General features: G+C 41.0%; 5 protein-coding genes and 1 pseudogene across 16 annotated transcripts; 3 read left to right on the top strand and 3 right to left on the bottom strand.

Annotated features, from left to right (window-relative positions):
• Window positions 1-1,306: 1,306 nt before the first annotated feature.
• On the bottom strand, window positions 1,307-2,317 carry LOC125639219 (serum amyloid A protein). Its single transcript, XM_048855916.2, has 2 exons — window positions 2,174-2,317; window positions 1,307-1,448 (listed from the first exon to the last, which is right to left on the bottom strand). The coding sequence occupies exons 1-2, from the start codon at window positions 2,299-2,301 to the stop codon at window positions 1,307-1,309; spliced, it is 270 nt and encodes an 89-aa protein (XP_048711873.1). The 5' UTR covers window positions 2,302-2,317.
• Window positions 2,318-11,500: 9,183 nt separating this feature from the next.
• LOC125638035 (interferon beta-like) lies at window positions 11,501-12,007 on the top strand (annotated as a pseudogene).
• Window positions 12,008-13,964: 1,957 nt separating this feature from the next.
• On the top strand, window positions 13,965-17,762 carry LOC125639220 (serum amyloid A-5 protein-like). The gene is made up of 3 exons (XM_048855917.2): window positions 13,965-14,630; window positions 16,645-16,783; window positions 17,543-17,762. The coding sequence occupies exons 1-3, from the start codon at window positions 14,528-14,530 to the stop codon at window positions 17,682-17,684; spliced, it is 384 nt and encodes a 127-aa protein (XP_048711874.2). The 5' UTR covers window positions 13,965-14,527; the 3' UTR covers window positions 17,685-17,762.
• Window positions 17,763-30,328: 12,566 nt separating this feature from the next.
• On the bottom strand, window positions 30,329-35,131 carry LOC125639218 (serum amyloid A-5 protein). Its single transcript, XM_075129346.1, has 4 exons — window positions 34,468-35,131; window positions 34,012-34,130; window positions 31,307-31,445; window positions 30,329-30,548 (listed from the first exon to the last, which is right to left on the bottom strand). The coding sequence occupies exons 2-4, from the start codon at window positions 34,112-34,114 to the stop codon at window positions 30,407-30,409; spliced, it is 384 nt and encodes a 127-aa protein (XP_074985447.1). The 5' UTR covers window positions 34,115-34,130; window positions 34,468-35,131; the 3' UTR covers window positions 30,329-30,406.
• Window positions 35,132-38,057: 2,926 nt separating this feature from the next.
• Window positions 38,058-81,268, bottom strand: HPS5 (HPS5 biogenesis of lysosomal organelles complex 2 subunit 2). Of its 12 annotated transcripts, none has more exons than XM_048855897.2 (23): window positions 81,189-81,268; window positions 77,703-77,875; window positions 76,559-76,669; window positions 73,909-73,973; window positions 73,173-73,365; window positions 68,660-68,793; window positions 67,038-67,253; window positions 65,411-65,482; window positions 64,729-64,817; window positions 63,308-63,486; window positions 62,882-63,040; window positions 58,909-59,068; window positions 55,911-56,034; window positions 49,875-50,027; window positions 49,016-49,087; window positions 47,416-48,035; window positions 45,859-45,979; window positions 45,419-45,574; window positions 44,787-44,906; window positions 43,907-44,020; window positions 42,933-43,039; window positions 41,881-42,166; window positions 38,058-40,966 (listed from the first exon to the last, which is right to left on the bottom strand). In XM_048855897.2, the coding sequence occupies exons 2-23, from the start codon at window positions 77,808-77,810 to the stop codon at window positions 40,906-40,908; spliced, it is 3,420 nt and encodes a 1,139-aa protein (XP_048711854.2). In that variant the 5' UTR covers window positions 77,811-77,875; window positions 81,189-81,268; the 3' UTR covers window positions 38,058-40,905. The 12 variants fall into 12 exon arrangements, with proteins under 12 accessions (XP_048711854.2, XP_048711853.2, XP_074985446.1 ...); XM_048855896.2 differs by having other exon boundaries at window positions 81,088-81,217; XM_075129345.1 differs by having other exon boundaries at window positions 81,093-81,217.
• Window positions 81,269-81,296: 28 nt separating this feature from the next.
• On the top strand, window positions 81,297-117,562 carry GTF2H1 (general transcription factor IIH subunit 1). The gene is made up of 15 exons (XM_048855907.2): window positions 81,297-81,568; window positions 87,129-87,297; window positions 88,450-88,642; window positions 94,251-94,413; window positions 95,243-95,336; window positions 97,724-97,873; window positions 99,672-99,751; window positions 101,370-101,500; window positions 104,069-104,156; window positions 106,653-106,741; window positions 107,959-108,076; window positions 109,238-109,328; window positions 112,673-112,788; window positions 113,836-113,928; window positions 114,605-117,562. The coding sequence occupies exons 2-15, from the start codon at window positions 87,144-87,146 to the stop codon at window positions 114,689-114,691; spliced, it is 1,647 nt and encodes a 548-aa protein (XP_048711864.1). The 5' UTR covers window positions 81,297-81,568; window positions 87,129-87,143; the 3' UTR covers window positions 114,692-117,562.
• The last annotated feature ends 766 nt before the right edge of the window (window positions 117,563-118,328 follow it).

Genomic DNA, 118,328 nt, shown 5'->3' with positions numbered 1-118,328 from the left:
TGAATATTTGAGAATCAAGTTGTACACACAAGCAATGGAATGCAGAAAAACACTAAGGGCTGGACTGAGAGGCAAAATAACAGTTGCAAAAATGCAATCCCCATTGGTGGATTGAATCAAAACAAAGTTTTGACACTAGGCCAGAAATTCAGTCAGAGTGGACGTCAGATAATCAAACAGAATAAACATCTGCTTTAAAAATAAGATGAAAAAATTAGAATAAAAAATTCAGGGAATCCCAGCAGCAGATAAGACAACTTGGGAAATGACGATGAGACTCTATGCAATCAGATACAGTGATAAGGAATTCTTTGTTTCTGAGGGGATATATGTAAAATGTTTCACTGAATTAAATCTCAGGGATGATCTACACTAGCAAGTTAAAGAGCTCTAACTTGCTGGCCCAGGGGTGTGAAAACACACGCATACACACACACCCCCGAGCGCAACAAGTTTGAGCACTTTAAAGCGCTACTGTGAACAGGCTCGGCTCCCAGTGCTCAGAGCTAATCCAGACATTGGCACCTGCGGCAGCGCTTTGAACTTGTAGTGCGGACATAGCCTCAATTGGTTAGATCAGTGGTTCTCAAAGCCGGTCCGCCACTTGTTCAGGGAAAGCCCCTGGCAGGCCGGACTGGTTTGTTTACCTGCCGCGTCCGCAGGTTCAGCTGATCGCGGCTCCCACTGGCCGCGGTTCACCACTCCCACTGGCCACGGTTCGCCACTCCAGGCCAATGGGGTCTGCGGGAAGGGTGGCCAGCAAGTCCCTTGGCCCGCGCTGCTTCCCGCAGCCCCCATTGGCCATGTTTTTGCCATGATACCTAAAACTTTGTACATCCCGAACTAATTAGCCAGGTAGGATGCTTTTATGGTTAGAGGACTGGACTCCATTCCTAGCTCTGCTATAGACGCCCCTGTGACATTAGGCAAGTCAATTAACATCTCTCAGATCCCTGTCTGTAAATGGGGACAACAATAAAAAGGAGAATTATCATAATGTATCACAATAGCCCAGGAGCCTGTCTCTGACAGTGGCCAGTGCCCGCTGCTTCACAGGAATACGCAACAAATCAAGTAAAGGGCAATCATTAAATAATCTGGAAGATTCTTCAAAATCCCGGGCAGTTAAGGGATACCTTTGGCCCCAAATCATGAAGATTTGTATGTATATTGCTTTTTATCCTTTCTAATGTAGCCGAGGGTGTTTGTTCATTCACTGACAGCTTCAGAAATTTAAGATTTTATTTATTGTGGTTTTGCACAGCTGGTAGAAAAATAGAACCATTGTAAAGTATTACAGGCCGTATTAGTATTTCGAGGGAAGGCCCTCTGGTCTGTAGCGGTTTGGGTCTCCTCCACTTCTGCCCCATGCATTTGCCTCCTGGTCTTGACGTGTGACTTCAGCTCCTCTGCCGCTAATGTCACCCTGCCAACCTTCCCTGGCATCACTGGAAAGAGGAAACAAAGGTTATCCTAGACGGTTTATAGTTAAATATCATTAACTAAATTATTTACTTTACACTTATCCCCCATAGTTTAATCCCTACTTTTCCATAAAATTGAGGACATGCACAAACACCTCACCAACAGAAGTTATTCCAATAAAAGATATTAGCTCACTTACCTTGTCACAGACACAAATCTTAGCCTGTCTCTAAATAGCAGGAGTCATCCCAGAAGTGCATCACTGCAGTAGTTGTGAATTGAAAAGCTTTCCCATTATTTGCCTCCACTAAGATATAAGCTCCTTTGTATCATAGTCATCATGTTCAAAGTCAACATTTGAAAACAATCCTCATTAGAGGACTGCAAGTGAACCTATGATCATAGTTTCTTTGGATGAAATACCAAGGACAATATGTACCAATTCTAGATTAAAGTGAGGTCCTGCGATTATTTAAATTTTAAAAGCCCTGTGGTGAAAACATTGGCCTCCCTGCACATAGTACTGAGATCTGATATCAGAATATTTCTAAATAGGTCAGCTCAGAAACCTCCTTTACAACTCAAGAATGGGCACAGTCTTCACACTTAGCCAGTTCAGAGGTTAAATAAAAATGTCCTCGCTTCAAACAGGACAATAACTAGTTATGAAGTACAATGTACTTCACAGTAATTTGATTGCATAGCTCTCTGCCGACTTTTAACTCACAATCCAAGTGGAATCCATTACCTAATAACTTCTGCTGCCCATTTACCGCCAGGCCCTCTTTGACCAGCATCATAATTCCCACGAGCATGGAAATATTTATCTGAATTTTTATAATTCGCCTCCCGCATGTCGCTGTATGCACCCCACATATCCTCAGCGCCTGGAGAAGAGAGAAAGGATTATAGAGACACTGAAAATTTAAAACAAAACTTTGAGGTTATTCCACCCACATTCCTCTGAAGTAGTGAAGCACCATTCTTCTCACTTCCCCACTGTGGCTTCCAAGTATAGTGCTTCTATCGAAGGCAGTGAGGCTCTTATATACCATTGAGCAAATACTTGATTTTTTTGGTTCAGTGGAAGATCTGAGAAATCCAAAAAAGACTGTTTAGTTTCAAACCAAAACTGATTTGTTAGGGTTTTTCTCATCAAAACTGAAATCAGAAAAAAATTGTTCAGGTTGATTTGAATAGACATTTCTACAGCAAAATGTCAGAATAGTTCACTGTGAAAATTATCAGTTTTGAAGTTTTTTTTTTCCAACCTAAACTATTTGCCAAATTTGAACAAAATTTGCAAAAAGTTGCAGTGTCCCCCTGAAATGCATTTTTTGGTGAATTTAGTATTTGCCCCTCCAAAAAATTGCCCAACTTTCTTTGGTACCCAGGACTCCCTTTAGAGATACAGGGATTTGCAGCTATTTATGCTATTTTATTAACTGTCGCTTCCACCAGGTGACATCCTTGGAGGAGGAGATGAAAGGGAGTTCCTTGAGAAGGATCTCATAAAAACATGGAATCTCCGCAATACACTGTTGCAATATCTTTGGGGAATTCTTTAGGGGCAAAGAAACCCTCAAATTTCTGTCATTGGTTTTCTAAGGGTCACCAGGACAATGGAGTAGAGGTGTGATTCCAACTTAAAAACATCAGTCTCCTTTAGGGCTTTGTTTACATACAGTTTGTGCATCAATGTAACTAAATCTGTTTAGAAACCAATTTAGTTAAATCACTGCCACATAAATCCATTTAATCTAAATCAATTTAAGGCATTCTTAGGAGAGTCTATTCCAGGGGTTTGCAGCAATGTAACTAACTATTTCTAACCTGATTTAGACTAGAGACAATTGGGGACAAACTGATGAGGATCTTTAGGCTATGAGTGTACAATGTGAGAACAAGAAACCTGATTTCATAGACATGAACCTCTATCCACCACTATAGTTTAAAAAAAAACAAAACACTTCTTTACAGCAAAAGGGAGACATCATGGAGTATCAACCTAAATGTAGAAATATGAGGATATTTGGCTCTAAAAAGTACAATGGCAAATAGGAGACAATAACTAGAATCAAAGACTATTCTGAGTTGTTTCTTGAGACTAAATAAATCATAACACTAGAAGACCTGGTGGTCCACTATAATTTGATCCACATCTCCATCCAGACAAAGCCTATTATATCTCACATACCTTCCCGATTGAGTAAAGCATCTCTATTCAGGAAGGGTACTTAAGCACATGCTTAAGCTTTCTTAAACAAGGATGAATTTAAGCATGTGCTTAAGTGTTTTTCCTCAGTCAGGACATAAGAATGCAGTTCTGCAAGGTGTTAAATGGCCACAACTCACCAGCATGGGAATTATGGAAGTTTAGCACCTTGCAGAAGATGCTCATACCTGCAGTGCTGAATCAGGACCCAAGTTATCTGACCCCAGAAACACTTCTGGGAGGGTGAAGGAAAGCGTCTGAAAATATTCAACAAACATTTACAGTATTGTTAGGATATAGATATTCAGGCCTGTCTGCAAAGGCCTGTACTTTAAGAATTTAGGTGTATTCTTATCACTTGACTAGTTAGAGGTATAAAAGAAAGAATCAAAATCACTGTCTGCCAGTGTAAGGGCCTTCTCTTACTGTGACAGTCTGAGGCCCTGTTCTTAGGCTAAGGCCTTTGGCTAAGCAGCAGAGGCAGCCATAAGCTGGGAAGTGAATGGTCACATCCTCACATTCCAAACTAGTCACATTGAAAGAAGGTGCTATTGGGCTGTTAGGAATACAATCCTGTCCTGATAATGCTGATCGCCTCCAAAGAACGGGAAGTGCCTAGAAGATGTAAAAGGAAACTTAGTTTGATAGCATCCTGTCTGGCAAGAACTCACATATCCATAGCTGGGATGTGAAATCCTCACTTCTGTATTGTTTTGTCATCATAGTTCCCACTTTGCTATTGTTTGTCTGTATAATCTCTGTCTGGTTCTGTGATTGTTTCTGACTGATGTATAATTAATTTTGCTGGGTGTAAACTAATTAAGGTGGTGGGATATAATTGGTTACATAATCATGTTACAATATGTTAGGATTCGTTAGTTAAATTTCAGGAAAATGATTGGTTTAGGTATAGCTAAGCTGAACTCAAGTTTTACTATATAGTCAGCAGTCAATCAGGAAGTGAGTGTGTGGGTGTGTGGGTGAGGGAGACAGGAACAGGGAATGGGAGTGGGGAAATTGGAATCATGTTTTGCTAAAGGGGGAAATGGGAACAGGGAATGGGAGTGGGGAAATTGGAATCATGTTTGGCTAAGGGCAGGAATGGGAACACGGACACAGGTGTAAGGCTCTGTGGTGTCAGAGCTGGGAAGGAGGACACTAAGGAAGGAAACTGGAATCATGCTTGCTGGAAGTTCACCCCAATAAACATCGAATTGTTTGCACTTTTGGACTTCGGGTATTGTTGCTCTCTGTTCATGCGAGAAGGACCAGGGAAGTAAGTGGGTGAAGGAATAAGCCCCCTAACAAGTATGTTATATTTTCTTTACTGGGAATTGGCATACACATCTCACAAAAACCAAGAACTAATAAATAAAAGGTACCCATCTTTTAATTCAAAATATTACCAGTGGATTGGAATAATCAGCTGTATCAGGAATTCAGGTTACTTTGTAAAGTGTTTTCATCTGTGATAAACAACAATCTTAACGATCAACCTTTTATTTAAATGAAGTAAATACGGTTTACATTCTCAGATCAGTGCATGGACGATAATATGTAAAACCCCTATTGATTCTAGCTGGAAAGATGCAGGTAAATAACTGCTAGTTCAGGTCAGACTTTGCCCTCTAAAGTTTGTAAACTAAACAGCAGATCTTGTAAATGGTCAGTAAAAAGAAAAGGAGTACTTGTGGCACCTTAGAGACTAACCAATTTATTTGAGCATAAGCTTTCGTGAGCTACAGCTCACTTCATCAGATGCATACTGTGGAAAGTGTAGAAGATCTTTTTATACACACAAAGCATGAAAAAATACCTCCCCCCACCCCACTCTCCTGCTGGTAATAGCTTATCTAAAGTGATCACTCTCCTTACAATGTGTATGATAATCAAGTTGGGCCATTTCCAGCACAAATCCAGGTTTTCTCACCCCGCCCCCTCCACACACAAACCCACTCTCCTGTTGGTAATAGCTTGTCTAAAGTGACCACTCTCCTTACAATGTGTATGATAATCAAGGTGGGCCATTTCCAGCACAAATCCAGGGTTTAACAAGAACGTCGGGAGGGGGGAGGTAGGAAAAAACAAGGGGAAATAGGTTACCTTGCATAATGACTTAGCCATTCCCAGTCTCTATTCAAGCCTAAGTTAATTATATCCAATTTGCAAATGAATTCCAATTCAGCAGTCTCTCGCTGGAGTCTGGATTTGAAGTTTTTTTGTTGTAATATAGCAACTTTCATGTCTGTAATCGCGTGACCAGAGAGATTGAAGTGTTCTCCGACTGGTTCATGAATGTTATAATTCTTGACATCTGATTTGTGTCCATTTATTCTTTTATGTAGAGACTGTCCAGTTTGACCAATGTACATGGCAGAGGGGCATTGCTGGCACATGATGGCATATATCACATTGGTGGATGTGCAGGTGAACGAGCCTCTGATAGTGTGGCTGATGTTATTAGGCCCTGTGATGGTGTCCCCTGAATAGATATGTGGACACAGTTGGCAACGGGCTTTGTTGCAAGGATAGGTTCCTGGGTTAGTGGTTCTGTTGTGTGGTATGTGGTTGCTGGTGAGTATTTGCTTCAGGTTGGGGGGCTGTCTATAAGCAAGGACTGGCCTGTCTCCCAAGATCTGTGACAGTGATGGGTTGTCCTTCAGGATAGGTTGTAGATCCTTGATGATGCGTTGGAGAGGTTTTAGTTGGGAGCTGAAGGTGATGGCTTGTGACGTTCTGTTATTTTCTTTGTTGGGCCTGTCCTGTAGTAGGTGACTTCTGGGTACTTTTCTGGCTCTGTCAATCTGTTTCTTCACTTCAGCAGGGGGTATTGTAGTTGTAAGAATGCTTGATAGAGATCCTGTAGGTGTTTGTCTCTGTCTGAGGGATTGGAGCAAATGCGGTTGTATCGCAGAGCTTGGCTGTAGACGATGGATCGTGTGGTGTGGTCAGGGTGAAAGCTGGAGGCATGTAGATAGGAATAGCGGTCAGTAGGTTTCTGGTATAGGGTGGTGTTTATGTGACCATCGTTTATTAGCACTGCAGTGTCCAGGAAGTGGATCTCTTGTGTGGACTGGACCAGGCTGAGGTTGATGGTGGGATGGAAATTGTTGAAATTATGGTGGAATTCCTCAAGGGCTTCTTTTCCATGGGTCCAGATGATGAAGATATCATCAATATAACGCAAGTAGAGTAGGGGCGTTAGGGGACGAGAGCTGAGGAAGCATTGTTCTAAGTCAACCATAAAAATGTTGGCATACTGTGGGGCCATGCGGGTACCCATAGCAGTGCCGCTGATTTGAAGGTATACATTGTCCCCAAATTAAAATAGTTATGGGTAAGGACAAAGTCACAAAGTTCGGCCACCAGGTTAGCCGTGACATTATCGGGGATAGTGTTATTGACGGCTTGTACTCCATCTTTGTGTGGAATGTTGGTGTAGAGGGCTTCTACATCCATAGTGGCCAGGATGGTGTTATCAGGAAGATCACCGATGGATTGTAGTTTCCTCAGGAAGTCAGTGGTGTCTCGAAGGTAGCTGGGAGTGCTGGTAGCGTAGGGCCTGAGGAGGGAGTCTACATAGCCAGACAATACTGCTGTCAGGGTGCCAATGCCTGAAATGATAGGGCGCCCAGGATTTCCAGGTTTATGGATCTTGGGTAGTAGATAGAATATCCCAGGTCGGGGTTCCAGGGGTGTGTCTGTGCGGATTTGATCTTGTGCTTTTTCAGGGAGTTTCTTGAGCAAATGCTGTAGTTTCTTTTAGTAACTCTCAGTGGGATCAGAGGGTAATGGCTTGTAGAAAGTGGTGTTGGAGAGCTGCCGAGCAGCCTCTTGTTCATATTCTGACCTATTCATGATGACAACAGCACCTCCTTTCTCAGCCTTTTTGACTATGATGTCAGAGTTGTTTCTGAGGCTGTGGATGGCATTGTGTTCCGCACGGCTAAGGTTATGGGGCAAGTGATGCTGCTTTTCCACAATTTCAGCCCGTGCACGTCAGTGGAAGCACTCTATGTAGAAGTCCAGTCTGCTGTCTCGACCTTCAGGAGGAGTCCACCTAGAATCCTTCTTTTTGTAGTGTTGGTAGGGAGGTCTCTGTGGATTAGTATGTTGTTCAGAGGTATGTTGGAAATATTACTAACAGGAGAGTGGGTTTGTGGGGGCGGGGGGGGAGAGAAAACCTGGATTTGTGCTGGAAATGGCCCAACTTGATTATCATACACATTGTAAGGAGAGTGATCACTTTAGATAAGCTATTACCAGCAGGAGAGTGGGGTGAGGGGAGGTATTTTTTCATGCTTTGTGTGTATAAAAAGATCTTCTACGCTTTCCACAGTATGCATCTGATGAAGTGAGCTGTAGCTCACGAAAGCTTATGCTCAAATAAATTGGTTAGTCTCTAAGGTGCCACAAGTACTCCTTTTCTTTTTGCGAATACAGACTAACACGGCTGTTACTCTGAAACCTGTCATTATAAATGGTCAGTGTGGTTCTTATGGGAATGTAATCTGTATAAAGTCATCATGATTGGGAAGGTGTTGTGAAACAGTGCTAAATCAGTCCCGCTCACTAGCCCAACAGAATGCTGACTTGTAAACACAACAGACCGTAGCTGTATTGTCCATGCTCAATGCCCTGTTGACCAGTCTGGCTTTGAGCTTCCTGGAAGCTTTTGGAAGTGTCTACATTCAACAGTAACAGCCTTGACAGCAATGACATGTTAGGCTGAATCGTGTAATTTTATTTTAATCTTATTCATTTTATTCCCATGAGCATCTACACTTTTCTAGACAAACTCCAACTAGTTCTTTAAAAAAGGGAAAGATAACTCCTAGGTCGTGTTATCCTGGAGAGCATTTACTACTTGAAGTAACAAAGCTGTAGAGATTGAGAAGCTCAGTAGTCCCTGAACTACAACTGCATTTTCCCCTAGATGAACTGAACTATGGTAAATCTCCACCTTTGATACCTGGAATTGGAAACAATTCTGGTTTCAAGGGGCAGGAGAGAGTCATTTTGTTTCCTAAATTATGTGACTCCATCTTTTTGAAAACCTTGCTGTAATGCATTAGTTTTTCAGACCCTCTATGATCTGCCTACCAGAGACACTGCACATCATCATTTAAAGTAGCGGTGGGTTGTATAACTGGAGCTCTCCTAACAGCGGTATTTAAGGTTATCAAAATGTTTTCTTTAGCCCTCTTTTCATTCACTCAACATTCGGAAAACATTCAAGCTTCTGGACTGAAATTTTACAGGCCTGGTCTACATCCAAAAAGAAACATTTTTTAAAAAATTTGAAATGAAAATCGATTCTGTACATTTTGTCCTTTTGTAACAAAAAAGCTTGAAGAGCAAAATGACTGGAGTGAACATTTGATAAGAAAAAAGGAAGTTCCTTGTAACAATACTTTGGATTTGGCAGGCATGAGGGTTTAAGAATCATAGAATATCAGGGTTGGAAGGGACCTCAGGAGGTCATCTAGTCCAACCCCCTGCTCAAAGCAGGACCAATTCCCAATTTTTGCCCCAAATCCCTAAATGGCCCCCTCAAGGATTGAACTCACAACCCTGGGTTTAGCAGGCCAGTGCTCAAACCACTGAGCTATCCCTCCCCCCCAAAGTCAAGAATCTCACCTTATCTTTAAACACTGATTGGTCTGATGTTTTGTCCCTTTTAACAGATTTCTTAAGGAAGAGTATGCTGCTGTGGCTAACTTTGCCATGCAGTATGCCAGGCAACTGCCTTAGGACCTGCACAGTTAGAAGTGCAAGCAGTATGAAGCTGAGTGCTGGGAATTTACAATATCATGCAGACAGCCCTTTAACATGCCTCAATCTTAAAAGCTTCATCTATTCCGAGTATAAAGTTGTCCATTCAGTAATGTGCATAATTCAGTGAAATTCAGGGCTGTTCTTACAGAATATGATTTTTTTTCTTTTAAAAGCTTAAATTCCATAACTCTCTAAAGTTCTTAAATCTACACAGGCAAAAATAAGATTCCACAGCTGTTTGCATTACAGTGTATATAATCACGATGAAGTGAGCTGTAGCTCACGAAAGCTTATGCTCAAATAAATTGGTTAGTCTCTAAGGTGCCACAAGTACTCCTTTTCTTTTCACACAGTTAAAAACACTCTCAAAGAACGCAATTATTACTACAATCACATAAGAGGAACGGAGAGTGATGTAGGGCCCTGGCCTTATTAACTGTACATCTTGTGTATAAACTATTTTCACAAACTGCATATGTGACTTTCCGATTGTACACAGTGATATAAGTGTCACACAGGTGTCTAAGGCCATCAGAAAAAGTGGCATAATATATAGTGTTATCTAATTGTAAATATATAGTGTTATCTAAATTGTAAACCCTATTCACAATTCCTGGCCTCAGTTTCCTCAAAACACCAGGCCATTCTATGGGCCTGGATCAGGGTCACTTGGGGTCATCCAACATCCTTCTGTTGCAATGCATCACTTTTATGCACAAAAGCAGAGCCTTCTCCCCCAAGCTCAGCTAACCTGACCTTGGCCAGTTCATCCCTTTCCTTCCTCTTGCCCAAATGTCCTGTGCGTCTTCCCCTAGTGATTTCTTTTAGAACCTTTTGTTTTTGTCATCTGTCTCTGTCAACCTTCAGTAACTTTCCACTCCTAACCCCCATTCTCCTTAACACCAACTTGGCCAAACTGGGTTCCCAACTCAGGCACCGTACTTAGCATAAAGATGCTATCATCAGAACATAGTTTTAAAGTTAAGTGTCCCCCATTGTCCTCAGCCTAGTGAGAACCTGCTGTAGGTCCTGTCCAACAGGATGGATACACGTAGAAAGAGGTTTCCTATTATTAGGAAATTTCATGACAACAACTAGAATTCACAAGTCTTACAGACAGACCCACCCCACCCCCGCCCGACATACACACAAACAAATCAAGCCATATGAATCAGGCTCGTGTACACTCAAGTCAGCAATTCTGGTATCGGGTTCTTAAGTAAACCTCCCAGTTTCTCAGTGCCCTCTGTCCATCCTCTGGTATTCCCTCCACACATGGTTTTTCCTCTCTCCTATCTCAGATGGCCAGGAAATTGCGTGAGATTAATAGAGACTTGTCTGGCCCCAATCTCTCATAGGAATTTTTTCCATGCTTATCAAATATTAAGGTCCCTATAACATTAGGTTGGAAGGACAGAATGAGGCAGCCAGAGCATAGTAGAGTTTTCTGATTTTGAGTGCGACACCAGAGAGGGAAAGTTTTCCAGCTGCTGGCAAGGTGAAGGAACAGCAGCTTTACACATCACGTCACTGCGGTTATCTGCAGAGTCAAGCAAAAAGAAGCTCTGCAGTAGTTCCCCCCCACCCCTGCCCATCGGCCAAAATTCACTGTTATTACTTAAAAGCATGGATAGTCTTACTGATGTAACAGACATTCAGACCTGCCTAGCAGTGCTAACTACAGGAACTTGGGAGTAGACAGACAGGTCCCTACTCTAACCTGTAACTGGATGACTGTTAATCATCATACTTATCTTACCCTTTCAATTTTCTTTCTCTAAGAGGGCAGGGGGGACCTAAGAAAAGGAATGTAGGGATTCTTCAATATTAAACAAGGTAATGACTGTGGTTTTGTTCTTCTAAGTACTTGTTCGCTTCCACTAAATAAAAAGAAGGAAACTGAAAGTGAAAACCTCAAGCAGGAAAAGCCTTGAAAAGTAGAAAGTGATGCAAGAAAAATCTTTTCCTACGGAATACTTCCATTCAGAGACAGGGGTCAAAACCACAAAAATCTACGGAAGACCTTGAACAGGCACCAGTTGCTCAAGTTCTACACAAACACAGGGAATCTAAGACATCATCATGATCAGCAGGTGGCTGCTGCAATGTTGCCTCATGCTGCTCTTCTCCAGTGAAATCTCATGTCTGGGCTGTAACGGGATTTATGTTCTACAAGCCAGAATGACCAGCAAGAGTCTAGAGCGTCTGGAAAAAATGGGTGGAAACTTTCCTTTCCAATGTCTAAAGGAAAGGACAGCTTTCAAGCCCAGAGCTATCCTCAAGATCCGACTGTCCCAACAAGAGAATGCTAAGGGAGCCATCCAACAGATCCTCCAAGAGCTCTTCCAGATCTTTAACAACAATCTCATCCAAGCTGTCTGGAATGGGACTTCCATATAGGAATTCCAAAATGGTCTTCTCCAGCAGATTGAGAAGCTGGGGACGTGTTTGAGTGCTGAGAAGGGAAAGGAGATAACCTACCCAGGATATGAGAACCTCCTGCTCACTAGCCTGAAACTGAAGAGATACTTCCAGACAATAGACGATTTCCTGAAAGAAAAGCAATACAGCCCATGCAAAAGCATCTGACTCCATGGCACCTCATCTCATCTGACACACACACTTCCACATGGCATAGGTAACAGCCACATGCAGAGGGCTGTATTCCAACTTCATGCAGCCTGCAGCTGGTGCATGTGATGTTAGTGTCAAGTGTGTTCCCTGCACAAACACCATTTTAAAAACTCCAGTAAGAGCAATAAAGACTCTACATTGAAACATGCTGAAGTCAGGAAATGCTAACGTTAAAATTGAATGTGCAGCCTTAACACTGCTTATGTGCATGTACACATCACTATACCACCCTCAAATACTTGGTCAAACTTTTGATAACGCTATATATTATGTCATTTTTTCTGATGGCCTTAGACACCTGTATGACACTTATATCACTGTGTACAATCCATAAGTCACACATGCAGTTTGTGAAAATAGTTTATACACAAGATGTACAGTTAATAAGGCCAGGGCCCTACATCACTCTCCGTTCCTCTTACGAGACTGTAGAAATAATTGCATTCTTTGAGAGTGTTTTTAACTATGTGATTATATACACTGTAATGCAAACAGCTGTGGAATCTTATTTTTGCCTGTGTAGATTTAAGAACTTGAGAGAATTATAGCATTTAAGCTTTTAAAAGAAAAAAAATCATATTCTGTAAGAACAGCCCTGAATTATGCACATTACTGAATGGACAACTTTATACCTGGAACAGATGAAGCTTTTAACACTGAGGAATGTAAAAGGGCTGTCTGCATGATATTGTAAATTCCCAGCACTCTGCTTTATACTGCTTGCACTTTTAACTGTGCAGCTCCCAAGGCATTGCCTGGCATACTGCATGGCAAAGTAGCCACAGCAGCATATTCTTCCTTAGGAAATCTGTTAAAAAGGGCCAAAAAATCAGACCAATCAGTGTTTAAAGATAAGGTGAGATTCTTAAACCCTCAAGAAACCTTAAACCCTCAGCTGTCAAGGCTGTTACTGTTGAACATAGACACTTCCAAAAGCTTCCAGAAAGCTCAAAGCCAGATTGGTCAACAGGGCATTGAGCACGGACAATACAGCTACAGTCTGTTGTGTTTACAAGTCATAGCATTCTGTTGGGCTAGTGAGTGGGACTGATTTAGCATTGTTTCACAACACCTTCCCAATCATGACGACTTTATTCAGATTACATTCCCATAAGAACAGCTGCACTGACCATTTACAAGATCTGCTGTTGAGTTTACAAACTTTAGAGGACAAAGTCTGACCTGAACTAGCAGATATTTACCTGCATTTTTCCAGCTAGAATCAATAGGAGTTTTACATATTATCGCTCATGCACTCATCTGAGAATGTAAACCGTATTTACATCATTTAAGTAAAATTTTGATAGTTAAAATTGTTATTTAATCACAAATGAAAACACTTTACAAAGTAACCTGAATTCCTGATAGAGCTGATGATTCCAATCCACTGGTAATATTTTGAATTAAAAGATATTTTTATAACTCTTCATATAACTGCATCTAGTTTACGGCTTAGATCTTGCCAAGAAAGTTACACAATAAGTTAACCACTATTCAGACAAATTAACCTCTCCCTTTTGAGGTCATAATGGTGGTAATAAAAGCTCGTTGAAGTTATTCAAAGTTCAATATTTTGACAAGTTTCCATCTAAATTTAAAAGGGAAAAAATGAAAATATCTACAAAGATGACATCCCATTTCTGACCAGCTCTGGTAATTTAAGTTTTATTATTTATTTCTATTACCATAGCCTCTTGGAGCCAAAGTCATGGACCAGGACCCATTGGCTAGGCACTCATTTCAGTCATTAAAAAAAATAAAAGCAAGTCAGAAAAAGTGGCTGCCTGCAACTTCCAGTAAATGATGGACATTTCATCATATTAGGCACTGGTTAAGTAATTGATCATTGGATAAATAGAGAGACAATACAGACTGTGACCAATTGAAATCGGGAAGGCTCAAGAAGAAATAAGGGAATTTACTGCAGTAAATTCCCAACAGAAGCAATGTTTGTTTGCATTCAACAAGCAAAGAATTGCCCAATTTGAATTTAGTCAGGTTTCTGTTAACTATTTCCAATTTGCTCTTTGAGATAAGGCTTCCTATAAATATAGTACCATTTTTCTTGTGAGAATCCATCAGAAAGGACTCCATTTTTCCGGGGCTTTGCAATACAGCAGTGGTAAGTTTCATTCCATATGGAAACTTCATATTTGTACCACTTTACCTTGTTGTGTATTCAATTTTTGTCTTAGAACTGGTGATTTTTATGATGTAAAAACTTAAGCGGAAACAAAAACTTCTATATTTACAACTTATGTCCCAGCCTGGTGCTGTGATGGCAGAGGGCATTTCATTTTTCTGAGTTGAAATCATCACTTTTGGAACTCTTCTGAATTGTGTGTGACCCTGAAGATCCATGTACCTGTTCCAAAGCCGATATAAGAGGAATTTACATTACGTCTGGAGTCTTTAAAAGATTGACCAGTTTTCTGACATATATTCTCCTTCTATTACAGCCTAAAGACGTGAACTATGAAGTTCTACAACTGCATGTTGTTGTTGTCCCTGGTACTATGTGTCAGTGCCCAGAACTGGTTCACTGATGCTGGATCATTCATAAGGGATGCTTATCTAGGTATGCTTTTTACTAACTGTTTGTTCTTCATCAAAACTGTCCTCAGCACGGTGTACATATTAAAAAAAATAATAAATGAATAAAAACCCCACAAAGCCAAGCTGAAGACAGGAGTTCTAGACCAATTTTTGATAAATAAGAAATTTACTCAGTTCTTCACAAAAAGATACATTAGAATTTTTTCATGATCCCTTAAAGTGATGCAGTTTTAGGTCCCTCATTGGGAGTCCAAGCACAAGGCTGCTGAACCAGAGCAAATCAGATGGCAGGTATGGGCCATAGATAGTACAAATTATGGGTCATAACTAAACAGATATTTTCACCAGACAAGATTCACTTAACATTTAGCAAGATGTTTAACTGCAACCTGTGCACCCAGCTGACCATGTTGTGACTTTAACTTTTGCACTTTCCTGATGTGGATCTCAGTGGGTCTAGTAAAATCTGGAGGCATATTAATACATTGAGAACTAATGGGTACCTTTTATTTTTTTGTTCTTGGTTTTGTGAGAGGTGTATGCCAATTCTCAGTAAAGGAAATCTAATATACTGTAAATGTTGGTTGAATATTTTCAGAAGCTTTCCTTCCCCTTCCCGGAAACGTTTCTGGGGTCAGATAACTTGGGTCCTGATTCAGCACTACAGGAATGAGCATCTTCTGCAAGGTGCTGAACTTCCCTTATTCCCAGGCTGGCTAACTCAGGGCATGCAACACCTTGCAGTACTGCATTCTTAAGCACAAGCTTAAATTCATCCTTGTTTAAGAAAGCTTAAGCATGTGCTTAAGTACCCTTCCTGAATAGAGATGCTTTACTCAATGAGGGAGGTATGTGAGATATAATAGGTTTTGTCTGGATGGAGATGTGATCAAATTAAAGTGGACCACCAGGTCTTCTACTGTTATGAATTATTTAGTCTCAAGAAACAACTCAGCATAGTCTTTGATTCTAGTTATTGTCTCCTATTTGCCCAAATATCCTCATGCTTCTATTTTACGTTGATACTCCGTGATCTCGCCTTTTTGCTGAAAGAAGTGTTGGGGTTTTTTTAAAACTATAGTGGTAGATAGAGGTTCACATCTATGAAATCAGATTTTTTGTTCTCACGTTTTACACTCACAGCTTAAATATTCTCACCAATTTGTCCCCAACTGTCTCTAGTTTAAATCGTTTGAGAAATTGTTAGTTAAATTGCTGATAAATGCTGGAATAGACACTCCTAAGAATGCCTTAGATGGATTTAGATTAAATGGACTTGTGTGGCAGTGATTCAACTGAACTGGCTTCTAAACAGATTTAGTTACATCGATGCACAAACCATATGTAGACAAAGCGCTAAAGGAGATTTGGGGACTGATGTTTCTAAATCATAGCTCTACTCCATTGTCCTGGTGAGCACTGAGAGAAATTTGAGGGTTTCTTTGTCCCTAAAGAATTCCCCAAAGATATTACAACAGAGTTTTGTGGAGATTCCATGTTTTTATGAGATCCTTCTCAAGGGAACTCCCTTTCATTTCCTCTTCCAAAGATGTCACCTGGTGGAAGCTTCAGTTAATAAAAAAGCATAAAAAGCTGCAAATCCATGTATCTCTAATGGGAGTCCTGGGTACCAAAGAAAGTTGGGCAGGTTTTTTTTTGGCAAATATTAAATTCACCAAAAAATGCATTTCAGCGGGATACTGCAACTTTTGGCAAATTTTGGAGAAAAATAATTTCAAAACTGATAATTTTCACAGTGAGCTGTTCTGACATTTTGCTGCAGAAATGTCTATTCAAATCAACCTGAACAATTTTTTTTTCATTCTGATGAGAAAAACCCTAACAAATCAGTTTTGGTTTGTAACTCAACAGTCTTTCTTTTTTGGATTTCTCAGATCTTCCACCGAACCAAAAAAATCAGAATTTACTCAGCGATATATAGGAGCCTTTCTGCCTTCTCAGAGGAATGTGGGTGGAATAACCTCAAAGTGTTTTTAAATTTGCAGAGTCTCTATAATCCTCTCTCTCTTCTCCAGGCGCTGAGGATATGTGGCGTGCATACCGCGACATGAGGGAGGCGAATTATAAAAATTCAGATAAATATTTCCATGCTCGTGGGAATTATGATGCTGCCCAAAGAGGGCCTGGCGGTAAATGGGCAGCAGAAGTTATTAGGTAATGTATTCCACTTGGATTACGAGTTAAATGTCAGTAAAGAGCTATGCAATCAAATAACTATGAAGTACATTGTAATTCATAACTCCTTATTGTCCTGTTCGAAGCAAGAACATTTTTATTTAACCTCTGAACTGGCTAAGTGTGAAGACCGTGCCCATTCTTGAGTTGTAAAGGTGATTTCTGAGCTGACCTATTTAGATATATTCTGATATCAGATATCATTACTATGTGCCAGGAGGCTGATGTGTTCACCACAGGGCTTTTAAAAATTAAATAATTGCAGGACCTCACTTTAATCTAGAACTGGAACATATTGCCCTTGGTATTTCATCCAAGAAAACTATGGTCAATGGTTCACTTGCGGACGTCGAACGACGATTGTTTTAAAATATTGCTGTCCAATGTGATGACTATGATACAAAGGAGGCTTATGAGGAGTGGGCAGAACTTAGTGGAGGCAAGTAATGGGAAAGCTTTTTAATTCACAACTGCTGGACTGATGCACTTCTGGGATGACCGATGCTATTCACAGACAGGCTAGGATTTTTGTGTCTGTGTCTGTGTGTGTGTGTGAGAGACAAGATAGGTGAGCTAATGTATTTTATTAGAATAACTTCTGTTGGTGAGGTATTTGTGCATGACCTCAGTTTTATGGAAAAGTAGGGATTAAACTGGGGAAAAACTGAAAAGTAAATAATTTAGTTATTGAGATTTAATAATAAACTGTCTAAAATAATCTTTGTTTCCTCTTTCCAGTGATGCTAGGGAAGGTTGGCAGAGTGACGTTAGCGACAGAGGAGCCGAAGACACACGTCAAGACCAGGAGGCAAATGCATGGGGCAGAAGTGGAGGAGACCCAAACCACTACAGACCAGAGGGCCTTCCCTCGAAATACTAATGCAGCCTGTAATACTTTACAATGGTTCCATTTTTCTACCAGCTGTGCAAAACCACAATAAATAAAACCTTAAATTTCTGAAGCTCTCAGTGAATGAACAAACATCCTCAGCTACATTAGAAAGGATAAAAAGCAATATACATACAAATCTTCATGATTTGGGGCCAAAGGTAACCCTTAACTGCCCGGGATTTGGAAGATTCTTCCAGATTATTTAACGATTGTTCTTTACTTGATTTGTTGCGTATTCCTGTGAAGCAGCGGGCACTGGCCACTGTCACAGACAGGCTACTGGACTATTGTGATCCATTATGAAAATTCTCCTTTTTAGTGTTGTCCCCATTTTACAGACAGGGATCTGAGAGATGTTAATTGACTTGCCTAACATCACAGGGGAGTCTATAGCAGAGCTAGGAATGGAGTCCAGTTCTCTAACCATAAGACTATCCTACCTGGCTAATTAGTTGGGGGCATAAAAACCACCCTGCAAAGGTTTAGGTATCATGGCAAAAACAGAAATTTGTGGGGCAGGTCAGGAGGAAAGTTAACATTTTAAATGAAAAGATGAAAACACATTTTCTATGGGGCTGGGAGTCTGGGTCCACTTTAATAAGCAGTGATGGTGTTTAAGTTTTAAAAGTATATATTTATTGTTGTCAGGTGGGTAGAACCACTGTTCCGTCTGAGGTCAGAGGAATCTTGGCTTTCAGAGTGGTAGCTGTGTTAGTCTGTGTCAGCAAAACCAACGAGGAGTACCTGTGGCACCTTCGAGACTAACACATTTATTTGGGCATAAGCTTTCGTGGGCTAAAACCCACTTCATCAGATGCATGGAGTGGAAAATACAGGAGGCAGGTATATACACAGTACATGCAAAGATGAGAGTTGCCTTACCAAGTGCGGGGGGGGGGTCAGTGCTAATGAGACAATTCAATTGAAGTGGAAGTGGGCTATTCTCAACAGTAGAATACCAAGGGAGGAAAAATCACTTTTGTAGTGGTAATGAGGCCAAAGTAATCAGGGTGGCCCATTTCAAACAGTTGACAGGAAGGTGTAAGTAACAGTAGGGTGAAATTAGTACAGGGAAATTAGTTTTTGTAGTGACCCATCCCTTCTTCATGTCAGCCTAACAGTCCTGAGGAAGAGCTCTGTGCAGATCGGAAGCTTGTCTCTCTCCCCAACAGAAGTTGGTCCAAAAATAGACATTATTACCTCACCCACCTTGTGTCTCTAATATTCAGGGAGCAACACAGCTGCAACAACACTAATTACCCCTAGTCCCACTCTTGAACAAAAGATCAAAGAATTTAGCAGCATGCAGTGGGGGGTTCTTAGCATGACTCTGCTCAAATAATTTTTTAGGCCTTTCCTCAATTTTTAGGGTAAAAGTGCGTAGTCAATAGGCCTCAAATCTTACAATTTCTTGCAGGCAGGGGGCACTGTCGGGCGACTGAGGCGCTGTCTGTCTGTGTGAGGCAGGGCTGCAGGGGGCGCTGTGGGGTGGCTGAGGTGCTGTCTGTCTGTCACTCTCTGGCCAGCCTCTGGGCAGGGTTGTTGGTGCTGGCCCCAGCAGTCGCGTGGCAGAGAGCGCTGAGCCCCCAGGGAGGGGAGGAGGGAGCAGGCCGCGACTTGCTCCGGGTGCCCCCCTGCATCGTGCCCCTGCCTTGTCGGGCATTGGGCAGAGTCCACCTGCCCCGGCCCAGCACTCCCAGACTTGCGGCTGCCTGGGCGGGCCCGAGGAGCCGGGCAGGGGAGGGGATAAAGCCCCTGCAGGCGCTGGGAGAAGGTGACATCAACTCCCTCCGCTTCCAGCACCGCCTGCGAGCCCCAGCCCCACCTAAGCTTGGGACAGCAAATTTTTTGCTTGGGGCAGCAAAAAACCTAGATCTGGCCCTGGGAGCCAGTGCCCCGTGGGGTGTGTGCACTGCGGGGTCTGGGTACATGGCGGGGCAGGGGAGCCTGTTCCAATAATCCGCCGCCTCCGATACGATTGGCAGCTCTTTTTTCTCCATCCAAGGGGTCTTCTGCGAGATGTCTCTGAGCTGCCAGTCTTCTACCAGCACCTCCTCCAGACCTGGAAGCTGTTCTTGGCAACCAGGTCCGTTGTGGCCACTGAGGGGGCTAGTTGTAAGGGCTTATGGACATTTAGCACCAAAAACAGCTTTCCTCATAGTTTAATCCAGAACCTCAACAATGGCTAAGAGCCAAAGAGTTCCTTTGTGTGACTTTTTAGGATATTGTAGATTTTCACTGCAATTCTGCAATCTGATACAGAAACTTGTTCACTATATCCTAGAAACATCACTAGATGATGCTAGTGAATTAGCTGATTCTCCAAGGTACTGGGCAACAAAAATTCAGAGAGAAAGCTGGAGCCAAAACAAAATCTGATTGAAATGTCAACAGATTTGAACCACTCAAGACAAGACTATGATTTTCTTAAAAAAAATACTGCTGATTTGTTGGAAGACCAGAATTAAACTGCAAAGAGCGTCACTGATTTATAAACTCAACTATATTTATGCTGTACAATATACTATATGAAGTTATACACTGTGCCAAGTGATCTTCCTATATCAGTGCTTAAAAAACTCAACACATCATTCAACTCTGGATAAATGCTTCTCTATACTTAATCGGCAATCAATATTTAATATAGATCATGTATTAGACGGGTGCACTCACGAGTTAAGATTCACTAACCATGTTCTCCATCCAACAGGTTCATATCATCCAAATGAACAATATTAGTATAGGCTTCTATTCTTCTATCCAGTTCCAAGCACAGAGAGAGATATCCAGGCCAGAAGCTTAATCAGCAGAGACTGCGGGTATTGTTCTTCTTCTTTTCCCCACGCTGGCCAGCGATGAGGCTGAGTGAACGGCAGGTTTGAGCTGTGAACCTCTGAGGCGAGAAAAACTGCCAATAAGCACAGGACCCACCAAGGCAGAGGAGGAACTTTGTCACTATATATATATATATATATATAAAAACACAGTCTCTTGTCTGGTGAAAAAAATTTCCCTGGAACCTACCCCCCCCAACACACATTTACATTAATTCTTATGGGGAAATTGGATTTGCTTAACATGGTTTCACTTAAAGTAACATTTTTCAGGAACATAACTACAACATTATGCAAGGAGTTACTGTACACTGATGTGTCCACAGGCATTATCATCCTTATTCCTTCAATCTGATCAATGAGAAATTCTACAAACTCCTACTCAGCATATCTCCAAATTCTTGAATTATCAACAGTGTACCAAAAAAAATTATATTTTAATTATTTTTCTTCTCTCAGCACACTTGACCCTTTCCCTAAGCCATGAGAATTTAGCCAATGACCTTATATCAGGCATATAAAAAGAAACACAAGGGAACGGATTACCATTCAGACTCGATCAGCGCGTACAAGAGAGGAATGTATTAGAAATTTTCTCCTCGTACTCCTATTTCACCTCATTAAGCCACAAGAAGTGAGGGAGACATCTCCCAAATTGTTTATTTTGAAGATTGAGAGAAGCACATAATGTCTCTTTTCTTTAATTGAGAATTTGCTAATACTTCAGTGTTTGTAATCTTTGGGTATCAATCTGTCCCACAAAATAAACAAGTCATGTTATATCCCTACCTTGGGACTTTGTCAATCAAACCGATAAACCTAGTCTATTGATCAGATTTAATTACATTTATTAGCAATAATAGTAATCATGGCTATAGAGAAATGTGTCATTTTAAAGGCAGCACCACATTATCTCTATACTCAAAAATGCTGAAGATTAAACAACCATTATAAACTTGAAAGCCACCAGAATTAGCATCAATAATGGCTGATGTATTGAGCTCTAATTACCAAAGGCTTTAGTTCAAATCATATGTAAAATACAAGGAATTGCAGCTATTTATCTCAGGTGATCCTCAACCAGTGACCACCAGATTGTAAGCCAAGCAACTCCCATACCCCGGCTCCCATACTTCAAAGATCAACCTGGGAACTAGCTTCTTCTTTGATTCCCATCGGCCAGCGACGACGGGGCCGAAAGAAGTCTTTCCATCACTTTCTGTCTTGTACCAGTTCCACGGTTTTGTTCATCTTTAAATCTTTTTGTTCTATATCATTCTTCACTCTGCCTATCCAACACGCAACCTCAGTCTTCCTCATTTCTAGTTCCTTGAACTCTGGTATATACCACCAAAATGATACCCTTTCCGGATACATTCCTGACATGTGTCCAAACTGTAATTATCTTTCTTCACTCTTCCATAAAAGCACCGTTTCTTGCTTTACCTGTTTTCTTATTTCATTGTTCATTTTCCACAGTCTTGAAACTCCCAACACTCCCCTCAGCCACTTCATTTCTGCAGTTAGTATCTTACATTCCTCAGCTTTCCTCACACTCCAACATTCCAACCTGTACAACGGTACAGGCATGATAACTGTCTCCTATACACTGATTTTAGCCTTCCACATCTTGCAGAGTTTTCTCAATGCAGTCTTCTTTTATATCATCTTTGCAATTCCCATGTTTTTCCAACTGTTCTAGTTCTTTGTCTCTAAGTTTGATCTCAACCTCTTCCCTCTTCTCTTCCAGTTGTCACAGTTTTTGCCTTCCTCGTGTTGATCTTCAGTCCAAATTTTATGAATTCCTAATCTACCTTGGCAGTTATTGTCTGTAAATCTTCCTTGGGACAATGCTATGAAATCAATATCCTCTGTGAATCTAAAGGTGATTCACTATCCTCCCACATGAAATAAAAGGAGTCATATTATCTCTCAGTGCTAAACAATACTGATTCCAGTATCAAGTTGAACAAATCTAGCTAAAGGGTGCATCCTTGTCTCACTCCTATGTTATCCTGAACCTTTCCATCAGCTTCTTGTCTACTCTCACTGCACTCATTGACTTGCAATAGATGTTTTCTACCAGCTTGATCAATTTCTTGGGGATGTCATATGTTCTCAAGACTTGTCATAATCTTTTCTGCCAAATGCTATCAAAAGACTGTTTGAAGGCTCTCAAGTTGTTACAACACAACCAAATTTGTTCTAGCTTCTTCTCTGATATCTGTCTCATCACAAACAGCTGACTTTTTATACTTCATCCTGGTCTAAATCTGGCCTGTCCCTCTGCAAGCGATGCTTCTATGTACCTCTTCATTCTCCTCTGAAATATCCTGGTGAGTGCTTTTCCCCACACACACTCAGTGAGCTGATTCCTCCATAGTTCTTAAATTCATTCAATCTCCTATTTTATAGATCACTCCTATTATCGCCTTCCCCCATTCGCTCTGCCCTTGCTCGTAAAGTTGGTTACATAGTTTATGCATTGCCTTTCATGTGTGTTGCTCACCTGCGCCTAACTGCTCTGCTCGTCACTTCCCAGAACCTTTCCTTTTTCAGACTTTCTAGTGAAATCTTTACTTCTAAGAACTCCTGCTTCTGTTCTCCCTCATTTGTACAGGAAAACTTGTCCTGTGTTTTGAATTCCATACAGCTCTGCAAAATACGCTTTCCCTCATTTGTGATTTGCTTTTCATCCTCAACTATTTGCCCTGCTTCTCTTTCACACTTGACATCTTCAACTCAAATGTTCCATTCAGTTTTCTTATCTTGCAGTACAACTTGTGTCACACTTCTTTTTGTGTATTTCTCTGCTTCTTTACGCTGTTCATTTATCCAGTTGTTTTGGAATCCCTTGCTTTCTGTCTCACCTCTCTGGTCAACCTATTATTCTCCCCTCTTAGACTTGCGTCTTTCCTTTTTATTCTCCTTTATCTTACCACTCTTGTCACCCAACCACAGCATTTCATCCGTTATTCAGCTTTACAGTTGTATTCAACACTTCATTACAGGATGCTCACCAACATACCTCGTCCATTGACATGTCTCACACTTTATAAATGTCATTCTCCATTTCTTCATCTAGCTCTGTCTGCACTTCCTTACGGTTCAAGTTGGAGTCACTCTTTTCAGGGCTAATGACCTATCAAGTGAAGTAAAAGGAAATGGGGCAATAGTAAGGGAGTCACAGTCAAGAACTACAACTATTGCTTTAGTTATTCAAAGCCAGACGTCACTAACAATCTACTCTTTTCAGACCTTCCCAAACTGTACTGCTAATTTTTAAGCATTTTCTAAATGAATCTTCTTAGGCAGAAAAGACTTTCCTTGAACGAGATGCAGGTCTTTAACCTCATCTTGGCTCAATTTACCCATCTAAAAAAGCAGGGACAACAATACTTACCTACCTGACAAATTGCTGGGAAGTTTAATCAACATTTGTTAGAGGGTGCGAGGTCCTCTCTTGAAAAGTTCAAGTATTACTTCCTTTGCAGAGGTATTACATACAGATGAATTAAGATATATTTCTCAAAACAAATCTTCAGACTACTTAGTAAAACATTATATGAGTGACAAAGTGAAACTCTCGTGGATCAGAATTAATTGTGTGCACTGGGCTAGCCATATTAAAGTTATGAAATCATACAATGATTTTAGAGATCGCTAGTGAACTTCAAATAACTAAAGCTTAGATGAGAACAAGTCACAGTCATACAGTTTAAGGTGGGAAGGGACAGCCAGATCATCTAGTCTGACCTCCTGCATATCATAGGCCACCATCACCACCCAGCACCTGAACACTAAACCCAACAACAAAAATTTGACAAAAATTTTACAGCCCATAAGTGACTAGACTATTATGTGTCACAAACAGAGAATAGGAAAGTCCGAGGTGTACCAGTGTCCGAGGCTCCTGAAATGGGATGGAAATAATCAATTATGTGAGATTATATTTAGATAAACCTGGCAAGTGACCCAAATCCACATGCTGCTAAGGAAGACAAAAATCCCCCAAGGCCACTGACAATATAACCTGTAGGGAAATTCCACCTGATCCCACATATAGCAATCGATTAGACCCTGAGCATGTGAGCAAGAACCAGCAAGCCAAGCACCTGAGAGAGAGAATGTTTGATGCCACCCCAGAGTCCTGGCCCTTCCCGTCCAGTATCCTATCTCCAGTCCTGGTTATCCCTGAGGCTTCAGAGGAAGGTAATTAAAAAAAGAAAAAGAAAAACACTCCCAAAATACATGAGGGGGCAGCGGCTGGCAGGAAATCCCTTTCTGATCCCTGCCAGTGGCTGACTAAAACCCTGAAGCATGAGCTTTTAGGAACATAAGACATAAACCAGAAGTGAACCCAAGGGCTCTTAAGCCTTAACTCCCTACATCACAATCAACGCTGTCATACAATTACACGCATAAATTTGTCCAGCGCTTTCTTAAAACTCATTGAGTTGGTTGCCCCCACAACTCCTACTGGGATGCTGTTCCCATCCCTCTGATCCATTTATTATTGCACCTTTAAAGTTTCCTTTAGCTAAAACAGCTCTTCATCCTCCCTTGTATTGACCCCACTAAGGCATTCATAGTGAACAATCATATTGCAGGTCACTCAATGAGGTCACTTTCTCTCCATGTTACAACACCCATTATTTAACCTGCAGGCGAACTGTTAACACAGAAAGAGCTCAGTACCTAAGAGTGTCTGCAGCACATCTTCTGAGACCGATAAATGATACCTATCATAGAATCATAGAATATTAGGGTTGGAAGAGACCTCAGGAGGTCATCTAGTCCTTTGCTCGAAGCAGGACCAACACCAACTAAATCATCCCAGCCAGGGCTTTGTCAAGCTGGGCCTTAAAAACCTCTAAGGATGGAGATTCCACCATCTCCCTAGGTAACCCACTCCAGTGCTTCACCACCCTCCTAATGAAATAGTGTATCCTAATAGCAAACCTAGACCTCCCCCACTGCAACTTGAGACCACTGCTCCTTGTTCTGTCATCTGACACCACTGAAAACAGCCGAGCTCCAGCCTCTTTGGAACCCCACTTCCGGTAGTTGAAGGCTGCTATCAAATCCCTCCTCACTCTTCTCTTCTGCAGACTAAACAAGCCCAGTTCCCTCAGCCTCTCCTCGTAAGTCATGTGCTCCAGCCCACTGATCATATTCATTGCCCTTTGCTGGACTCTCTCCAATTTGTCCACATCCTTTCTGGAGTGGGGGGCTGAAAACTGGACTCAGTACTCCAGGTGTGGCCTCACCACTGCCGAATAGAGGGGAATAATCACTTCCCTCAATCTGCTGACAGTGTTCCTACTAATGCAGCCCAACATGCCTTTAGCCTTCTTGGCAACAAAGGCACACTACTGACTCATATCCAGCTTCTCATCCACTGTAATCCCCAGGTCCATTTCTGCAGAACTCCTGCTTAGCCAGTCGGTCCCCAGCTTGTAGCGGTGCATGTGATTCTTCCATCCTAAGTGAAGAACTCTGCACTTCTCCTTGTTGAACCTCATGAGATTTCTTTTGGCCCAATCCTCCAATTTGTCTAGGTCACTCTCGACCCTATCCCTATCCTCCAGTATATCTACCTCTCCCCCCAGCTTAGTGTCATCTGCGAATTTGCTGAGGGTGCAATCCATCCCATCATCCAGATCATTAATAAAGATGTTGAACAAAATCAGCCTTGGGGCACTCCGCTTGATACCGGCTGCCAACTAGACATTGAGCCATTGATCACTACCCGTTGAGCCTGACAATCTAGTCAGCTTTCTATCTACCTTATAGTCCATTTATCCAATCCATACTTCTTTAACTTGCTGGGAAGAATACTGTGGGAGACCGTTATCAAAAGCTTTGCTAAAGTCAAGATATATCATGTCCACTGCTTTCCCAATATCCACAGAGCCAGTTATCTCATCACAGAAGGCAATCAGGTTGGTCAGGCATGACTTGCCCTTAGTGAATCAATGTTGACTATTCCTGATCACTTTCCTCTCCTCCAAGTGCTTCAAAATGGTTTTCTTGAGGATCTGCTCCATGAGTTTTCCAGGGACTGAGGTGAGGCTGTAGTTCCTCAGGTTCTCCTTCTTCCCTTTTTTAAAGATGGGTACCATATTTGCCTTTTTCCAATCATCCGGGATCTCCCCCGATCGCCATGAGTTTTCAAAAATAACGGCCAATGGCTCTGCAATCACATCAGCCAATTCCCTCAGCATCCTCGGATGCATTAGATCTGGACCAATCATGCACGTCAATCAGTTTTGTAAGGTCACTGAACAGCCAATTCTTTCTGTAAACTGTGTTCGCAATGGAATCCCCTGCAGCCTCCTTGTCCTCAACATCACTAGAAGGGGGCGAAGGATTCCGGTCCATTTTTCAGAAATCCAGCAGGATCTCTGGACCAGAAGCTTTCCAGCAATCCTGATTCTCTAAAAACAGAGATGACCAGGCAGTGACTCCAGGCAAGAGCCAGCAGCATCCCTGTCCCCACCAAACCATGGGAGGGTCCCCCACAGCCACAACCTGTGTCCCCTTCCCCACCACAGCATGAACTCCTTATCCCACATAGCACTGATTCCTCCTTCCATCCCATCTACTCTCTCTAAACCCAGGTCCCTACCCCACCTGGACACCCCCTACACAGAGCACCGGCTCCCCTGACCTCCACCCATGTACCTAGACTCCACAGCACACACGACCCCCGGGGAACAGGCTTCCCCGTCCCATGTACTCAGACCACACACACCACCAGCTCCTCCACCCCAGGTACACAGGCCCTACAGCACACACACCCCAAGAAGTACCGATTCCCCCACCCTACCCAGGCAGCCACTGGTCTGGGAGTGCCGGGCCGGGGCAAGTGACTCCGCCCATCACCTGGCGAGGCAGAGGCATGGTGTGTGGCGGGGAGCACCCGGAGCAAGCGCAGTCCGCTCCCTCCACTCCTGCTTGGGGGCTCAGCTCCTCACGCTGCTGTGGGGATGGGAGCAGCTTCTGAATCAGCCCCAGCTGGACTCGCTGCTCAGCTGCACAAGCCCACCCGCATCTAAAGGACGTTCCCCCAGCCTTGTGGGAGGGACCACTGGACCCGGGATCCAAATGAATTCTTGGGACAACTAAGGAATAACAGGGACAGGAGTGGAGGCCACAGGTTCAGAACTAGGGATCCAGAGGGCGACACCAAGCAGAGAACCCCAGACAGCACCCATTGCTCCTAAAAGCTGCCTAAGGAGCCAGCAGACGCTGCCCAGAGGAACTTTGCCTGGATGTGTGAGATCAGGGAGGAGTGGAAATAGGCCCCACAGTAACAGAGTACTCCCTTATCTAGCATCCTCATCCTGGTGTTGTAAATGGACACTTTGGCCAGCACCAGGAGGAGGTTGATGACGAGGTCTCATTCATAAGGCCACAGAAAGGGTGTGACTATATGACGAGAGGTGGGGAAAAGTGCATCCAGAACCACAACAGGAGGTTCTGGAGGAGCCAGAATAGGGACTGCAACCTGGCACATACGAGATAAGCATGCGCCAGGTTCTGCCTCATGCCACAAAAGGGTAGATGTCAGGAATGGGGGCGAACCATGCCAGGTACACCCCCGTGCTTCTGGCTCCATGAAGGAGCCGCCAACCGGTATCCCCAGTGGGATGTTGGACAGAGGTGGAAAGAGTCTGGCCCACCAGGGTTCCTCACCGTCTACAGGTGGTAAACAGTCCTGCCACTTGGCATCGGGGTGGGACACGAGGGTGAGGAAATTAAATGTGTGGAGCACGAACGTGTATAGTTGTTCCTGTGGTGCGGTTCAGCAGCGAACCAGTTGCAGGGCACACAGCCAAGTGGAAGTATAAACAGGAGGGTGCCAAGGGACTCACAGGTCAGGGGCCCGATGAAAAGGTCCGGAGGGTCAGGGGTGAGCAGGGAGCACTCTCCCGGAGGACCCACTCATGGAAAGTCTGAGAGGTGGGCAAGAAGGATGCCCCCACCTCCAGGAGTACGTGCAGGATCTGAAGGATGGAGAGCCCCCTGCACTGACCGGCACTCGGGGATCCACCCAGTGCCTGCTGTCATAGTCCAGGAAGTGTCTGATTCTGGTGGTTTCTGCCAGGACCAGCCTCCAGCGCACCGAGGGGGACTCTGCCACTGCACACGAAGGTGGGGGTTGTGTAGCAGGGGCACCCCGAGAAGGTCCGCGCCCTCGGTGGCCACAACGGACCCGGTCGCAGAGAACAGCTTCCAGGTCCGGAGCAGGCAGAGGTGCAGCTTGGAGACAACTCGCTGAAGACCCCTTGGATGGAGAAAAAAAGAGCTGCCAGTCGTCTCGGGGCCCTCGGAGGCGGCGGATTATTGAAACAGGCTCCCCCGCACCGCCATGTACCCACAGCCCGGCCTCCCACAGACAGACAGCGCCTCACCCACCCCACAGCGCCCCCTGCCTCCAACAAATTGTAAGATTTGAGGCCTATTGACTACGCACTTTTACCCTAAAAATTGAGGAAAGGCCTAAAAAATTATTTGAGCAGAGTCATGCTAAGAACCCCCCACTGCATGCTGCTAAATTCTTTGATCTTTTGTTCAAGAGTGGGACTAGGGGTAATTAGTGTTGTTGCAGCTGTGTTGCTCCCTGAATATTAGAGACACAAGGTGGGCGAGGTAATAATGTCTATTTTTGGACCAACTTCTGTTGGGGAGAGAGACAAGCTTCCAATCTGCACAGAGCTCTTCCTCAGGACTGTTAGGCTGACATGAAGAAGGGATGGGTCACTACAAAAACTAATTTCCCTGTACTAATTTCACCCTACTGTTACTTACACCTTCCTGTCAACTGTTTGAAATGGGCCACCCTGATTACTTTGGCCTCATTACCACTACAAAAGTGATTTTTCCTCCCTTGGTATTCTACTGTTGAGAATAGCCCACTTCCACTTCAATTGAATTGTCTCATTAGCACTGACCCCCCCCCCCCCCCCGCATTTGGTAAGGCAACTCTCATCTTTGCATGTACTGTGTATATACCTGCCTCCTGTATTTTCCACTCCATGCATCTGATGAAGTGGGTTTTAGCCCACGAAAGCTTATGCCCAAATAAATGTGTTAGTCTCGAAGGTGCCACAAGTACTCCTCGTTGGTTTTGCTGACACAGACTAACACAGCTACCACTCTGAAAGCCAAGATTCCTCTGACCTCAGACGGAACAGAGGTTCTACCCACCTGACAACAATAAATATATACTTTTAAAACTTAAGCACCATCACTGCTTATTAAAGTGGACCCAGACTCCCAGCCCCAAAGAAAATGTGTTTTCATCTTTTCATTTAAAATGTTAACTTTCCTCCTGACCTGCCCCACAAATTTCTGTTTTTGCCATGATACCTAAACCTTTGCAGGGTGGTTTTTATGCTCCCAACTAATTAGCCAGGTATGATGGTCTTATGGTTAGAGAACTGGACTCCATTCCTAGCTCTGCTATAGACTCCCCTGTGATGTTAGGCAAGTCAATTAACATCTCTCAGATCCCTGTCTGTAAAATGGGGACAACACTAAAAAGGAGAATTTTCATAATGGATCACAATAGTCCAGTAGCCTGTCTGTGACAGTGGCCAGTGCCCGCTGCTTCACAGGAATACGCAACAAATCAAGTAAAGAACAATCGTTAAATAATCTGGAAGAATCTTCCAAATCCCGGGCAGTTAAGGGTTACCTTTGGCCCCAAATCATGAAGGTTTGTATGTATATTGCTTTTTATCCTTTCTAATGTAGCTGAGGATGTTTGTTCATTCACTGAGAGCTTCAGAAATTTAAGGTTTTATTTATTGTGGTTTTGCACAGCTGGTAGAAAAATGGAACCATTGTAAAGTATTACAGGCTGCATTAGTATTTCGAGGGAAGGCCCTCTGGTCTGTAGTGGTTTGGGTCTCCTCCACTTCTGCCCCATGCATTTGCCTCCTGGTCTTGACGTGTGTCTTCGGCTCCTCTGCCGCTAACGTCACTCTGCCAACCTTCCCTAGCATCACTGGAAAGAGGAAACAAAGATTATTTTAGACAGTTTATTATTAAATCTCAATAACTAAATTATTTACTTTTCAGTTTTTCCCCAGTTTAATCCCTACTTTTCCATAAAACTGAGGTCATGCACAAATACCTCACCAACAGAAGTTATTCTAATAAAATACATTAGCTCACCTATCTTGTCTCTCACACACACACACAGACACAGACACAAAAATCCTAGCCTGTCTGTGAATAGCATCGGTCATCCCAGAAGTGCATCAGTCCAGCAGTTGTGAATTAAAAAGCTTTCCCATTACTTGCCTCCACTAAGTTCTGCCTACTCCTCATAAGCTCCTTTGTATCACAGTCATCACGTTCAACAGCAATATTTTAAAACAATCCTCATTAGAGGACTGTAAATGAACCATTGATCATAGTTTTCTTGGATGAAATACCCAGAGCAATATATACCAGTTTTAGATTAAAGTGAGGTCCTGCAATTATTTAAGTTTTAAAAGCCCTGTGGTGAACACATCAGCCTCCTGGCACAAAGTAATGAGATCTGATATCAGAATATATCTAAATAGATCAGTTTAGAAATCACCTTTACAACTCATGAATGGGCACGGTCTTCACACTTAGCCGGTTCAGAGGTTAAATAAAAATGTTCTCGCTTCGAACAGGACAATAACTAGTTATGAATTACAATGTACTTCATAGTTATTTGATTGCATAGCTCTTTATTGACATTTAACTCATAATCCAAGTGGAATCCATTACCTAATAAATTTTGCTGCCCATTTACCGCCGGGCCCTCTTTGGGCAGCATCATAATTCCCACGAGCATGGAAATATTTATCTGAATTTTTATAATTCGCCTCCCTCATGTCGCGGTATGCACGCCACATATCCCCAGCGCCTGGAGAAGAGAGAAAGGATTATAGAGACGCTGCAAAATTTAAAAACAACACTTTGAGGTTATTCCACCACATTCCTCTGAAGTCGTCAAGCACCATTCTTCTCACTTCCCCACTGTGGCTTCCAAGTATAGTACTTCTAGAGAAGGCAGAAAGGCTCCTATATATCGCTAAGTAAACTCTGATTTTTTTGAAAAAGAAAAGGAGTACTTGTGGCACCTTAGAGACTAACCAATTTATTTGAGCATAAGCTTTCGTGAGCTACAGCTCACTTCATCGGATGCATACTGTGGAAACTGCAGAAGACATTATATACACAGAGACCATGAAACAATACCCCCTCCCACCCCACTCTCCTGCTGGTAATAGCTTATCTAAAGTGATCACTCTCCTTACAATGTGTATGATAATCAAGTTGGGCCATTTCCAGCACAAATCCAGGTTTTCTCACCCCCCACCCCCATACACACACAAACTCACTCTCCTGCTGGTAATAGTTCATCCAAAGTGACCACTCTCCCTACAATGTGTATGATAATCAAGGTGGGCCATTTCCAGCATAAATCCAAGATTAACCAGAACGTCTTGGGGGGGGGGGGGGTAGGAAAAAACAAGGGGAAATAGGCTACCTTGCATAATGACTTAGCCACTCCCAGTCTCTATTTAAGCCTAAATTAATAGTATCCAATTTGCAAATGAATTCCAATTCAGCAGTTTCTCGCTGGAGTCTGGATTTGAAGTTTTTTTGTTTTGAGATAACGACCTTCATGTCTGTAATTGCGTGACCAGAGAGATTGAAGTGTTCTCCGACTGGTTTATGAATGTTATAATTCTTGACATCTGATTTGTGTCCATTTATTCTTTTACGTAGAGACTGTCCAGTTTGACCAATGTAAATGGCAGAGGGGCATTGCTGGCACATGATGGCATATATCACATTGGTGGATGTGCAGGTGAACGAGCCTCTGATAGTGTGGCTGATGTTATTAGGTCCTGTGATGGTGTCCCCTGAATAGATATGTGGGCACAGTTGGCAATGGGCTTTGTTGCCCAAAAATGGCCCACCTTGATTATCATGCACATTGTAGGGAGAGTGGTCACTTTAGATAAGCTATTCCCAGCGAGGAGAGTGGGGTGGGAGGAGGTATTGTTTCATGGCCTCTGTGTATATAATGTCTTCTGCAGTTTCTACAGTATGCATCCGATGAAGTGAGCTGTAGCTCACGAAAGCTTATGCTCAAATAAATTGGTTAGTCTCTAAGGTGCCACAAGTACTCCTTTTCTTTTTGCGAATACAGACTAACACGGCTGTTCCTCTGAAATCTGATTTTTTTGGTTCAGTGGAAGATCTGAGAAATCCAAAAAAGAAAGACTGTTGAGTTACAAACCAAAACTGATTTGTTAGGGTTTTTCTCATCAGAATGAAAAAAAAATTGTTCAGGTTGATTTGAATAGACATTTCTGCAGCAAAATGTCAGAACAGCTCACTGTGAAAATTATCAGTTTTGAAATTATTTTTGACCAAAATTTGCCAAAAGTTGCAGTGTCCCCCTGAAATGCATTTTTTGGTTAATTTAATATTTGCCAAAAAAAATTGCCCAACTTTCTTTGGTACCCAGGACTCCTATTAGAGATACATGGATTTGCAGCTATTTATGCTATTGTATTAGCTGAAGCTTCCACCAGGTGACATCTTTGGAAGAGGAAATGAAAGGGAGTTCCCTTGAGAAGGATCTCATAAAAACATGGAATCTCAACAAAACTCTGTTGTAATATCTTTGGGGAATTCTTTAGGGACAAAGAAACCCTCAAATTTCTCTCAGTGCTCTTTTAAGACTCACCAGGACAATGGAGTAGAGCTATGATTTAGAAACATGATTTAGGAATAAGGGAAGTTCAGCACCTTGCAGAAGATGCTCATTCCTGTAGTGCTGAATCAGGACCCAAGTTATCTGACCCCAGAAACATTTCCGGGAAGGGGAAGGAAAGCTTCTGAAAATATTCAACCAACATTTACAGTATATTAGATTTCCTTTACTGAGAATTGGCATACACCTCTCACAAAACCAAGAACAAACAAATAAAAGGTACCCATTAGTTCTCAATGTATTAATATGCCTCCAGATTTTACTAGACCCACTGAGATCCACATCAGGAAAGTGCAGAAGTTAAAGTCACAACATGGTCAGCTGGGTGCACAGGTTGCAGTTAAACATCTTGCTAAATGTTAAGTGAATCTTGTCTGGTGAAAATATCTGTTTAGTTATGATCCATAATTTGTACTATCTATGGCCCATACCTGCCATCTGATTGGCTCTGGTTCAGCAGCCTTGTGCTTGGACTCCCAATGAGGGACCTAAAACTGCATCACTTTAAGGGATCATGAAAAAATTCTAATGTATCTTTTTGTGAAGAACTGAGTAAATTTCTTATTTATCAAAAATTGGTCTAGAACTCCTGTCTGCAGCTTGGCTTTGTGGGGTTTTTATTCCTTTATGACTTTTTTTAATATGTACACCGTGCTGAGGACAGTTTTGATGAAGAACAAACAGTTAGTAAAAAGCATACCTCGATAAGCATCCCTTATGAATGATCCAGCATCAGTGAACCAGTTCTGGGCACTGACACATAGTACCAGGGACAACAACAACATGCAGTTGTAGAACTTCATAGTTCACTTCTTTAGGCTGTAATAGAAGGAGAATATATGTCAGAAAACTGGTCAATCTTTTAAAGACTCCAGACATAATGTAAATTTCTCTTATATCTGCTTTGGAACAGGTACATGGATCTTCAGGGTCACACACAATTTAGAAGAGTTCCAAAAGTGATGATTTCAACTCAGAAAAATGAAATGCCCTCTGCCATCACAGCACCAGGCTGGGACATAAGTTGTAAATATAGAAGTTTTTGTTTCCGCTTAAGTTTTTACATCATAAAAATCACCAGTTCTAAGACAAAAATTGAATACACAACAAGGTAAAGTGGTACAAATATGAAGTTTCCATATGGAATGAAACTTACCACTGCTGTATTGCAAAGCCCCGGAAAAATGGAGTCCTTTCTGATGGATTCTCACAAGAAAAATGGTACTATATTTATAGGAAGCCTTATCTCAAAGAGCAAATTGGAAATAGTTAACAGAAACCTGACTAAATTCAAATTGGGCAATTCTTTGCTTGTTGAAGGCAAACAAACATTGCTTCTGTTGGGAATTTACTGCAGTAAATTCCCTTATTTCTTCTTGAGCCTTCCCAATTTCAATTCGTCACGGTCTGTATTGTCTCTCTATTTATCCAACGATCAATTACTTAACCAGTGCCTAATATGATGAAATGTCCATCATTTACTGGAAGTTGCAGGCAGCCACTTTTTCTGACTTGCTTCTAATTTTTTGTAATGACTGAAATGAGTGTAATATTTTATGTGAGATTTTTATGCCGAAGTTTTAAGTAATCATCTTGCATGTACGATAGACACCAAATCAGTTTTATCCTCATCTGTAATTGTAATTAGGGGTTCACACAAGAGATGCCACAGGTAGCTGGAGAAGCCTTTGCCATCAGCTTATAGGGGCATGAACCATCTTTTTGTACTGTTGGTACAGTGCCTAGCCAATGGGTCCTGCTCCATGACTTGGGCTCCAAGAGGCTATGGTAATAGAAATCAATAATAAAACAAATGACCAGAGCTGGTCAGAAATGGGATGTCATCTTTGTAGACATTTTCATTTTTTCCCTTTTAAATTTAGATGGAAACTTGTCAAAATTTTGAACAACATCAACGAGCTTTGATTACCACCATTATGACCTCAAAAGGGAGAGGTTAATTTGTCTGAATAGCGGTTAACTTATTGTGTAGCTGTTGGTAAGATCTAAGCCATAAGCTAGGTGCAGTTATATGAAGAGTTATAAAAATATCTTTTAATTCAAAATATTACCAGTGGATTGGAATAATCAGCTCTATCTGGAATTCAGGGTACTTTGTGAAGTGTTTTCATTTTTGATAAATAACAATCTGAACTATCAAAATTGTATTTAAATGAAGTAAATACGGTTTACATTCTCAGATCAGTGCATGGGCAATAATATGTAAAACTCCTTTTGATTCTAGCTGGAAAGATGCAGGTAAATATCTGCTAGTTCAGGTCAGACTTTGCCCTCTAAAGTTTGTAAACTGAACAGCAGATCTTGTAAATGGTCAGTGTGGTTCTTATGGGAATGTAATCTGAATAAAGTCATCATGACTGGGAAAGTGTTGTGAAACCAGTGCTAAATCAGTCCCGCTCACTAGCCCAACAGAATGCTATGACTTGTAAACACAACAGACCGTAGCTGTATTGTCCATGCTCAATGCCCTGTTGACCAGTCTGGCTTTGAGCTTCCTGGAAGCTTTTGGAAGTGTCTACATTCAACAGTAACAGCCTTGACAGCAAAATGACATGTTAGGCTGAATCGTGTAATTTTATTTTAATCTTACTCATTTTATTCCCATGAGTATCTACACTTTTCTAGACAAACTCCAACTAGTTCTTTAAAAAAGGGAAAGATTACTCCTAGGTCGTGTTATCCTGGAGAGCATTTACTACTTGTAGTAACAAAGCTGCAGAGATTGAGAAGCTCAGTAGTCCCTGAACTACAACTGCATTTTCCCCTAGATGAACTGAACTATGGTAAATCTCCACCTTTGATACCTGGAATTGGAAACAATTCTGGTTTCAAGGGGCAGGAGAGAGCCACTTTGTTTCCTAAATTATGTGACTCCATCTTTTTGAAAACCTTGCTGTAATACATTAGTTTTTCAGACCCTCTATGATCTGCCTACCAGAGACATTGCACATCATCATTTAAAGTAGCGGTGGGTTGTATAGCTGGAGCTCTCCTAACAGCGGTATTTAAGGTTATCGAAATGTTTCCTTTAGCCCTCTTTTCATTCACTCAACATTCTGAAAACACTCAAGCTTCTGGACTGAAATTTTACAGGCCTGGTCTACATCCAAAAAGAAACATTTTTTAAAAAATTTGAAATGAAAATCGATTCTGTACATTTTGTCCTTTTGTAACAAAAAAGCTTGAAGGGCGATATGACTGGAGTGAATATTTGGTAAGAAAAAAGGAAGTTCCTTGTAACAATACTTTGGATTTGGCAGGCATGAGGGTTTAAGAATCTCACCTTATCTTTAAACACTGATTGGTCTGATGTTTTGGCCCTTTTTAACAGATTTCATAAGGAAGAGTATGCTGCTGTGGCTAACTTTGCCATGCAGCATGCCAGGCAACTACCTTAGGACCTGCACAGTTAGAAGTGTAAGCAGTATGAAGCAGAGTGCTGGGAATTTACAATATCATGCAGACAGCCCTTTAATATTCCTCAATCTTAAAAGCTTCATGTATTCCGAGTATAAAGTTGTCCATTCAGTAATGTGCATAATTCAGTGAAATTCAGGGTTGTTCTTACAGAATATGATTTCTTTTAAAAGCTTAAATGCCATAGCTTTCTAAAGTTCTTAAACCTACACAGGCAAAAATCAGATTCCACAGCTGTTTGCATTGCAGTGTATATAATCACATCGTTGAAAACACTCTCAAAGAACGCAATTATTTCTACAATCTTGTAGGAGGAGCAGAGAGTGATGTAGGGCCCTGGCCTTATTAGCTGTACATCTTGTGTATAAACTATTTTCACAAACTGCATCTGTGACTTACGGATTGTACACAGTGATAAAAGTGTCACACAGGTGTCTAAGGCCATCAGAAAAAATGGCATAATATACAGTGTTACCAAAAGTTGGACAAAGTATTTGAGGGCGATATAGCGATGCATACATGCACATAAACAGTGTTAAGGCTGCATGTTCAATTTTAACGTTTACATTGAAACATACTGAAGTCAGGAAATGCCAAGTCTTTATTGCTCTGACTGGAGTTTTTTTAAAAGGTGTTTGTGCAGGGAACACACCTGACACTGAGACCACATGCACGAGCCACAGGTGCATGAACCCCTTGAATGGCTATAGTCTTTTTCATCTACAAATCTCCAAGCATTTTACACAGGCAGGTAAGTATCTTCAGTTTACAAATAGAGAAACTGAGGCACAGAGAAGTAATAGATTCAAGGCCACAGCACTCACTGGTAGAACCCATTTCTATGGATTCTCAGTGAAGTTGTCTTATCTATTGAGACCTACTACGCCTCACTCAGAGGATATCCAAAAGGCTGGGCTTATTGTGGAAATTTGGAAGTGAGCCTGAGCATTCCAGTAAGACAGATGATTAGGGTATCTAATGAGGAAATGTACAGTTTCAGTCACCCATCAAGAAAGACCTTTCAATTTGTCCAGCAGAGGACAGCTAAGCATCAAAATAAAGTGTTGTCCTCATGCTTGCAATATTTGACAGTTGGGCTATTTTGTATATTTTTCCTCTGTGAAACAATGTACAAAAAAGTAAATTCACTTCGGTATTATTTAAACTACACCTCTTTTGACCAACATATCTGGATTCTTGTCTTGACACGAAAACCCACTATACAGACCATCTTACTCGTAAGCCAAGTGACAGGATTTCACAAAGTATTAGCCAATGTGGAAGAAAAACGCAGTCTACACTCTTGGGTTGTTTGTAACAAGTCAGAGACAGTTTATTCTCGAGCAATTGCAAGGGGGAGAGCGTGCACAGACAGGGATTCCCCCTTCCTAGGCAGGTCTCCGCCAGATAAACAATTAGGGCAAGCATTTATACCTTTTGTTGCATACAATAATGATCAACAGCCATGTCTTGTTTATACATATTCCTTCCTGATATCTTACTTTTTTCAGCAGTTCCTGCTACAGTCTGCGTTCCATTCTTATCTAACACAAGGTCAAAACAGCATCTCTTGCAGTCTTCCCACTCGCTTCCCACTTGCCCAGGCCCTGACTTAAAGTCTTGCATTATTAGAGTTAGCTCTATTCCTAAGAAAACTAAGATGTCTGCGTTCAGATTCCCTTTATCCCTTTTTCCACTTCCACACCAAAAAGGTTAAACACAAGTGTTAAATGGCTCATAACGTATCTGGGTGACGGACTTCCCTTTCTTATGCTTGCAGGTGTGCAACTGCAGCATTTCCTAGGATGAAGTCACAATGTGTTCATGTATTCTTCACATCTTATTCACGTATAAATAAGGAAATTCAGACTAAGTCTAAACACTTTTATTTTTTATTGAAATCTCTTAAAATTAGTTGAAACCATGAATACAAGTTTATTTTAGGTGCAATAAACTTAAATATTGTTGTTGAACTGGTTAATATGAACAGCGCTATGCAAAAGGAAAAACAAGCTCTTTGAAAGAACGTTTGTAATATATCGTAAAAGTCAGCATTGTTAATTGTGCGTTTTAAAATAAAGGTTATTATGTACACAAAGCTTTCAGCTGTTTATCCTCTAAACTGAAAATATTTCACTAGACTTTTGACAAAGAGCATTGATTATGTATTTTCCTGAGACAGATGATTCTTCCACTTATATAGATCTTTACTTCTTTGAAGTGCTGTATAAAACTGAACTAATTAATTCTAACACCCACATGAGGTAGAAGTGTTCTCATTGCAGAGGTAGGGAAACAGGCACAGAAAGGTAAAGTGATTTGTTCTAAGCCTCATGGCATATCAATACCAAAGTTAGGACGACAGAGGACTACCTGACTTCCAATCCTTTTTACACCTATGATAAATAAGACATGGTGTGCCTGAAGGTATAGGATGGCACATTTGTGCTGTTTTCCCAACTTCAGCTGAAAATCTCAACCCCAGGAAAAACTGAAGTTGAAAGAGGACGTTTCGTTGGCTTTTCAGAGACAGGAACCTTAAGGTTTGAAATTCCTGCCACTGGGCCTATTTCTGTAGACATTTATTCCCACACCAGAAGAGTTATGAAACACTCCACCATAAGGGAGTGACTCGTACTAACAATTGAGACAAAGAGGTTACCCATCCAACTGTAGTTTTATATATCAGACCAAACTTCACAGATAAAATTCACATTGACCAAAAAATAATTAAATTTTAAATAAAATAAAAACAAAACCATTAATTTGGAATGCAGCAAACCATGGAGACAAAACTATATATATATATTTTATATATATATATATATTTTATATATATATATAAAACATATAAAGGCTCTTATTTCAAAGGGATACTGTCAAATAAATTTACTCACAAAATGTTGGTGTACGAGGGAAAAAATGACAAATTTTTTTATTGGGAGTTAGTTCTTTGGGGTTTGACTACTGCCTAAATATTATAGGATTGTGCTAGTAAATGAGGCTCTAAATTGAAATAAGCTAAAACCAAAAGTAAATCTCACTTGTCTGTTTTCACTATCTAAGCTCTAGGAAGTTCACAGAGTAAACAGAATAGGTATAAAGCTAGTTTTTGCAAATGATTAAGTAAAACTGGGTGTTTTAAATATTCAGTTTTAATAATCCAATGTTTATCTTAACAGAGGTAAAGGTTTTTAAAAAATATGATTCTTAACTTGACAGCCTCCCTTTAAAATACTTTTTTTAAGGCAATTTCAGATAAAAAAAAGTATGCAGTTACATCATTTCTTCCAAAAAGATCAAAAATCAGTTTTGAAATATTGACATCTAAAGATATGTTCATTGTGTGGTAATTTATCTGAAGATGACCTCATGACAGATTCATACAATTTACGAATGCTGTGTTTACACTTCTTTTCAGTGTTCTATTAATAAATGAGTATTTCAAAGATTTAATGCATATTTCAACACTATGCAATGAATACCCCATAACATTATTTTACATAGCTCTTAAGATAAAGATGTAGCTATTCCAAGAAATAAATCAAAAGAATAGATATTCTATACAATTAAGGAAAAATCTGCATTCTTGCATGGATTCACTGCAGCTATTGGCATAAGTGAATGTCAGAAGGGGAAAACAGTTTGGGTGAGTCTTAACATTTACCAGCAGGGGCTGCTCATGCTGGCAGTATACACAGAATTAATCTGTTTGAAATTTACGTCTTAACCAACCCACAGAAAAGCAGCTGAAGTCAAAATACACTATTTTCAAACATAATTTAATGTTCAAAAGACTGTACTTTTAACCAACTGTTTTAATTCATGCAGAGTTATTACCAAGTTCATTCAACACTTTTAATCCTATTGTAAAAAAAACAAATCTGTTAGACACTTGTGGTCTTAATTTCAACATAAACATTGGAGTATTTCAACCTAACAATTTCTAAAACCAGTTTTAGAAGCACGTTTTAAACTATTTAGGAAGAGTTGTAGAAGAAAACCCAATTCAGGTGCTATTTTCATGCAGTGTGGCTGCATACATTATTGTGTGGACAAGAGTTTGTTTCTTTAAGAGATGATGAAACTTAAGAGGCAATTTAATGTAGAAGATGCACAGTACACAACTTCATTTCAGTGTTTCCTGGAATATTTGCTATGCCTGCTGAGACCACAGAAAACGGTCACACCTTTCCAACATGGACTGTATCAGGGCTCTACAGACAAAAGAGAAAAAAAATCCAACGTATTAGTTACCTAATTTGCTGGACACTAGCTTTTAGAAAGAGTTTAAACTGTCCGATGTAGAGATAAATACTATTCCGTTTCAGAGAGAGCCCTATCATGCCCCTGCCTTTAAAGATTTTTCACTGACCTGAATAGACAGCATGAATGATAAACCGTAAATAATAGAAAATAGAAGATACCAGGGTTTTTTTATTTTATTTTGTATTTAATGCTAGCATTTAAAGCTTCCTAGATTCCAGGCCTTCACTCTTGCTTGTAACCACCCCTCAGGATTGGTGTAAGAGAGATTGCAATAGGACCATTTCAAGTGCCATCTTCTAGAACTTAATTCATTTAATTCCAAAACCTCTTATGTTTTTCCATGCATGCTTTTTTTCCGTAAAGGAGTTAAATAGTGTATTTGCAGGTGAACTACTTCAACAGCAACAGCTGCAGTGTAAGTAGACTCAAATCCCAAATACTGTAATGTCTCACTGCACTATTGCAGCATTTATGAAGCAGCCATCAGAGCAGTCTAGCTATAGGAGGATGAAGTACAGGTGAGGAGTTTCTGAGTTCTTCAGCAGTGGACTTTTGATAGTTTAGTCATTTACCTCTCCCCCCCGCCTTTTTTTAAACATTTATTCTGAATATATTTTCTGTTAATACATTTTTCATTTTTAAGCTACAGATCTCAAATATACCTCTTAAATTGGGGACAGAAGTATTTTCAGGTAGTTTTACTACTCTGTAACACTGTTTAAAAACTCTTGGAGCTGAAGTCTGAAGTGTTTTCACTTTTTTTAAAATTTAATGAAAGACAAAACTATGGCCTAGGATGGCACTGAGTGAAGTATCAATACAGTTCTCTCTCTCTCTCTATACACACACACCCCCATCTTACCTTTGCCTTTTTTCAGCAATTCTCAGTATTTCACAGATCCTGGTAAATCTCTCAGAGAATTCAGCCGTCAAATCACACTCCTGCAGTACTGGCAAGGCACGATCTGGGCCAATTACCTTAGCCAACAAAAGAGCTACATTTTCAACAGTAATGCAGTTTGACCAATTAGTGCTACCATGGCCGATATTATTCCCATTCTGTGTACCATGATAGTGGAGGTCAGTGCTGTGACTTTGTGCAAGATGGAGAAGGAACTTCCATTCTTCCACGGTCTCTGGAATTGAGCCTAAATGCAAAATTAAATGACTGGCTGTAGTTATCTGTGAGGAAAAAGCTTGTAGCAACCTAATTTTACATCTACTGGCATTTAAAAGAATGCTAGTTTTCTAGAGTCAACTTTCTACATTCATATCTTAGTTAAATGGCTTAAAATGCATTTGATTTTTTGACAGTCACACAAAACATTTTCAAGTGTACCGGAGCTAATTGTATACCACTAAAAACAGCTTTTTCATAGCCATTGTTGAGATTTTGGATTCAACTAAGAGCGAAAGAGCTCCTTTGTGTGTCTTTTTAGTATATTGTAGATTTTCCCTGCAATTCTGCCATCTGATACAGAAACTGGCTCACTATATTCTAGAAAAGCCACGAGATAGTGCTAGTGAATTAGCTGATCCTTCAAGGTACTGGGCAACAAAAACTCAGAGGGAAAGCTGGAGCCAAAAAATCCGATTAAAATGTCAAGAGATTTGAACCACTCAAAACGAGACTGTGATTTTTATTTATTTATTTTTTAAAACACTGCTGTTTTGTTGGAAGACAAGAATTAAACTACAAAGAGCGTCACTGATTTATACACTCAATTATATTTATGCTGTACAATATACTATATGAAGTTATACAAAATGCTAAGTGATCTTGCTACATCAGTGCTTAAAAAATACATCATTCAACTCTCGATAAATGCTTCTCTATATTTAAATGGTAATCAGTACATAGTCAATATAGATCATGTATTCTACTGGTGCGCTCACGAGTTAAGATTCACTAACCATGTTCTCCATCCAACAGGTTCATATCATCCAAATGAACAATATTAGTAAAGGCTTCTATTCTTCTATCCAGTTCCAAACACAGAGAGAGATATCCAGGCCAGAAGCTTAAAAAAAGATTAAAATTTCCAAAATCAAATACTTATCTGTTCTAAACTAATGTCATTGGTAAATCAGCATTTCATTACCAAACTCATCAGTAAAAGCAAATAAGCCCAAATACTAGGAATAACCTGGCCATGCCATAAGTCCCCAGAACTGTCAGTTTACTGAATGAACTAGAGCCGGCTTTTTGTCAAACACCACCCTCACAAAGGTCATAAGTGCTCAATGATCAACAAATCCAGGTCCCATATTACAATGAGGGTTTTTTTGTGAATGACAGTGTAAAGGGTCAAGTGGAAAACAATCATCATACGGAAGTAAGAGCTGCATAAGGAAAAGAAGGGAAGTCATTAGGGAAATAAGTGAGTGGGGGTAATTAGGAACAGAGGGAATGTCTTTATGCCTACAAGAGGTCCATGAAGACTGATGGGTAAATTTCTCTCTGCTAAAGCAGGTTAAATATGGGAGAGGCATTAGTGTAATTATGAAGGTATAACCCTTGTGACTTGCATTGGGGTTATTTCCTTGGTCATATTTTAGGTCAATAACATTTGTTGGCTAGTAAACAGAGCTTAACAGGTAATGGTGTAGTATGTGCTACAACTTGACTTTGTTGCTTCTTAGCTACAAAGCAAAATACCAGTAATACTGCAGAGGAATGTTTCACATTGGCTATTTATAACCTATACATGACGACACTTTAAAATAAAGCCAGCCACAAAATACTTCATTTAAACAGATTTAGTTGACAGTAGACTGGCAGGAAACATATTGGTTTTCATTTGTATGTTCAGCGGGCCAAGATACCAACTAAACCAGTTTCAAGAATAATCATAATTTTTCAGTAAACTACAAAGTTTCCGACTTACCCATATGACTTGCAGCAGTCAGCCATCCTCTCTTTTGTTACAAAATCAGCTGGGAGTTTAATCAGAAGCAAAATCAGTTGGCTATAGCCCCAGGTAAACAAATGTGAACGTGGTCTGGGAAGACAGTTTAATTCAAGTTAAACGTTAACATTCTGATGAGTTTAAAAAAAACACACTTTTTTTTATCAGGAGGCCAAATAGATGAATGGGATTGTTTCATCTTTCACATGAAGTTTTGACAATATTAATTCAAAGAGCAGTGCATCCAGCTATCTTCTTAACGGATTCACTTAAAATTAGATTTTCCCTGTAGGCACAGATTAACGTGATTACAGAGGGACAGAAAAAAGTTAATGTGGCCTTTTTGTGTATCAGCATCAACATTAGGAGGCATGTGCACAGCGCAGGGAATGGCGTTTTGTATACTCCAGCTGAGCCAGTAGGGGAATTTCACACATTTTAAAAAAATGTTTTCCCCAGAAACACACTGAAAATGATTCTGAAAAACGAAGTGGCAGCTTCTTAAGAGAGAGATGTATTTATAGTCGTTAAAGAGATCATTCCGGCCTGGATTATGAAGATAGGAAAGTTACTTAATCCTTTGGTTGCTGCTGTTAGACATCTTGAGGTAGATGAGATAACATACTCTAGAATGAAATTCAACCTGCTGCAGAAGGGCCAAGGCAAGACTATGCATCATTTACAGCCATTTGTTTAACTGAAGGCTTTATAGGGATTCTCTCCACTGGGGTGAATTTCACCCTCTAGGGAAGTGAAATTACTCTGAGGTAGCCAGCTCCATCATGGAACACATAGAAAGTCTGGACAACTACGTCTGGTTTGCGCAGTGCAATTAAATATACATTATTTACTACCTTACCTAGGGTTTCCTTCAGAATCCACTGTATTTGTTCTTTGTGGCGCATCATGGGAAACTGCCAGACACAGCCAATCCAGTCGTAACGCTTCAGGATTAAGAAGAGATTGAAGCAGGGACGACCTAAAGAAAGAATGGGAAAATCCACGGGTTTTAAATTGACCAAATATGGAAATGTGATAAACTTTTTATATATACTATTTAAAAATACCCAGGATCAGTGCACTGGAAAGATGATTTCTAGACAAGTTACATTTCCTTTAATCATCAGAAATATTACAGACTACATCCACATTTGAATTTTACATATTGAAGTGTTTTCCATTGCTAGTTTGAGTTAATTTGATACATTACAGTCTATAAAACACTAAGTCATTAAAGAGTTGTTATAAAAATCTTGATAAAATGGAATCTGCTTTGTAATGAGGCAACGTGGGAAGAGACTGGTGCATAGAAATTAAGTGGCAAAACAAAAAGCTTATTTAATGTTAAGTTCCACTCTATTTTTAAATGAGCAGGCAAAGTAGCATTACATTAAAAAAAACCCACACACCTGGATGATATCCAGTCTTTTTATTATGTAACCATTTCCCAACAACAAAAAAAGGCACACAGCATACATGCAGCCCCTTTACCTTTCATCTTCTGGCTTTGATTTAACAAGACTGTCTAAATATGCTAAAAAGTGGGCAGGGTGATGTCTACAAAGCTGCATGATGTCAGAGGGCAAGATTGATGGGTAGAACTTGACCAAGGGCCTTATAGCTGTTTCCCCAAACTTTTCATAGAGCCTGTACAAACAAACAAATATTATCTTTAATGCCAAATCACAGCAAGATTGCCACTTTGATAAGAAAATACAACTCTATTTCAAGATTCTAATTTATTTACCAGCATGTTTCAAGTTCTTCTGCTTTAACAAGGCTAACACTAGAACTATTACCATAAAAAAGTCTCACAAAACATTGAAGAGGCTAGTGGGAATACAAATCCAGAGCAAGGCAAACAGAAAGTGAACTGACAGTCTGAAATTTGTCATATTAACCAACAAGAAAAAAAGTCACACACTACAGACCTTTGAGCATGTGCCAATAACAGAGGACTATCCCAGGGCCCCAAGTCATTTAACAGTTTTAATATTTTCAACATATCTCCATTTTCCATTGCCAGAGTCACTGGACTAGCGTGAGTCAGTTCTGAAACACAAAACATTGTAAACGTTTTAAGATTTTATTTTTTTCAACTCAGCTGGTTTAAAAAACAATTAAGGAAGAGAAAAATGTCCTTTATTCTTCCAAAGTCCCCATCATGGAAATGTATCTCTAGCTGCAATGGTAGCAGGTGAGTAAATCACACTTAAGCTGTGTGTTTGGCTTTGACTGAATTACCATCAATAGTGTTACGGCAAAGTTAACATTATTAAATTGATTTTTTTTGTTAGGGAATTTTTTTGTATAAAAACTTCAAGATAAGGTTTTCCACTTCTCCTTCCCTTTAAGATTTAAGGCAACTTACTTTCTACTATATAAAGTTACATAACTCACATGAATTTCAGAACATATGCTTCACATGTACAGAACAGACCATCCTGAATTTATTTCAACACCAACTGTTAATGAACTACAAGTTCAATTTAAAGCTTAAATTACCAATAAAGGACATTACTGAAGTCACTGGGAATTCTGTAACTGAATTCATAGGAAGCAAACTGGGCACATAAGCCCTGATCTTGCGAAACCTCACATCCTTAACTGAATGCAAATAACCAGTTCCACTCAAATCAATGCAGGGATGCAATTAATACTTTTCTACTCTAAACTTTGCTTACGTCAACATGGAACAAATTTCTGCATGCCCAAACATAGTCCTCCATCCTGCAAAAAACTTAAGCATGTGCTTAACTTTCTATGCCGAATCAGGGTTCTATCAATTGGTGGCCCTGAAGACCTGCCTAAAAAGGTTTTGCTTCAGTTTTGGAAGTTGCATATAGTGGACCAAATTCTGTTCTGAGTTACATCCAGGAAGCCTCATTCATTGGAGTGCAAAGGTATGAGAAAGGGCAGAAGGGACTTCTGGAGAAGAAAAGGATGTCTGAGGTGATATGGGGAATGTTTTTCCAATTCACTGCTGATCTTCATAAATGTGCTGTCGTCTAAGCTTTGGAAACAAGCTGAAATATTTGTGCCTACTTTGCCCCTGAGGGTGCTGAAACTCTTTCCCTAATTTTAGGTTTATATGTTAAATAATTGAAATTATTTGAGTTAAACAGCACCACACTTTTTCAAGTTCTCTTTGACATTTGCATATTCTGTTTCAACACATTTGATTCATATCACTACCATGTTTAGCTAACTGCAGCTGCACTAGAGATTAATTTGTTTAGAAATAACATCAGTGTAGTAACTAAACAAGAAGCATTTTCCCCTAGAAGCCACTGGTTCTTATTAACCTAGTTTTGTTTATTAAAAAAACAAAAAAAACCACTTGTTTCAGAGGTGGTTCAGAAAGGAATGTCCCCTCAGGCTGGATTTTTTTTTTTTTTTTTTAAATCTGGATTTTTTCCAGAACAAAAACCTAAAACTTAGCTTCAATTGGTTTAAAAGTTAAAACAAAAAGCCACCACAGCCATTACCTTTCAATCCCTCAATGTAAGTTTCCCAAACACTGGGACTGCTTGTGTAATTGCTTGTAATACATCGCTTCAGTCTTTTTAAATCCAAGAGAAAGAAATAGTCCTTTATGAACTGGCAAGCCAAGACCCATGACATTGTTCGCTGTAAATCCTGTTCAGCACTTTCTTCCGCATTCCCATTCTCGCAAGGAAACACATTTAATTCAAAACATAATGTTGTCAACTCCATTAGGTCCTTGTGAATATCGTGCGCTATGAGACATGGAGGATACATTTGAAAAACATGGCCTGAGGCTCCCTTTGAATTGGCATCATTTTCACACACTTCTCTGCCAAAATGAGCTTCGCTACTTTGATCCTGTTCAGTAATTCCTTGCAAGGCATCTGTCTGTCCTTTGCCTACATGATCTTCACTGTGTTGCTCTGGTGCAATATTTTCTTCTAAAACCTCACTCTGTTCTTCAGCAAGCACGTTCTTAACTTTCTTAATGGATAAGCAGTCACCTGAAAAGGAAGGCTCTTTGAAACCAAATGTTTCTTCCAGATACAAAAACCACTCCTGCAAAACTCCTCTCAAGCATTGTGGTTCTAACAAAACCAGTGGATCTTGCAGTTTGTTTCTGTAAAACAAAGTGGAAATGAATTGAACTTGCTATTTAATAATCAAGAGATGCCAGAGCTGATCTATTAGACATATCAAGAGGACAACGCAACTTTAGTATATTCCTAGATACTGGTCAGACCAATGCTGTTTTCCTGAGTAGTCAGGACAGTAGGAAAGTCACTATATAATTTCTCCTCGCATGCTTTGGGGGATCTCCCCTCCAAATGATTCATGTAGCTTGGTAGGCAACTGTTCAATTCTACCTCTAATGCTACAGTCCTCTTTTTCTCAGCAAAACTCACAATGAAGTTATATTTTTAATGGAAAAAAGCCACTATTCAAGGAAGGACTTTCAGATAGCCCAGGGAAGAGCAAACTATTGGGGCCGGAGGGGACGGCTCCTTGGGCTGCCCTCACCTGCAGGCACCGCCCCCCACAGGTCCCACTGGCCGGGAACGGGGAATGGTGGACAATGGGAGCTTTGGGAGTGGTACCCGCGGCGAGGGCAGCGCTCGGCAGAGCCGCCTACCCCACCCTGCCCCCAGGAGCCATTGCTGGATATGCTGGCCACTTCCGGGAGCAGCACAGGGCCAGCCTTAGCCCCACTGAGTGCCGCTGTCACCCCGGAGCAACCTGAGGTAAGCGGTGCTGGGCCGGAGCCCACACCCCACATCCCTCTTGCACCCCACATCCCAACCCCCTTTCCTGAGCCCCCTCCCACACCCTGCACTCCCTCCTGCACCCCAACCCCCTGCCCTGAGCCCCCTCCTGCACCCTGCATTCCCTCCCATACCCCAACCCCCTGCCCCAGCCCTACATTCATGGCCCTGCATACAATTTCCCCACCCAGATGTGGCCCTTGGGCCAAAAAGTTTGCCCACTCCCAAGACAGCCATACACCATGTCTGGATATACTTGCACAGTATCATTTATTGCAGACATTTACAATAAAGGCTTTCTGCCAAAGTAAAATATAGCTCTATGGTCTCTACTTACATAGCTTCTGTCGTTGCTACCTTGAGATCTCTTAGCCGATCCTCTTCTTGAGGCTGGCTCTGTAGTTCCACTCTAGAAAGAAATATGAAGACAAAATTGTGCTCTCTTTTCAAAACAGAGGGAGAAATAGCATTAAGTCTGTTATGAGAAATGCAGCTCTGTTACTTTTCATGAGAAACAGACAAATGAGACTACAGTAATTATGGAGCAGCTGGACTTGAGGAGCAGAAGAAAAATAATTTCTTCCATCTTGTAATTCATTACCTATGAGGGTTCTCAGATGTCAAGAAACAAAACTAACACTGAGCTATTACAAATTCATTGCTTAAAATATTTCAATGATTTGCCAATTTAACTCCAGATAACAATTTAGCTCTCATTCTTTATTCATATGACTAAGCCACTAGAGTGTTTTCTTATTCCTTTAAACAACCCAGTTTTGAGGCTGATAAAGCTGCTTGTTCCTCTTTTAATTAAAAATAGGATGTAGGCTTTAAAATTCACATGCGTCAACAAGCCTGCTTAGGTACCCAAGAAGAGCAAGTAGGGAGCTATATTAGTTTCCCCTTCCTCAACCATTCCAGCACCACGAATGTAAATTGTTAACATCCATTTTCGAGACGAGTTTGACACGTGAACAAGCTTGGGGGTAAAAAATTGAGAAAGGGGGTGGGGGAGGAAGGAGAAACCAGATGAATTCATGGAGCCTCTCTATACAGCCAGCTGGAAAAAAAATCTCCAGCAGAATCATGTGATTTCCCATTCTTTAAATGAATGGGATCACTGTGGAAGACAAGAGTTCCCAGTCCTTGGGCAGCTGGCACATTCGACTAATAAAACTATGCGAGCTTGAACTTACTCGTTTTCATCTTCTTCCTGGGAGTGCGTGGCTATACTAGCAGTCACTTCGTGAGACTCCTCATCATCTTTTATTTCCTGCCTCACTCTGACATCAGGACTCATATGAAGGGTGCCAATCTTTTCAGTGGTTTTGCGTACAAAGCTGGAAACACTAAAAGTCAAAAGTTCAAACAACTGAGATGGCAGTAGGGGGGAGCTCAGTCAACGCAATAAATCTCAGTCTTTCTAGCCAGCTTCTCACTTCAGAAACCTTTATAATCTGAAGGAGGCAGGAAGAGAGGATGGGCGCACTGGCAACCAGCAAGTTTCAGTCAGTCAGAACCAAACATGAAAAAATGCATGTTGCACTCAGTAAGAAACATCTCAGAACTTGTATGCTTTAGTCAAGTTCTTTACTCCTAAGATTTTTAGGCCCCAATGGAAATCACAAAATAAAACACTGGAAGTTTGGTTTTGTGCTGCTCATAGAGGAGATTTAACAATTATGCAAATTATGAGATTTTTATTTGCAATACAGAGAGGTTAATTTTTCCATGATAAAGCCTCTAAATTAACACACGCACAAGAATTTTGTTAAATTATCTTTTAATTTGGTCTATAATGACCTTCACAGTGACAAGAAAATTGTTCAGGAAATTTACAGTTATTAATAAATTAGAGAGCATTCTAAGAGGTCCTCTGTTTCACTTATCCATTCCTAATCCTTAGAATGTCTCATTCCAAAGGAAGGCCTACCTACATTCCAAAACTCTAATATATTGGCCCATAACATGCAAGAGTTTTTTAGAAAACCAGGATTCAAAAGCAACCTCAAGTTCCTGCGCTCCAGGTCAGAACAGGTTTAGCCATGTCAGAAAGAAAAAACAGTTACCTACCTTTACATAACTGTTGTTCTTCAAAGTATTTTGCACAGGTCCATTCCACTACAGGTGACTCACAAGCAGATAACTGTTTGGAGTCTGAACAGTTATGGTGGAACAAGCCATCCAAAACTGGCATTGTTCCTGGACTGACGGGAAATGGCATAATGAGCAGCAAATGTATGAACTGATGACCAGGTAGCTGCTTTGCAAATGTCTTGACCAGGTACATGCATGAGCTGTTTGTGCTCTAGTTGAATGAGCCGATACTCCAGGTAAGAAGTGGCGTGACATAAGCTAACTGCACAAACAAGTGCAAGAGAGGATTTCTTTCTAGATTTCCTAAGTGGAAACCGATTAATCTTTCACCCTGGCTGCAAATCATGACAAATAACTGTGCTGAAGATCTAAAGGGTCTGGGGCAGCCCAAATAGAAGACTAATGCTCTCCTCACATCCAACAAATGATGTTTTTGCTCATCTGTACACATGTAGGCTTTTGGGGAAAAGTTGGCAAATAAACTGCCTGGTTAATGTGGAAATTGGAAACCACCTTTGTCAAGAATTTTGGACGGGGGAGGAGGTACACTTTATCCTTACAGAAAACTGTATAACGAGGCTCGGAAACCAAGACTCTCAATTTACCCACTCTCCTTGCTGAGGTTAACGCAACCAGAAATGCCACTTTCACAAAGAGATGGAGCAGGGAGCAATTTGCAAGAAGATCAAAAGGAAGTCCTGTTCATTTTTTTAGCACCAGGTTGAGATCCCTTGGGTGAATAGGTTCCTGTACCTAAAGGTATAATTCATCCAACCCTTTTAGAAATCTGATAGTTACGGGGTTGGAAAAGAGTGATTTATTACCCAGTAGAGGGTGGAATGCTGAAATAGCCGCCAAATGGACTTTAATTGAACTGTCTTGATGTTTGAGGTGCAACAGATAATCCAAAACATGGTTAATGGAAGCCTACACTAGAGAGACACCGTTTCTGTTGAGAAAAAATAGAAAAACGTTTCCATGTGGCCAGATAAGCACATCTAGTTGAAGGATTTCTGCTACTCAGAAGTGCTTCCTGAACGTCTGTTGAGTGAGCCATTTCCAATAGTGCTAACCAAGAGGCATCCCTATGGCCACGTGGAAAGCCTGTAGGTTGGGGGGGGGAGATTATTCCCTTCAATTTGTTTCTACCCTTCTTCAAATCCCACTTCCCTGTCACTCTTCAGGGACCACTCTTGCAAAACCATTCTTCAGCAGGAGGTCCAATCTCTCCTTCTAGCAGGAGCCTGAGAGAAAGTTCCTCTGTTCCTCAGTAGGAAGGGTTTTTATTTGTGCTGTTTCCTTTGTGCCAAAGCAAAAGACCTATTTTAGACCTAACAGAATTAAACATGTACCCGAAGAAAATAAAATTCCTTACAGTTATCCTAAGCTTTCATTTGGTCTTCCCTGGAACAGGGCGACTTGTATGCTGCCCCTGACTTAAAAGACACTTACTTCCATATTGCAACCCATCCAGACCACCAGAAGTTTCTCAGGTTTGTAATCAATGGAATTCACTACCAATTCACAGTGCTTCCATTCAGCCTATCAGCAGCCTGTTGCATTATCACAAAGTACAGGGCGCAGGTAACTGTGTATCTGCACAGATTGGAAATCCATGTGATTCCTCCACCAGGACGACTGACTGATGAGAGGCCATTCCAAGTCTCAATCACTGTCCAGTATGACCATCATTCAGTCCACCTTCAAAACACTAGGGCTGTTCTTCAGTATGGACAAATCAGTTCTAAAACCCATGCAAAGAATAGAGTTTATCAGCACATGCTTGGATGCTACAAAAGCCAGCGTGTATCTGTCCCTGTCAACTCTTCAAATGCTCAGAGACCTGGTCTTGGATCTAAAAGCATATCCAGTTACCAAGCACACACTTGGCTCAAGCTTCTGGGACACATGGCGGCATGTACCTGTATAGTGCAGCATGCCAGACTACACTTCTGCCCTCAGAAGGCTTCAGGAATGGCTAGCGTCGGTGTATGTCCCCTGCGACGTAGTTTAGGCACAGTGATTAGTGTTCCATAGGTAACTTTATCCTCTCTGAACTGATGGACAGACCTTTGGTATGTCTGTGCAGGAGTTCCCTTCGTTTCTCCGCAACCAATGCTCAAGCTGGTCATGGATACCTCATCCCTGGGTGGGCCACATCAGAACCCTGCAACTCAAAGATTGTGGCCCTCGCAAGATCTGAGGATTCGAATAAACATCAGGGAGCTACATGCTACCAATCTAGCCTGTTTGACCTTCCGTCCACATAATGTGGGGGAAAAGTCTGCTAGCGTTAATGCACAATACAGGGACTATGTCCTATGTGAACAGACAGGGAGGGGTGTGTTCCTTCTAGCTGTGCCAGGAGGTAATTCTGCTTTGGGAGTTCTGTATAACGAACTCAATTCACCCCAAAGCTGCTTGCTTCCCAGGCGAGCAGAACACATTGTCAGGTCCTCCTCCGCTCACCATGAATGGTCTCTGTTTGGATGTGGCCAGGTCCACCGCCCAGTTGTGGAGAACTCCCCAAGAGGACCTGTTTGCAACAAAGACCAATAGAAAGTGCCATCAGTTCTGCTCCAGAGGGGGTCACAGCCCAGGTTCTTTAACAGAGTTTCATGCTATCACAGATGAGCTCCCTGCTGTTGTTAGAGGAAATGCATACATTACTATCCAATGTCCTGTTCAAGGCCAAGCAGAATCATGCTTACCTCATACTAATTGCACCAGCATGGTATCAGCAAAATTGGTTGTTGGTCTTTCTAGCAACACTAGTAGGGTCTCCTCTGCTTTTCCCATTGGATTCAGACATGACTTCTCAGACTGGGACATCCATAAACCACAAAGTTCTGATGGACAATAACCCTGCCATCTGGTTTGGGACACAGAAGACCCCACTTCCAAATCTGACCAAGATGACTGAGTCCTGCAGTAACAGCGGAGCAGAACCCATGTAGACAGGATACAGGTAAGCTGAACCCAGAGGTGGTGGTACTCAGGATAGTGACAGTGGCTTGCCTCTGGATTGTACTGGCCCCTTCGGTATTGTAAGTGGCATCAGGACTGCATTCTCTTGCTGACCTGCTGAAACCACTCTTGCTCTGCTGGGGATGCCGGTACCAAAAGGTTAAGCAATTCTCTGTGGCAGCGTACCTCTGACGTCATCAATACCAGAATTGGTCTTCAGTCTGCTATGTTTGTATAATAAATTCAGGGGTCGGCCTCAACAGACCTGGCATAGATTCTGGAGTTGATAACCCCACTTTGTGGCAGAGGAATGCTCTAGAAAACACTTCCCCTTCGAGTCCCTCACAGAGTCCTCGTCTCTAGCTGGCCTTGCTGAACGAGGTACTGAGTCCCTGGAAGATGTGTCTCTGTACTGATGGCACCGGGCTTGGAATATGCTCTGAACCCAATGGCTCCAAAGGAGGGTAAAATGCCGCCTCCATAAAGAGATGTTTAAGTCTTGCTGCTCTCTCTTTTTTCTAGTGAGGCTTAAACTCTCTACAAATGTGACACTTTTTCACTGATGTGCGACTCCCCCAAACATTTTAGGCAGCTGGGCTGTGGGTCACTGACGGGCAAAGCTCTGGCACAAAGATTGGCAGGACTTGAACCCCAGAGAACAAGGCATGGCTCCAGTACAGTGCCTGCTACTGAGAATCAAATTTGGTCCATAAAGAATCTAAAAACTGAAACCTATCACTAACACTAACCATGAACTATATCGAACTACCAACTAAACAACAGACTATATACAAAGAGCAAGTGAAATAAACATGTAATAGCAAGACTGGAACTGTTACAAAAGCTGTCACTGTCCTTCTATACCTGCAAGCAGTGGCGAGTGATGGCAGAGAGCGCTTGACCCACCCTGCTGGGTACCACTCAGGGAAAAGGTTCCCAACAATTGTGCAGGGCACACACACACACCCCTACAGTGGAATTGACTTGTACAATCACTCGAAATAGAACTTCTGGATTCTCTGGTTAAACAGTTAACATTCACCACTCAAAGAGTCCCTCCTAGTGGTGGCACAGTACAACACAAAAAGAGCTGCTCTTCAAATTTAAGAAGAGGGAATGGGTTTAAGCCCAGTAGGTTACTGATCTTAAAATACAGTGAGTGTTGAAGGGAAATTTTTATAAAAGATTATAAACCGCAAAATAAAATAGGATTCTTGACCCAAGCCTTTAAACTGGAGTAACTAGAATGTAGCATATGAATACTTATGGATTTAATTTTCTGCTTGTGTAAAAATTAATGTTCTCTGGTAACAAACTTTTTTAAATGGATATAGCTTGGTATTTGGAAAGAGGAAAATGGAGGTGTGAATATCCACATAAAGCTTATGGATGAAGCTTTCAATAGACTAACAGGCATCAAGTAATTTGATGAAAACATTATTTTATTATTGAAGGGTCTGGGAGCAATACACTTACCTTAGAAAACTGAATGAAAGGGCTAACCCAACATTTCAAGATAATGCTACAAACACCATGGGCCAGCACTTCTGGTTTTAAATAAGATACATTATATTCAGAGCTTTGAAATAACCAGTTTTATGCAAGCTATTTCCCCCCCTTATTTTAGTGGCTTGCTTGTTCTATATTTTAAAGCCGCACATTTTGATTTTTAGACATAAAACTGGGTTTGTTCACATACAATAGGTATAAACCACAGTTGATTCCAGATACCTGTGAGGAATGCATAAGATTTACTGAAGGAGGGAAGGGACAATTTAATTGATTTGGGGTACATATCTTGACAATACATACCATCATTAAAATACACACAGGACCTTAACATCTTCAACAATCTAAGTACCAAAATGCTAAATCCCATAGCCACAATCAATAGACTCACTCAAAAGTTGGAAACGCTAGCCACAAGACTATGGTATGTGTTCTTAACCTCCATTTAAAACTCAAGAGTGAAATCCTGGCTTCACTGAAGTCAATAGCAAGACTCCTATTATCTTCATTGGAGTCAGGATTAAACTTCCCTATCAAATTTGATTTTATATTGTGTATTTTATGCAATATTTTATCTTTCGGCAAAGTATGAAACAACAATGCTATGAATTCAGAAAAAAAGGAATATAATGGATGAACAAATATCCTATGATGTTTACCTTTCCTTGACAGCTTGGAGGGAGACCAGAGGAGATGGTGAACGAAATGACAATGGAATACTGAATGGGAGAAAAGTCTCATTCCGATCAGTCTCAACCACCACAGAAGTATGAGATACGTTTTCTAACAAACGGAATTGAAATAATAAAATTATGAAGCAATGACTTGACAACGAAACATATAATCCAGTTAGGACCCATGCTTTCCTTTAACTGGGAAATTTTACTCTTGTAGCCTAAATTGTGTTTTCTTTTTTTACTTGCAGGTTCTATCATGGATTTTTTTGATTTTTTTTTATTTTTTTTTGAGACTGGGAGACTGGAGATAGGATAGGAACTAGCAACACACACACACACACACACACAGTCCTTGGGATCAAGGGCAATTTTAGCATTACTGGCCTTAGACCAGTAGGTATTTGTTTTATTAACCTGTTGAATCTTTATTTGATAAAGAGGCAACTGACAAACTAGTGGCAGTAAGAGGAGAACACTGGATGGGTGACTGTCTTCTGTACATGGATTTCTGGCCTATTCTGAGGCAACAGCTCAATGCTGTTTTCAGCAGGTAACCAAGATGGCTCAAAAAAAAAAAAAAAACTAACATAAATATGTCATATTAAACTATGTAGTGACATTTCATGAAAGTTAGATTACATTTGGGCTGAGAAAGTTAGATTACATCTGGGCTGAGGGGGCAGACTCTGGGGTGGGGCCAGGGACGAGGGGTTTGGGTGCAGGAAGGGCCTCCGGGTTTGGGTGGGGTTCAGGGGTGGGGCAGGGGATTGGGGGTGCATGCTTACCTCAGGTGGCTCCTGGTCAGTGGTGGTGCTCAAGCAGGCTTCCTGCCTGTCCTGGCACCGCAGACCACGCTGTGCCCTGGAAGCAGCCAGCAGGAAGTCCGGCTCCGAGGCAAAGGTATATAAGCAGCTCCGCGCAGCTCTTGCCCGCAAGCACTGCCCCCCACGTCCCATTGGCTAGGAGTGCAGAGCCAGTGTTTGGGGCAGGAGCAGCATGCAGAGCCCCGTGCCCCCCCCCGCCCCCCCACCTGGGAGCCGGACCTGCTGCTGAACGCTTTGGAGCGGAGCACAGTGTCAGGTAGGGACTAGCCTGCCTTGGTCAGGCAGCACCGCCGATGGGACTTTTAACGACCAGGTCGGCGGTGCTGACCAGAGCCGCCGCAACCCAGCACCTTACATTCCGCGACCAAGTTCTAGGTCGCAACCCGCAGTCTGCAAACCACTGATCTAAAGTACCAAATGATGCTCACATGCACTGAGATACAGAAGCAGCTAGGATTTTTATAGTTTGAAATAACCAGCCACTTGGAGATCACTAGTTGAGCAGCAACAGGAAAGCTCCAACTCCACACGTGTAAAGCCAAGTCTCTTCACTTGAAAATTTTACATTCTAAAATACATTAAGATGGCATAACCAAAAAGTAAAGATGGGTGAACAAATGTCACAAATGACAAGTGTAAAGTTCATGGTCACAAAACACGCATTTATTAATAGTACAAACCTTCCTAAACATGGTATTAGCTTTTAAACCTTTATATTTTCCACTCTTTCTTGACACACATTGTGAGAAAGTCCACAAACACCTTGGCAAAAAAAAACTGTTGCACTACGACATTTTAGTTTCTGACACCAACAGATTACTAAAAAGAGAGGCCAAAGAAACCCCCTGACATATTTTCATACACTTTAGTATAATCCACTTGATTTTAGAAAAGAATGAGTCTACCAAGACAGCTGCATTCTTCACCTTCCCTCTTGACCAAACAGAGCAGGGTTCAATTCAAGATCAGGTAGATCACAAGGGGTGCCATCCCTTCCTACAGGACACTCCCACTCTGCAGGGGATAGCAGTTGACTCCCTGATGAGAAGGGAGTTTTGCTCTCCTGCCCCACTTAATTTTTAGGTCATCAGCAACCTAGGGGTCAGGAGAAAGACTCCACACCTTCTCATAGCTAGCAGCTCTAAATTGGGTGGGTGAGGTGGAAGGAGTTCAATATTTAATAGAAGTGTGCCTTCAGGTCTGCCTCATCCAGCTCTTTTGGTGCATCTGAAGAGAGAGCTCACTATACAAAAAATAAACCCCAATATTCTCCCTATAGCACTAGAGTATATTCCCAGCAGAAACCCAAGAGCATCTCCCTCTCTGCAGGCCATTCTATCCTCTACCCAGCTTTAAACAGCTTCCTCTATCAACACAGACAGGCAGCAGCAGAGAAAGGAGCTACGAATAAAGGTGTGTTTTTTTCAGAAAGGAGAGATCACACTACCCCTTGAAAAGCCAGAGAAGCCTCTACTTTTGTCCAGAGATGGACATTTGTTGGGGGAAGAAAAGAACAAAGCTGATTGGGTGGAATAATGGGGTTACTATTTCAAAAGATTGCATCCCTCATACACCAATGTGTAAATGTACAGGAGGGAATCCCTTCCAAAAAAACCCAGAAAAGAAACCCTGCAAGAAAGTTAAAAGCTCTTGACCGACACCGACCAGCGCCCTGGCACCAATATAAGGCCTGGCTCAACTAGAGTTAGGATAGGACAACAAAAGTGGAAATCTGGCTAGCAGAGGCTGGATTAATACTGAAGCAGGGTATTTTGCCTTAATGGTAAGAATAACCTAGCTGAGTTACCTACAAAAAAAGGAAATCTTGAGTGAAATCCTGGCTCTACTGAAATAAAAGGGAATTTTGCCATTTACTTCAATTGAGTCAGGATCTCAACCCTAAGGTTTTCAGTACAATGTTTTACTACAAGAGGCCACATAAGTGGTGACTTTAGGTTTACCAGCAAGATGTGGCACATGTGATTCACCGAACAGTTTATAGGGTTTAAATCAGGGATATCTAAATGGTGGAAGACAAATGGAATTTACAGCTATAAAGGATTTTGTTGTTGTTTTAAACTTAGACACCATATCACCAGCTACTTGCTGAACACAAAAAAGGCAACTGAAAAGCAATTTTCATCGCAAGCCATTACCAAGCTCCAGCTGCTCTTCTTCCTGGTGTGCAGTAAACTCTTTAAGCCTCTCATCTTCTGACAACGTTTGGCTGTTTAGGGAACAAGCGTCTTCATCTGACTGACTGCCTCTTCGACTAATAACACGATAAATTCCAGAGTCTAAGACACTGAAACTTTCCTGTGGGGGCAAACAATAGTCACATGAGCCACAAAAATATCCTTATTAAACCACACTGAGAATTCAGTGAACCACCAGAGCTTTTAATCTGAAACCTTGGAAATAAACACATGTATGCTGGAAAAGCATTCTGGTATTTGTATGCAGATGAGTATGCCACACTGTATATTTATAAAGAAATTGAACTAAGTAAGAGTTAAAATGGAACTTTTACAGGAAGAGTAACTACAAGAAAAACTGCAAGTCTGGTGGGGTGAGCACAAGATGAGGAACTAAGAACTCCTCAGTTTTAATATCGTCTCTGACAAAGCCACACTGTACAAGACACTTCCTCTCGCCTATAAAGGGAGTTTTGGTCATGGTGTAATTGCAGTTAATTGATTCTTAAATAACTAGTTTGCTAACACAATTGTAAGTGCAATTATAGACCCTCCACAAAAGTTTTCCCCAAAACACACGTTTCTCCCTGGTCATGGTTCAGCTCAAGCTGTACATTTCTACATCTCTACAACATGGATAACCTCACAGGATGTTGTGAGAATAATTAGTTGTCTAAAGTGCTTCGAAGATGAAAACAGCTATGTAAGTGCTAAATACGAAGCAAGTTTTTCCTTTTCACAAGACATTAAAAGGGTCAACATCTTACCAACCACATGAGTAAAACAGCACTTGACACTTTTGTAAGTAAAGTTAAAGCCAATTTTTAAAACTGAGTACAAGGTCTTATGCCCAAATGAGGTCACATTTCCACACAAACCGGCATTTTCTGAAGAACGTTACAGCACTCTAAAATATAACTTTAGAAGAGAAGTACTGTCATGCAGGAATCATTGTGGGTCAGAGAATAGAATTAAGTAGCCCTAGATGAACATGAAATCTATCAAATCATACCCTCACAAATCTAAAAAACTGCATAATTAACATTTTTAGGTTCCTATCCCCATTAGTCTAGTTAGTAATAGACACCCTAAGTATCTTGCAGTGTGGATGTAGCCAGGTTGGTCCCAGGATATGAAAAAGACAAGTTTGGTGAGGTAATACCTTTTATTGGACCAACTTCTGCTGGTGGAAAGTACAAGCTTTTGAGCTATGCAGAGCTCCTATTCAGATCTTGGGAAGGAAATCAGTGTGTAAGCTAAATACAAGTTGGAACAGATTGTTAAGCGTAAGGGATAATGCATGTTGTAGGCAGCCACTTGAAAGGAAATGGGCAACAGAGGGTTAGATTGTTATGCATAAAGGATTTGAAGTGGACAATTAAGGGTAGCAGGCAGTGGGGGTGGGGGATATTACAAATTGTTGTAATGGACCGTAAAACTAGTGTCCCTGTTGAATCCGTGTTTTTTGGTGTCTAGCTGAGTTATTAATTTAAGTTCCCAAGCTCACCTTTTGAAGGTATTGTGGTATTTGAGGGCGAGTATTGAAAGAACAGATATGGAGTAAAAAGAAAAGGAGTACTTGTGGCTCCTTACAGACTAACAAATTTATTTGAGCATGTAGCTCATGAAAGCTTATGCTCAAATAAATTTGTTAGTCTCTAAGGTGCCACAAGTGCTCCTTTTCTTTTTGCGAATACAGACTAACAAGGCTGCTACTCTGAAACCAGATATGGAGTGATCATTTTGTGAGAAAAGTTTGACCATAGGCAGTAAGTGTTTTTGTCTTTTATCATTTTTTTGTGAGAGTTCATTCAAGAATGTAATGATTGACTGGTTTCACCCACATAAGTTTTTTTGGGGCATTTGATGTACTGAATGAGTTGTAATAAGCATGTGTAGGACCCATGAATCTCAAAAGGTGTGTTTGTTGTGTGAGGTACTGATCATTGTAGCAGTGGAGATATGTCTGCAGGTTTTACATCGGTTATTCTGGCAGGGTTTGGTGCTGCTCTGAGTTGGTACATCCCGGTCTGTGGGGAGCTTGCTTCTGATGAAGAGCTTGGCAAGGCTGGGGGGTTGTTTGAAGACAAGAATAGGGTGCTCAAGAAAGATTTACTTCAGGATGTGGTCCGCATCAAATATGGGTTTTAACTGTATGAGGACATGCAGTATGGGTTCCAATGTGGGGTGGTAGGTCTCAACTGGGAACTTAAATTCGTAACTCTGGTGGACAACAAAAACCATGGACTCAACAGGAACACTGGTTTTATGGCTCATTACAATGCTTTGTAATACCCCCACCACCGCCTGCTATCCTTAATTGCCCACTTCAAACCCCTTATGAATAATAGTCTAAACCCTCAATTGCCCACCTCTTTTCATGTGGCCTCCTACAATATGAGTTAACCCTTACGTTTAGCAATGTGTCTCAAACTGTAGTTAGCTAAGACACTCTGATTTCCTTCCCCAGACCTGAATAAGAGCTCCGTGTAGCTTGAAAGCTTGTACCTTTCACCTACAGAAGTTGGTCCAATAAAAGATATTACCTCCCCCACACCCTAAATATCTGACCACTATCAGTGAAGAAAGGCAAATATAAGATAAACCTTTTTTCTAATCTGCAGAGTGAAGGATTGTGTGACACTGAGCCAGCGAGGGTTAAGCAACCAGCAGCTGGCTGATCCAAAAATCAACCTTTAAGGACATACTAGAATAGTACTGAAATGGTAAACAGGACCATTCCTTGTATATAGTTAAGAAAGCCATGTTAAATACACTCGGAGTTCTTGAAATGTAAACCTCTATTGTTATAGAATTAGAAGCAGATATTAATTATATTTGTCTGTTTATCTATGTCTTATCAGAAGTTTAACAATGTAATCTAATTAGCTTGTACATGCTAAACTTCAGTCCCTGTCTGTAATGTTTCATTACTATATTCTATTGATTCAGAGATCAAAAAGGGATATTAACACTTAGATGAGACTTGTGGTGTAATAATATCGTCTTTATTTCTCTTTGAAGTGTGCAGTACACTACCTATTAACCATTTGAATGGGTAATTGCGATAATGCTAATCAATGCAACTAGTTTATCAGCATATACATAGGAAATAGAAGTTTAGCTTCAAAGCACAATATACACTGCCTATTCTTCATCCGGGAAGGCCCCCGCTGTGATCATTTGCTGTCAAGAGACTTATCTGCTGAGCTTTAGTTATGAAGGGCTCGGGCCTGATCTTTACTATCTCAGATTTGCTTAAACTTTGATGAGGAAGTTCAAGTTGCAAGAGGTCTCCAGGTGTACCCTGAATTATCCCTGCAAATTCTCATGGAAGAATCTGAACAAACTCTACACATCAACTGCCTATTGGACTATAACCTACTGAACTGATTCAGGAAGGATTTTTACAAATCAGCATCATCACCATCTCTGCTATGAAACTGACTTAAGAACTATACTCATATCTGTATGTATAATGATTTTTAACCACAGTAACTCTTTTCTTTTTAAATAAATCTTAGATTAGTTAATAAGAATTGGTTGTAAGCATGTATTTGGGTAAGATCTGAAATATTCATTAACCTGGTGGGTAATGTGTCTGATCCCTTGGGACTGGTAGGACTTTATATATGGTGAATAAGGTTTTAAATAATCCTCACCATATAGACTTGGCTGTTTGAGTGGAAGCCAAAGGCTAGAGTGCTTAAAGGGAACCTGTCAGGCATTACAGAGGCTGTTTTGTTACTGGCCTGGTGAATATAATTATTAGAATAAACTACCCGTTTTGGGGATTGTCTGCCCTATTCTTTGCATTTGAGCATTTTCAGTATCATCCCTCCAGCAACCCCGGTCAAAGATGGCAAAAGACAAGCTCATAACAAAATGAGGAAGAACTCAATTAACGAAAAAATTCAACTTTATGTACACCTACATGTGATGAAATACTGCTCCTTCTGCTGCTGCATGCAGAATCTAAAGGTTCCAGTTTTGATATCAATTCTTCCAGTTGGCTACTGACATCACTTTGGGTTGAGAGGTCCAGCTGTGATTTCAAGTGCTCTAGTTTGTCTAGAGGCAAAAATTTTCTTGCCTAACAATACAAAAAGCAAGAGGTTTGTTAATAGTCTTAATGCACATATGAAACATAACAGATGGGTTTTAATTTACTACCCATACAAGTATAGGCTAAGTTTTCTAATAAAGGAATCATTGCTGATTAGTTCTACAATAACATTTCAACATGATAAAAAGCTCCAAAATCCGAAGTGCAGAGTTTTATAGGATTTGGTTTAGGACAAAAGATAGATGTACTAAATGAATAGATGTATGAAAGAGGTGGGAAGAGGTCCTAACTTACTCTGCAGGAAATAATAGAGTTCTGGAAAAGACAGCAGACTCTGGCAGCAAGACTCCAGAAACCTCTTCTTAGCAGACGTTCTACACACCGCTCCACTAGCAGAAGAGAGAAGTGCGAGACTTTTCCATTCGTATGCAGACAGAACAACTCATTTCTGTACACTGCTATATCCTGGATATCTATATAAAACAGATGAGTAGAGAAGTCTTAGGGATGAATGTACTTATCAGTATTCCTTTCCATTTCTGGGTAAACTTGGAAACAATTTAGAGACAAGAAGGGTGAGGTAATATCTTTTATTGGACCAAATTCTGTACTGGACCAATACAACGTAGAACAGATTTAGCGTGACACTGAGTAAGTTCCCCAGACCTGAAGAAGAGCTCTGTGTAAGCTCGAAAGCTTGTCTCTCTCACCAACAGAAGTTAGTCCAATAAAAGACATTTCTTCAGCCACCTTACATTTTTAATTTCTTGGGACTGACACGGACACAAACACATTGGAAACAGTTTGTACTTTTCCATCTGCCTACTAATGATTACAACAAATTTCCATTCCTGAAATAGACCAACAGAATATGGGATAAAATTAGATGACAGTACATTAATATATAATTATCATTGCATACAATTAAAATCTAAGAGTCCTTTGATCTTTACCAAGTTACTTGGAAGTATTTAATTACAAGTTATGCACATTTTTTCTTTGGAAAAGAAAACAAACCAAAACGCAGAGACTACATAGCACAATGACAGGTCCCATTATTTGAAATTAATTAGTTGCTTGTTAAGGATTTAATTAATTTGATGTACAAGAAACACTTAATGTGCAAATGCTCCATAACACTGGCATTTTGAACTGTTAATATCAAGAGTGCAGTTAAATACTCTTAGAACAGTTCTAGAACCAATGTAGTAAGCACATATGTGTTTGACATTTCTTAGTCCTTCTGTGTAACTCGGCAGTTGTCTAAACTGAAGAATGTAAATACAATTTAGAAGAACACTATACAAAAGTCTCCTAATCTGTTAGAGTCAGATCCACATCAGATATTCTTTGAAAGATAATAAAACAGAGTAAGGAGAAGCAAGGAAAGAAAACCATAATATTTATGATGTTTCATTGAATCACATTTGGTCATTTTATTTCTGAGATTCAATACACTGTCCCCTATTACTTTTATTGCACAAGCATCCAAATAAGTAATTTGTAAAGGTTAGTTTTCAAAGGGTTTGGTTTTTTTTTAATATTCAAAAATTTGTCATATAAATTGCTGACTATTAAACTAGAAAGTTATTAATGAATGTTATTTTACCCCTTTGTGGAAATGGAAATTGGTTTACTGAACTGTAAGTACAGGACTTTAGAAAGTCAAAATGTAATGAACAATGCAGCAAAAACATAAGTTTCTTAAAGTTCACCTTTTACTTCACTCCAAAGTAAAACTTGAACGTTCTGAGGAATGAAGACATAAATGCCTCTTTCTGTCCACGTCATAACACAATGCTCGCTGTAAGCAAAGAAAAAAATATTAAGCATTGTTTCAAGAAGTTTTAACGTACTCATTTCAGAAGGAAATTCTCTTGCCAGAGTACGCCATTTAATAGTATATTTAATTAATCTATTATTTTTTTATTTAGAGAACAAGATCTCTAGATCTCTAAAACAAGATTTAAGACACAGCCTCCTGACCTAACACATCTGTTTTCTATAGTCTTTAACCAAACCTGCATACAGGGAATTCAGGTAGGAAGATTATTTTGTAGATTTAAAAAAAACTGACTTTTGGAGAAGGTTTGCAGATTTACATGAAACTGTGAACCCGTAAAAAAATGCGTTTAGTGGAAATGTTAAAAGTTAGTACAAATTTATATTTTGTTGACAAGACCTGGAAACTTAAAGTAATTAGGATTTTGAAAAGAATTCACTAGACAACAGGGTTGGGGGGAAATGGGTTAAGAGGATTTGGAGCATGGGAAGAAGAGGATAAACAAATCAAAACTACTGCTCATGAGCTTGGCAGGATATTAATTTGAACAGATGAGATGAAAGCTAACACAAAGACAATATTGTTGTTAAAGCAGAGTGCTGGTAAATACTTACGTCAAATATAACAGTTTTGGGAAAGACAAAGATTGGAGAGAGCAGGCAGAAGTATTATACTGAGGATCCAACCTATAGAACATATAATATCTAAATGGCAATTGACAATTATTCATTTTAATTACAAAACACACGTTAGCAAAATATTTAAACCCTCAGTCCCGTAAACATTTACACACATGCTTAAACTTTAAGCATGTATTTAGTCCCACTAAAGTGATATGTATGAAATTAAACATATGGGTATGTTTGTAAGATTGAGGCTTTAGTTTTTTCTGTCACTTATGAACAAAGTTTATTGGCAAAATACCTACTATTACTAAAGTGGAATACTTAGGAATTTCAATATTTATTAAAGTCACAATCTGACTATATTACAATTTACCTCTAAAATTAATACAGGGTGGATGGATTATCTTAAATCTTTTAACTAACAGAAGTAATTGTTTTTCACTGGCATTTTAAATAGCCATGAATATGGAAGGAAGAGGTCATCATAAACTACAAAAGGACTTTGTAAGGAGAGTGATCACTTTACATAAGCTATTACCAGCAGGAGAGTGGGGTGGGGGGAGAGAAAACCTTTTGTAATGGTAAACACCCATTTTTTCATGGTTTGTGTGTATAAAAAGATCATCTGTACTTTCCACAGTATGCATCCGATGAAGTGAGCTGTAGCTCACGAAAGCTTATGCTCAAATAAATTGGTTAGTCTCTAAGGAGCCACAAGTACTTCTTTTCTTTTTACAAAAGGACTGATACTTCAGAACAGGAAATAGAAATTTACAAGAGTCCAAGACCTCTGGTTGCCTTAACTCTTAAGATAATTTACAGTAAAGGTCAGAGATCAGTTTGTTTAAAAGTTTTTCCCACCAAAAACATTTAAAAATACGAATATAGAAAAAAATTAATTATTCTATGAAATAATTATGTAGTTATATTTTCCATAGGCATAAAGTACACTGGAAGTATTTCTGATAAAGCTATGACCCTTACCCCAACCTAACCCATTCCAAAAAGAGTCAAACATGTTACCAAACAGAAGTGCATTAACAGCTCTATGTTTAGTAATAATAATTTTAGAGCATCCAAAGGCAACACTGTAGATTTATTACTTTAAACTGCATCTCTGCTATGGAAAATATAACCCAAGAGTCAAAGTATGAATTCACTTCTCTAATCAAATATGACTATAACTTGCTACAGCTACATTTAATTGGAAGCCAGAATTGACTACAAAACAAAGAAATCAGTTCTTAAACCACTCATGCACAGAGCTCCTACCAACTCGATGTAATAAAAATTGACCACTTCTAATTGAAATGGCAACCATTGCATTAGTCACTACTTAAGCATGATCTTTTGTCATTAAATTTTTTTTTTCCTTTTAGAAGAAAACTTTTGGATGCAAGCGTGTGGGCGAGTGGATGCTATAAAGAACAGCTGAACAAATATTTCTGAGAGCTGCAAAATGAAAACTTTAGGCTGCATGACAAGTGGAAGTGTTTGTTCATGACTTGACTTTTTATTATTGTATTTTGTGACTTTCAGAGAGTAGCTTTCACAGAAAGAGTCACGGGATGAAAGCATAACCCAATTTATCACTAACCACCATCAATACCACTACCTTAGAGTAATAACGGGGAGAGGAGGAGATGAGAGCAGCTGTTTGAATTGATGGGTACTTAGCACCTCCCCTTCAAAGTTCGCCTCCCACATCCTTGACCCAGGACGTGCACAATATATTAATGGCTGCTGGCTCCCACAACTCTTTCCAACTGGGAAAAAACAGGCGCCGTATTCTCCATCTCTTTCTTTGTTACCAATTTTCCAGAATTTTTCTCTAGTGGGGGAAAATATATATTTAGACAATATAGAAAACAGGCTGTTTTAACATTTTCTTGGAGGACTGTATCCACCAAAGGAACATTCATAACCGTAAGCTTCCAAAATATTTTAGTTTGTATTTGATATGGTAAAGTTTATTGAATAGAATCATAGACTTTAAGGTCAGAAGGGACCATTACGATCATTTAGTCTAACCTCCTGCACAGCGCAAGCCACAGAATCTCACCCACCCACTCCTATAACAAACCTCTAACCTACGTCAGAGCTATTGAAGTCCTCAAATTGTGGTTTAAAGACTTGGAGGTGCAGAGAATCCTCCAGCAAGTGACCCGTGCCCCACACTGCACAGGAAGGCGAAAAACCCCCAGGCCTCTGCCAGTCTGCCCTGGAGGAAAATTCCTTCCTGACCCCAAATATGGCTATCAGCTAAACCCTGAGCATGTGGGCAAGACTCACCAGCCAGCCACCCAGGAAAGAATTCTCTGTAGTAACTCAGATCCCACCGCATCTAACATCCCATCCACAGGCCATTGGGCATATCTACCGCTAATAGTTGAAGATCAATGAATTGCCAAAATTAGGCTATCCCATCACATCACCCCTTCCATAAACTTATCAAGCTTAGTCTTGAAGCCAGATAGGTCTTTTGCCTCCCACTGCTTCCCTTGGAAGGCTGTTCCAGAACTTCACTCCTCTGTTGGTTAGAAACCTTCATCTAATTTCAAGTCTAAACTTCCTGATGACCAGTAAGTTAAACCAAAAAATCTCACCATTATAATTCAAAGTATAGAGTGATGAGATAGTTGCAGTTTAACCAAAAAGAAACCTGTTTGCTTGATACAAGTCAGTTTTCCATTATTTTTAAATTTGTACTTTACGAAGACATTGCATGCTTTCTGCATTAATTTTTACTACTTATTTTGCTTTAGCAATCAAAGTAATTTCTATGATATTTGCCTAGCCAATTGGGTCTATCTAACTAGGGTCTACACAGCAGGGCCGGTATCTTCCTTGCTGTCTCTGCTTAACTCGAAGTTTAACTGTGTCCGTTAAACTGCATGTGCAGTGTAGACACTAAATACTGTTCTGAAGAGCTGTAAATTAAAGTTTTCATTCATTTTAAAACCATGAAACCCAACCCCTAAAATCAGAAGCAAAACCAAGAAGTAAGTTAATACTGTTAAGATAATACTGCTAAGGGGTAATATCTGGTCTACAATATGTCAGTAAGTTTCTTCAGTGATGAGTATGTATGACCAGCTAAATGGTAACAATGTTGAGTGATGAAATTTACAAATAATAAATGTAAATGCTAAAGAATGATCTTTCAGCTGATCCATTTGAATCAGTTTCCAGCTTTAAGAGATGTCTTGATACTTTTGCAGTTAGTGTATAACTTACCTCTCAGTATCACACAAGTAGGAGCGAGTAAGTGAAGAAATAAGCAGTCTTCCATCCAAATAATCAAGCTGAACTACACGGGAGTCAACAGTGGTTATAATCTGAACTGGAAACATCACAAAAGCAGCAGCTGCCTAAAGGAACAAACAAAAAACAACATATACTGGGTTTAGGTCAATGTTGATAATGTTCTATAAAAACGACATTAAGAAAAAATTGCAAACTGCTGCACTCAAAGGTCAGAAAACGGCAAACTTCAAACTGTTTGTGGTTGTTCACATTAATTTAACTCTGTCCTGTGTCCAATAACGTACACCATTACTTTCCCCCTACAAATAAGACCCTGGATTTGAGAATGTTTATGTGAGTGAATAGCCCTACAGATTTCAATGGACTATCCACAAACTTTTTGGCCCGAGGGCCACATCGGGGTTGCAAAACTATATGAAGGGCCGGGTAGGGAAGGTAGTGCCCCCACGAACAGCCTGGCCCCGCCCCCTATCTTCCCCCTCCTGCTTCCCGCCCTCTGACTACCCCCCTCAGAATCCCCAACCCATCCAACCGCCCCGCTCCTTGTCCCCTGACCGCCCCCTCCCGGGACCCCCGCCCCGAACTGTCCCCCCCGGGACTCCACCCCCTATCCAACCCAGCCCTCTCCTTGTCCCATGACTGCCCCGACCCCTATCCACACCCCCGACCCCTAACAGGCTCCCTGGGACTCCCACGCCTATGCAACCCGCCCTGTTCCCCATCCCCTAACCGCCCCATCCAACCCCCCTGTTCCCTGTCTCCTGACTGCCCCACCTGCTCCTTGTCCCTTGACTGCCCAGACCCCTATCCACACCCCTGCCCCCTGACAGGCCCCCTGGGACTCCCATGCCCTAACCAGCTCCCCCCTCCCATTCCCTGACTGCCCCCCCGAACCTCCACCCCCATCCAACCGCCCCCTGCTCCCTGTCTGCCTCCCGGGACCCTCCGCCCCCTTACCATGCCGGAGCCAGCCACACCGCCCACGCTGCCCAGCAGGAGCGGCGAGCCAGAGCGTTGGCGACACATCACGATGAGACTGTGGGGGAGTGGGGACAGCAGGGGAGGGGCCGGGGACTAACCTCTCCGGCCGGGAGCTAAGGGGCCAGGCAGGATGGTCCCGCGGACCACAGTTTGCCAACCTCTGATCCACACACATACAGTTATTCACATATGTGCTTGCAAGATGGGGGCCTTGTTTATAGTGTCTTGTAATTTTTCTCCCCATCAATGTATACTTGTACTATATTCATTGTTGTACATCATAGTCCTCTCTGACTTTTTTTTTTTAGTAAGTTCTCTTTCTACATAAATGTGTCATTACCCATGTAATGCACATTTTCTTTTAAGCCTGCAATAGTCTCCCTTATTTACTAAGGTAACTTAGCTTCACATTTAATCGACCTACAAATGCCAGCAAGTTTCATCGTTACTCTGCGGCATGTTGTCTAAATACCATTTACTAAATAATTCTCACATAGATGACTTGCATTGACTGTGGGCCATACAACAAGTAGCACACACCTGGGCTCTCACTCGTGATGACACTGATGCAGCTGAACCAGGAGGCGCACAAGTGAAAAGTTCGTTACAATTCTCTAATTGTTCCATAGCCTGACTATTAAAGCTTTCGGTATTATTTAGCTTCAATGGCCAATTAACACTGTGGAGAAAGTACGTCAGAGTTTCAACAGTCCAATCCCTTCAACTGAGGGTTTAGTGCACACATTATATATTCCGGAGACATTTTACCCAGGAAAAACCAGGGAAGAATAGAGTTGACTTACTTGATATTTCTAAAATAAAACAAGCAGATTTTTTTCTTTAATACAAAGGCTTTCAGGCCTTCTTACAGTCTATATTTTATACATTATAAATAAGGTTATAGATTTGTCATGGCAGGAAAGAAGAGTCACAATAGCATGATCTTCCCACTTATCCGTAACTTTTTTCGTCCATGACTCACTCACCTCACACCATCAGCTCCTGTCCTGCAGGCCTGGGACCAGCTCCCCGCTGTGTGTGTTGCAACCAGGTGTATGGGACTGCAGCACCACTCAGGTTTGGCCTGCCCCTCTATCACAACGAAGAGGCAGCTGGGTCAAATCTGAGCAGTGCTGCAATCCTGCATGCCCTGTTGCAATGCCCAGAGTGGGGAGTTGGGACCAGCCCCACAGGATGCAGGCTCTACTGCTCCCTGTGCTCGAGGTGAGTGCAGGTTGGGCTTGCTCTGAAGCCCCCTCCCTTCCCAGGCTAGGATTAGGGTTGTGGTGTCAGAGCAAAGGGTGTTGCTGCAGCTGGTCGGTGCCCCCTCATTTGTCAGGGCACATTTTATCAAGAATCACAGAGCAGTCATAATAAAATTAGTAAAAATCACAGGCTTAGCAACTGCTCCATGATTTTTTATATAAAATGCCCTGACAAATCTGAAGCCCAAATTATAAAAAAGCAAAAAAGATAGAGGCCAGTTTTCTAAAAGTTCTTTGCAGATTTAATGCTAAATGTATTGTTCAGATCTGCCATGATATGAACCTCAAAACCCGAACTTCCACTTTACTACAAATTTCAGTTCCACTTTTGCTCTTTTTTGCAATTGTTTTGGTAACATGTTTAACTGTGGAGCTGTGACATGATTTGGGACTTTCCTTATGTAAAACTTATGAATTCTGGTTCATATTATGAAATTGCTATACCATGGAAAGTCTCAGTGTATACTGAATCAGCCATTTGATAATAGGGACTGTATTATACATGGCACAGACCTTAACTAGACAGCTATGATAGGAACATCAAGAGTCATTAACATTTTAACAGGTGTACCTTGGCCATAACAGTTACCCATATGGGGAGGCTGTGTTGCAAGAAACTAGTGTTTTCAGTCTGGACATCAGACAGGCAGTAACCAAGCAACAGCACACCTGACGGTGGATCTTGATCACCTGAAGGAAGCTTTGAGGCTGACTAGGAGAGTAACATGGCAGAGGAACTGGAAAGTTATAAATGGACACAGTGTACTCCGAGTAGCTCTCTCAGTGCACAGAACAAGGTGGCTAGATGGATCAGGAGGAAGGAAGGAGAGGAAGGTCCTGGGACCCTGAATACACTAACCAAAATCCAAACACCTCTCAGCATGGGCACTCGGGGAGGGAATTGCATAAAGGTATTTAATTTTGCCTATATCTGTTTATCTATTGTGATTTCTGAATAAAGCATGACTAGTTTAGAAAGTCCTTGTGCGTTACCTCCTTTAACTTCACATGTCCCAAATGGATTAAACTATGAACCACAACATACATGAGAATGGAGCTCTGGGGAAGGTGTGCTTAAGCTATTGGGGAGACTGGAGGGTTTGGGGGGTTAGCACTGATCCTGGAAACCAAGACTGCTCAATCACAAGGTCCCATTCCCCATAAGTGTCATCAGAGAGTTTATGCCTGGGAAGTGTGCCCGAGAAACCAGAAGCCTATCCAGAGGAGCTTAGCAGCACATGGATCCAGCATGTGGGTACAAACACAGCTGTCTGCCAAGCATCCAGTGGGAGAAGCTTAGCCAGGACTGTGACAAACTGTTTTTTGCCTTGTCTACAGGCACTATGCATGTAACTACATGCTGCAGTGAAAGAAGGCTGCGTGCACACTTGTCACTGAAGTGTGTAGCAAGACATGACAGTCAGAAGTTCTGGCGGGGCGACAGCAAGGAAAGTCTCGGGCGGGGGGGGAGGGGAGGAGTTTCCCTGCTGCCTCCCCCATACCAGAGCCTTTCTCCATTGCAGAGTCTTTCCCCGTGGCAGGGAATGGACTCTGACACTACACTGTTAAAAACAGCAGTGTAGACATAGGAGGCAATGCTTGAACATGTAGAGAGCTACGTAAAATATATACTCATGTGTTTAGCAATGGAGGGCACTCTACTCACCTAAGACATGTCTACACTGCTATTTATACCTGTGCTAGCTGGGCGTGCTGTGCCTGTATTCTATATGCCGCTGTAAGTGTAGACAATTACTTAATATCATCCTGTACAGTGATGGACTCATTCTACAATTAAGCAGAAGTACCATAATAAGTGGTGCATCCATCTTTTGATTACTTAAGACTATTTGACGTAACCGCCAAGACAGAAATTATGGATTTAAGCTCAGACTTCTAAAAAGGAGTTGCATCACTGTGCAAAAAATCCACCCTGAACTCAATGTCTGTTAAAAGTGGTAAATCGTACCTCCAAATTGAATGCTAATGTATTTTAGAATATTTACATTATATTGCCACTTGCTGGATTAGCTACATATACAGTCAAGAATTGAAGCAAACATTTATACCAGTATCTAGTTCATCACTCCTGTCTAGTCACTAAAACGAGCAGAACTTAATTTGCTAGTGAATTCTTTCCCCCACCCTGATTTTACAAACAAACATGGACACATTGAATCTGTGTGTCTGTCTGTTGGAATCTCCTCTCATTGTAAAGAAAATGGGTAACATTTTACCTTCCCTTGTTTGGATGTATTAATCTTGATAGCAGACACTTTTCCCACATGATCTCCTACAAAAACTCGAAGTGCGGCTGTATCCCAACAAAGAGATGTGACTTTTTTGCCTTTGTGCTCAGTGGAAACATAAATCCGCTCTGGCTTTCCACGACGCTCCTGATTGAGTTCCCAGACAACTACAAGGCCTTGACTGTAACAGTTAGGAGATTAACATTTTTAAGAGAACTGATCTTTTGAAAGTGACTATCATTTATACTAGTAGTAAAGAAGTGCTGCTTGCAGAAAGAGGCAAGCAAAGAATACATTTTGATATAATAATGCTGTGTTTGAATGCTGTACATATGAAAATTACGAGGTTGACCATTCTGAAAAATAAAGTGCTACATTTATCCAAAGATACAAGCTTCCACACACCAACCTACCAACGTACATCAGCCCTGACCTGGAGGGTTGCTCACTCAAACCTGGGCCTCTGTTCTGAAACTGCCAATAAAGGTGTCTGTTGTGAACTAAATAAATGTAACTAACTGGAATTTCAACGTATAAATGTTTTAGCTACCCATTTCACTTTATCAGGTCAGCAAACACACTTTCACCGTGCCACTGAAATGTCTCAGGCCTTAGCTAACAGGGAAATTGACCAACATGGCTACTGTGGAATACACTCCAGCAGAGAAGATGCTTTATAGCCTTGGGGCAGGAAGGGAAAAATTAATTAAATCGAATTTCTCACCTGGTGGCAACAGCAACATAATCTTCATCATGTAAACAACAGGCAACCCGGGAAATGGCACCTTCCTGATGCAAGAAAGACCAGTCAAGTGATGAAGTGAATATAGTTCCAAGTGCAGTAGTAAAGTTAGTTCTCATTACTACATTTAGTTATAGACAGTTCTTATCCTCTACCTGAGAACTACAAGAGATGAAAGTCAGTCTTCATAGCTGCTTTGAGTGCTCTCGGATCCTTTGCCTTCTCTTCACTTTTTTTTTTTTTTTTAAGTGGAACTTACTGGTTGTGAAAAACGTCCAACTGACAGTCCTGGAGACTGAAGCCTTATGTTTATCCATTGAAGAAGAACATAGGTAGTAGCAATGAAAATTATTTCATCTGACATAGTCTACGCAACGTCTTAAAATCTGGACTAAAGGAACCAGCTCCATGAGTGACAAGGGTTCAGTTTCCAAACCCATTCAATTCTGCCAGTGACGAGGGTTGTTTTCAGAATACAAACAGCAATGCACAAGGAACCAAAATGAGTTTGTGGTTTCAATTCACCAACTATTGTTAGACTGTAAAGATCTCTGATCACGACTGATCTGTATTGGATTCTAAACTGATGAACTCAACGCAAAAGGCTTCATAACGAATTACCAATCGTCAGTGTAACTGAGTCCAACTGACAGCCTATTTTGGCCCAGTGAAAAAGACAGTCTCCTGCACATGGAAGTTAAGTATACCATTTGTATTAGATAGCATCCTCTTCACTCTGTGCTTCAAGTAACAAAGGGGAGCTTTCATGTGGCCCTTGAGCCAACTGGAAATCTGTGGTTATATTTTTAAATAATTGTACACAACTCAAGTTTAAAGGTAAAGTTTTGAAAAGTAACCAAATAAGGGGGAAATCCTGGCATACACAAGTACACAAGGATACCAATAAAGGCATAATCATATCTAAAAAAATGCTGCCAATCATGTCTGTCTCAAGGCAAGCACGGTGTTAGCACTTGGACAAGTGAAAGGAGATACATTTACAAGAAGACCAACACAACAGAAATTTTTGTAATAGAGGTGCCTCCAAATCATTTGGTTGACAAGGACCTTTACTGATCCCATCACCAGCATCAAAGCAGTTTTAATTCTGTACTTTTTTAGAAATCAAGACTTGTAAATAAACAAAACCTTTATTCATCCATCATCCCCCCCACAACAGTGAAAAATGAAACAGACCATTTGATATACTAATAATGCAGAGATTGCAAAACACAGTCTCAGCTTTTTGAAAGCTGATCCCCCTTCCTCCGCACAGGAAAATTAAATCCATCATTCTCTGCCTCCAATCCTGCCACGTGTTGTTAAAAGCCAACAATCCTTTAAAAATCCTAATTTATATATCTTCAACACCTCCTCCAGCCCAAGTTAGTCCTTTACATATGCCACCAACTTTGGGGAACACAAGAAAGGAAGTATATTCTGAAGATCTATTCCAGTCTTACGTGCGTTGAGCACGGTAATAGCGTTGAGCACGGTTTTAGTCACGGGTATTTTTACTAAAAGTCATGGATAGGTCAGGGGCAGTAAACAAAAATTCACTGCCCGTGACCTGTTCATGACTTGTACTATACCCCTGTCTAAATATTGAGAGTGCCATGGGTGCTACAGGGGGGAGCGGTCAAGGGAGCGTCGCAATTGCACATGCTGGGGGAGTGGTCCGGGGGGTGCCGCGAGTGCTGGCGGGCCCGGGACCCCCACTGGTGCTGGCAGGCTCCCTACCCAGCTTCTGGGATGCAGCGACATGTCCCTCCCTAAGTTCCTAGCTCTGCGCGCTGCCAGCTCTGCAGCTCCCATTGGCCAGGAACAGCAGCCAATGGGAGCTGCAGGGGCAGTGCCTGCGGGCGGAGGCAGCAAGTAGAGTGAGGAGCTGAGAGGGAGGGACATGTTACCATTTCTGGGGAGCCCCCCACAAGATAAGCGCTGCCCCTCCCGCACCTCTAGCCCCAGCCCTAAGCTCGCCATCCAAAATCCTTCTGCTGCGGGGGCAGTGGCCTGAGACTGCCCCAGCAGGGGCTGGTGCAACTGGTCCAGGGGCTGCCTGAGCTGATCAGGCAGCCCCGGAGCCAGCCACACCAGCCACTGCAGAAGTCACAGAATCTGTGACTTCCGTGACAAACTCGCAGCCTTAGTAATAGCTAACAGTGTTAATATATAGAGAATCATCATTGGCGTTTGAGTTAACACCCATTGAAATGACTGAGGCAATTCACAGCTAGAGTTATTGTTTCAGGTTCACTGCAAATTTAGGTAGATATCTCCAAACTGGTTATGCTGACTTCACATAAGATTTGAAGATTTTCTTTTGAACATAAGAGAGAGAGAGAGAGAGAGAGAGACGTGTTTAAAAAAGGAAAGCTATGAGTCTGGAGAACAACTGAGCAGACTATGCACCCTTTCAGGCTACTCTTCCTTCAAACCCCCACACTTTGCAAAGCGCTATTTTTGCAAACAATCATCTCTCTCTTCAAACACAAGTAGTGAAAAAATTCAGCTTATTTGGATAATTCAACAGGCTGTACATTCCTGGGACTTTAATATGAATATACCATTTCCCCACTTCTGTAATTGAAATATTGCCCTTCCTGAGGTTTTTGCACAATTCTAACCTTACCTTATGAGTGAGGAACAGCCTCTGTTTCCAACCATCTTTTTGAATCAGGTTTAATCCCCCTCCTGAACTGCCCAGAGCCAGCCATTTCCGAGACACAGCTATACATGTGCACTGAAAAAATTATGACACAGGACACTGTAGCTACTTAAACATAAATTCCCTGATAATGGCATCTCATTTGTCCTTTATTTGTTAAAAACAAAAGCTTTGACAATGAACCTATTCTATGCCTGCCGCTCATCTCCCCCTCCCTTCCCCCCTCAAGGTATGCAACAGCAAGGCCAGGTTGTCAGAGAAGTGAAACCAATGCATTCAAAGAGCGGAGTCAACAGCAAAAGCAAACAAGCTCTTGAAGACTGTTTTCCTGCAAATATATTTAGTGATAAAGGACACAGAAAAAGACAAATTCAGGTTTTTTCATAAGCTGTTTGAGCACTTTAAACCTTGTTAGACGATATTTTTTAAACAAGGGCAAAACTTATTTTCTTTTGATGGATCTGCCATCATACCCAATAAGCACAGATCAAAGCGTAGAACAGTTTGCTATGAAGTTGTACATCGGAATAAGGTATCATCCACTTAAAGTTTAACCAAACATCCGATTTCATGGGCTGACCAAAAAATAAACCTTAAATCATAATACAAATGTTTTAATTCAAATTAAGTGACTATGCACTTAGAGGCTTTGGGGGTAAATATTGCATTTTTCCTGGAACTGACTAATCTATTCTCAAAGTACCTTATATTCGTAATTTGCTTCAAAAACAGAATTAAACAGCAAATTACTCTGACTTTAAGAATGGGCAAGCAACATTTTTAAAGATACATGCAAGATTTTTCTATTTATTTCATTACAGACAAGAGAAGATCCATCTTTGTTTGCTCTACACTGCTCTTAACTGTTCTTCCAAGAAGCCACTGTTCTCGACCATGCAGCTGACAGTAATAAAACTGGACCCAAGCTTTAAGTAGCAAACACCAAGTCATAATCTGCAAATTGCATAATAGCTTCTAGAGCTATACAAATCAAAGCAATTTTATGCAGTCATTCACCAAGCAGTAGCATGACAAAAATATTGACTTCTGTGTCTGAAAAACAAGAAGCAACAAAGCAAAAAATGCAACAAGCAAGAACCAAACTTACCTTCAGACGGCTAGAATCCAACCTGAGTGCAGAAAGCAATGGATCCAAACACTCAAGTTCTGCCAATACATGGCTGTAAGATTCTGGTATCATTGGCACAGATGTCATTGAGTTAAGAAAGCCTGGCAATACTCAATCATTGGTGCATTATTTACTTCAGCTTCTAGCTGTACCTGCAGAAGTTAAATTTAAGAATATAATCCCTTTCTTGAGCTGTTACAATTTGCTTTCTAGCCCCACCTTTGTTCTTTAAGAACTAGTCTAAAGTTAAAAGTTTGCTCACATAACTATGTCACTTAGGAAAATGGGATGGAGGGGGAGAGGGGAAACACCCCTAACCTAATATAGCCTGATAGCAAACACGAGTATAGCAGTTTATTATATACAGTATATACAGTTTATTTTGTTCAGAGAACTGGTATAAGCCATACTGACAAAAGAAATCTTTTGCTGGTATAAACTTTGCCTACACAAGGAGGATTAGCTGGTATAGCTATACAGGGAAACCCTTTTTAATGGGGACAAAGACTTAAGACTGCTCATAAAGATAAAAAAGGCGGGGGGGGGGGGGGGATCTAACAGGCTGCAGGCTTGATCCTGCAACTGGACCCATACAAGCATAAGGATCCTCCTACATGGATCCGACTACAAGGGCAGGGCCCTAGTTTGTTTTGTCTATGAACTTACACTGGAAATGTTAGTCTGTTGGATGAGCTACAATTTGATTATTCCTAAAGGTAAATATCTGATGGGTTTACAGTCTCCTGTGCAATCTAAGCCCAGCCCATAGACTCAAACTGCATTGATTGAGCTAAAAATCAATTTTGAAGATCAATCTGGTTAAACCAGTGTAAATCACTGCATTGCCACACTTAAAATTGATATTACATGTAAAATATGTTGTTAAAATATGAATGTTACAATATCAAGCACTCAAAAGTTAAACAATACCAAAACCAAGGTAGTCCATTCAACCTTAATTCAGCCTCCTTGTACGTCGTTAGGGTGTATCATAGTGCATGTGCACAACAGTTTCCACAGGACCCATCATTCATGCACTGAATGGGATAGCTATTCAATATTTTTATCTTCACCATCAGGGTGGGGCCCCATGCATTATTTCCTGCACATCATCCAAACCTTGCACTGAATACAAAATTGGCAGTTTCCTCACAAGCTTTATCAAAACAAAAACAACATACCATATTTTTTTTATACTGACCACTCTACATATCATTAGGGTCGGGGGGAAGGGAGGCGCGCATTTTTAGCTCCACAGCACAGACTTCTACCACTTAACTGGCAGTAGCAGCAGACTTATTTACTGAGGACCAGTCACTAGAAGGATAAGACACATACTTTGACAGCGAGTTTCAAAGATATTTGCTGACAACAAAGTAACACTGGGACTTCTGGAATTCTTAAGTCCGTTCCAGGATATGGACGGGAGCATCTCTAGTGGTTACAGACTAAGATATTTGATGCTGTTCACATGTTTTAGGGGAGATTTGGCCTAATAAACAAAATACTCTAATCCCACTCTAGTACATACAGTAGCAGATTGAATCCACACTTCCCCAAATACGGTTCAGGGAGTGTACCCTTGTACAAATCACACCACCCAAGCCTAGAAAAGGATCTTTTTCTCCCCTCTGCCACAGGCTTTTGACAACTGTTGGAAGGGGCTTTGCCATTCCTCCCCTCCTTCAGGCTCTTCTGAGGAATGGGTGGGGAGCTCCCCAACTTTTTTTGTAGATCCTCTTCCCTCTTCCCTCCAGTACTCATGTCTACCACCCACAGTTTCCTCAAGCTGTTGCCTGAAAGTGACATGTTCCTTCATTGCTGCCACAGGAAGCTAAATACCAGAGTCAGCCCCTGGCTTTCCCAAGGAGTAGCAGTGCCACTAGCGCTGTCTGCCTGCAGACTCAGGTCCATCAGGGTCATCTTCTTCCCCGCGCGTACGTTTCACCCACGTGTACGTTCACTTTTAAGCTCAGATTGCAAACACTTTGGTCAACAGGGCCAGGACCTGGTTGGGGAGACTCTCCCGGCTGCCACTCATACTAGCGATGACAACACGGAGCCGCCAGGACGCGAAACCGAGAAGTTATTTCAACGTGCAGGCTCCCAGTTTGCAGAGGGAAAGGAGTACTTGTGGCACCTTAGAGACTAACCAATTTATTTGAGCATAAGCTTTCGTGAGCTACAGCTCACTTCATCGGATACATACCGTGGAAACTGCAGCAGACTTTATATACACACAGAGACCATGAAACAATACCTCCTCCCACCCCACTGTCCTGCTGGTAATAGCTTATCTAAAGTGATCATCAAGTTGGGCCATTTCCAGCACAAATCCAGGTTTTCTCACTCCCTCACCCCCCTCCAAAAACCACACACACAAACTCACTCTCCTGCTAATAAGTGAGTTTGCGTGTGTGGTTTTTGGAGGGGGGTGAGAGAACCTGGATTTGTGCAGGAAATGGCCCACCTTGATTATCACACACATTGTGAAGAGAGTGGTCACTTTGGATGGGCTATTACCAGCAGGAGAATGAGTTTGTGTGGGGGGGAGGGGGGCGGAGGGTGAGAAAACCTGGATTTGTGCTGGAAATGGCCCAACCTGATGAACACTTTAGATAAGCTATTACCAGCAGGAGAGTGGGGTGGGAGGAGGTATTGTTTCATGGTCTCTGTGTGTATATAATGTCTTCTGCAGTTTCCACGGTATGCATCTGATGAAGTGAGCTTTAGCTCACGAAAGCTCATGCTCAAATAAATTGGTTAGTCTCTAAGGTGCCACAAGTCCTCCTTTTCTTTTTGCGAAGACAGACTAACACGGCTGTTACTCTGAAACCTGTCAGTTTGCAGAGGGTGGCTCTCGCCCTCTGGGGGTTGCTGGCGGTGCAGTGCTCGCTGTGGCAGCCAGGGGAGGGAGCCGGGGAGCACGACAGCCCCTGCGAGAGCCAGCACTGCCTAGGCAGAGCAGCTGGGCGCCAGTCACACCGCGGCACCGGGCCAGCGGGAGGCAGGAAACGGATGGGACCCACCCACTGCACGATGCTTGGGCCCCAGCGCTGCTGCTGCCCAGACCCTGGCCCAGCTCCCCGCGCGGACACTCACCCACCGAACTCCAACCTGGCCAGCCCCGTCAGCTGCTTTCTCCGGCCCCGCCCCCACGGCACGCGATCCTTCCCCAGCCTACCTGAAACACGTCAGCTCGCGCGCGCGCGCCCGCAAAAAAGTGCGTCACGCGCACACAACTTCTCCCCCGCCCGTCACGTGACGGTTACGCTCTTTTCACCCCTCCCCCCTCGGGCGGTTGCCTAGGGAAGTCCCCGCCCCCCCTCAGCGCCGCGGTACCCCGGAGCGGAACAGACAGGACCGAACAGGCGGAACGAAAGGGACGGAGCCGGACTCCTCGCTCTTCGGGGCCGGGTGACCGGGATGGGAGGGATCGGACGGTGGCAGCCGCGTTGTTGGTACCTGGTCACCACCCCCTCCCGCGCACTGTCATGGCGACGGGAGGGGGAAGGGAGAAACCATCACGTGATGCAGGATTGTGATGGTGGCGGGGAGAACCTGTCATGTGACCGGGAGGTGTCATGGCGACACCAGTCTCCCCCGTCACGTGACCCGGTCTCCCTCTGTGCGTCGCGGGACTTTAGCTAGTTCCGGTCACGTGCCCTTGCTGACCAGTTTGGCCGCCCCATGGAAGAGGAGGCGGCGAGACCCCCCGAGTAGCGGCACCGGCAGCGGCTGGAGTCAGTGCCCAGCGCCACCCGCCCTCTCATCCCGCCGCGCCCGCACCCGGCGGCAGCAACAGCCAGCGGCGGCGGCCTGGGGCCTGAGCAGCCGCCCGCACGGTAGGAGTCTGGACGGTGTCCAGGGGCTCGGCGGAGTCTCCCGGGCGGGCTGGGACAGCGGGGCTGCTCCCCAGGCGGGGGCTCGTGTCTGTGCGGGAGGGGATGGGCCGGGCCGGGGTCCCTGTGCTGGCTCCTGGCGGGGAGCGAGGCACTTGCGAGCCGGCGTTGACAGCCCGAGAGCACAACGCGTTCCGGCCGCCTCCGGCCCCCGCTGCTCCGGGCTCCCCAGCTATCGCCGGGCGAGGGCGGCTCGGCTTGTCCTGCCCTGGGGGCTACCGCTGAGCGGGATGCGGCCGGGGGAAGAGGCGGATTTATTGACACACGAGGTGTGCTCGGACGTGGGGGAGGGCGTGCAGCCGGGTTGAGGGAATGACAGGGCAAGCTGGGCGGGAGAGGACCCAGGGGCGCGTGGTGGCAGGAACATGTTCCTCTCTCTGAGGTGGGACTGATCCAGCAGTGTGTAACGTGTGGGAATGTTGCCCTGCTGACCCTGTGCCCTTCCAAATGAGGTAAAACCAAGGTCCTGCTCGTGTGTTTGTTAAAGATAAAAAAATGCCATTGTGTAATGATCAGGACTTGATGCCTGATGGTCTGGTTGCAACCCAGCTCAGATAATCATGCTGTGCTTCCCTAAAGTATATACCTTGATCACGCAAGCTGCTTTATGCAGGTGGACTTCTGCGCCTCTGCAGAACCCCATGTGGGTGTGAACGTCTGCTTGTGTGGAGCAGCTCGTAGGATCAAGGTTTAGGTTATAGTTCTGTAAATAGTTGTGAGGCTTACCTCCTCCCTCCCTACATTTTCTTTTCCTTAAAAGAATCAGCCTCCCATTTGAGACCCTGTTGCCACGTGTTTTGACTGAGGTGGGTCTGCTCACGTCTCCGTGTGCTGCTGCTAGCCCAGTTGACCCTGGTCACCACTCCGTGCTCTGTGCTGTTTCTGCTGATAAAAGCACCCCTGTGCAGAAGCACAGATGGCATCAACAGATTGGGTGATCTTTTTCTGTTTGGTGTATACATGAGACACTGAAACTTGGGAAAGGGAGGGATAAAACTGGAACAAAAGGTTAAGGAAGGAGAGAGATGGAAATGTCACCAGTAATTGTCTATTGTTCAGCATTACTGTCTTGCCATAAAATCCAAGATAGCGAGAAGTACCAAAGAGGGCAGGAAACTACGGTATTCCTTTTACTTGTGACCTTGAAACTGTAGTTGAAATGAAACTTCAAGATTCAGAGGTTTGATATTGGGAAATTTAGCTGGAGATTACAGCCATTAGGCCTATATACAAAGTAATTTAAAGGCAAAGAAATGATAGCACCACTCTCCCTTTTCCAAAATCTAAAAGAAAATTCCACCGATTTAAAAAGTGGTGGCATCTGACACGCATTCACATCTTAGTTTTCTCTCTCACTTAAGCAAATAATGTGTTGTTTCTTCTAGTCTAACTGCAACTAAAATTTTTACTACATTAGACCACAGAAGCTTCTAACCATGCCAGGGGTTCAGACTTATTGTGTAGACAGGCCAAAACATAAGTTCCAGGGTTCTTCAGCTTGTTGCCTTGCTTGCCTAATAAGAACAACTTGTTGTGCTCTACCCTTCCTTACAGTAAAATGACAGATGAGCTCCCTTTCTTGTCCACCTGTCATAGAAGCCTAGGACCATTTCAAAACCCATTTTTGTCTCAGCCAAATCAGGACTATTAGCAGGGGTACTGGAGGCCTCTCTTCAAATCTCACTTGCCAAAGCAATCCATGTGGGAGGGGAATAGGCAAGATCCCCTGGTGCCACTATGTTACTTGGCTACTCTAGAAGGAGCAGAGAAAAGGAATGGTAGGGGAGAGCTAATTAAAGAGAAACAAAGAAGCCAGGCAGGTGGCTTAAAAGTAGCTGCTAGCTTGTCTCTGCCTGACTTAATCCACCAACTAGGGAAATGAAAGTGGGTATGTTGAAGATCCTTTTCCCCACTACTGCGGTCCAATTTTTGCTGGACTCTTCCCATGCTGCATTTACCCCCCCCCTTTCCCAATTTCATGGGGAATATTCAGAAATGGGCTGGGAAATAAACAACCCTTGCAGCTCAGTCTTCCTTTGTTTTCATTTTTTTAACACACCACTTATGCTGCAGGATGAGTGGTGTCAGTAGTCATGTACAGCTGAAAGTGTCAGTCCTGGGAGAAGTTTTGTGCCTCCTCCATGGAGTCCTACCCACAAGTTGGAACCACTGATTTATCTACATGCTTTGTGAAAATATTACCTATTTTATTATTTCAAAGGCCCTGTTGCAGAACACAAATGTTCAACAACATAACCTCATGTTTCATAGATAAGTTACTATCAGAGATACATGTCTATGCAAAGCAGCGAAAACCTGTGTCTAACAAGTTGTCTTTTCATATTGCTTAGTACTTGGCATGTAAAGTCCACTTACCGGTCTTGAGTGGGGGTCTCTTAACTATCAATTTCTGCAGAATTAAAGCTTTTAAATAAAACTGGGTTTCTATCCTTCAGGGTTGCAAAGGTAATCTTTCAAATTTGAAGCAAGTGTAAACTGACAAAGAGCCATCTTTCTGAGTTTCAACTAGACAACTCCAATGCCTTTACTGCTAATTTATAGTTTTGCTAAAAAAACCAGTAGATTAAAATTAACAAAACTTGTCAGCTTGACAACTGTAGTTCAGACCCCTGGGAGCAGCAGTGATATTGTCATGAGTCATGTCACTTTCACAGTGCTGCTGCAGACATTCAAGAGAAAGTGCCCCAAAAAAGGGAGTTGGGGGGGGGGGTAGAGTATTGGGAAACTTTTCCTCCCTCACAGCAGCTAGAAAGTTTTAAATGGTGGAGAAGACACTTATTATCTAGAGATGATACAAAAGAGAGTTTTCCCACCAGCAATTAGAGGAGAAGCATTTGGATTTCTATTTTAGTAATACCTCAGAACCGAACTGGTGGAGCCATTTCGTCTTGTTAGGTTGTAGGTGTATAGTATTTTTTTAAACCCTGATTAGGGAAATATTTTGATTCTTAATGCACTGTTTAAAGAGGACTCCAGGGTTTTTTTCCCCCTATCTTGGATAATGTTTGCTGCTTGCAAGTAGTTTGCAGACAGAGTTATGTCAGAGCTGTCATCTTTAAAGTGCAGTTATTACAGAGGCATGAAAGCAAAAGAAGTAGCAATGACCAAAAAAGAACAGAAGAGCACTGATTTAGTGCATTCAGTTTCCCAGACAATGGAACAAGCTACTTGTGGGATATTATGCATTCAGAAGCTGCACACTGCAAAGTACAGTGCCAGAAATATTGTCTTTGTTAGATAAATTAGGAACAGCTGATATTTTTTTCTCATTTGGAAAATCAGTTGTTTATAGAGGAAACATTACCTAGCTGAGAAAGTATAACTGCACAATAGGCTAAGCCTAAGCATGAAAATGCCTTTAATTCATCTCAATTCAGTGTGATTTGAAGTCCATCGCCTTTAGTGCAGTTGTGCCCTCTTTCAACTGTAGTAAACGTGGGGTATATAATTTAAAAATAACAAGTGAGAAAATTGTTAAAATCTACACTATTGAGAAAACATTGAAGTTCTCATTCTATGGCCAAATCTCTTACTTCCAGCAAGGGTAAGAATCCTGTGGGAGGCTGCAGAGCCAGAGCTGGGAAGGTTTTAAATCTTAAAGGAGATGGGTGTCCTAAATAATACCAGGAAAGAATAGTGGTATTGGGGGGAAGGGGAAATGGCACAGAATATCCTGGGTGCTCTCTTGAAATACTGGCTTCATACATGTCTCATTTTGCCTCTGAAGCAAAGTATTACCAGAACTTCTCTAGCTATAGCACCCTAAATACTAAGTATTCTAGTGATAACCACAGTTTTGTCACAAACAGGCAGAAATCATATAAGCGCCCAATACTGCAGCATTGAAGTCAATAGCAAAACTGTTGATCTGGTTCTGGACCAAAGCCTACGTGCAGATACATCTTCTACTCAACATCTTCTCTCATAAATATTGTACTTAATATACTTGTCTGATTGCTCAGCTTATAAGATTTTCACTGAGCAGAGCGCTGGTCATTACTAATTATCTATATAGATGTTCAAATTTAAAACAATTGGATTTTTATTTTCAACATTGTACAGTATTTAAAATCCAGTTTAAAAACATATCCATACGTAAGTATAAATGGATATGTATATTGGTTTCTGATGCCTATTAATACGTGGTAAAATATGGTACAGATGTTCTTTTAAAGTATTGATGTAGATCTTGGCAATTAAAATAAGCAAATGTACATGTACATATTCAAAGTATTGAAAGGATTTCTAAAACTACTTAATACACTCGTAGCAAAGTGAGGAGGGGGCAGTAAGGTACATGGCAAATAAAACTGCAGGAGTAGGATGGGAATAAAATATGTAAAGGATATAGTACTGAAGGAAACTTCATGTCATTCTGATAGGAGTGAAATGTGTAGTGATGGAATACAGTAAAATTTGTATGTTACTGTTTATCTGTTCTCTTGAGAAATTTAAGATTGGGAAAACTATAAAGGAAAAAAGATATTGGCACTCCCATTATCCTTCCTCCCAATTACAAAAGATCTTATTGAAGTCACTGACAAAACTCTCATTCTTTTCTGCAAAAAGAAAAGGAGTACTTGTGGCACCTTAGAGACTAATAAATTTATTTGAGCATAAGCTTTCGTGAGCTTTTAAGCACTGCATCCGATAAAGTGAGCTGAAGCTCACGAAAGCTTATGCTCAAATAAATTTGTTAGTCTCTAAGGTGCCACAAGTACTCCTTTTCTTTTTGCGAATACAGACTAACACGGCTGCTGCTCTGAAACATTCTTTTCTGTTGTTGCAAGATTAGATCCTGAGTATTTTTGGAACAAAATAAATAGGCCAGTTAAAATTATGATTGTGTCTGAAGTCTCATTCAAGTCTTGCATGGTAATCAGTGGATCGTGCTGAAGGAAGGGGAAAGTAACTGGTTCATCTTTTTTACTTGGGAGGTACACAGTTGCAAGAACGTGTAAGTCTACGATACTTTCGTCCCTCTCCCCTTCCAAATAGTTTTAACCTATAGAGTTCCTATCACAGAAGGAAAGCATTATGAAATGCCACAGGGGATTTGGAATGTACATGCTCTCTGAGGTATAAGCCCTCTTCACAACTGGACAAACCAGTAAAGAAACATAAAAGAGAAATAGAAAATATAGGAATTAGATGAAATGTATGTGTAGCTGGAGCACAAGGAGGATTGGAAAAGAAATCTAGGTATAATATGGCTGTGGATTATTATATTTGTATGTGATTATTGTATTTAATCCGAAAATGTTTGACTGCATGTATAAAGTGAAGCTCAGAGTGTGTCTCATAAGGCTTGGACAGTGACTGTATGCTGCTGTTAGTTTACAGAATGTAAGTATTGAAGTGAAAATGCAAGTCTTAATGCTTTGAAACAAGTTGGAATACTGGGGGAAAAAATCGGTCAATGGAAATACTGTACTAATTGCTATTGAATTAAGTAACTAACAGTACCATGTGCTTTTAATAGCACCTTATAGCCATCATGGCAACATCATCTGAGGAAGTGTTACTGATAGTAAAGAAGGTGCGTCAAAAGAAACAGGATGGGGCTCTCTACCTTATGGCTGAAAGGATAGCATGGGCACCTGAAGGCAAAGACCGATTTACAGTCAGCCATATGTATGCAGATATAAAATGTAAGTGAAAGCACTTTCTATTTTATCTATTGCTCTTGTATGCAAATTATCAGTAAATATTTAAATAAAACTCAAACCTTATTTCACATGTATTTGGCCAATTTGGGCATTTCATTAGATTATTCTTTCTGGCAAGCATGAGTGGAACCAGGAGTAAATTACAGGCATAGAAGATTCTGCAATTCAAAAAATTTTCAGGTGTTTTTAATATAGACCCCAAATTTCTTAATTTTTTTTTTTCATTTTTCCAATTTGTTAATCTCTGCAATCGCTTGGAAGCAGAAATATGTATTGTAGCCTAATGGAAAATCACTAGGCCATATGTCTTGTTTTGGAGGATACAGGATTTATGGGGCCCAAGAGGGAACTATCTAACCCATTTTCGGCTAATTAGGATGTGCATCTAGCTCTGCCACAGTCTATTCTATAAAACCCAGCTCACAATAAATTGATTAAAGTTTGGTAGAGTTATGTGGTCTGATGGTTCATTATACTAGCCTCTCATCTTTGAAAATCTAGATTAAAATCTGGTATACAGTGGGGTTATATTGGAGAAAGGGGCTCAGATCTTGAGGTGTGGTAGGGCAGTTTTTGCGGGTTTTAGGGAAGCAATGCAAATAAGATAATGCCTCAATGTAGAAGCGGGTAGATATTCACTATGGGTGGTGTCGATCTCCCCTAGTTGGTCCTGTATCTCCTTTTTCTCTGTGGCTATGGGAAAGGAGGAAGGGCTCAGGTATCCTTATGCCTTAGTGATCTCCAGCTGTTCTAAGCAGCACCATGGGGCCATTGCTAGGTCCTGCAACTTGGAGGGAACAGAAACTCTGAGGGCTGCTCTGAGTTTTGCTAGAAAACTAGCAAAGGTGGAACATAAAGGTGGCCAAGGAGTACTCTGCTGCAGCTCAGGATCTGGGCCAGGATGTCTTTGGTTGCAGTGGGGAAAAGTGAGATGCAGCTTTTAAAGCTAATTTGTAGAGGCAGCTGCATGCTTCTCTTCCAGGGCTGGAAGAAATGTGCTATAATACCACCAATGTGGGATATCAGGATTTAATGGGATGATACCGACAACGGCATATAAATGAATGATCTGTGGAGAAAGTTTGTTACATAAATGTACTTGTATCACTAATTGCTGTTCTTTATATATTCTAGGCCAGAAAATCAGTCCGGAAGGAAAGGCTAAAATTCAGCTACAGCTGGTACTGCATGCAGGGGACACAACCAACTTCCACTTCTCTAATGAAAGCACAGCAGTGAAGGAGCGAGATGCAGTGAAGGACCTTCTTCAGCAGCTGTTACCCAAATTCAAGAGGAAAGCAAATAAAGAACTTGAGGAAAAGAACAGGTAAAGTGGGAAGGGAGAAGGAGAAGATCTTCAAAAAAGAATCTGTCATTTCCCCCTCTCTAATTACAACATAAATGTTTATGACTTGTGAACAGTTCTTGAGCTATATTGCTGTAGCACAAAAATGCTTTTTGTGTTCTACTTCAGTAGTAAAAATCTGTTGGCTTTAGATTCTGGTGAAATTCCTCTGGGCATGTTTTCATTTCACAGGACTTATGTAAGCAAGCCATTTATTTTGTTAAAAGCTTTGTGACTAACCTGTTACCTTATAAGGATCAATGGATTTCAGAGAGAGACTAGAAATTACTTCCTTCTAGCAGACAAGTGGAGCAAGATAAGTGATGCATTGGAATCTATTCATTTCCTCCTGGAATACAAATACTTTTTCTATCCAATCAGTTTCCTTCCTAAATTGAACATAGCGATACCATTTTTCTAAATTGACTTGTGTTCAGCGGGATGGCAAATAAGACTCGAGTGCACAGTTCATTAAATATTACAGTATTTTTAAAGAGTAGGAACAGCTGTATAATTTTGAAGTATTGGAAAACTCCAGGTTTGTGTTTTAAAAAAAAATAGAATTTTTCGTTGTATCTATTTAGAAAGGACATGATGGAGGGTTTGCAGGCTAGAATTTGCTATGTCATTAGTAATTAGGCTTTTTTTAAACTACCCCTTTCTAAATAACCTTCTCAAACTGATTTCTGTCTACTTCTGTAGTATTTCTAGATTAGAATTTCTGATGGGTAATGTGAGAATTTGAGTAGAAAATTCTTCTTTAACTGTCTTAACATGTGAGGTGCAATAAATACACTGCCTACAAGAAACTAAACATAGGCTATTTGAGTTCTCCATATTTATATATTCTGCTTGCTGAGCATGTGCTTGGACTGGAGTCTTTTTTGGCCAGCACTGTCCTTTGGGGCTACACGTGCACCTTAAGTGTCCTTGTACCAAGGACACGAAGGGCAGAGTGGGTCCCTCTGCCGCTCAGTTCCTTCTCACCATCCATAACTGCAAAATGGAGCTCCTCAGTGTCCAGGTCTCAATGCAACCTTTTTCATAATCTTTATAGATAATTGTGTATATATATTTATATTAGTGCTAGGATAGTTACTTGATTTTGGAAATGTTTACCTTCCTTATTTTGATTCCCTCCCTCCCTCCCCCTGAACCTCTGATCAGGATGTTCTTGTCAGTACGGATTAAACTACATGGCTTTAAGTATTGTCCCTTTTGCCAGGTAGCAATTCCAGTTAACAATGGGCATCCCAGATGCCTTTTTGTCTTGGAAAGGCTCATATCTCTGACAGACACTCACTGTGCAAGACTGTTGTTGGGTGAAAGTTGCTGTCAGAGCTCCTCCTCATGTCAGTACATAACATCGCAGTGGTTCTTCCAGTCCCGCGCTTCCTTTTGTTGGCTGATCTGTTTTGCAGCGGTCATATTCTTCAAGCAACCTGGTGCTACGGCCTGGTCACACTTAAAGTTCAGTCTCGCTCTTGGATAGCAAAGGTCCAACCAGAAGGTCAGACAAACAATTCTTCTGCCCCTTTTGGGTTACTCTTCAGCCCACCTTCTGGATTCTGTTCTCAGCCTCTTCTGGGCTATCTTTAAATTAGGGCTGTCAAGCTATTAAACAAATTTTATTGCAATTAATCAGTTTTAATAGCACTGTTTAAATAAGTGGTATTCTATTTAATATTTTAGGATGTTTTGTACATTTTCAAAGATTGATTTCAATTACAACACAATAAAAAGTGTACAGTGCTCACTTTATATTTTTTATTACAAATATTTGCACTGCAAAGAAGATAAACAAAATAAATAGTATTTCAATTCACCTCATACAAGTACTGTAGAGGCTGGTGCAGGGAGGCTGAGCTCACCAGGCCTCTGTTCTCTATGGGGTGCCCCCCGGGAGCAAGCAGCCAGTCGGGGCAATGGAACACAGAGGGGGTAGTCCCCCGAGCAAGGAGCCGGCCAAGGACAATAGGGTGTGTGGGGAGGTTGGTCCCCAGAGCGAGGGGCCGGCTGGGGGCAGTGGGGCACAGCAGGGTCAGGATCCCTTCCTCTCCACCGGAGCTGGGATGATAGCCACTTCCTCTTCTCTTCTCTCCTCTTCCTGCCCTCCGGAGGCAGATTGGGTTATTGCACCTGACTGGGCACTGTAGGGTCCCTCCACAGCCGATGCCTCCTTCCCCTTCCAGAGGTATGCAATTAATACTGTTAAAACTATTAACATGTTAATTTTGTTTTCAGTTAATCACAAGCATTAACTGTGATTGACAGCCATACTTTAAATCCTTCCCTGTGGCTGTAATACAGCACTGATTTTTAGGCTGGTTTTCCTGGAGTCATTTTCATAGTAAGTTCCCCCCCAGTGTGTCTCATCCCAAGGACCTTCTTGCAAACTCATAGCTCAAGGCCGCCCATAGGAGCTTAACTTGCTCCCTTTGGTTCCTTATCCCTCCAGGAGTTTCTTGTTGTCTGGGGCCTCTGGCAAAGCTTTCTCTCCAACTGTTCTCTCTCAAGCCTTTTTATGAGGCCCAGATGTTCAACTTACTATCACCTGATCCCATTAGTCCAGCCACCTCGAGTTAAGTTAATTATGGCCCAAAGGACTTTAAAGATTTGGGATTTCTTACTTTTTTTTTTTTTTTTTTTTTTTTTTTTTGTTAGACCACTCAATGCACCCAGCCTCTGATTCAGGCAGGGAAGACTCTCCCCCGGACAAAATAGGGAAGACCTCACACTTATGCCAAACAGAGACCATCATCTGGTACCTTCTTTCACCAGAGAAACTCAAAGCTTCCAAGAACGAGGCAGCATTTTCATAAAAGGAGCTCTTCTGTCTTGGCTATGACTTCATCCCATTCTCCGTCTATCTAAATTATTATTTCAATCGGCTGGTTGAGAGTCGCTCTGATCGGTCTACTGGATCAACACCCTTCCTTCTTGTGCCATTCCCTACACACATGCAATTGGGAATCTCCTTCAGTTTTTCAAGGAGTCTTGGAACCTGATAACGGATATTCTCTACAGTTCCATACTATGCCCACTCCATCTTCCTGTCCCTTTCAGGGTTTGGGAGCATACCTGGACCATCATCAGGAGATTCTACTACATATAAACATATGGGAGCTCAGAGCTCTTCACAAAGTCTGGGCCATGTTCCTACCATTGACTCAAGGACTGACTGGTCAAGTTATGAAATACAACACAATGGCCACGTTTTATATAAACAGGCAGGGAGGGACCTATTCATCCCCATTATGGCAGAAGGACGTGGTTTTGCTATGGAACTGGTGCATTTAGCACCAGGTATCTTCCAGGTCTACAGAAAGCTCAAATGTTCTGCTAGAGCAGACATTTTTCATCAGACCACCAGTGGATGATCAAGGATTCTGTTTTCTGCTGCATCCTTCAGTAGACCTACTCACAACAGACAAGAGCAAGTAGTATGTCAGATTCTGCTCCAGGATCTCTGTTAAACATTCCTTATTCAGTGATTTACCAGGGATGATGTATGCTTACAAGCCAATCCCTGATTCCCATGGTGCTGAGGAATAGCAGTTAGGATGTGGACACAGTTATCATGATAGCTCCCGCCTGGCTGAGATAGCTTTGGTACCTGAAGCTGTTACCAGTTCATCCATTGAAAACCTTTCCTCTTCTATCAAACTTAATCTCTCAAGACAACATGAACAACTCGCATCCAGCCTCCCTCCATCTCACTGCTTGGCTACTGAGTGGATGTCGTCAGACAGATCATTCTGGACATCTGAGGAACATGTGTTAGTCCAGAATAGGACTAATTTATGCTGCTAAATGGAAAAGATCCAGGATTTGCTGTAAACAACGTGAATCACAGCCTATTGACAACCAGGTCCCTCCCCTTTTGGATTGCTTGCTTGCTCTAAAGAGTTTTGGACTGTTGATTAGCTCTGTTAGAGGGCACCTCATAGCCCCTTCTGCTTATTACACCTTCCTCACCCCCTTGTGGTGTAATTCCTTAAAGGCCTTATATGTTTTTCCACTAGTAAGGAAACCTCCCGGGACCTTAATGTGGTTGTGGCATACTTAATGCTCTTCCCCCTCCTCCCATTTGAACCTTTAGCCCTGTGCTTGACTTATCTATGAAAACATCCTTTTTAGTAGCAGTTACATCAGCTAATTAGAGTTGGGACAATATAGGCTCTTATGACAGGACCTCCCTATGCCGTATTTCTTAGAGATAAGGTATCACTTACATCCCATCCCAAGTTCTTGCCCAAATGATTCACTTACCAATATTCTTCCCTAAATTACATATTAATCGGGGAGGTTAGGCTGCACACCTTAAATTATTTGCAGAGCTCTATCCATTTATTTGCAAAGAACTAAATCCTTCAGGACCTCTCCGAATCAATTTACAGCATTTGCTGAGAAAATGAAAGGTCGAGCAGCATCAGCCCAGAGGCTATCCATGTGTGTTCAGTCTATATTAAGATTTGTTACAAATTAGCTAGTTTAGGTACCCAACAGCTGCCTGGCAAAGCATACCTGTTTCAGACACCTGAAAAGAAGTTATTTGTGGTTCAATCCATATTTTAGTAAACGTGTTCCCTGGTAGAAGCATTGAGGTCTGGTGCTGTGCTTCAATCTTTAAGTAAACTCCAGGCACCTACCTACTTGCATCAGGTCACTGCTTGTGAGTCATCAAGAATGGAATATTTATCAATAACCACTTAGGAAAAAAAAATTCTTTGAAATGTGTTTTCCATGTATATTCTGTGACCCATCCTTCTTCCCTGCTACTATGGAGTCCTAGAACATCTGGATTCTGTGATGGTGAAGGAAATAGTGGTAGTTGGGCATGCTCTGCCCTTTATGTCCTTGGAAGCATGGGGAGGAGCATGAAGATACTTAGGGTGCATGTGCATCCCCACTGGATAGTGCTGGCCAAAAGACTAAGACTCCGATCTCAACCCCGTGGGCACCAAGAGTGACTATACATTGACAACAGCTTTCAAACTCCAGTTACTATAAGGCAAGTAACTTTTTTCTTTTTGTGGGTGCTGTCTTGTATTAACTTCTCTCTAGGGATCACCATTTTTGCCCATTAAAACTATCCCTCATCCAGCAGCTTTGTTTCTGTTTAGGGCTTGTCTACACAAGGACACTCACAAAAGTTAAGATGAATCGACTAAAGATGTGAAATTAAAGTGCACAAATTAAAACACATTAAACCTGGGTAGACTCTTCTTAAGTGAGGATTAAGCTACAGCGAACTACGGCCATTTTACTTCTGAATGAGTGACCACACAGGGGTTTAATGCCTTTTAAACTAATGCTTGTGAACTTCACACTTTCAGGGAAGTGAAAACAAATCAACTGAGTGTCCCCATGCGGACAAACCCTTAGTCTCTCCCCTTTGACCAATATGAATAGTAGTATTGGCCTCAATATCTCACTTGTACAACTAATTAACTTTTATTTGACAATGCTGTGCGTTTCTTACCTCACTGATCTGTTCGCTTCAGGAACCCATATGGCTTATTGACATGGAAATCCTGCTGAATTAGTGTGGAATGTTTCAATTTTATTCAATACATTCTTTTACTAGAATGCTGCAAGAAGATCCTGTTTTGTTTCAGCTTTATAAAGATCTCGTTGTGAGCCAAGTAATTAGTGCTGAAGAATTCTGGGCCAACCGTTTAAGCTTGAATGCTGTGGATAATTCTGTGGCACCTAGTAAGCAGGATGTGGGCATCTCTGCAGCTTTTCTGGTACGTTTGACCTACACAGCAAAGGAAGGATTTTAAAACAAAAACATTTATTTCTTGACTAGATTTTCTCTGTAAAATGTGGATGAATTTAAATTTTACCCCAAATACAATTTGCTTTGAAATCTTTTTCTACCTAATGCAATACAAAAAAAAGGCCCTGCCTTGAGTTTTAATGTGGTGTTTTTTGTAAGTGAAATTCCCCAATTCTAAACAAGAGTAGCCATTATCTTTCCATAGTCTCAGAAGTTAAGCCAATCTCCTTGTCAGTGCAGGATTGTTCTCTGCATATACCCTAAAGTGTTCTGTCTCGTCTATTTATAAATGTAATGAGAGAGGAGGTTTCCTCTATTTCCTGTTACACTTCCATATTCTGTTATACCGCTCCATCTGAAAGATTTTCCTGATATCTAACCTAAATTTTTCTCTTTCATTTTCTTACTCCTTGTATGATACTTCCTCTGCCCTTTTTCTTTATACCGTCAGATATTTGTAGGCTCTTTTCTTAGCCAAGAAATGTGTGTATTCAGTCCTTTTTTTTTTTAAATTGATAAATCCTTCTTCCCACCTGAAAAGACAATTTTATAATGAAAGACATTGGCTGTAAGCAAATAAATTAGTTTCCTTAAGAGACAGTCAAAGCTGCTCTTCATTTTGTGCTGTGGCTTAAAAAAAAAAACTACCCACTCTACTACTGTTTTTGTTTATATAGGTTAATTCTCTCTTACAGCTATCTTAAATGTGGGTTCACACATCAGTTTTAACAAAGTTTTAACTCAACCCATAACAAGATTTTACCCAGTTTGACAATATTCTTATGTTATTCTCATAGGCTGATGTTCGGCCTCAAACAGATGGCTGCAATGGTCTGAGGTATAACTTAACTTCAGATATTATTGAATCCATATTCAGGACTTATCCTGCAGGTAGGCAGAAAAATCAATACATATGTGATACAAAGCACGCCAAGTTGATATTATGTTTTATCATTAGAAGACTAGAGGGTTAGTCCTACACTTGTTTCTGTTGGTAAAATGTACAGGGCTTCTGAACATTCCCTCCTACTCCCTTCTGCACTTCTTATGTGGTCTTACTTCCTTACTTCAGTGTGGTGTTTTTTGTAGGTTCTGGAAATATTTTAGGGCTGTTGATTAATCGCAGTTAACTCACGCGATTAAAAATATTAATCGCAGTTTTAATTGCACTGTTAAACAATAGAATACCAACTGAAATGTATTAAATATTTGTGGATGTTTTTCTACATTTTCAAATATATTGATTTAAATTACAACACAGTATGCAAAGTAGACAGTGCTCACTTTGCCATTTTTACAGTGCAAATATTTGTAATTAAACAAACAAATAGTATTTTTCAATTCACCTCATACAAATACCATAGTGCAATCTCTTTATGGTGAAAGTGCAACTTGCAAATGTAGATTTTTGTTGTTGTTACATAACTGCACTTAAACACAAAATGTAAAACTGTAGAGCCTACAAGTTCACTCTGCCCTACTTCTAGTTCAGCCAATCGCTAAAACAAACAAGTGTCTTTATATTTTACAGGAGATAATGCTGCCTGCTTCTTGTTTACAATGTCACTGGAAAGAGAGAACAGGCATTCACATGGCACTTTTGTAGCCAGCATTGCAAGTTATTTACGTGCCTGATATACTAAACATTCATATGCACCTTCATGCTTTGGCCACCATTCCAGAGGACATGCTTCCATGCTGATGATGCTCATTAAAAAAATAATGCATTAAATAAATTTGTGGCTGAACTCCTTGGGGGAGAATTATGTCTCCTACTCTGTTTTAGCTGTATTCTGCCATATATTTCATGTTATAGCAGTCTCAGATGATGACCCAGCACATGTTGTTCATTTTAAGAACACTTTCACTGCAGATTTGACAAAACGCAAAGAAGGTACCAATGTGAGATTTCTAAAGATAGTTACAGCACTCTACTCAAGGTTTAAGAATCCGAAGTGCCTTCCAAAATCTGAGACAGACGAGGTGTAGAGCATGCTTTCAGAAGTCTTAGAAGAGCAACACTTTGATGCAGAAACTACAGAACTCGAACCACCAAAAAAGAAAATCAACCTTCTGCTGGTGGCATCTGACTCAGATGATGAAAATGAACATGTGTTGGTCCGCACTGCTTTGGATGGTTATCGAACAGAACCTGTTATCAGCATGGACGCATGTCCTCTGAAATGGTGGTTGAAGTATGAAGAGACCTATGAATCTTTAGTCCATCTGGCGTATGCTGGCTACAATAGTACCATTCGAATACCTGTTCTCACTTTCAGGTGATACTGTAAACAAGAAGTGGACAACATTATCTCCTGCAAATGTAAGCAAACTTGTTTGTCTGAGCGATTGGCTGAACAAGAAGTAGAACTGAGTGGACTTGTATGCGCTAAAGTTTTACATTTTTATTTTTGAATGCAGGGGTTTTGGTTTTTTTACATAATTTTACATTTGTATGGTCAACATCCATGATAAAGAGATTGCACTACAGTACTTGTACTAAGTGAATTGAAAAATACTATTTTTTTTACAGTGCAAATATTTGTAATAAAAAATAAAGTGAGCACTGTACACTTTGTATTGTGTTGTAATTGAAATCAATATATTTGAAAATGTAGAAAATATCAAGCTATTTAAATAAATGGTATTCCATGGTTTAAGAGTTTGATTAATATGCGATTAATCACAACTAATTTTTTTAATCACTCGACGGCCCTAATTTTAAGGCTTGAGGCTGAAAAGAGACTCTGGAATTATTCAGTTTGCTTTGCCTTTAAGCCATGAGTAAATGTTCATGCTAAGTTCCACTCTCCATTTGAAGGATTTTTTTTAACGATTCTAAAATTTTCTAATGAGAGATTGTTGGTAAATTATCTGATTTACAAATGCTAGATTGGACCCTGATACTGACATTAGTTTGATCAGTCCTGGATGAAAAAGAACCAGTCCATCTTGGGAACAATATGGAAGGATTCCTCTTAAATAACTAGACTTCTGACCTTCGAAATTTTCCAGATGTGCTCAGCTGTACCATTTTCAAAGTTTATAGGCTATTGGTGTTTGTTTCCAATACCTAATAAGCATTGTTGGGCATGACAGAACTTCAGTTTGTTGCATAAATTGCCATCTCTTTTTAAAATCCAAACTCCATATCTTTTTAGTTAGTAAGTGTTTACGCCTATTCAACATAAGCTTTGGTCATTTTCCATCACACACCGACAATTAAAACAGTATCTTGAATTGCAAAATAGCTTAAACACACTTTGGTTTGTTTGCAGTAAAAGTGAAATATGCAGAAAATGTTCCACATAATATGACGGAAAAAGAATTCTGGACACGATTTTTCCAGTCTCACTACTTCCATCGGGATAGGCTGAATACAGGCTCAAAAGACCTCTTTGCTGAATGTGCCAAAATGGATGAAAAAGGTAAGCTTTTCTTTCTCTGCAACAGGTGATTGTGGTGGTAGCCACAGTAAACTGAAACTTCAAAATTAATTAAAAAAATAAAGCTAAGTTTTTGAAAGCCACATTAGATTAATCAGATAAAACCAACATTCTCATTTTTAAAAATTATGAATTTGTCCTGTTATTTGATAAATGCTGCAAGATGACAGGAGCCAAGACCTGTGATGTAATCTTTAGACAGTGTTGATCACGCTGAATGTTTACGAAAAGAAAAGGAGTACTTGGGGCATCTTAGAGACTAACAAATTTATTTGAGCATAAGCTTTCATGAGCTACAGCTCACTTCATCGGATGCTTATACTCAAATAAATTTGTTAGTTTCTAAGGTGCCACAAGTACTCCTTTTCTTTTTGTGGATACAGACTAACACGGCTGCTACTCTGAAACCTATATATTTACAGTATCTGATTATGGAAGACATTTCAGGTTCTGTACTAAAATGCTTAGAAACAAATTAGTGCTTAAAAGATGCCAGCACTAGAAAATCCTTTTTATACACAACTCATGCAGCATGGATAATGTCAGTGAAAGCTTCCTCATAATGTACAACGAAGGGGCCTTAACCATACCTCTGATAGTAGGGCATAGTTTTGTTCAGGTGACTATTTATTCTGTGATGTCTCTGCTGAGACTTGCAACAGATATGGGTTTTGTGATAAATCAGTTCTCTAGAAAGTGGATAAAGATTGGTTTCTTTCACAGGCCATTTGAATACATTCTACTTTCATTGACCATCACAGTTCTGAGACATATTTGAAACCATGACCTTGAGGTGAAAAACATCAAAGTTATATTCTGAAAATGTCATCTTCTCTTGATGCATGTGTATAATCCACGAATGATACACACATGTATGGAGAGAAGATTAGATCCTTTAATATATTAATACTGAATGCTTTTCATTCTGGGATTGTCAGCTGAAGGACACTATCAAAGCAAAAACAAACAAAAGCCATACCTCATCATCAGATGTGTAAAGTGATGCATAAAAAAGTTAAGTGTTTTACCCAAGATCACACAGTAAGACAGTGGCAGAATTGGAAATAGAACATAGGAGTTATGGCTTCCAGTTCTCTGTTCTAACCACTAGTCAATACTATCTATTGAAAAATTAAATATAATACTTTATATTGAAGGCAGTACCATTGATGAATTACTAGAAAACGTTCAGAATTGTGGGTGGAAGTATCTGGAACTAGTTAGAATAATTCCTGCAATAATTTTCAAAAATACAGAGCAAAAGACTGACTTTAATGATAGATGCTATAAAGGGCTGAAAGTTACTGCACATAATAGCACTTGGACACATGCAAAACCTTCTGACAATACCCTTTTTCCCAACCACGGAACATGTTCGGAGGATTAAAAAAAAATCGTTGTACTTTTTAGAAATACTTGTGTTCTAAAATAGATACAGCCTTGTTTTTTTTTTTATACCTGTAGTGTTCAGTTCACTGGTTCCTGCAAACCCATATAATCTAAAATGTACCAGATACCTTACATGTTGCTTGGTTAGATATAAACTACAAATTCAAGTTTGGCAACAACTAGTGCTGTTTTAGAAATAAATTTCCTGCACATATATTGGTGTCTAATAGTAATTTAGTACTATATGTTTGTAAGAAAATTATGGAATCATAAAAAGGTACTGAAGTCCAGATAACTTGGAGGCTCACGCTTTATCAGCCCTGAGTGTTGACAGATATTCTTGTTTAGATACTACTTTGCAAGAAGACATTGGGTTTTTTCCTTCTCATAGGGTTAAAAACAATGGTGTCTCAAGGGGTGAAAAATCCACTGCTAGATTTAACGGCCTTGGAGGATAAATCGTTAGATGAGGTAAGTACAGAGACTGTAAAACAAAAAAAGTAAGACTTTCCACATTTTAAAACTGGATCAACTTAAAGGACTGCAAACAATACCAAAATACAAACTTTCCACTGAATAACTTCTGGTGCCCAGTGCTAATTTTTCACTGAATGTCTCCTCTTTGTGTTGATGTTCTGGGTCTGATTCTAATCACATCAGTTCTACACCAGTGTAACTGCATAGAGTTACTTCTGATATACATTGGGGTAGTGGATGGAGAATCAGAACTTGTATTCTCAGTCTGTGTGCTATGCATCTTTTCTTTATTCGATGGCGCTGCATTACCTCAGCTGGCTTCCTAAGCACACTGGGATAAAATCTGACTTTGTTTCTAGAAGCATTCTTGTACAGCTTTTTTATTTTAAAATAGACCTCCCCTTATTTAATCCTTTCCATTTAGAGGCTACCTGGCATTGGTAAACAGGAATCCTACAATACAGAAGATTAAGATCAAAGCGAAGATAAATATAAAAGTTACCACATTTTTGGTCCAACTTATTTACTTAAAATGAAGTTAACTATATACACAACACTTCTTAATATCAATTTAAAATATTAAATACACCTCTACCCCGATATAACGCTGTCTTTGGCAGCCAAAAAATCTTACCGTGTTATAGGTGAAACCGCGTTATATCGAACTTGCTTTAGTCCACTGAAGCGCGCAGCCCCGCCCCCGGAGTGCTGCTTTACCGCATTATATCTGAATTCGTGTTATATCAGGTTGCGTTATAGAGGTGTACTTTGCACCACACACAGCAAAGGCTTGTTTGATAGTTCCAAAGATACCATTGACTTAATGGTTAAAACAGAAGAATTAGTAGCTAGAGTCAGAGTGCAAATTAATACAACTTTATATTGTTTTACAATGATATAAGCTGTATCCCTAAGCACTTAATAAAATTTAAAATATGACGACAGATTTGGTGAACGACATTCCTATTCATTTGTTTACTAAACAGTCCTTGGCCTACTGGATTTCTATAAACTTCTATAAGAATTTGGTAATTGGAGCTAACAGTTTGAAAATAAAGAATTAGCATTTATACAGAGGTTTAGATGTTCAAAGTGCAAAACAAGCATTAATGCTCTCAACGTCCCTGTGAGGTTGGGAAGTGCTATCCCCAGCGTACAACAGAGGTGAAGAGGTCACACTGCACATAAGCAGTAGAGCCAGCATTAGGACCCTGAGGATTCCCAATACTATGTATATTCCTCTAAACCACACTGCAATGCTGTTCATTCAGTAAAGCCCAGAAAATGGGAAATGCAGAATCACTGCTACATGTCTGATCTAATGGAAAATAGGGAATGGTCTCACTTTTTAGACTCAGACTTGAAGGTCAGAAGGAACCAAAATGATCATCTAGTTTGACCTCCTGCACATTGCAGACCACAGAACCTCACCCACCCACTCCTGTAATAGACCCATAACCTCTGGTTGAGTTACTGAAGACCTCAAATTGTGGCTTGAAGACGTCAAGTTACAGAGAATCCACCATTTACATTAGTTTAAACCTGCAAGTGACCTGTGCCCCATGCTGCAGTTAGTTTGGAATAACTTAACTGTTAATTACTTTACTTGCAGGGTTATGGTGTTTCCTCTGTGCCATCCACATCAAACTCCTCAAAGTCCTTAAAGGAGAGTAGCAATGCTGCCATTATAAAACGCTTTAATCATCACAGTGCCATGGTCCTTGCAGCTGGGCTCAGAAAACAGTAAGTTTCAGCATAGGAAAAAGCTCTCCAAACTGGCGACTAATTCAAACTTGAAAATTTTACAAATGTTATCTTGAAGCCTGTGGAATATTATGATCTAAAAACAAATCTGATAGTGTGGATTCCATTTTTACTTTTAAAATCCCTTTCAGTGTATAAGGCCATACCAACCACCAAAATTAAAGATGTTATTTTTGCACAAGGTGGTGTAAAATATGGCCGTCTGGAAATACCTTCATATATTCCTCTTCTGTACTGTATCTCAAACATGGATTTTTTTCATGTTTTATTTAAAAAAAGTGCCTTGACTGATTTGCCTTAGAGAATATTTGACAACTGACAACCTCATCCAAACGATAGCCCAAATTAAGGCCTAGAAGGCCATGAGTGCAGTGAAATTGGTCCAGTTTTTGCCATGCAGAGGGATAGATTGATTAGATGCAAGGACATCACATGGAGTTCATGCCACCTGCACATTGAATATAGCTCTGTAGGGACTTCCTATACTGCTGTGTTCAGGAGGAGGGGACAGAAGAGCCAGGGCAACTGGGTTTACTAATGCAGATCCACGAGGTGGCTGAGTTACAGTTCTGTTGCAGTAGTGTCTGCTGTGTAGCCCAGGAAGGATTCCTTCCCCATCTGAGTCCTGCAAAACTCAGCCAACTATAGTCAACTTATCCAGTCTGTTCTTTAGGAGACACATTTTCCCCTTAGTGCTTCTTTATTTGCTCATATGATGTATTTGTGTTTTCATTTAAATAGAATACATTACCTTAATAAGCCTTTCTGATAGGAAACATTCCATCCCCCAAAACTTATATTGCTCCTTTCTACAAAATGCACAGTCTGGAGATTAAGGCACCTTTACTTGCCCGTCCTGTGTGGGAGTACTCCCTATTGTATGTGCACAGCAGCAATCAGAATCAGAGTGCCAATTAGAGGGAGAATAGCAACACTCATACTGTGAACGTAGCACGCCCAGCACTCCCACACTCCAGACAAGTTTGTGTGGAGGTGACAGTATGGTGTTGGGCAAGACTTCTTCAGTGTGATACTAAAGACGATGATGCAGGCAGTGGATGCAAAGCTTAGAGAAAAACAGGACTGAGGCGCAAGAGAGCCTGTGTAGAGCAGATATTCTCACTAAGCACCCTCATAGAAGAGTGTATAGAATGGCAAGCTGCCCCCCTTACCTATTTCACTGATTTTCAAAAGGCATTTGACAGCCTTCACAGACATACATAGTGAATATTCTTCAGTTCTATAGCATCCCAGCTAAAGTTGGCCATATCATCAAGGCCATGTGCAGAGATCAGAAGTGTTTTAAGGGGGGGAACAACCACACAAGAGTGGTTTAATGTGGAGAGTGGCATGAAATGAGGGCTGCATTTTATCACTGCTGTTGTTGGGCATGGTCATAGACTGGATAACAAAGTAGTATATTAGCAATACAAATACTGGTATAGCATGGATAGATGGCAAATACCTAGAAAGAGATTTTCCTGCACGGAACACCACCCCTGAAAAGTTAAAAATAAAGACAACCTGACAAATACAGCATGCCAGGCAGAACTCAGAACAGACATCTGCTAAAATAAACATTTTGGAAACCCAGACATCAAGCAGTAACACCACATTTGAAGACAAAAACATCGAGAAAGTAGAATAGTTCACCTACTTGGGCAGCACCATCATGGCCAACAGAGACCTCAAGAAGGAAGTGACATCAAGGATAGGAAAGGCATCCAGAGCATTTATTCAACCTAACGTATGGAAAGCTAAGATACTCAGAACAAAATTGAGAATTTTCAATTCAAACGTAATCTCAGTGCTATCATATGGCCTCGAACTGGAGATCTATCAAAATGTTAGACAGAAAACTAGACCCCTTTGAAAATAAGTGCCTATGACAGATCTTGGGCATTGGTTGGAAATACGTATTTACCAGCAAAGAGATGTGAGAAATCAGCCACCAGCCACTCATCTCCACCAGAATCAGAAGGAGTAGCTGTACTCCGGAAACTAACATGGATTCCCACATGAAGATGTTAAGTAGAAACTAACTGGTATGAGGAAACAAGGGCGTCCAAGAGACACTAAGAAAAACCCTTAACAGGGAGGACAGAACAGTAGATCTCAACACCATAGAGCAGATGGAAGCAGCAGCAAATAACAGAAGACTAAAAGAGAGTAGTTTCTGTCCTGTGTGCCAACACTGACATGGAAATGATGTGATGTAAATGCATTAACAGTAACACACCACGTGTGTGACTAAAGTTTTAGTTGGCAGGAGGACTTCTTCACTGCAGTATGGTCCTGTTACCTCCCTGTCTATGTCAAGAGTACACTATTTTTTTCTTTGTGCAGAGATGAGGAATATTATCCCCATTGCCCGTCGTCAACAAAATACTGACCCTTTTTAGAGTGACACCCAGGGGTCCAGCATTTAAGTGCAGACCTTTTTGAAAGAAATAAAGATTAACCTACTACATGTCCTCAGTCTAAATGTCAGTCTCCCACAAGATGACTTATTGTTCGATTCCTTTTAATACTGTCTTTTATTTTAAGAGAAGCACAAAATGATCACTACAGTGAGACCAGCAGTATGGATGGAAACTCCCGGGATTCAGATTTCTTTCAGACACCAATAAAAAAGGTATGAACAAAGTGAGTTTTCCACTGCAATTCCAATTGACGTATAATACTGCGAACAGCTGCATAAAGCATCATCTGCTTAAAAGTATGAAGAATGATATGAATAAAGTATTAAATACAACAGCCTTAAGATGAACATGCTGTTGACACAGAGCTCTTCATTTATTTAAATGCAAATAACTTTAATTGATAATACAATCTTCCTGTTTTTTTTTCTTTCACTGAGTAAATATTGACATTTTCCCCCATACCTTTCTAATGGATCTTAAAAGGCATGTTCTGTTCATTGTGTGTGGTTGTATTTATGCATTACCACTGTAAGTGCCTGAGCACCTTTAGGAGAACATCCAGGCAAAGAATTAAGATGATAGTAGTTGCAACCACTGTATGGAATTAATATATTGAATACATTGGGGAAGGAATGCACACTTACTACTTATTAGTAAACAGAATGCTAATTTGATACTTAAGCTAAAAGGATTGACCTTGCATCAGAATCATAGTGCTCAACTGAAAGTGAGTTTCAAATTTGATTGATTATTGGTGCACAAAAATGAGGCAACTATAGTGTTTCTCTTAGAATTTTTCCACAGAGCTGCTGTGTTCAGGATACTGGAATTATGTAAAAATTGCAAAGAAAATAGAATGTTTTGAATGACTGCATACTGCAATCCAAAAAGCTAAGGGGGAAAACTTCACTGACTTAACCTTTGCACATACGCTTCCCCCAACCCCCAAAAATTACTTCAAATCTACACAAGTAACAAACAGTTTGTAGAAAATACCCATTGTAGCTTTTGTGGCAGTCACTAGCTCTGACTTCACTATATGGTGCAGTTTTCAGTGGGAATGAACAACAGAGCAGGACTAAAGGAAAATCTCTCTACACTTAATGAATGAAGAAAGCAAGAGATCTCCAAAGCAGTTTTCACTTAATTTTCATTGTATCATATTTAAGTATACTACTGTTAATGATCCTTAATATTTTCTGCCACAGATGAACACCTTATTTAGCTACATATCTGCACTGGCTCTAGGGTTAAATTCCTGCACTGAAAACATTAATCCTGTTCCTTCCTCTTGTATTAAAGTAACACATGCACATAAACAGGGACTACAAAGGGTTGTTTATGTATGTGTGCAGTTTTTTTTTAAAATGAGGTGGCTCTGATTATTAAAAAAAATCCGGGCCAGGATCTGCAGAAGTAGTAGTAAAGGCCATTAGTACTAAAACAAGCATGTGAACATGTTTTTTAAAAAAGGGAAGGTGGCAGGGAGCTCTGCCCATGGGATTTCAGTAGAGTATTTACCTAAATATGGCTTTGGTCGTGTTTTTCCTGTTCATATATTCATAGAGTGAGTTTTACTGTAACTTCCTTCAAAACTGGCAGACACTAGGTTCTTCGACAAGTTTCTGCTTTTATTAAAATTTCTCAAATGCTATTTAAAAATTTGTTTAACAAGACAATGATTTTGGAATTTTTAAACATTTTAGTTGGCTTCTGTGCTTTTTAGTTTAAAAATAGTAGAAATAATTTTATGATCGGATTTACCACCACGTAACTTCCAGTGCATTTAAACACTCAGCCCAATTCTGAAGCCCTCACCAAGCATTGACTCCAATTATAATTGTCTTACATTTTCAGAACTGACCAGTGGTATTGACAAAAAGAAAAGGAGTACTTGTGGCACCTTAGAGACTAACAACACTCTACTCACGAAAGCTTATGCTCAGATAAATTTGTTAGTCTCTAAGGTGCCACAAGTACTCCTTTTCTTTTTGTCAATACAGACTAACACGGCTGCTGCTCTGAAACCAGTGGTATTGAGTGTCTTAAGTTGTAAGTGCCCAGTTTCAGATCCTTAAAGGGATCTGACTTTCCAAAAGTGCTGAGTACTTGCTCTCTGAAGACCTGGATCCTTTAAGATGTTAGGTTGGATACCCAGGAATGCTAGTCATTTGTAAAATTAGGCCTGTCTGTTTGTGTAAAGGTCTTTGAGATTTGGCTGAGATCATAGCACAGCATGTGGCCACTTCGTGCTGCGCTGCTGAGGGAATCTTAATCACTGGGCCAACAGCCTGCCATGGAAGGAAGACGCATTTATATGGGGGTAATCCACTTGTGGTATAGAGAAAATATGGCAGCTCTTAGGCCGCCATCCTCCTCCTTCTTCTTGCTGTTGCCAGTTGGGCTGTGATGGGAGAAAGGAGGTCCCCCTTTGCCATGGCAAATAGTATAGGGATCTTGTGGCCTTCACAGCCAGTGTCACTGAAAACTGAGCTAGACAACCAGAGCCACCTATACACCTCTCCTCCCAACCTATGCTGGTAATGCACTGCCAGAGCAGAGGATCTGAGCCACGTGGGTTTTTTTCATTTATCTTGGCTTTTTCCATTCTCTTACCAGGAAACTATGACAAGGAAAAAAGCACAGTCTGTGTATGTGCAACTATATCATAAGTAATTTAGTTTTTATGGTCTCTTATTATATTGCAGGTGAAGCTACAGGAGGCTATTGAATATGAAGATTTAGGAAAGAATAATAGCATTAAAACTATTGCACTAAACCTAAAGAAATCTGATCGGTAAGTTCAATGGATAAAAGAAAACTGCAGTTCTTTGGATGTTTCAGCATATTAAAACTAATATAAATCTCTTTATGATCTATTCAGAATCAATCTGCCCCTAATATGCTAATCTGCTTTGTGTTTGAATGCTTCTAAATTAAAATTTAATTAATCTGAAACCTTGTTTAAACAAATTTTAGTTACCATTTTCAAAACTGTATCTTTAATTCATATCGACTTTTGAATTTAGTAAGCCTATTACAAATGATTACTAGAAGAGATCCATAATTTTAGTCTGAGTATGAAAATCTAACAAATGTACCTTATTAATTTAGTTTGAGATATCTTATAAGCATTTCTGTTGGTATGATGTATTTGGAAATATTTGCACTCTCTGCACAGACACAGATTGTACTTGGGTGTTGACTTGGGACAACTCTCAGTGGTTTGATTCACTACTTTTGTGATGGGCTGCCCTTTTGTCTTCCAGAACCTAAGCTTTCAGTTTGAAAAACATTGCAACTGTCAGGACAAGAGATACAAAGAGAGCCTTCCAAATGTGAACCAGTGGTGTAGTGGTGTTTGTCAAATACTAGTCCTGAGAGGTGGGACTTGCCCCACTCATCTGGAGTCCGTCAGTTTAAGTGACAGTAGTGCCAGTGCTGAGCAAAGCATAAAAGGGGTGATAACACGAAGGCCAGTTCTACGCCACGGACCTACGTTGGTATAACTACATCACTCAGGTGTGAAAAATCCATACCCCCGAGTGATAGTCATACCAGCCTTATCCCCCCCCCCCGCCCTCCTTAGACAGCGCTTTGTCAATGGGAGAGCTCCTCCTGTCAATAAAGCTACTGCGTCTCAGAGGTGGATTAACTTGGCTGACAGGAGAGCTCTGCAGCTGTGCCGATGCAGCATTTTAAGTGTAGACCTGCCCTAAGATCTGCATAACAAAAAAATCAAGAATGGCATGTCCCTTCTCATTTTGCTGTCACGTATGGGAGAAAATTAGGTTGTAGGTGGAATTTGGAAGCTTACAGTTTAGTTTTAATTGTTTTACATTTCCAGTCAGACCACTGGATTTATTGATTTATTTAATTTTTAATAGAGGCCAAAAGCCAAGTTTGTACAGCACCTAAAATCTGAGAGGTGCGACTGCTACATAAATCTTAATCTACTGAGAATTAAGTTACCTTGTGTTTTGGTTTGTTTTTTTCCCCTTTCTCTTCCCATAGGTATTATCATGGTCCAACTCCAATTCAATCACAGCAATATGCAACCAGTCAGGATATTATTAATTCTTTTCATAGTATTAGACAAGAAATGGAAGCCTACATACCCAGACTAACTCAGGTAGGAAAAATTCATTTTAATTTAAATACAAAAAAGTAAAACTCCCTCCTTAATACTGGAAAGTTAGTGTCAAATTAGCTTTGTCTAGATATTTCTTGACTTACTAGAATTCTGGTACTTACAGAGTTTTGTCCCTCAAGATGAGCCTGATACTTTTCCGATTAAGTTGCGTAATGTTGGAAACTATTTTAGAAGTGAAGTCTTCCATCAGAACAACACTTAATAAGTTGCAGAGCAGTGTTTTAGCCATACCACTTCAGCTCTTCTCTGAAGTTGTAATATTAAGACAAGTAACTACCATATTTGCTGGTAGTGATCGGCAAATCCTATAGCCCTCTCATACCTGCGAGGAAGCTCCAAATGTAGTGGAATCAGCATTGCTGTACTGCACAGGGTACAACAGAAAGTCACACATGGGGACTTAGCTCCACAACGTGAAGGTGGAGCTATCTCTGGCGGCCCTTACCTCAGGCACAGGGAGGGGTGGGGAGGGTTTGATGGCATTACAAGGTCACAGCCAGTGGGTTTGTGACTAAGTGGATCTGTAGGACACAGGTGCTACTACCTCTCCGAGGTTGCCAAATGGCTGCATGTGTGCTGTGCCCTCAGGTTGACTGGGGCAGCTGGTTCTCGTAACTTCCCTTGCACTCAGAAAATTTACTTTTGGCCCTTATTAAATTACCACAATGTTTGTGCCTCACAGTTCTAGTAAAGTCATGAGGACCAATGAAAATTTTCCTTCACTTGTCATATTGCCTTATTAAAAGTTTGAATGATCTTGACTTACATCCAATACATGCACTAGTTTGGCAATATCATGTGCATGTTAAGAACCCCCACCACAGACATCAAGTAGAGAACAATACTGGTGGACAGGTGCTGTCTGGGTTCCCATCATGGTTTCTGGAACTTCCAAAGGCAACATGAGTTAATGCTTAGTAGAACTGCATGTCCAGTTCCCTATCCCATCAGTGGGGAGATGACTTTTATACTTGCAAAATTCAAAATTATTTCAATCTAAGATCACTAACGTACGTCCGGATGGATATGTCTGGGCCAGTGCAGTTCACGCTTTTCTTTAAGACTTTGTCCAGAATGTTTTAAAGCGAGTCACTGGGGAAGACGATATGAAAGGGCTTTGGGGGTTTTTTTTTCCCTCAGGTTCTTTCAAGTGGTGCTGCTACTAGCACCATCACAGCCCTGTCGCCTGGAGGAGCCCTTATGCAGGGTGGGACACAGCAAGCCATAAACCGTAAGTTTTCGCATTGTAAGTTACCTTGTAGCCGTATAGGCTACACCAACAGCAAGGTGGCGTGCCCTGGCTTTTTAAATTTTTGGATACAACAGGTTATACTAACAAAGCAAATGCAGAGACATTCATCGAAAATACTCCTTGCAAAGTATAGAAGTTATCAGGAAAAAGGACAAAGTAAAAATTCTGAGAGAAACTAGCAATCCAGTCTGCCCGATAGGGAAGCAGTGGTGGCTCTGGTGCAGAGGTAAATGGAATTAAGTTAGCTAGGAGCAAACAAAGCCAGACTGACTCTCAGAATATTAAGTTATTTAAAAGGTAAAACCATTTATTACTCCTCCACTAAAGGCCCTGTCTAGCTGCTTCCAACCTGTTGCCACCATTTTGAGCAGATAGGGTGAAACCCAAGTGGCCACTCTGTTGAGTTGAGGACAGCCAGTAAGCCTACTTTCTCCTCCAATATCTCTGCTCACGCTTAGGTGCTTTCATCTCTACACCTGCTTTGTGTAGGCTTCTCCTCCCCCTTCTTTCTCCTCCTGCTGGCTTTCTGCAGTGGTAGAAATGAGGAATCACAAGAGATAAGAGGTAGCAGCAGCAGTCCAGCTGCCAGATGTACACAAATGAAAGCTCTGAAGCCTTGAGTTAAGGGCTAAAACTCAACACTCCCTGGCCTTGGAAGGTATGCCACAGTGTAAAAGCAGAGGGGTAGCTTCTTGGCTCTTACATTTTCTCTGCCATTTACAAAATAAAGCTTCATTTATGCTAGGGGAGCAAGCTGTAGATTTTATTTGGAAACAGATTTTGTAACCAAATCTGTCTGTGAAATAATTGTATGCAGTGTAGTTGTAGCTGTGCCAATCCCAAGATATTAGAGAGATAAGGTGGGTGAGGGGATATCTTTTATTGGACCAGTTGAGAGAGATGAGCTTTCAAGCCACAAGAGATGAGCTTTCAAGCTCTTCTTCAGGTCTCGGAAAGTTACTCCGAGTGTCACAGCTAAATGGACTTAGCTGTGATGCTCGGAGTATCTTTTGAAGAACTGTGTGTGGCTCAAAAAGCTCGTCTCTCACCAAAAGAGATATTACATCATCCACCTTGTCTCTATGAAATAATTGCTCAATGTTAATTTTTCTTATGGATTACAGAGGCATAACTGTTCTACACAGGCCCTATATGTCCACTTAGTTCTTCCCCTTTCAACCGATTCTGCTTATACCTCCTTGAGCTCCTGCCTCTTCAGCCTTGCAGCGACTAAGCTGAGTCCCTGTAAGGCCCAGTTTGCACTCTTACTTCCCTGGTAACTGACAGGAAGCATCACAGAAACAAGGGCAGAAGTAGCCACAGTCAGGTACCACAAGGGAAAGTGTAGAGTGCACTTCAGAATGGATGAAAAGGGGTCAATAAAAGGTGGGAAAGGACAGGGTTTTCCCTCCCATGCTGTCAGGTTTTGTTTTGTATTCTACCCCACTTCTGCAACCCCAACTCCACTCTTAAAAAAATAATACCTTACTCAGCAGGCCACAAGTTCTTCTACCCTCAAGAATGCAGAAAGGGTAGAAGTGAATACAAATTAAGCAGGCATAGTAAGTTGGCTACATAGGATGGATCCGCCCAAAATGCAAGGTGTAGTAAGACCTTGGGGGTATTATAGAGAGCTAAAGTGCTCAATTCTGGTGTTGGGGTAATGCATAGGTCAAAGCTTACAAGTACCTGCAAATAGTATTGGGGGCCAGGTTTATAATGAGGCCATGCTGAGTTGCAAGCTCCTTAATGAAATAAACTCAAACAGCGGCATTGTTTGTGGCCTCTGTTTGGAGTTCTGCTGAGACCGTCGAGTTAAGGTTACTGTGAGTTTGTATTACTTGATCACAGCTATTACCCTTTTGTGGTTCTGCTGCATGATACTTCTTTGCAGTACACTTTGGCATGGGGAAGGACTGGGTGACTGCTCTGGAGAGCTGCAATTAGGTATTGAATTGAACCAGACTGAATAAATTGCTGCCTGCCTGTGAGAAGCCAGGAGAGAGCAGCGTGTGTGTGAAAAAGCAGAGGGTGAGATGAACTCTGGCCAGGAACGGTCTCAGGGCCTGGCTTCACTGCGAAAAAAAGCTGTTTTTTACCCAGGACTAGCTCAGACACAGTAGTTACCCTCAAGTAAAAGACGCAGCCTTTTTTAGCAGTGAAGACAGAGACCTTAGAGACTTGGGCTCAACTATACCTAGCCCTAGGTAGGTGTGTAAGGGGCACAGGGGAGACAGCTCAAAGATCTTTCCCCTCACGGCCCCGCATGGGAGTCTGAGGCCTGGCATTTTGGAAGCACAAGGACTCCGTGCAGTTAGTACCCACACTGCAATGGCACGAACCTCCCCAAGGGAGCAGGCCAGGCCATCCTCATGCAGGAGCAAGGGCACCATGCACCTTTGGTGAGAGTGACATGGCAGCCACATACCCCCCGAGTCGGGCACAGTGTCTCCCTGCTGGGACTGTGCCTCTACAGCTCCCCTCCCCCCCAAAGCTAAAGAGCCACAGCACAGTGCATTGAGAGAAATTTGGGGCCCCGATACATCATGTTTACTGGGGACCCACCCTCCCCCATTTTATCCCCACACAGACTTTTGGGGGGCTCCTTGTACAGCTTCTTCCTCACTGACTATTTTATATTTCTGCTTTTTTTTCCCCTTTCCTCTCTTGGTCACTTTGTCTGATTGTTCCTTCCCTAACTTCTCTTCCTGTGCATCTCTAATTCTTTTCCCTTGCTTCTTTCACTCCTATAGCTTCTTTGTGCTTTTTCCTTCCCAGTATTTTTCTCCTCTCTACCCCCTCTGCCACCGTGATCTTGCCCCTACCCCTGTATGTCATGAGGAGGGAAGGACCCTGATTATGTGAGTCAGTAGGATCCAAACTGATTGTGCTGCTTCTGCTCCACAATGAGTGGATTGTGATAGTGTTGACCACTTCAGGTTGGGGAAGTGCTCAGTGGGGGCTGAGGGTGAGAGCCCCCGGGAGGAAAATGGAGGATGTAGTAGCAGGTTAAGGTCCAGTGTTCCTAACCACTCTGGGTGGTTCTTCGGGTCCTGTTACCTCCAAGGGGATACATTTAATAAACACTCTGTTAACTTTAAATGAGCCCTAGAGCATCTTTTTTAAGAGACTTGTAGACTACAAAGAAATAGTGTAATTGACTCTCTGCTTGTGGACTGGCACAATACAGTTGTTTGAGCCCTAGACTGCTCCTGTTACAGGTATCAAACATCTTTCTTTATGTATTAGCCAGCTCTTATTTTACTTACACATTACATAAATTAAGTGACATGCCTTTTAGAAAATTTCTTTTCCTGTTGCAGAGATGGTGCCAAATGATGTTCAGTCTGAACTGAAACACTTGTATGTGGCAGTTGGGGAGCTACTGCGACACTTCTGGTCCTGCTTTCCTGTTAATACACCATTCCTAGAAGAAAAGGTAAGAGGGATTGATGGTATAAACTTGCCAGTATAAATGTCAGTGTGTCTTGTAACAGTGTATGTTCTGTAATGAGACCATTGAAAGTATTTTTATTCAAGCTGTAGTATCACATTATCAATCATGTGGTGTATATATAACTCTACATGATGATTGTCCTTTCACTCTTGAAATGATTATGGACAGAAAGGCACTATGTAAAAACAGCATAATTAACTCAGCAGATCTGCTCACTCTGCATAATTGGAGTGTGATCTGCCAATGCTATTGCCTAAAACTGTTTTTTGCTGTCCTGTTAACTACAGTACAGAAGAAGGGGCTGAATACTTGTGGCTCAGAAATTGTCGTATTACCTATATTCCAATTGTAGAATCCTGATTACTGGTAATGAGAACTGGAAAGAAAATACAATCAACCTTGGATCTCAAAATCAAGATAACAGTGGTAGGCAGGAGAGAACTTGTCTAAACAGAGCAAGTTTAGTATAGAATCTCACACATCCACAGAATCATTGTGCCATTCTATTCACCTTGCAGAGTATAACTGCACTTCAAAAAGGTTAGAGCATGGGGTTAAGAATCGGAAACAAAGCATAGGATTCTAGCTCTGCCACTGTAGGTTACTGTGTGAAATAAAAACTTCTATTCAGATGGCTTGGGCCTTCTACTGCAACACTTAAAAAAAATCATAGTGTGCTGTTGGCTTGAAGCAGAGAGAGAAATAATGTTAAATGTGAGGTGTTGCTGACAAAGATACTGTAGAAATTACCACAGTACAGGTGTAAAGCATATTATGCTCAGTTAAACAGCTTAAGTTTAAGAAAAATGCAGAGCCATTTAGTGCTTGTTTCCAGTTGTTTAAAGCAAAAAGATTATCACATTTTCAATACAGTAAGTGCTTCCTAGCAATTTGCTTTAACTGTACATATTTACAGTAATCCTAGGTACTAGCTTCAAGGTATTTCAATTTGCAGGAGCAATTTGCTGAAAGCAAGAAAATGTTCATGTGAAGGAGTTTGTACTCTTTTTTCCTGTTGATCTCTTTCAGGTTATGAAAATGAAGAGTAACTTGGAAAGATTTCAAGTTACAAAGCTCTGTCCATTCCAAGAAAAAATTCGGAGACAGTATTTAAGCACAAATGTAAGAGGAAAAAGTATTCTTTCCAATTTCAATTATTTGTGCACATATTGATCTTTTAAAAAAAATAACTGACTCATTTATCACAGGATGGCAGATTTTGGTCTCCTGTATTTGGGGGGTTTTAATTTGTTCCGTTAACTACACGTATAATGCTTAATTTTTCTTAAGTGTATTTCTCTCATCATCATCTCTCTACCCCCACCCCCACCCAAAAAAAACAACAACAAAAACCCCCATGGCTGATGGAGAAAAGGATGTTAGGGGTATTATATTTTGGAATAATTTTCTCCTTTTATTATCTTTCAAGTTGATAGTCTGATTTCTCAATGACCGGATGAATGGCCTGTTTAGCTAGTTTCCAGTGACTATGGAAAGTGCTTTTAAGTACAGCACTTGAACATAAGTTGTCCACATAGTTTCCCTTGAACTAGCTAACTGCATATCCACTGTCTTTACTGATACTCTGCCATACTTGACTTCGAGACATTTTGTAATTGAAACTTGCGGCCAATTCTCCTCTCACATCACATACCCTGATGCAACTCCCTAGGCTTTAGAGGAGTTACTCCTGATTCCTCATACTGAGAGAAACAACAATCAATCCCATTTATGTTTGAGCAGAGTAAGGGCACACGTTTCTCAGATACTGGGATGATCCCTTTGTTTTATCTTTCAGTTGATAAATCACATAGAAGAGATGCTGCAGACAGCCTACAATAAGTTCCACATGTGGCAGTCCCGACGTATGCTGAAGAAAACGTGAAGACTCCTGCTATAAAGGTTGGAGAGGGAAATCTGCAATAGCTGTAGGAACACAACCTGGCAAATGTGCAGTTCTTAGATATTGCAGGAACATCTGCAATATGTGGATTCCTGGAAATGTTGCTAACTGAACTTGCACATTTTTTGGAAAAAGACCTGTGATTAAACTTGAAACTAGGGAAAAATTGAGGAAGAACCAAAACAGAAGAGCTGAGAGGCAAAAAAAATAACATATTTAAGATGCTGTTTACTGCAGTTACTCAGGAACTGCTTTTGATTTGCATAAAGAGCTGCTTTCAGAAATAAACTTTAAAAAGGGTGTATTAATAAAATCTGAAACTGTTTGTCTAATTTTTTTAAAATGTGTATGGCACAGGGTAGAATGTAATGTTTTTCTTCACTGGATTCTGGCATTTTATTGAATTCTGTTTGTACTTACTGAAACAAAGGTTAACAATGACATTTTAAATATAGCTGAGACTGTTTTTGCTTCAAACATCTGACAAGATTAGCTGTCAGAAGACCAGCTTCGGCCATATGTTTCCCCACAAACTGGAAGCAACAGACATTGCACTGAAAGCTGTTTATGGTTTGGAGTCCCTAAGGGCATGAGTGGGGGAGGGCACACTTTTGCCTCGTGTCTTGGATTTTTATGCAGAATATTTTCAGCCATCAAGTTTGCATGTTTTCCTTTGAATGCAAGGGTTGCTATTGCAATTTTTTTTTAAGGTGGCATCTGTTTTGAGAAGGAGAGAATGCATTTTCTAAAATAAAAGTTTCTTACTAAAGAACTAGAGGAAAAGTCACTTACTTTCACCTCTTAGAAGAGAGAGGTTGCTCCTAAATCTGTTTTTCTCCACTCTTCCTTGTTGACTGTTACACTATTTTTGGCGAATTGATAATCATTGCAAAAGAGTGAAAAGTGTGTGAATACACAAGCTCCTGAGGTATCTGGAATCTGTGCCATACTTTGTTCCAAATACATAAACTGTGAGTTGATCATAAAACCTATCCGTCTTGTATTAAATATTTGACTTGGAGACAAAGTAAACCTGTTCTATATTAGTAGATGCAGTAATGACACACTGTATTTCATTGTTTCATTTTGATCATTAACAAGGCCCATGGTATGGGCTACTGAGTTTTTGACTTGGGTTAAATGTGACTGTTGGAGAATTGGGATGTATTTAATACACTGAAACAACTCAGAATGACAGTACGTATTTAAGAGCAGACAGCCATTCAAATTGGAGACTGACTCATCAGCCTCCAGAATGGTTTACCTGAGAGAGACAGATGAGCATTGCAATGGTACTTAAACCCTACAGCATGTTGTCAGTAAGGGGATGGCACCTAATCCTGACAAAATGTGTGTGTTTACACACACACACACACACAGTAGCAGAATCTATCTATGGTGTCCATGCTCTACCGCTACTCCCTTTGAAGGGGTGGAGGGTTTTCTCATTGAGTAAAGTATGTAAGCTACATGCTTATTGTATGCACTTTTTGTGGGTTGCATAGTCTGATAAGGTTTTTGGTACAATCAGAATTTCTCTCCCTGTCTGCACTGACGAAGCCTGGTTTAGAAATTTAATAATGCATTGTTAACCTAGCTTCCCTCAATCTGCCCTTGCAGATAGGTGCTTGTTATCTGCTCTGTGGTAACTAATACGGTTCTGCTACCACACAGACTGCTGGGTTTAGTAAGAGGAACAGTTTTTCTAACCTTACATGGTGAAAAGCGTAGTAGGAGGAAGAGGTAGGGGGAGCCATCTTGCTAAAAATGCAGTGTGTGTGTTCTGGTAGTATATGGTCCTACTGTCTGTGTAGAAACAAAGTAACCTACTTCTCCGTGAACTAAAACTAAAGTAAACCTAATTAATCCCTGCTCTAATTCCACTGGATTTTAATGGACTCATATCAGGGAGACATTGACCCACAATAGTTGTCTTTAACATTGGACACCTATCAGTGTCATACATCTCGCTTTTTAAATAGCCACAAAGAGAGCAGTATGCTCCAAAATAAAGTAAATCTAAGTGGCTTTTTTTTTAACTGTAGTACATTTCTCAGTGGGAGAACTTTCATCGGACCAGGAATGAGGAAAATTGATATAGTTGCATTCTAATGTTCCCTGGAGCTATGATAAACTTAAGCAAGATTGCACTGAATTTTTTTTTAAGCAGTTGCACTGTTTTAACATTACAAAGGTAGGGTTTTGAACATCAAATTAAGTGGCATTTAGGCTGAAGCAACAGCATTAATGACTCCTGGAAATGTTGTTGGGCAAAACGTTTAGTAAGTTTCAGGGCATATGCACACTGTCCGTACACTCTGGGGAATCCTTGCCTTGCAATCATTGTTTGAGGGAGGGATATGTTCCTCTTCACAGGTCCTTAGGTTTACATGGATACCAGGGAGCTTGTTGCTACCTAAATGTGTGATGGATTAATAAAACATGTGTTGAGAAGAAATGCTGAAAGCAGCAGTTCTGACCAGGAACAATTTGAGCTAGGCTGCTATGCACTGCGCATATTGCTCTTTCAAACATTTTGGCAATAAAAGATGCAAGCCCCTCCTAAAGTAAGGGAGGCAGTCACCCTCTCTCCTACAAATTGAAATACTTTACGTACCTTTCTCCTTTTTTGTCTCCTGACAGCATTGATTTCAATACTTTTGTAGCATGGTCAAAAAAGTGACCTGACAATTCCTTAACCATTTTGAAACTGAATCATTTGCTACCTTGCATTATATGCCAATTGGAATCTTTTATACTGACTTGTATTTTTAAAGGAAATTCATACAACTTGTATCACTGGCATTGATTCAAAGTATTTGTAGAATAAACCCTACTGAATTCTGCAGTCAAGTCTTCTCTAATGCTTCCGACTATGTATTTTGTGATGTTCAAACAAATCGAAACCAAAACAAACTCTATGGGTCTCAGCCAAAGGCGCTGCATATGGCATAAGCTCAGCTCTCTTCTTGGCAGTAGAGTGCTTTTCAGAAGAGGACTTACTTGCGGCAAAGGAATCCTCTTTATTCTGTGACTGAAACATCTTCTGAAATTCCTCATTTAGCTTTTAAATGTAGGAAGCATTTCATTGTTGCTGCAACAGCAGAGTACCATCTTCCTATTGCTACTCTGTTCTCTTGTAATGACTTTTCCCAGTCAGTCGTACAACAGCTATTGGATAAGAGGACATTGGTGGTATATTAACCTGCTCCCCTCTTAAGTCTTGAAGCTTTACAGTAATATAGGAAAACCCTAGTATTTATATATACTAACATAGCAACTTTAATTACCAAAAATACTTTACAACCTATAGGTACTGTAACAATTGCATCATCTATCACTCAAAGGCAGGCTTTGCTAGGGTGGAAGATGGCAGCTACTTAACAGCATATACTAACCCTAAAATGAGAATGGAAAGTAAAGAATTTCATCTACTGAATTCTTATGGCTACAGTGACTAGTTACATTGGAATCTGGCAAAAAACAAAAAATGGACTAGTCCTTGTGGGATCTTTAATGAGAATATGGGGTTGGGTCCTTCAGCTGGAGGCCTCACTGAAAGACTGATGCTCTGCTACTACCAGAAGCACTATGCTAACGCTGGGCCATTGACTCAGAG

This window comes from Caretta caretta, chromosome 6 (genome assembly GCF_965140235.1).
Source record: "Caretta caretta isolate rCarCar2 chromosome 6, rCarCar1.hap1, whole genome shotgun sequence".
NCBI classification, from domain to species: Eukaryota; Metazoa; Chordata; order Testudines; family Cheloniidae; genus Caretta; species Caretta caretta.
This window is presented reverse-complemented; position numbering and strand designations above follow the sequence as displayed.

Excerpts from the sequence above, each read along its gene's own strand:
- LOC125639219 (XM_048855916.2), bottom strand. The coding sequence starts at position 2,301 with ATGTGGGGTGCATACAGCGACATGCGGGAGGCGAATTATAAAAATTCA. Across the intron at positions 1,449-2,173 it reads TGGGCAGCAGAAGTTATTAG|TGATGCCAGGGAAGGTTGGC; the intron begins GTAATGGATTCC and ends TCCTCTTTCCAG.
- LOC125639220 (XM_048855917.2), top strand. The coding sequence starts at position 14,528 with ATGAAGTTCTACAACTGCATGTTGTTGTTGTCCCTGGTACTATGTGTC. Across the intron at positions 14,631-16,644 it reads CATAAGGGATGCTTATCTAG|GCGCTGAGGATATGTGGCGT; the intron begins GTATGCTTTTTA and ends TCTCTTCTCCAG. Across the intron at positions 16,784-17,542 it reads TGGGCAGCAGAAGTTATTAG|TGATGCTAGGGAAGGTTGGC; the intron begins GTAATGTATTCC and ends TCCTCTTTCCAG.
- LOC125639218 (XM_075129346.1), bottom strand. The coding sequence starts at position 34,114 with ATGAAGTTCTACAACTGCATGTTGTTGTTGTCCCTGGTACTATGTGTC. Across the intron at positions 31,446-34,011 it reads CATAAGGGATGCTTATCGAG|GCGCTGGGGATATGTGGCGT; the intron begins GTATGCTTTTTA and ends TCTCTTCTCCAG. Across the intron at positions 30,549-31,306 it reads TGGGCAGCAAAATTTATTAG|TGATGCTAGGGAAGGTTGGC; the intron begins GTAATGGATTCC and ends TCCTCTTTCCAG.
- HPS5 (XM_048855897.2), bottom strand. The coding sequence starts at position 77,810 with ATGACATCTGTGCCAATGATACCAGAATCTTACAGCCATGTATTGGCA. Across the intron at positions 63,041-63,307 it reads ACTCTATTATTTCCTGCAGA|GCAAGAAAATTTTTGCCTCT; the intron begins GTAAGTTAGGAC and ends TTGTATTGTTAG. Across the intron at positions 56,035-58,908 it reads AGAAGAGCAGCTGGAGCTTG|AAAACGTATCTCATACTTCT; the intron begins GTAATGGCTTGC and ends TCCGTTTGTTAG.
- GTF2H1 (XM_048855907.2), top strand. The coding sequence starts at position 87,144 with ATGGCAACATCATCTGAGGAAGTGTTACTGATAGTAAAGAAGGTGCGT. Across the intron at positions 87,298-88,449 it reads TATGTATGCAGATATAAAAT|GCCAGAAAATCAGTCCGGAA; the intron begins GTAAGTGAAAGC and ends TATATATTCTAG. Across the intron at positions 97,874-99,671 it reads TGCCAAAATGGATGAAAAAG|GGTTAAAAACAATGGTGTCT; the intron begins GTAAGCTTTTCT and ends TCCTTCTCATAG.